The following is a 144,179-nucleotide window of genomic DNA, read 5'->3' as shown; positions in this document are numbered from 1 at the left end:
ATCCTTGGCAGTGCCCAGATATTATGATAATAAAAACCATTAACATTTATAATTTAATTTATTTATTTAGCAAATGTTTATTACATTTGCATTTATTTTACATTATTTTGAGTGCAAAACTTTATACTATGGGTTAAGAAGACACCAAAGAAAAATGGGCTTTGCTACCAACAAGCTCAGAGAAAAGAAGGGAAGATGTCACACGATTTTTATTATGTAAGAGGTGGGAATACCCTTTTTAAAGGGTACTTTAAATTATCCCTAAACTATAATAAACATGTTTATCATGTAAATTTATTTATTTATGGTAATTATATATTTTACAAAGAGGGATTTCACTATTTAGAATTTCTCTTTCCTCCTTATTAAAATCTGGGAACTTTATTTGATACCTTGGTTATAACACAGGTGTAGGAATATACAAGCCTAAGAAAGGTGACTTTTCAATAATTCTTGCTTCTTAAATTAGAACAACTACACATCCCATAGTGCTGGAATATTCCACAATTCTGTAAAACATCAAAGTCTTCTGACCCTATCTGGCTATTGTCACAGGTTACCTAGAGTTTTCTCCTTACAGGCATCCTTCCCCTATTCTGTGTCTGCAAAACTCCAGTAGTCTTCAGATATTGGGTACTCGTATCCTTTAGGAAGTCCGAGACCCACACTTGTGGGGGGACTCCATCACAGAAATTATTCTCCCTTAGGAGGGCTTGATTTTGAAATGAGCAGTAATGAAATTCCCACCAAAGTGACAAGAAAGCAAGAAAAGTCAAGGCCTTCTGGGAAAGGTTTTCACCCACTCTGCCCTTGACATGCCCATGTTGCTAAATGAAGTTCTAAGTCTTACAGAGGAGCTCTGTAGCAACACAAGGGGGTTGGGGGAGTGCGGGTGACCCACCATGCTGATAACAGCAGAGAAGAAAAATGCAAAATCTTCGATTATTGATGATGCCATTGAACTGCTGAATAAGCAAACCCAGAGCTAACACCCTATCTCTAGACTTTTTATTATATTACAAAATAATTATATTACATTTATATTTTTACATTTATATTACATTTATATTTTTACATTTATATTACATTTATATTTTTAATATAATTACAATTATATTACATATTATATTACAAAATAAATATCCCAATCAAAGGCACCTGGGTGGCTCTGAGCATCTGACTCTTGATTTCAGCTCAGGTCGAGACCTCAGGGTTGAGAGATGGAGCCCTGTGTCAGGCTCCACGCTGGGTGTGGAGCCTGATTATGATTCTCTTTCTCTCCATCTCCCCCTGCCTCGCTCCTCTGCCCCCTGCTCGTGCTTGCACTCTCTCTTTCTCTCTCTAAAACTAAATAAATAAATACAAATAAATATTCTGGTCATTTAAGCCCGTTGAATTAACGTTTCTGTTGGCAGGCAAACACATCCCAATCAACATCTCATATACAGTCAGACACATTTCTGTCAAAGGTGCTTCTACTTCTTCCTGGTTCATCTTCCTGATTTGATTACATCTTCCTATGGAAGCCTCAGTTCACCACAGTATCAGTCCCATGAGATAAATGCCACAGAGATGTTCCAAAATATAGTACGTTCCAAAATATATTTCTAAGAAAATGATATTTTACGTTATATATTAGACTTTAATTTGGGGCAGAAGAACAGGAAAATATATCAAGTGCAACTATGCCTCTATGATTGGTAAACAGAAGATAAATCATTCTGATTCCTCTTTGGATTAGTCTGGGAGCAAGAAGGGTGAATTGGGTAGATACACATATCCTCGTCTTTTTCTGCAACATGCTATTTATACATCCTCATCCTACCTCGTAAGTTTCATAGAGGAAATTATGACTTAAATTCTGCAAATCCTCCAACTGAGATCCAGAAGGGTGGAATGAACACATCATAAAGTTAAAGAATAGTATCCTTTAAATCCCAAACTTCTCCCACTGGACCATATTGTCTGAAAGAAAGAAAGTCTGAGTGGTTTTATGGGCTAGTATAGGCATCATTATCACGAGCACAGTGCTTTTTTAAAATAACACCAACGTTAATGCTCCAAGGTTGATTTGGCTTTCCCGATTCTTTTTTGCCTCCCACATGTTCTCTGTGAGCAAAGCTTCCGATTAAAGGTGGGTTGAGTTGAGGGTTCTTTGATAAGAAAAACATTTCATTCTTCAGCCAGGTTCAAGTTGTTCATGCCATGTAAGGAGAACAAGGAAAGGAGAGCTCACAAAAACATTAAGCATGAGGACATTGACGGCTCACTCCCTGCATGCTACCTGTGGGGACGCTTTCTGTCTTCAGGTCACTGAGACCACAAGATTGTAACATCTCAGAAAATAACATCATTTCAGGGAAAAGACTACAGAAGTCATGGTGAAGGATTATTCTCTCAAAATAAGAAAAGCCCTACCTGGAACTGAACGGACAAGAGGGAAGTAAATGGAAAAAAAATTTCTCTTCATTCCTACAATAGTTAGGACTTTTTGATAATAAATAATAGAATTCACCTACAGAAAGGCAATCAGGCCTCAGAAACAAAAGGATCCAGGAATGCTAACAAGACCCTCTGCTCTAGTCCTGACCTTTGCAGGTATGTTCATGTCTGCCTCGTTCTTTATATTCTCTCTTGAAACCAGTTTTCTCTTCTTTCCTAAGCCTGAGTAATGGGAAATACCGCCATCGACACTCTAGTAGCTCAGTTATCCAGACCACATTTCTAAGTTCCCAGAAGCTGGTTCAGTTTAGTTTAAGTGTGCATCCTTGGGCCAGTCAATTTTGCCCCTGAGAAGGGGCTCTGATTGATCCATCTGGAGTCACGTGTCCTCTTCTGAACCAGTCAAGCATAGCCAAAGTGTACAGTCATCCAGAGCAAGACGGCCACCTTCAGTATCTCTGTAGTGGGAATGAAGGGAGAGAGTATTCAGAAAAGACAGTCAGAAAGGTTATAAAATAATGTTTGTCTTCAGGGTTGGTTGCCAAATGTTCAGGACCCAGTGCAAAATGAAAATGTGGGCTCCCTGTGTTCAAAAATTAAGAATCCTAAGAAAACAGCAGAGTATTAAACCAAGTCTGAGGCCCTTGTGAGTGTGGGGCTCCTTGGGACTGCACGCATCTTACACCCATGAAAGTGGCCTCACTCATCTTCTGCTCTTCACATTAAAAGGTCAAAAAAAAAAATCTTGAGTGGTAAATTTGATCACATTAGCTCACATGTCAATAAATAATACACATTTACAGAGCCCACACGGTGCGTTTTCTATTGGTATAAATCTCGCCATTCACCACAATGCCAAATGGTTCTTCCCGCATCTCAACTGAACTATTCCTCAAAAAGAAGAAGTGTCCACAGATAGCTTGGGTTTTAAATAAAGATCTTATCTTAACACATTACAGTGGGAACAAGTAAAATAAGCTTCTTTATCTGTTTCGCAAAACTTCATTCCATTTTAGCTTATTTTAATCTCAATTTTCTTTTGTTTCTATAGAAACAAAGAAATCAAACCTTAGCATTTTGGTGTTCACACAAAGTGAATTCTCAATTTATAAAAATGGTCTTTCTCTATTGTTTTAATGTCTAACAAATTCAAAAGTGCTGTTGAAATCAAGTTATTTATCATAAAATCTATAATAAAATATACCTCCATCCTCCCCAAGAAAAACAACAATAAAGAAAATTAAACTGTATTTTATAATGTTCCTGAAACTAATAATGCCACAAAGTAACAAAGAACTGTAAGATGACACTTTGCTTACTCAACTTGGTTTTAATTTAATGTTTCTTCTTTAAAGGATTTTTTTAAAGGATTTATTTATTTATTTATTTATTTGAGAGGGCAGGGGAAGGTGTTGACAAAGGGAGATAGAGAGAGAGAATCTCAAGCAGCTTCCAAGCTAAACACAGAGCCTGGGCAAATCTCAGTCTCACAGATCATGAGATCATGACCTGAGCTAAAACCAAGAGTTGGATGCTTAACCCACTAAGCCACCCAGGCACCCTGCAAGTTCCTTTCTAATAATTACTTTTACTTAACCTGATTTATTATTTTCTCATAGCTTCTTAAAATGAGATAGAAATTGCTCTTATGTCCATTAACCATGGAAACAGTCTTATACTGAAAATCCAGGAAAATATTTTAAGATTCAGTATCGTCAGTGAAAGATTTCACATAAATAAATATGGAGATCCAACTCTAGGAATTCTTTTGAGTGTGCATGGTGTATAATAATCCATATTACAGTAGAGCAGAAAGTGTCACAATGACTTGAATTAGAATCCCAGTCTCACCATTTATAGGGTAGATGGTTTCAGGTAAGTTATTGATCTTCTCTGTTCCTCCATCTCTTAATCTGCAAAATGGTGGCCAACTCCATTCTATAAAGTTATTGCACAAATTACATGGGTTCATAATAATAGCCACCATTCCCCGGGCACTTCAAACATGATCTCTCACAACTAAGAACAGCCCTGTGGATGAAGTAATAATATCCCCATTTGTCTGACCAAAAAAAAAAAAAAAAAAAAAAAAAAATGAAGATCCAAAGGGCTTAAGACTTATTCAGGCAAGAAATAGTCAAATTAGAACTCAACCCCAAGTCTCTGATTCTAATTCTTGCACACTTATCTTCTGCATCTATCTGCTATAGCAAGGTGGAAGTTCATTGACATTAGTTCTTTTCTCCTGTTATTGGAAAGCACTGGTTCTCAAAGTATGGTCCCCACACAAGGGGCAGAAATCTCACCTGGGTCCTTTTCAGAAACAGGAATTCTCAGACCCTACCCTTGATGTACTAAATCAGAGACCTAGGGATGAGGCCAGCACTCTTTGTCACCAAAACTTCCTATGATGGTGATATATACTACGTCGAAGACCCATTCTGTAAAGATTACAAAAGAAGACATCTTGGGGGTGTGTTAAAAATCAAGCGCTCAATATAAAAACAAAAAGATACACACAAAAATGCAAGTACCCAGAGTAGGAGTAAAATGTCAATATATGTAATAAAAGAGATCAACAAAGTGCAAGAAGGAACTAATGGAGAAAGAGATGAATTTTGAATGAATTCCTTGGGAATCTGACCCAAGGACTCCGGAGGATGGGTAGAACTTCAACGAGCAATACTGGAGCTAAGATTGGGGGAAGGAGAGCAAGGGGAAGTGTGCCAGCAAGATATTCGAGGCTCTCTTTTGCTGGAGTGCAAGAAGATTGAGAGACAGAAAGGATAGCAGACTCAAGAGTAGGGCTGATGCTACCCAGAGACTTTGGGGTCTCTTCTGTAGGCAATCAGGAAGGTTTTCACCGTGTTTTGAGACGGGAAGTAACACGACGATAGCCCTACTTGGAAGGAGATTGCTCAGGGCAGTCTGGAGTTTGGGGGAGGTGAGGGCAGAGCAAGGTAGCAGGGAGCCTTGCTCAGAGCCCAGAGCACCTATCCTAGCCAGAGTTTTAACTGAGACTTCACACTGTGAGCCGGTCCGAGAATGATTGGCACAGACAGCGTAGATATGAAAAGAGCCAATAAGCAATCCTTTCTTCCTCTCCAACATGGTCCTTATTAGTATTTTCTTTTGAGTGATTTATTTCTGATTATGAAATTTATAACCTCAACATAGAAATCTATAAAATCTAGACAAACTTAAAGACGATAAAAGAAATCACTTAAACTTAGAGCATTGTTAGTATTCTGAGAAATGTCATTTGAAAGGTGTGTGTGTGTCTGTCTGTGTGCATGTAAGATGGATGGATAGAAAGATAAATAGACTTTAGATATGAATGGATGGATGGATAGGTGATAGATAGATTAGATAGATAAAACCTACTGCAACTATCTTCTTTGTCTTATTGCTGAATATAAAAGGGCACTGTCCTATGTGAACAAAAATTATTTGAAAATATGAATCTTGATAACAACATAAGGTTCCATCTCATGTATGGTCTGTAGTTGACTTATCGCTCTGATAGCCATGCTTCTACACCAAGCCCTGCCCACAATTCTACATTTCTAATCATCTCCATAAGTAGTTCTTGCAAGTACAGTCAAGGGTCAAGGATATAAATATTTTAGGGACCACATCACATATCATGAGATTGGTCTCCAGGAATGTTGCACCATTTTATTCTTCAATCAGTTTAGGAATGCACCAATGTAACCATAACTTCGCCAGCATGAAGTATCATAATTCACTTTATCTCAGTTCATTCTTTTGATAACGATGTAATACCATTAGAACTGATATAACACAACACTAGCATTGTCTTTTTAACACAGTCTGATAGTGACTCACTTGACATTTCCAGAGAATAAGTGATCCCCTAAAAAGTCCACTTTTCTGAGGGAGCCATTGTCCATCTAGGTGTACCAACACATGCCGTCACTAGCTATCAATAAATATTCCAAACTCTGAGAAACTGCAGAGTGAAGTGTTCCAGAGACCAAAAGAAAATCCCATGAAAACCAGAAGACAACAAATAAATCTGGCTTCTGGACCTACAGCAGATTCCTTTATTAATTCATTCATTTTAGTAATATGCAGGGTGATAAATTTGAAATAACATACATAAAGGGCTCCATTGATTATGAACAGAACATTGGGTGCAGACAGGATTTTCTTAATGCATGAGAGGTTAAGAATGATCGTTTTTGATGTTAATTGGAAGAATTCTCTGTAGGGTAGGTGCAGCCTTGACAAATGAGTTCTCAGTTAATTTCAGGACATGGTAAGTGAGTGGTACACTCTTTAAGAACGAGTTTTCCTCTCATTTATCAATACTGTGCCCTATAATGCTATATTTAAAATTGCTTTCGCTTATGATTACTTTCTTTAAAAATTAAATTCAGAGTGAGGTCAAGTATACAACCACTTTGTTTTTCACTGGTAATTAGTTTACAAAAATAGAAAATATATTTTTCTGTCTCTCTGGATTGCCCTGAGAAACCCCTAATAATACACAACTCGACTCACATCATCTCCTCCGTCTTCTCAGCCACTCCCAGAGTGAATGAGTCATTCCTCTCTCTGCTTCTCTAATTTCTTGTGCCTCTCCCTATTAAGTCAATCATTGTATTGCATTGATATCAACTGGCAAGACAAGAAGCCCCTGAAACTGTGAGCCCCTGAAACCAGTGGTCATGGTTTGGTTCATCCCCAGCTTGCAGCACAGTACTTGTGATCAATTTCTTGTTAAAAAAAAGGAATTGGTGAACAGGTACAGTAATAGCCAAGGGGCATAGAAACAACGTGTCCATTTTGCTTGGCAACCATCCAAACAAAAGGATGATGAGGACGTGAGCTAAAGTGATGGTGGGGGTCAATAAGGAGTACAGGCTCTTACATTTTACCAGTAGAAGTTTATTTTAAGAAAACATAGGGAAGTAAGAACCGGTTTGTCAAGTCCACCCAAAACCCTTTTGCCAATCGCCTACGCAATACCATTTTGCACTTTCTTCCTCACAAACAGAACTCTACCTTACTGGAGCAGTACTGTGTCCAGATTCTTTGATCTACATTTCTCTGCCTCTACAAGACGAGGTGATCATGCAAAACTGCTCTGGTCAGCACACATAAGCAAAGATTGTTGGATGCTACATTCAGGAGAGCTCTCCTCAATTGGCAGACACCTTTTGCTTCTGGGATCTTCCCCCTTCTTTCTGCTGGAAGGCAGAAGTTACGGCCACAGGTCTAGCACCTCTTTCAAACATATGGACAAGCATTGCAATGAGTGTCACACAGAGATCCTTGCATCAGTGTAGCTCTCTTGTAAGTGTGACAGACTTTGTGAGACAAAATTGACAGAGCTTACAAATAAACGTGGGAACTTCCTAGAATCTGGAGGTCAAACAGGTGGAGAGACAAAGATAAAGCTGAGGTTTTGGGGTTTTAATACCAAGAGAAACAATGTCCACGTACAGACAAAATTAATGAAAGAAAAAGGAAGGGATAGGAGAGCTTGTTCAAGGAGAAAATTGATGAGTCTTAATTTTATATACTGAGTTTGAGGAAATCCAGGTGGAGATAACAAACATAGGGGGAACAAGTACGGTGGCCCAGCCTTGGGGCGGAGGGACTAAACAGAGTAACAAGAATGGATGGGTTTACCTAAAGATAAACTCTCTAGCAAACAGAAGGTGATGGGGGACAGAATCCTGAGCAAGCCCTTTAAGGCCAGAGAAAAGGAGTCTTCAGAATTGGAAAGAAAACAAGAATAGTGCAGCAGAGTGCAAACCAGGGCCAGGGCAGGGTGGGGGGTCGTCCTAAGAACATAGTCAATGATGCAAAGTGGCAAAAGAGAAAGAACATTCACAAATTGATATTGAATATGGCGCTTGGAAGGTCAGAGGTGTCTGTGAAGAATGCCCCTTCAGTACTAGGGATAAAGGGTTGAGGGAGCCAGGGATTCAAAGTCCGTAAAGAACTGTGGTTAAAGAAAAGTATTTTTCCAAGCACTATGACTATGAAGGAAGGAAGAGTAAAAATCATGTGACTGATATCTTAAAGATAGTAGACTACTCATTTCCCCCGAGTAGATTAAAAACACAGTGTTTTCATTGGATAAAGAATGGGACATTTTCATATTTAACCATGTCTAATGTTTACTAAATCCCTACCTTGAATATCTGTTAGGGGATATCAAGTAAAGAAGATATAAGTCAGATTTGGGACCAGCAAGGCTTTTGGCAGTGAGGATGGGTTTGGAAGACAACAATCTTCCTATGGAACTCCTAGTATAAAAAGAACTTTTAGAAACAATATGCTGCCATGTTGGAATTCAGAGATTGTGGGTTTCATGTTTTAATTCCACAACAATTTTATTATGACTTCTACATATGTTTGCACTTTTTCACCTACCTCTCCTTACTGGCGAAAATGAGATGCTAAAAATTGCCAAGATCAGCATTGCTTCATACTTGGCATCCAACTAGCAAGTGTTTTCCATTTCCCCCACTAGATCCCCACATGCAGCCCAACCCATATTTTGGGTCTGCCCAAGTAAGCTATGTAAATCTCACAGTGTGTCAATTCACCCAGCAACGTTCTACAGAGTGTGTAACTTTATGGGAGAAGGATCCAGAGAGTTTTCAAGGATCAATGCCGTCTCTCATATATTTACATGTAGACTAACTCCCAGAATTATGAGCATATAAAGTCACCACCATCTTCATCACTTTATACATTGATTAACAGCCACCAATTTTTTCTAGCATTAACTGTGTGCCAAATTTCTTACATATGTTATTTCATTTACTTTAACAACACTATCCCCATTGCACAGATGATAAAGTTGATGGTTAACGATGGTTAGAGACTCACCCAGACCAAGAACCAGAAAGTAGAGGAGTGGGGATTGGAACCCAGATGTTTGACCATGAAGTTCAAACTTCTAGTAACTGGGATGTACTTTCATAATATCATTGTAAGAGTCATACTGTAATTTTTAAAGTATTTTTAAATGCTTCACACCTCATAATGCCCCGGTTAAAATGGGTATAGTTATTTTTCCATTATCCTTATTAATTTTCCCCAAAGAAAACTAAACCTCGAAAATGTGCCCCAGTCATTCAGCTAGGAATCGATCAAGTCAATGTTCAAGGCCAGATCTCCTACTCCAGACTGCAATCCCCTTGTCATTTACATTAATTTATCCTGGACCACAAAGCACGTTCATAAAAGGCAGACTCTGCTCTAAGGACCTGATACCTGTATTACAACCATTTTGATCAGGTGGGTGTTTTTGTTTTGTCTTTTGTTTGTGTTTGCTTATTTTTAGTTATCAGAAACAAAACAAAACAAAACAAAAACAAAAAAACAAAAACTTATTCTCCAATAGTTTCTAAAATCCAGTAATCCACATTAGGGATGGATCGACCAAATCGTTTGCAACAAGGCTCCAGGGTCAATCATTTTTAGAACCAAAAGCGGAGCACACCATTTTTAGTTTCCTATTTTGAGGTTCTGAAATGTTCAGTTGTGTCTGTTCCCTTTGGTCCGCAGCCAGGAACAGAGGCATAAGGGCTCAAATACCAAATGAAAGGGTGTTCTCACAGTGTTTCTGGCCAGGCCTGGAGTAGGAATAACGGAAAGCTCACAAGCAAAGCTGTTCTTCTGAGATTTCATACCCAACCTGCAAAAGCAAGATGCCTGGAAAGAAAAATTAAGTAATTGTCGGATGCGAATTCTTAATGCAAACTCTGTCCAATGTGACCATGAACATGAACTTTGTACCCCATCTATCTCAAGACCACATATGAAAGGTGTATGCATTCTCTTCTCCTTATGCTTCAAGGAATAGGTGATTCTTCTACAAAAATACCTCAACCACAGATACACTTTGTCACTTTGGGCTTTCGTTCCCAGGGTGACATATTTGAAGCCAAATATTCCACTTAGGCTAAAAGTGCAGACCAGGCAAATGATGTTGCCGAAAAACTTATGCAATTATATTCAGTTTCCTAAAAGCTCTTAAGTTCTTGACTTTCCCCAAAGTAGATTAAAAACACAATTTTTGTCATTAGATAAAGAATATGATATTTTCCTATTTACTAAGTCTAATATTTACTATAGTCTTGTACACCTACGTAAAATGTCTACCAAAAGTCTTTTTTTTTTTTTAAGATTTTATCTACCCATCTGACAGACAGAGACCACAAGTAGGCAGAGAGGCAGGCAGAGAGAGAGGAGGAAGCAGGTTCCCCACTGAGCAGAGAGCCCAACGCGGGGCTCAATCCCAGGACCCTGAGACCACGACCTGAGCCGAAGGCAGAGGCTCCAACCCACTGAGCCATCCAGGCACCCCTACCAAAAGTCTTTTGACCATTAGATTAATTAAGCTGTAATCAGAACTTGCGTTTCTAATTTTATCCCATCCCTCCAGTTTCAAGGGTAAGCTATCATCTCACATAACATAGCTATCTTTCCTTTATTGGAAACCTTGTGGGCTTATGACTTCCTACTGTTTAGTTATTAATTTTGCTTCTCAACTGATGGTTCAATTTTTTTTCTAGATCATTTATGTTCCGCCTTCATAAATTCAGGCACTCTGAGTGAAAACTACAACAGTTAAATAGAATCATTTCTGATATGAGCATCCATTTAAACTAATAGTTAGAAAAGGAGCAGCTATTCTTCAGGATGAGGAGAAAGGCTGGGTCTTAATCAGATCACAACATGCAGCAAATTCCCTGAGGGAGGTCCCAGAATGTGAGAACGTTAGTTAGAGATCACAGAGAGAAGCCATCCCCAAAGCATGCCGTGTGAAATGTCAATTAATAACTGCCACTTGAAGAAGAATTTGGTGGTGAAATCACTTGGAGAAACCCTGTGTTCACCAGTTCGTTGACTTCAGTGCTTCCAGAACTTTCAGTGTGCCAAGCGTCCCGGTTAACAGTCTGGCAGGGAACAAAGTGCGTAGCCGCCAAATGGGACTGGCAGATGCAGTCTTTCCATGGAACATCCCATGGGGGTTCTTGTTCCTTAGAACCACTCTGGGGAGTCCTGACCTGGAAAAACCAGGGACCATTGGAAGAAAAAAAGAAATGAACCCCTTCTGAGCATGCTTGCCGGTGCCCTCACTATATCATCGTATGTGATCTTTACAACCACTCTATTCGATGGCTAGGAAATGGGGTTCCTAGTTTACAAAGGAGGACACTGTATCAGTAGTAACTGACCCCAGCTGTTTTTGAACCATACAGGGACCAAACTGTGACCCAGTGAACCAGAATCATGGCTGGTTGCCCCAGTGAGTGTGTATGTAAAGCTCAACAGATGGTTTTGTTATAAAGCTGTAGCTGAGAACCCCTGAAAGAAGCTGTTTTCCTCATGGCCACATATTTTTAAGTGAAAGGGCTGAGGTTTTGGATTCTATCTCCCGACTCCCAAAACCAGTGCTGTTGTTACTATAACATGCCTTCTGTGAATGAGTCTCTGCTTCCAGGTGTGTCTCCAGGTAAAACTCTGGAAATTGTCAGAAGGTACACATTGGCTGATTTGTGTCTTTCACCGACATGGAACGAGGTAGACCAGTAACCCCTGAGATAACGAGGTAAACAACATGATTCTTTAGAAATAGAAGTCAATACATTAAATTACACATTGACTTCTTGCAGAACCACTGAGAGACATATCTTATAAACACTGTATTGTCAAGTATGAATGCTTTGCTTTCCATTATCCAATAGAAGTATTGTTCCATTTCTTTCAACCGTTATATATGGATTTTGAATGTGGGGTGACTTGTTCTAAAAATCTAAATTAAACTATGTTCTCATATATAAAATAAGCCCTTTCCTTTGGCCTCTCTAAAATCCATAAAAACATTTCCTTTTCACATACAATGGTGAGTTTTCCAGATCTGCTCGCCTGCCCTTTCATTCTGGTTGTTAATGTTCCAGGTCAGCCTCCATTTCTATAACAAAACTGCTTGTTAAGTAAAAAATTGTCAGCCATTATTAACCCCTTTGCTGCTGCTTTTTCGGATGCCAGATAGCAGTGGCACAGATCCCTAATTTACATACAAAGTTAGTCAAATTAAAGTACCTCAAATTCAAATCGATGGGAAAGAGAGGGGTGTTTTTGTATATTTTTCCCTCTGAAGTGTTGCTTTATCCCATAGATGTTTCCCACTTTTCACTTATCTCCTCAGGCTTCTCATGCTTTGTTGGTGCCTCTATTAGTAACGAAAATCTACCAGGTTTAAGCATGTAGAACGTCCCTTACTAAGACCACTCAACAGATTAATGCACGGTGTGGTTCCTCCTTGAGCTTTGGAACAAAGCAAGCAACATGAAAACCTTCAGAAAAAAATGTACCCTTTTGCTCTAAAATGAGCCAATTTTCTTAGCAAAAAGGAGTGAAGGAGAATTCAAAAAGATAATGGCTTTCCTATTGTATGTTGAGGTCAAATGTCTATTTTAGGCTATGTTGTGCATGTTTTGGTAATATATAATTCTCACTCAGTTGAACCTAATGGCTCTCTGAAAGCCATTAAGCAGGTCTAAGTAAATATATTTTTGGTATGTGTGCTGATTTGAAAAACATGTTGCTTTATTTCTAATGCACTCTTTCACGGGAGAACCTACCACTGAGGGAGTGGCCCACTATTTGGATCGGGCCGTTGGCTGAGGGAGGGGAGTTGAAGCTTTGTGGGTGAGGCTTTGTGCTACGTCTAGGCAAGTTCTGGCTGGGAACATTTGAAAGTTGAGAAAATACATACTTTGGTGGCTATTCACACCATCGTAGTGTTTCAAGCAATTCCTCATGAGAAGGAGCTGAGAATATCTTTAAGAGTCTAGAAGAGCTAAAATGTCTTTCTGGCATCAAACATTAAGTGCCTTACAAATTTAGGGCAACCTTTTACACAAGCGGGGAATGCCAAAAATGGAGGTACCACATTAAGTGGTTTCTAATTAACCAAATTATAGTAACTTTTTTTTTTAAATTAGAGATTCTTTGTCCAGTCTGCTCATTCTATCAAAGAGGCACAGAAAGCCCATATAGCTAAAATGACTTGTCCGTGATCCCAGGGCTACAAAAAGAGAGCTAATGCTAATCCAGTTTTCACACTTTCTCCTCCCTGGGCTGGCCTTCACCACACATCAGAAGAAGTCATAAGTGCAGCTCATGTCAACAAAACTTAACCGGAGGGATTAACCAAAGTCATGGCCCAATGTTTCAGGAACTTATAATGGGATGCTGCACATCTTTTATACACTTGGTCATGGAATGTTAAGGTTGAGCCCTAAACTAATTTTATCTATGTATTTCCTACCTCCAATGACAGCACCATCTTGAGGACCAAAGCTCCAGAGTTGGGAGTCATCCTGGGCTCTCCTCTCTTCCTCATACCCCCCACGCTAACCCCCATATGCTGCCAATCCCCAACGCCTCCCACTGCTCTGCGTCCCACAGCACTGACCTGCCTCAAACCCTCACAACCTCTCATAGACAGAACTGAAATATTTCTGCCTTCTCATGTTCTATTGTGCAACAGCTTAATAACCTGGCCAGGAAAATACAACTTCTGCCATCTCTGCTTGCCTCTCCAAGGCACTGTTCTCTTGCCTTCCAGCTTCTAGCCTTGGGGACCAGAGCACTATCTACTGGGACTTTCTCCCACACCTTCCCCCACTCATTTATCACTCTAAACCTTTGATTTTCCTGGTTCACCCACTCCAATTTTCCTCCACCTAGACCATCTAGATAATCCCAACTCATGCACAAAGTCTTCATGTCCATACCATGACCATGGGAAACCTCCCCTGTTACCATCTACCCATCCCACAACTTAGGTTCCCCCCTCAGTGTTCCTATCCCTCTCTTCACCCTTACATTTACTAGACATAATTCTCTGGGTGTGACCTTCATCCTGGACTCCAGCTCTTTGAAGTTGAGAGTCATGTCTTATTTATCTTTGTATTATATATGCCTACCATGGGACCAAATACTTACTAAGTGTTCAGGTTTTATTGGAGAATTGGAGAAATATAGAATTCATATCCCAAATGAGTCCCTTCCCCAAAATTGGACTATAGGGTGGATTCTCATTTTAATATAAGAAAAAGAAGGGAAAAAAAAAAGCAAACTTTCAGTTTTGTTGTTTGGTTTCTTTTTTTTTTTTTCCTAAGAAATTACAATCATTAGAAAAAAGAAATTACAAACATGTGAATTTTTACCTAACACATAATATAGTATATTAGACATTTTAAGTGCAACTCTTTTAATAATAGTGTTATGACCCCTAGGTGTAAGGAAGTCATCCTCTCCTAATTGGAAAGAGTAACAAATTTGAGGGTGGAGGTGGAGAAAGGGAATGGTCCTATCTGGAGTACCACTAGAAATTGTAACCTTGACTTTGCAGATGAAGAAATTGAGTCATGTGGAGGTCAAATACCTTGCCTAAGGTCACACTGCTGTAAGTGTGAAGTAGAATCATGATTAGAACTCAGATCTCTCCCACATCATTCCCACTGTCTCAAGCAAAACCATCATCGTATCGGATTTAGAGATTACCTAACCATCCATAAGAATCCATGGTAAATTCTTAAAATGTTTAGTATGTGTGAGATTCACAACTCAGCTTATCATGTATTATATTGAAGTGAGTTTCATTATTTCAAATAGCTTGTGTTTGATTTCTTTAGAGAAAAGAAACAAATAGAGATATAAAAATTTTGCCTCTGAGCACTGCTCTCCCCTTTAAAGGCTATGGACCATGGCCTCTGGCGCAGAGAAAGCCCCAGATGAATTCTATTTTCCTGTATCCCTCCCCCAGCAGAGCACAGCATTGTAATCCTCCTTCCATTAACTACCTGTTGTTTCTTTTGCCAACCCCATCTCGTTTTAAAATATCATTTTTATGAAGGGTAATGTTACATGGTAGAAAACTGTAAAAAATTAATGGATAGAGTTGGTATGAAGAAAATACATTATTTTGATAGTTTTATTATTTGTTGTCTGTTACACATTTATAGGCTTTGTTGTTTATATGGATATATATCATAGATGGCTCTTTTCAAAACAAATTACCTTAACACTTTGATCATTGAGAAATTTAAATCAACACTCTATTTGCTTTTCCACAGGACCAAATCTTTTCTAAAACATATACCTGGACTGCTGTTAATATTCTTATTCTTTTTATTTAAAAACAAACTCTATCAGAAACCCTCACAGAGGATCACAAATAAAATCCTCTTCAAGGTCAAATGAATGTCATTAACCCATTAATTTAGGTTCTGAAAATCCAGCAACCAACATCTGTTGGAACATCTATTCTTCTCAATACTTTCTTTTGTTTGTCACTGAATCTAATGCCTAGACAGTGCCTGGAACCTGGTATGTACTTTAAAAATCTGGTTCCATGAGGGGCATCTGGGTGGCACAGTTGGTTAAGCATCTGACTCTTGTTTTTTGGCTCAGACTGTGATCTCAGGGTCATGAGGTACAGCCCTGCATCGGGATCCACACTGAGTGGGGAGTCCCTTTAAATTAAACCTCTCTCTCCCTCTCCCTTTGCACCCTCATTCCAATAAATAAATAAATCCTTTAAAAAAAATCTGGTTCAGTGAGAAAATGTTCTCTAGGAATCTGAGCTCAGGACTCTGGCTATTTCCCCCATATTTGCATAGTTTTTCATAGACTCTTACTCAGTGGATCAGTCAAACTCTACCTAAATAAGCAAAAGAAAGGAGGAAAGTTATTGGGGTGACACAGAGGGCTCATAGAACCCCAAAGCTGGGCGTTCAGGACATAGAAGGACAAAAGATGAGAACTAGATTGCTATAGGGTAGGGTGCTAGTTCATAGGAATTCATAAACACCCTTCTCAAGGTGCTGTCTCCAGGAAGCGTTTGTTCCAAGCCTTTTTGCATTTTTCACCTGTCCACTCAAAGTTCAGCATCCGGGCAGAGATAGCCCAAGTGGATGAGATGGGGCTGTTTCCCATGGCTGAGGTTGGAAGGGGGACTGGAAGGAGACTCAGCAAGGCTCCACCTGAGCATGGACTGAGACCAGGCAAGGGTGGCCCCGCAAAGGAAATCTCAAGTATCTTTCCAGAATGAAGACACCAACGACAGACAGTATCAGCAGATATCCACCAAGTCTCTGATGGCACAGCGGAGGCAGCTTGATTGTCTCTTCTCACGGGATAGCTAAATTCTTGCATGTCTGTTTTTGGATCCTGAGGTCTCGAGTTTCATTTTTCATCAAAAGTAGCAAGCAGTTCTAGATCATATTTCTTAAAATTATTATTTATTTATTTTTATTTTATTTTTTAAAAGATTTTATTTATTTGACAGACAGAGATCACAAGTAGCCAGAGAGGCAGGCAGAGAGAGAAGGGAAGCAGGCTCCCTGCTGAGTAGAGACCGCCCCCCTCAATGCGAGGCTCGATCCCAGGACCCTGGAATCATGACCTGAGCCGAAGGCAGAGGCTTAACCCACTGAGCCACACAGGTGTTCCCTAGATCATATTCTTCTAATTGTATGCTCCCTCTCCCATTCTTCCACCTGATTCCGTGCCTTGTCAGAAGTAATAGGGAACTGAAAAATAAATTAAATATAAAGGATGGGTCAATTACAAGTGAGGCTGAAGAAGATGATTTTGGATGAGCAAAAACTTTAAAATCATTCTATCCAAGGCATAAGCTATAAAGTATTCAACCATACCAATACAAACCCATAAATAATAGTGTTTATTAGGACCCTTCTGTTAAGGTGTGGTTCTCCATAATTAGGATCCAAATGAAAACATAAAAACAGGCAAATAGTTCAAAGAATCTATAAAACCAGATTTGGAGCTCACTGAGAAGAACCCTGCAGCGTGTGGGATACGGAAAAAAAAAGCAGCTGGTTCTCTTTCGTGAACAAAACTTTGCTCATGCTATTCCCTTCAGAAGTTCTCACTTTCTCTTTCAACAGCCAACTTAAATACATCTACTTTTAAAATACTCCTCTTAAAATATTCTTTAATTCCATCTCGCTGAGCCTCCTGCCCTGCTGTTTTCATATTTTGTACATGCAAATATCATGGCTTTACTTCATTAACTCTTTATCTTAATCTAGAATAGTAACTGCTTTTTTTTTTTTAATTTATTGAGCGCCGACCATGTGGCACACACCTATGTATTTTATAGTACTTAGAAGTATTGTTATAAGAAGTATAAATACTGGGATGCCTGGGGTGCTTAGTCAGTTAAGCATCTGCCTTTGGCTCAGGTCATGATCCTGGGGTTCTGGGATCAAGTCCTGCATTGGGGTTCCCTGCTCAGTGGGGAGTCTGCTTCTCCCTCTGCCTGCACTCTCTCTGTTTGTGCTCTCCCTCTCTCTGACAAATAAATAAATAAAAATACTTATTAAAAAAGAACTATGAATACTGATTTTTACACATTATATTTGTAAATGACCCCCAAAACTCTTTAGGGTAGATCTTCTGGTTGTCTCCATGGTATAGATTAGAGGTGGGGTCTCAGTGTTCAAAATAAATGTTGTCCTAACTATAGATTGAGGGGGTCAACAGAGACTCCAAGGGTCTGCGTGAAGAGAAAAGTAGACTTTGCCGAGGAAGATAGGAAGCCATCATGAAATTAAATTAATACATTTTTATTTGTTTATTTCTCAATTGAGGTCTTCAACCTCAGCTTCTCACAACCTACAGAGGTGTTTGATTTGCTCTGCCTCTTGCTTACCCATAAGTGGCTCACGTAGTGCCAGCACCATCTTGACACCCAAACATGAATAGAGCCGCATGGCTTGGGAAAGCATTTCCCTGGTATCTGCTATAATTTCCATTAATTTCCAAATCTGTAGCCAGCCTCACTCACCTTCTTAGATGTTGCAAAATCCTAATGCTGTTCTTCCCTTCAACAGGAAAATCTGACCAAATACTCTTTGGTTTGATTTTGAATCTACAGCGTCTTTCTAAGTTTTCAACAAAGACATTATTTTAGTAGAAGTGGCAAAATATCCAGCGCGTTGTCTACCAGTCATTAGCCATTTTCTCTGTTGAAATTCTAAAACCACAAGTAGACTAAGAGCGCTAGAGGCAGGACCCAGTATCAGTATCGTCTTTGTTTTCCATCTGAGCCCAGTACACAGCCATGTGACATTTTAAGGAGCCAATCTGATAAAGTGATTGAGCTATAATATTTGAAGGCAGCTTAATTATAAAACATCATTTTTTTAGCTTTTTTGTAACATTACTAAATCAGTTTGAACCAGTCAAGTTCAAATCTGTCAAGACACCTTTCCTGGCAAATAATATAACCAATAATCACAGGTTTACACTTACATCTCCTTAGAAAGGGCCATAAACCAGTTAAAGAAACATACTTATTTAGTCTGATACTTCCCTAATATCTTGACAGCCTTGAATCTCCGATTCCATATTTCATCCTTAATGTTAAAATGGCCCCATTGCTTGTTTTCAGTGAATTAATAAAATGACTGCCTTATAATGAAACTTAGTCCATATCCCATTTGAAATTGACACTTATAATTCCCAGAACATGACTAGTGATTGGGGAAGGATAAAGAGCAGGTCATATAATTAGCTCCAAGGAGAAAGGAGGACCCATTTTGACAAGCATATGTCATATATGTCATAATTACAGATTTTGAAAAGGAAAGAGAAAGCATTTTTCCTAATACAAATTACAAAACTGAAGCTCAGTTGTATCTTTTTGGTTACAACAGATGACTCTACAAATCTTCCAAGTAGGGGAGAGAGCTTGAGATTTTTATGTTCCACGAAAGAAGGTTGGTTTCAAAGCTAGTCAAGAAATCTTGGCATACAAGATGGACATCTTTACTTTCTGTAAACTTCAGGATTGTGTAGCCTTCCATAATGTGGTTTGTAATCCAGTAACACAGCCCCTTAGAGGTTAGATTCTAAAGGTAAAACTGAGGGGCACCTGGGTGACTCAGTTGCTTAGTTGTCCAACTCTTGGTTTTGGTTCAGGTTGTGAACTGAGGGTTAGGGGATCAAGCCCCACATCAGGCTCCTTGTTGCCTTCAACTCCCTCTCCCTCTGCCCCTCCAGCCCCAACCCCTATGGAGCTCTCAGATACAGACCCTCTCATCCAACACTCGTCACTCCTAAGAACAAACAAAATTCATGCAACAAAAGGCAGAACTGGCTACTTCAAGTCATTTATTTATTTATTTATTTATTTGCCAAGGACTAACAGGTGAATTTGTTGAAGTTAATGGACATGAATGCAATTCTACTGTATACACAGGAAGGAAGGGGACAGAAAGACTACTCAGCCCAAGTCTGATCATTTATCTCACACTTTTCAAAGACACTTAAATTCCCAGTCAACTTTCTGAATCCTCTTTCAGTTGTATGGCTACAAATCCCCCTTGTAATGAAGGTGGCAAAGGAAATAACTAATTACTCTAAGAGATAACTGTCCTTCTTAATAGACTATTACATCATATTTTTCCAATGCAAACTCATTTTCCAATCCATATGCATGAGACCCATCAATGTAGAAAACAGTAAGAAACTGAATGTTGTCCAAAATCAAGGTCAGTGTTAAGGACAGATGGGTGGTCAGGAATTCAGGAGAAGTCAGGGATATCCACTGTATATTTTGTTTGGTGGGGTTTTTTTGTTTGTTTGTTTTTAAGTAGGGATTTTGGCTAGGCTAGCTTTATGTCAGGGTCACATAGCAGGTGCTCAATAAGTGAAGAGCTGATCTATCAGAAGCCTTGTTCGAGAAGGTTTTAGACTTGGCTGCAAATTTAATGCAATAGAACTTTCACAACCTAGATGTTATTGTTGTCAAGGATTTCCATAACATTTTGGTTTCCAAACTTACCAATATTGAAAGTTCAGTATCTCAAATAAGATTTTTTTCTTTTAATATTACGCAAGCTGAACAAGAAATACCATAACCCGTTGCACTACAGTACATCAAAAAATAGAATTATTTGATATGACATATCCCTTCTCCTCATGATGACCTCCCACCTTTCCTGTAGTACTGTCATTCCTAGGTGACACCTGCTTAGCTTACAACCAACAACCCCAGTGTGTGCCATGCAGCAGCAGATGGCTTGAGGCGTTACGTGTTAATGGCAGTGATTACTTTATGAATAGTGACAGCTGATCAGGGACATAATAAAACAATAGTGGCTGCCATCCTGGAAAAGGTGCTAAATAGGGGTGACACACTTAGCGATCCCGCTCTCTTGAACCGCTCTCTTGAACCTCATTATCAATTCCAAAGGGACCTGCAGGCCAACCAGGCAGTGGCAGGTTCAGACACAGAGGAAAGAACAGAACCAGCACAAAGATCGCCCTCCACTTTAATTGGAGGGGGAGGGTACACAGCTCCTAAAGTGCAAGCCATTTGGGTACCCGGTAACATGTCTGCCCCCATTTACCCCGCCTTTGCCATCCTCTGAGCTTGTGGTCTGATACTCATCACTTTCAATAGATCTGGTTCCTACCACTTCCCTTTCGTGAATGATCACCTTGAGCTAGGGTAGAAATCCCCAAGAGGGAGTATGAGGAAGTCAACCTTCGTGTCTAGTGAAGTTATATTTATGAGAACCAACACTATTCTGATCAAATTTCAATCTTCGATTCACACCTGTAAGAAAAGATTATGTGAAAGGAATCACAGATAGGTTTCTGTGAGTGGGTTGTTCATTTAATCCACAATCTGGACACTAGGGAACAGGGCAAATAAGGTGAGAATCCTTCCTTATCTTCAAGGAGTATGAGAAAGACATATACACAAACAGTCGATTGTAATCCAGAGTGATGATCATCTGTGTTGAGTATAAGACTAGTCTGGGATTTGGCCAAATGATGTCACCAATTAAAATGTGTGTGTGTGTGTGTAAACAAATGTATATATTTATACAGCATATGTGTAGTATACATAAATACAAACTTATATAAAATTACCTAATAAAATAAACATTCAATATTGCCATGAGCTTATCCTGGTGTTTTATCTTGGATTATCACTTTGCTTTCTGAAAGTGTAGAGCTTTTCATTCATCCAAAGGAACATGAGGTCTTTCATTTTGTATCTGTTCTTCTGAGGCTTCTGGGAGGTCTTGCTATTGTTTTAACTGTTACCCACCCACAGAAACATAGAGGCAGGTAATAACCTAAAATAAAAAGCACTGTATACAAGAAACTTTTTACTTCCCTGGACAAGGAAGCAAAAGGAAACCTCGAAGTAGATTTCAGGTATCTATCTTTCAGCATCTGAACAGAATAAATGACTGTATCATTTCCATTTAAGTTCCGCTGAGCTCATGACCCACTGATCTCAAAAAGCCAGCTCGCATCATGGTACATTAATAGGCATTTCTCCTGTATGTGTGATCTGACACCAATAGTGTCTTTGTAAGTCTCGGAACCAAAGCTAAAGGAAAATATTACACCGATCTCATCCTGCCCATTACAGTATCTTCCCAGAGTGACTTTTCGAGAATTATTGTATTATGTCTGCCCTGGAGACATCGGAAGGTCCTGATATATTCCAGTGATTTTACTTAACCTAGTAATTAGTTTACACAGTTTTATGGAGATTTTACTGCTTTGGAGATGACAGTTTTTCTTCTCAAGATGAGTCTGAATAGTCAGTCATTTCATTTCACAGTTTACGAAGGATGTGATATATTGGTTAAAGATTTTCACTTAAGAATAGAGGAAAAAATTCTTTTTCATTAAATGAATCCAATTTGGTGTATAGTCCCATTTTTTTTTGTTGTTGTTGTTAAATTTTGAACCCATATCCTGTGCAGGATTGTTTGTGGGGGGGGAAGAAAGGGTCATTTAAATGTATGGCTGACTCTTCTTAAGAATGGTAGGAGTTGTAAATATAAAATGCGGAGAAATCACTTAATTTCCAAGGCTTTGAAAGTGTTACGCATGGATGTACAATAAGTTAGCAAAAACCCCACTGTGGTCCTGTTAATTCAGTGAACAAATATTTAGTGAGATGTTTGTTCTCTGCTCCTGATGCTGTCCCAGGCATTGAGGCATGACAGTGAAAAATTAAGTCCCCTTCTCTCTCAAAACATACACTCTAGGGACAGCTGGGTGGCTCAGTTGGTTAAGCATCCGCCTTTGGCTCAGGTCATGATCCTAGGGCCCTGGGATCGAACCCCACATCGGGCTCCCTGATAAGCAGGAAACCTGCTTCTCCCTCTCCCACTCCCCCTGCTTGTATTCCCTCTCTCGCTGTGTGTCTCTGTCAAATAAATAAATAAAACCTTTAGAAACAAAAACAAGGGGCGCCTGGGTGGTTCAGTGGGTTAAGCCTCTGCCTTCGGCTCAGGTCGTGATCCCAGGGTCCTAGGATCGAGCCCCGCATTGGGCTCTCTGCTCGGCGGGGAGTCTGCTTCCACCTCTCTCTCTCTGCCTGCCTCTCTGCCTACTTGTGATCTCTGTCTGTTAAACAAATAAATCTTTAAAAAAATAAAAATAAAAACAAAATAAAAACAAAAAACAAAAATGTACATTCTAGAGGAGGACAGAGAAAGCAAGTGAATGCACGGAGGGAAGTGAATGATTACAAAGAGAGGAGAGAGAATGATGGAGAGATCAAAGAAAGCTTCAGGGGTGGAGAAAAATATAAGAAACCTAAATGAGGTGAGGACAGAGGGCATGCAAAAATTGAAGGAAGAAGGTTCTAGGAAGAGGAACTAGAGCGTATAAAGGCACCAACCAGAGAAAGAGCTGGGTCTTAGGCATGGGTTCACAGCATAGTAAATGAATACCTCAAGAATTCATTGATTCATTGGCATTAAAAAGTGAGGGACATTTCTAATCAAGAGGCAGGAACTATACAGCCCCCGTGTCATTTCATCTGTGTATATGAGTGTGTGTAAAATTTCTCAGGCCCAGTAATAAAAAGACCCCTTACAGAAACTCTTCTTAAAAAAAAAAAAAAAAAAAAAAGATTTCTAAGGGCCACATAGAATCATCTCTGTACCAATTACCTGTCCAAGTATGACAGAAGTTCTATAACCAGCTTGCAATGTTAGAGTCAAGTGTAGATGAAATGCTTTGATACTGAATTTTAGGAAACTGCTTCATAATCATTTGCTTTTTTTCCTTTTTGAATGAATTTTTAACTTGAGGAGTATAACACGAGTATTTCCTTTTAAAAAACATCTACTACTGAGGAGAAAAGATTCTCACTGACCCTACTAGCAATCTTGGTTCCTTCCCTAACTCTTCTGAGAAAGAACTGCTTTGGAAACATATTCTTTCAGAACTGATGGGAGAGCCTTACATACATTTATATGAGCCCATGATAAATATATACCATTGTTTTATTGTTCTTTTTCACGCAATTGCTGCCGAGATGCCCTGAGTATTCTGAAACATGATTATTTTCCCTGATTACGCTGTTGGGAGCTGGCCTTGTTGTTACAAATAATCTTAACTCATTCCTTTTAACTGTTCAAGAGTATTCCATTCCTGAGTATAATTACCCCTTCCTTTGTGACGGATACTTAGATTTTTGCCAAGTTTCTACTTGCTTTTAATAAACATTACAGTGGTTTTAATGAACATTCCATGGTTCCTTGTGGACACAAGAAAATGTCTCCCTAATGTAACTACCTTACCTCTTCACCTTTTTCTGCTAAACTTTCCGTCTCTTCCCTTTCTCTCCTCTCCACCAAGACAAGCATTAACATCACTGAAAGGCTACTTGCTCTGGGTCCTTGACACCCAGTTCTGACTCTGGGGTCAAACTGACTTCACTTATCAAGGACTCCTCATTACCACCAACCAAAGCAGTTCCAAGAACAGAGGTCACCGCACTTCAATCCTTGACTTCTACCCTGAGTTGAATATGACCCTTCAGGAAACCATGTGGCAAAAAGTAGTTTTGCCTGTGAGCCAATAAAAAGTTGGCCTGTGAGGTGACTTGTCAAGGGATCTTGTGAGCCATGATCAGAACAGCATGGGTTCTGACGAGGCATGGGATCCAGAGTTGTAATAGAAAACATTTATTTGGCTACAACTAAGGATCTTAACACATGTTAGCATTCACTGCCAATATGTTTCCTAATTAAGAACAACATAAAATCATAGGAAATCCTGTATCTTGTCTTCATGCATTTTTCATATATCTCTAGCTCCCTGCCCTTATTTCTCAAGGATAGCTACCACCAAAAAAAAAAAAAAAAAAAAAGGTGGATTCAAAAGTCCTGTTTTGCCAACCATGAACTGTGGTGTCATTAACAAGATTAATGTACATTCCAGAACTCAACACCAAGCATTTTCTCTTCCTTAAACAAATGCCGCTATTAAAAACTAATTTAAAAAGAAAAAAAAAAAAACCTGATAAGCATGCCCCCCCAAATAAAAGACCAGCACCATTTCATTGGTAAGTTGTTGTCTGTAACTGAGGGAAAACTTTAAATAGTTGAAAAAAAAAAAAAAAAGTCTTCTCTCTAGGCTTGCCTGAACTGTTGGCCATGTTTGTGTATTTTATCATATTGAAAGATTCCAAGATGAAGGACAGATGAGAATCTGGTTTTCCTCTTAGGTCCTCCTTAATTTCATGCTAATTTCACCTGAGAATATTCTGAGATTTACCTGTGAGTACAAACCATCGCTCCCTCATTATATGCAAATAAGCATTAGGTAATTAGCCCAGAGGTAAAGATACACAGGATGTTTCTACTCCAGGCTAGAGTGCAAAAGAGTTAACTCCTAGAAAAGCCCCTGACGCACCCGTTTGGGTATCGTCTTCAACTTTAATGTAGCCAAACTAACTGCTTCCTTTCCCTCTCATCAGGCAGAAATTAAAAATTAAAAACCAAGCAAACAATCTCTCTGGCACCATTGAACGTAAACCTTCCCCCTCCAGTTTTGCGTTTTCCCCATGCTCCAAAGTAGACTCTGACGTGACATCCACAAAAAGAGAACTGGGCTCTGAAAAGTTCTCTTTGAGGGACCTCTGGGTGGTTCAGTAGGGTAAGCATCTGCCCTCAGGGCTCGGGTCAGGATCCCACAGTCCCGGGTTTGAGTCCTGTGTGGGCTCCCTGCTCAGCAGGGAGTCTGCTTCTCCCTCTGCCTCTGTTCTTCACCCCTGCTTGTGCTCTCTCATTCTCTCTCTGTCAAATACATAAAAAAAAAAAAAAAAATTAAAAAAAAATCTTTTCCATAGGACTTTTTAATCATTTTCAGAATTATTATTTTCTTTTTCAAATGCAATGCGCACGTTCTCGTGGCCCCTTTCCTGAGCATGACCGTGCATTCCTCCTCGACTCCCCCCTCCCTCTTCCAAATCTATTTATTGCTTGTTGTTCTTGGCCCTTTGTCACTTTCCATTTTTCATGATTAGTTCTTTATGATCGTGTGTTTCCTTTTCTTCTCCCCGCCATGGCTGCCGGCCCAGTTGTTCTCCTCGGGCTCTCAGACTTCCCTTCGCTAATGAAACAAGAGCTGCCTCCCACCCTGGCTTTTGCCATCCAGCTGTTTCCTTTTTAAAATATAAACTCATCTTTATTCAGTGAAGTTCCCGGGCCAACCTGACTTCTTTCACAGAAAAATTGATAATCACATGAGGTATTAAAAAGTTTGAAAAGAAAGGCCTATCTGAGGAACTTGGGAGTAGGCACAAGGAAAGTAAACGGAAATTCAGTTCTTTTTTTTTTTTTTTTTTTAACATTCCGTGGAGGGGTGTGGACAGAACAACAAAAACAACAAAAAAACTTTTCCTTAATGTTTTGATCCTTGGGCAATCCTTGAAGGCAAGGTGGTCTTGAGTGGGGGTTTCCTGGAAGTCTACCCACCACACCTTCACAGCGTCTTAAACCTCCCGCCATGTCGGCCTCACGTCTTCTGGCCTCTGAGAAAGCCCAGCAAACACAACAAAACTGGACTGTAGGTGATTAGATGGTGAAAGTTGCCAACCTCAGGTGTAGCCGGCCAAGTCAATTTACTGTGATAATGCTTTGACCATACAAGTCGGCTTAATCCCTCTCAGTCTCCAGCATGGCATTGACATCATGGAAATTACCACAGAGTTAATGTCTTCAGATGAACCCTGCTAACTATTTCAGAGAAGTTTCCCTGAACAAAACAGGCTGTTTACTTCCTAAGCTTTTTCAGATCCCCCCCAAATATTTCAAGAAAAATGAATGAGCCCACGGGTATCCTCTTTCAATAAAAGAGTGGCTAATTCGTTTTCTGTATTATAACTGATAAGACCTCATGTGACTGGAAATATATATTCTACTCAAGCATCAGTTGAGTGTACTGTATGAAAGGCCTAACTGATTAGATAGAGAGGTTTATTTACTAGCTCAAACAGCTCTGAGTTTTAAAGAAAAGAAAAATTCTCTTTTAAATCTGAGAAACCCTCCCTTCTCTAAAAATATTTTTTGATATAAAATTTCCAATGGAATCATTTTTCACCAGAAATAGAAAAGAAACAAAAACATTTAAAAAAATAAAAAAGGAAACAGAAAATGGATTTGTCATCACAAGAAAAAAATATTTTGTGACTGCGTGCTCATGGGTGATAACTGGACTTATCCTGGTGTTCTTTGGTAATATATGCAGACATCAAGTTGTTACATTGTACACCTGCAACTGATATATGTTATATGTCAATTATATCTCAAGTTTTTAAGTATGTATCAAGTGATGTAATCTCACCCACAAATAATTTTCAGGTGAGATAAAACCAACATCTCCATTGGAAAGAAATGTAACTACAATAAGCTGGTAGAGGGTGTGTTTTGTTTTTTTTTTTTTTTTTTACAAACCACACTTGAACTTCACAGTGACCCTATAAGGGAGAGAGGGAGAAAGTTAGGATCTCTGATGACAAGCCTCACGATTTGCCAAGATAAGCATTTGCTTTGAACCCAGCTCAAGTCAGAATATGTGTTGTGGATACTGGCACCTTGGGAATGTCTCAGAATATTCTCCTGTCTTAGAAAGAAGAGAGCTGGGCACCTGGGCGGCTAAGTGGGTTAAGCCGCTGCCTTTGGCTCAGGTCATGATCTCAGGGTCCTGGGATCATGTCCCACATCAGGCTCTCTGCTTGGTGGGGAGCCTGCTTCCCCTTCTCTCTCTCTCTCTGCCTGCTTGCGATCTCTCTCTCTCTGTGTCAAATAAATAAATAAAATATTTTTTTAAAAAAAGAAGGAAGAGAGCCTTTTGGGGGCAGGGGGAAGATGGAAGATATTGGCTATCATTTTATTCTCCAATCAGCTCTAGTGAGAATAATTCCAAAATCTCCCCAGTAAGAAAGATCCACAGCCATCTCCTGTCCTCATCTGTGGCTTCACACCTAGGGTTTAGGGGTGAGCCCAAGGACAATCTTGTAGAGATGAGTCCTACCAGGGAAAAAAGGCAAAGAGACTGAGGACCCAAAGCACAAGACGTACTTGGTTGTGATATTAATCCCTGCCCACCACGACAACCACTGTCTCAGCTCCACGTTCTTCCTGACCCTGGTTTCCATTGCCTGTCTGGTGTTTTCATACCCCCTTCACTGGCCATTGGCAGGCACCTCAAGTTCAGACTCACAACACATTTGATCACAACTACTGGACTCTGAGACACTGCCCTGAGACAGATCCTGATGTCTGGATTCTCTTTGTCCCTCTGGCCCCCAGAGAAATAACTAGACTGAGGTTCACTTGGGCCCTCATTTGCCCACAAGTCTTCCCAACCTTGCCATCAGGCCAGGAGGCAGGTAAGATATGGAGCCCAAGCCTTGTAAACACCATGGCTTTGCCCAAAGTTTATTTATGCTCTGAGAAATCTGGCAGGTTAAGAAAAGCTATTCCAGGAAGTTGCTAACTTCCCGATTTCCAACCCACATTTAGACCACTGACAATCCAACATAACAAAGTATAGCAAGAGCCTAAAACTCTGCCCTGGTATCCCTCCTCCAAGGAATTTATCAGGGGAAAGAATTTAATAGGTATTTCTCAACCATCTCTGTGTTCATCAGTGAAAACAGTTAATTCTCTGTTTTTATTTGAACATAATCTTAAAAGTACGAATGTGCCATTTAAAGTTATGTCCTTAAAATTAAAAAAAAAAAATTTAAGATCTTATTTATTTATTTGACAGAGAGAGAGGGCACACAAGTAGGGGAGCAGCATGCAGAGGGTGAGGGGAGAAGCAGGGAGCCGGACACCGGGCTGGATCCCAGGACCCTGGGGTCATACCTACACCGAAGGCATACGCTTAATGACTGAGCCACCCAGGAGTCCCTAAAAAAAAATAATAAATGTCCCTTCTGACTGTTGCCAGATCTTACTGCTTTCCTGGTAACAAGAGAGAAGGACTTGATATTTGAACACAGATGGATTTAGTAGGAAGATAATGAACCTTGAGCTTCAGGATTCCTTATACACGTAGATCCCTTCCAAAGCCCTGGGAAGGGTGCTGGCAATTTTGTTTCACTATGTGTCTATTAGAGAAATCTCTCATAATTGTATACTATTCAGGCCCACAAAACCTGGGTCCACCCAGTGAGTAAATTATGTATTTATGCCAAGTGAAATTCAAGTGATAGTCCAGTAGGCTGTGTGGACCAAAGCTCCGCCGTAGTTTAATTAGAGAAAGTGCTAGAAGAATCGTCTTGTACACAACATGGAAATGTAGGTAGGCTAAAATCACAACTTCTGCATGCCCATCAGTACAATATCATTGCCATGAGTAGGGATTCAATGTCAACAAACCGTTATCCATCACCTTAAATCAAAGTTGTTCATTTGAATGTGGTGTTCATCATTTTGCTCAAATGCAATCCGTACACTTGTTACAGGTTTTGCTGTTGCAGGGTCAGAAAGTTGAGAAGTGTGCCTGCTTTCAAGTTCCATATACCTAAGTAATAATAGAATATGAAATCATTTAAATTTAAGAGAAAGGAAGAAAGGAGGCAGGCGCTCGGGGCAGAACCCTATGACAACAACATTGTGGCTGAAGGGTCTAGAGTCCCCAAGCTACCTGTACTTTTCACATTTCAGTTTGTTTCATCTGTTTCTTCAATGCTCCAGAATGAAGCCCTTCCTGAGCAGGAACATGTACTTACTCAACAAACATTTTGGGTCATTGCATGGGCAGGGTGCTATGCTTGAGTCTGAGATGTGATTATGGGCTGTGGCTTCCAAGAAGGATAGGTGTGAGGACATGACATTCTCAAGGTAAAAACACACTTAAGTAAAAATAATGTCATTTCTGTAATTGTTACAAATGTTTATAACATTCCAGGCAATACGTGAAGGCTGGAAAAGTGTTGGAAAGTATACTCTTCTTGAAGATTAGAATAACTTTGAGAATTTTTTTTTTCTACATACGTGCCAGAAAATGTTTCATCTTCCATATCCCAGTGGGCATCCTCTCCAACCAACTCCCTCTGCAGTTTAACCTCAGAGATACTCTGGGGAAACCAACTAATTTTTAATATTAGGCTAAGCAAAACATAATTAGGAAGGCAAATTTCTGGGGGGAGAATCATATGAAATATCCCCAAGCCCGTTGATGTGATTTTACCACAGCTACTGTTGGAGTTTTCCACTCTATTTCTCTCCTTCACAGGTAATCATGAATTGCTTGTAATTAAATAATCCCAGGTAACTAGCAGCAGGACTGTCCTCCCGAGAGTTGCTTCTCAGGTCTCTGTAATAAGCCCACATTGTTATATACACCACTATTTTTTGATTACCATTCTTTCTTTTCTTCATCTGCTCCAAACTTCAGCCGATCTAAAAGCTCTTTCTCTTTGATCTGGGAGGAAGAAAGATTCTGCTTTCTATCTATTACTACATCTGGGCTCAACAGCTAATTTCTGGTTCCTCGACCACTTCATCCCCTATCCTGCAGGGAATGAGCCCAGAAGTGAAAGGTAGTTTGGCAACTATAGGTCTGTGGATATTACAGCTCAGCAGCGCCTGGGAGGTGAGCTTGTTCAACTGGGCTCAAAGAGGTTGCAAAAGATTGAAAGCATCTGTTTTTCGGCTTGGAGAGAAACCTTGACTGGTCCTCCATAGCCAAGTGTTTCTTTCTACATTGGATTTGCCAAATAAGTATCGAATCCCTTCTTCATATATGGAGTTAAACTAACAACTATGTCATCCAAGGAAATGTATTTCTTATTCATAATCAGTTTGTTTGTGAAAGAACATTAACTTTCTAAAAGATACCATCCTTGATTCTCACCTGTTCCAGAAGGGGATAGCTATACAGAGGGGAAATTGCCATGCACTTAAAATGCCTGGGTGGCTCAGTGGGTTAAAGCCTCTGCCTTCGGCTCAGGTCATGATCCTAGGGTCCTGGGATCGAGCCCCGCATCGGGCTCTCTGCTCCGCGGGGAACCTGCTTCCTCCTCTCTCTCTGTCTGCCTCTCTGCCTACTTGTGATCTCTGTCTGTCAAATAAATAAATAAAATCTTTAAAAAAAAAAATGCCCTTCGAAGAAGAATCCTCAGTCTGGATTAAGTCAAATCTTTTCCCCTCCTGTAAATCAAGTTTCTACTTGCAATTATTCACTATCATTTGCCTGATTAACCTGGGGTTAAAATTCAAAGATGCCGAACTGAATAGACCTTCGGTTTCCTATGCAAAATGGAAGAAATAGCCACCCAGACCCTGTTATGCACGCCTCCAGATTCTACTGGAATCTACCCTTTGATTTCCTTTCCTGGCATGTTTCTATCTCGCTCATCTCTGTCCCACCACTGTGGTCTCATATCTAGGAACATGAACATAGCACAATCTCCAAGGATCATCATAAATAAAAGAAGGGAAAGGGATTTTTTTTTTAAATACTGAGGAGTACAAGTTACAGTTCCAGGATATCTGAATATAAATTAAAATGTAAATGAAAGTCCCTCATTATTGCTTTCCTAAGCATACCAGTCCCCTTAAAATGTAGATTTAGATATAGATGGTGTGTGTATGTGTGTGTGTGTGTGTACACATGTGTATGTTGTGTCTTCCTCTGAGTAGGTCAAAGTGCTTTCATATTTAAATTTAAAACCATGCAATGTCAGGACAGCAGAGAATAATACAGCAGGCGGGGTGTAAAAGGACCTAAGGGGCACCTGGGTGGCTCAGTGGGTTGAAGCCTCTGCCTTCAGCTCAGGTCATGATCCCAGGGTCCTGGGATCGAGCCCCGAATCAGGCTCTCTGCTCAGCAGGGAGCCTGCTTCCCTTCCTATCTCTCTGCCTGCCTCTCTGCCTACTTGTGATCTCTGTCTGTCAAATAAATAAATAAATAAAATATTTTAAAAAATCGAATTTAAAAAAAGCACCTAAAAGAAGAGTCAGAAAGAGAACTAGATTCTGATCTGTCTCCTCCACTTAAAGGCTACAAGACCTGGGGCAAAACCCTCCCTTTATCTGCTTCTCAGAGCACAGTTATCAGAATCAAATGACCTGATAGATCTGAACTATTGTGTTTGGCCTAGAATCGGGACTCAATAAATGAGTGATGGTTTATTAACATTACCGCTGCTTAGAGGGCAGGGATGTGGCATGTAAGAGATCACCCAGACTCGATTCATCCAACCCTATTTCTCCACACAGGAATAACTTTGCCATCTGTAACAGGTCGTCCAGCGATAGGCTCTGTGTTCTGCACACTGTGTGACTACTATAATTTTCCCCCGACCAAATTCTTTTTAAGAATTATTATCATCTCCCTAAGCTTGCCTTCTTCGTCCTGAGCACATGTGCGCATGCATGCACACACACACACACACACACGCACACACACACACACATTCACACACACCCTTTACCATTTCATTGCCTGGTTGCTTTAGCTTCCTGGAGAGACCATCACAGAGCTAAATATAGCTCTATCCTTCCCAACTAGCGAGTCTTTCAAGGAGCTAAATTGCCTGGCTTTTTTACTCCCTACCCAAACTTGATCCCAAGCTTTATAAAAAAGAAAAACCGAGGGCCTCCTCAGGTAGAATGTTGAGCCATTGACACGCTGTCCACTGCCTGGGAGGTTTTGTGTCCTGGTACTTAAGCCTTGTTTCAGTTACTACCCCTGTAGGGAAATTTGAGTCCCGAACACGAGTTCTTCATTTATTTCTGAGCCAAGATAATTCTAGGATTACCACTTAGAAAATTGGGAGAACAGACTTCTGCATAGTTACCAGGCAGACAGGATTGAAAAAAGGAGCATGTAGATTCCCTTTTTGGTGACAAGGTTAGGGATAGGTATTGTGGTTAAATCCCATTAGCAACAATCTTACACTCATTAAATGAACCCTGGATGCGAATGGAGAAATCTCCTCCTCCCCACTCCTCCCCTCCCCCTTTCCTCTCCTGTCCTAAAGGCAGGTCCTTTTGACACAGGGGATTCCTTGCCCAAAAAATACCTGTCTGGAGTAGATCACAGTGCTCCCATGCCAAGCAGCTCCGAAGCCAGAATGCACTGCGAAGGACCCATGCCATTCTCTAAAAATCTATCAGCAAACCCAATTCATAAGCTGTCTCTCTCTTATTTCTTGGGTGACCTTTATGGCTCGGAAAGTATTCCTTTGTGTTAAGGCAAGCACAAAGGATTCTGCAAGCATCGTTGAAGAATTTAAAGATTCTATTAATCTGATGTCTTAATTGTTATTGAGAAGAGGAAACAGGAGTGCCTTTGTTCCCCAAATGACCACAGGCTTCTAAAAAGTAGCCCACGATGTTGGAGTTTGCATCTCAAATTGCAGACAGCTCCCGGCACAGTAGAACTTTAGTGTAACTAATTCCCAGACATTAAAAGGGGCAGAACAGGAGCAAAGAATTGGGTAAACTCCAAGCAAGCTGCACGGGTCCACAGCGAAGGAGCTTTTCTGCCATACCTCCATTCATCCTGAAGACGGTTTTAAAGTATCTGTGAACAAATGTAGATTTCAAGCCTAGAGAAGCCAATTGGGGAAACACACACACACACACACGCACACGCGCGCACGCACGCACAACAGGCTGAACAACATGCAATCAAAAGAGAAAGAGAAAATCCCGCAACAAGGGGAAGGAAATGACAATCAATGTAATTCAAAGACAGTACTCTGTGCGCTCACTACTTAGGAAGCATTGAAGATTCAGACACAGGAAAGGAAGGAAGGTCTAGCTGCCGTCCGCTAAGCAGGTTACCTTCTACTAGGAGAGAATAAATCAGGTATGGAAATGTCTATGACACAGGCTGAATAAAACCAAGACTGGGAGGGCACATCCAGCTTGGCTGAGAGAGAGAGAGAGAGAGGGAGAGAGAGAGAGAGGCATACAGAATTTAAAAATAGCTGCAGGGAGGGGGTGGCATTTGGGTTGGACCTTAAGAGCCTGGCAAAAACTGAACTTGAAAAGATGCTTGAACATTCTGGCTGAGGAAAATGAAGATGAGCTACAAATATGCAGGTAGTGAGATATTGGGGGAAACAGTAATAGTTTGGATTGAGCACAAGATATATTGGAGCTTGGTGGAAGATGAAATCGGGTGAAAAAAAACCTATTTCGGGTGTCTTAAAAAGAAGAGCTTACACTTAATTTGGGAGATAAGTAGTTACTGATCGTTTCTGAACCCTGAAATAATATGACCAGAGATGATTAGCATGGGAAAAAATACAGTAGCAGGAAAAACTAGGCACTCATTTACTCCTTCATTCCACAGACATGAATTGATTCCCTCCCATGTGCCAATCTCTGGATCAGTTTATTCCAGTCAGAAGGGTTAAACTCGTTAAGTTCATAGTACATAAATTTTAAAAAGCAAGATCTAGAAGACTTGAGAAACTACTAGCTGGGACAAGTACCAGAAATGGAAAAATAAGGTGGACCGCAAGTTTTAGGACCAAAGATAATGGGAGGATGGGGTGGGGGTGGGGGGGTTATGTACAGAAAGAGGGAAGCCAGTAAGATGCTTGAAGGGGCAGCTGGGGCAGGTTCACAGGTAGAGATGGAAACTGAGCTCCCACAGGAAGTGAAAAGTACTTGACTCGTGCTCTGGGCTCCCCTGCAGAAAGCACAGCCAGTAGCTGGGGGAACTGGGAGATGCAGCAGATGACAGAGCAAGGGGAAAGTCCGGGCATGGAGGAATGCCCATGTTTAAAAAAAAAAAAAAAAAGAGGAGTTTTAAGGAGACAGAAGGAAAGCCATCTTGAAAGGAGAAGTTGATGTTTCTAAAACATTCTAGAAGATGGAAAGGAATGAGCCATGAGAACTTTTCATTGTTAAACAACATCTGATGGAAGTCTAAAAGTTCCCAAAAGAGAGGATGCCTGCCCGGCTCAGTCAGAAGAGCATGTGACTCTTGATCTCAGGGTCGTGAGTTCAAGCCCCACGTGGGTGTAGAGATGCCTTAAACACATAAAACTTCAAAAAAAAAATACAAAATAAATCAAAATCCCCCCAGAAATCCATCTAAAGAAGTTTAAAATGTTACCTATCCACCCAAGAGATGCCATTTCAGTTGGTACAATACCGGGAATTACCCAGAAATTATACAGCGTATGTCGGGGATTTTTTTTTTTTTTTTCTGTCTTTTCTCTCAGGAGGGGCCACCAAATTCGAGCAGCCTTTACGAGGAAGGGCTGTGGAACGAGTGTCAACAGCAAAGGCTGTGTTTTCCCCAAGGTTACACACGTTGCACAGGCTGTCCCTGCATCTTCCAGGTGTCTCCAGACTTGAACATAAGTTGAGTCGGTGCGTTTTCTCCTTCCTGTTCTCTCTTTCTTTAACCTCTAGTGTTACTACTAGCTTTTGAAATGTCCTGAAGCAAATATGGACAGGAATACAAGATCTCTGTGTCTTCCCCTGGTAGGGGTAGGGGGGCTGGGGACGGAGGCCGAGTCCCAGACAGAATTAACTCGGCTAACCTCTGTTTGAGGTTGGCAGTGGGAATGGTATCTGGAATTTACCAGGACAAGCCTGGGAGTTGAAAAAAATTTCTACCCAGGTGCCTCACCTTCCCCCTTACCCCCACCCACCAGCTACTTTCCCCCATCCCCTACCGCCTAGGAGTTTATTTACGGAGTCAATTAACAAAAGATAACCTCCCATTGTGCAACCATCAATAAATCAATCGTGTTCATACTATCTTGGAATGTCCCCCACTATTGACTTTCATATTGTTTACATTAGACACTTGAGAAAACCAGAGCCCTTGAGTTGGCTTGTTTCAGAGGTAATGGATTCTGGAGGGGCCATTAAGACACAGAACTCTCTTGACAAAATATTTCAGTTTCTCTGAGGTTCACCTGCTCTCCGCGCGTTGCCAGGGCCCTCTCCTTTCTCCCAGCGGCAGGCGCGATCCTACAGCTCCCCAGTCTGAATTGAATACCCAGGAAGGCAAACACTTCCTAGCAGAAATGGAACAGTCACTTAGGGCACACCTACTTCTTTGTGATTTGAATAATCTATTTCCACCCACCCCAGCCCCCCACTGTCAACAACCCTCAACAATCTAGGGAATCAAATTAATCTTCAATTATGTGAAAGAATTTCAGGAACGAACACAGCTCAAGTTACCAAGTTACTTGCTGTCCTGAAAAGATTCAGACTGCAAGCAACCTGAATGAAGGGGCTTTTCAAGATCTTTTACTCCCTTAGTCCTAGAAGGGAGATCTTTCCCACTGGTGATAAATTCGACGTGGGGAATCTTAAAAAAAAAAAAAAAAAAAAAATTGAAAGCTACAAGCAAAATGAATGCAAAAAAAAAAAAAAAAAAAATCTTCCTACATGGCCCCCAGCTCTATAAAAACCAGGCGAAATACGATCATTGGAAAGTTGGATTTCAGGTTTGGTTTCTGTTTGGAGGACTTCCTTGTAAATGACATCAAAAATACGTAGAGAGAGCAGGTTTTCTCAGAGGGGCAGGGACTCCTCCACCCGGAGACCTAGGTATTTTGCAAAAGTGCTGGACAGACAGGGATTTCAAAGGAAGGGGGCAGGGAATCCACCAGTCCTGAAACCTCTGAAGGTTCTGATTTCAGCGCGGGCTGCAGACCTGAGCAAAGTTCACCGCTCCCCTTTCACGACGTGCTACATACTTTTCAAGTTCCGACTTGCTTCTTAGAGAGGAAAAAATGCGGCCTCTGAGTTCAGGTTGCTAAGGACAAACGGAGCCAATTTAAGCATGCATTCCTGTTCCGAAAGATAGGCCGGTGATTGTTGTGTTTTCCGCTGTAAATACCAGAAACTCTTGACTCTCCCCCACGCGCAGCACATATTTGTGCTGCAACTTTAAAGCCATCTTTCCTCCACGGTGGGAATTCAGTTATTTCACTCGGTTGCTTTTGCCGTCGGAGTCAGAAGTCTTGAGGACATGGGATATTGTTTCACTGAGCCTCCCATCACACCCTTGGCTTCATTTTTCTCTTCCTAATGATGGGTATTGGAAATGCATGAGCATGGGATCATAAAAGAAAACTTTCATTACGCTATGTCATTCCTTTTTTCTACTTTTACTTTTATCATTCGTTTTTTTTTTTTTTTCACTTTGACCTTGAGACACATAGGTCAACTTAAGGCTGTTCTGAAGAGAGTGGAGGAAACAGACAGGACGTTGAAAGAAAAACAAAACAAAACAAAAAAACAGGCGTCTCATTGACTCTCTTTTGCAGACTCTTCTGTGACCCTGCTTTGAATATCACTAATGGAAATGTGTGATCGGGAAAGCCTCCCCTGTGATAAAAAAAAATTCTGTCCCTTCAACCTGTTTGACAGCAGAATTCTGTATTCTCAGGGCGCCTGGGTGGCTCAGTTGGTTAAGAGTCTGCCTTCCACTCAGGTCATGATTCCAGGGTCCTGGGATCGAGCCCTGATGCATTAGACTCCCTGCCCAGCAGGAAGACTCCTCTCCCTCTCCCACTCCTTTTGCTGTGTTCCCTCTCTCACTGTGTCTCTCTCTGTCAAATAAATAAATAAAATCTTAAAAAAAAAAAAAAAAAGAAGAATTCTGTATTCTCCTCTAAAAGGATCTTTTCTTTAAATGAATAAGGCATTAACATAGGTATCTTATACACAAGGGTAAGATGGCTTTCCAATTCCATAGATATACTACATTTTTTTAAAGATTTATTTATGGGGGGGAGAGATGAGGGAGAGAATCCAAGCAGACTCACCAGCCATGAGATCACAACTTGAGCCGAAACCAAGAGTCAGACTCTCCACAGACTGAGGCACCCAGGAGCCCCTATACTACGCTTTCAAAAAGGAATATGGGTCATCAACAAAGTTCAGGTCCGCCTGTCATTTTCTGTTACATTACAAAAAGCAGAATGTGTTTGCTTTCAAAGCCGTAGCTGCCAAATCCAAAAAGTTCAGAAAGTCAGGAGGGAGGTAATAATCTTACTCCTAAAGTCAATAACTCTTATGGGATTGTTTTTGTGCAAACTTGGCTCTTCCTGGGCTTTAAACTATGTGGTGATCCAGGTGGGAAAGAGTTAAGCGTCGATTCAATTTCTTTCCTGCTTCCAAAAACGTATGAGATGACTGGAAATGTTTATTAAGCGATATGGAAGTAGGAGAGGTCAGGGGGATATCCCCAAGCCTACTGTTGTCAAAAGGCTAGAAGCTTCACTCACCAAAGAGCTTTGCATTCCTCCTTCTACCTTAACTGGTTGGGGATTGCTGTGGACAACACCTTTTTCCCCGTAAGCTTTTGGAGTTACAGAAAGTTTGAAATTGATGTCACATTTTGAGATTCCTAAAAAGACATCCCCAGAGTTCCAAAAAATGGGTGAGGCTTCTATATTTAATATTTATTAATGCCATCTGTGAATGTTCAATATACTAGAGACTATTATTCCAGTTACAGCATATCCTTATGTGGAAATGGTGTCGAAACTCTGCATTTCAGGCGTGAGTGTGAGGCTCATGCCTCCCAAACACGACTCCATACCAGATCCTGCTTCTAGACAAAGATTAATGTGGCGCAATGGAAAGAGCATTGGGCTGGAAACCATGAGATCTCGTGAGGTTCTATCTTATCTGAGCCTTGGCTTTCACATCTAGAAAGAGAATATGTGGCCGTAAATGGTCCCCCAGGTCTCTTCCGGTTCTCTTTAGTGAATGCATATTGTGCTTACCACCCACGGACGTGGGGACCGTCATTCCAGCCAGTACCAGAGGAAAACAAGGCAAGGGAGATAGACAGCAATAAAGATAAACAGACTTGGAAACATAAATGTCAGGGAGCAAGTAAACAAAGACAGCAATATAGGACAAGAGTTACAACTGGGAGACGAGGAGGGGCCAAGGGAGGTCTGCTGTAGCCAACTCTACCTTTATTGCTCTCCTCCCAACAGGCAACAGCAATCATGGCAGCTTGGGGCACAGTGACACAATGTCCTTCAACACCCAGACCCGATCTCACAACACTCCTACAGCTGTCCAGTTACTCAGCATCGCCAAATAGGTGAGTACATCTCACAGGAAGAATTGTGTCCTTGCTTAATGCTTTTGGAGGAACTCCAAAAAAGCAAAGATCCCTCCTCTCACTTTCTCATATGGAGAAAAAATTAGAGCAGCATCACTCCAGTCAACACCTCCATAAGTCTTTATCATTAATAAGGTGCCCTGAGAGGTAAGTCCAAGATCCCAGATCAGGAAAGATCGAGTAGAAACAAAGTACTCTTTTGCCTTATTGTGTAGGCTAGCTAACATGAACGATTAAAATACTGTGCTGTGTCTTCTTGGATTTCAACAACAGTTGAGTCTCAGTGTTGAGGACTCGGGCACTAAATTGAAGAGAACACTGATTGTTGGTCCTGGGCATCTAAGCATCTATTAGTTCAGCCTACCATGAAAAGTAGGAATTCCTTCCAAAAAAGTTCTCGTCCGTGTCTATCCAGCCTCTCGGGGGTAATGAGAGAATAACAATATAAGGATGATAATTATTATGATAATGATACTTACTTCACATATACCATGTGCTAAGTATGTAGAGTGCTGATTGTAAATCCTCGCCGTTCTTCGGACCTGTAATATACTAACTTACTGAGTCTTCGTAATGCTTCTCACATTATATATGGGCCAATGCAAAAAGGAAGGGGTTAGATAACTTTCACCAGGTCACACAGCTGGGCAGAGAGGAGCTGGGGAATTGAAGGAAAAGACTGGCTCTGGAGTCTGTCCTTTTCACCCTACGGCATCAGTGGGGACAGGGGAGGGAGACCGGGGGATGATGTAGAGTACATTTCAATATGACTTAATAGAAAGATCTTTAGTTCCCTGAGCTAAATCTGCCTCTGTCCGTCTTCATATTGCTCACTTGCCTTAAACAGAGTCATAATTATTCCTTCTTTGGTTTGATAGAAACAGTCATTTCTATCAGGGGTTGGCAAACCACGACCTGTTTTTGTATGAGCCATGAGCTAAGAACGGATTTCAGACGCTCATACGGTTGAAAAAAATCGAAGAAAGAATAATACTTCGTGACACATGAAAATATATGAATTCAAATCTCAGTGTCCACAAATAAAGTTTTATTGGAAGGCAACCACATTTCCTCATTAACACACCGTCTGCGGCTGCTTTCTCCTGCAAGGTCAGAATTAAGTAGTTATAACAAAAACCATGTGCCCAACAAAGCATGAACTATTTACTCTCTGGCCTGTTACCAAAAACTTGGCTGACCCTTATGTTAGATATTTGTAAGGGAGTTCTCATGTCCTTTCTTAAACATGCTCCTTTGTTTTACGGTAAATATCTCAAATCCCCTTCCCTCCCCCAACCTCTCATTATCTCAGAAACTCTTTCCTGGACTTTCTGAGGTACTACGTATTTTATCCTTCTTTAAAAAGCACCCAGTGCTAATATTCATGCAATGGGATAGTACTCAGCAGTAAAAAGTAATATACTACCCAGACATCCAAAGGATCCATTTAGATCAATCTCCAAATCTTTTTTTAATTAATTATTTTTATTAACATAAAATGTATTATTTGCCCCAGGGTACGGGTCTGTGAATCATCAGGCTTACACACTTCGCAGCACTCAACATTTCAATCTCCAAATCTTAACGCCAAGGAAAAAGGCCTTATGTAAAGTATTCTTATGGTATAATGGCGTGTATATCCAAGTCTAAGACAGACAAAATGAATCTATGGTGGGAAAAAAAAAATAAAACAAACATGAGAACACCAGTTTTCTATGGGAAAATGGGGGCAGGGATTGGCTGGGATGGGCATGAGGGAACTCTCTGGAAAGAGGAAGAGGTTCCAGATTTTGGCAGTCATCTGGGTTACAAAGTGGCATACATTTGCCAAAATAAATGTAAAGATGCACTTGCAATTTGTACATGACAATGGATAGGTCTCAAAAATAAAATCCTGTCGGGGCGCCTGGGTGGTTCAGTGGGTTAAGCCTCTGCCTTCAGCTCAGGTCATGATCTCAGGGTCCTGGGATCGAACCCCACATCAGGCTCCCTGATCAGCGGGAAGCCTGCTTTCCCCTTCTCTCTCTGCCTCTCTGCCTACTTGTGATCTCTGTCTGTCAAAAAAATAAATAAAATCTTAAAAAAAAAAAAAATCCTGTCAACAAATATCAAACTCTACTTAAGGATCTGCATGCTGAAGTGGTTGGTGGGGAAGGATATCAACACCCACAACTGATTCTGAAATGTATCCAGAAATCAACATGAAAATATCAACAGGACAGCACGATCAGATAGGAGAATGGACAGATGATAAAATACAGGGTAAAGCAACAAGAGTTAAATGCTCATTGTGAAATCTAGGTGGCGGGTCTCTGGAGGTTCACAGTTCCCTTCTTTCAACTTCCATGGTTGAAGCCTTTCATAGTGAATTTTATTCTTCAAAAGAAATTTTTCATGATATTGGTGGGAGGGGGAGGGTAAAAATAATGCCTGGTGTGAAACAAATTACTCTAAACATAGCACAAAGTGACACCATTATTTCCACTCACCTGGAAGCCGTTTTAGTGTTAACTTTCTTTTCCTCCAATGCAACTGTTGGGATTCAAGTGCCTTTTCTTAGTTTCACCCAAAGAAGAATTCTGGGTGTGAACTTTGGGGCTAGTGATAGGGATATATTCGTGGCAGAAGCTCACCTCACAAGAGGTCAGCCTTAATTTCTGCCTTGTGGAAATTCTGGGTCTGAAATTTGTTAGGAAAAGATGCTTAAAATGAAAAACCCCGGAACATCCCCAATGCGATGCCTCCATCGAATCCACTTGTGGAAAAACAGCATAAATTCCACAAGTGAGTTTACACTCTTGCCTCGCGGAGTTGTAGAAAGAAGAGGAATGTGTTTGATCATGGCCTAATTCCTGGCCTTCTTAACCTCACCCACCGGTAGGTTGGCATGGACTTCTCACACTGTGGCTCACTACCATTTGACAGACAATATACTCACCGCTGCTCCAAGCACCAGCAGAGCATGTGGGCATGATAAAAAATTTGAAAAACTCCTCAAAATATGCAGCCTAATCTCTGGATTAACTGTTTCTTTAAAGGGCCTCGGCAGTGTATAATCTGCAGGCTGATTTTGTTGCTTTTATGCAATGCCAGTATTAGGAGCTATCACACAATCCTGCTTCAACTATTTGGAGGTCAATTAGCTGGAAAATTCTGCTTTCTGAATGGAAGCTAAGAACCAAGGAAGGAAGCAAGAAAAATACCTAGCGCAACCAAAATAGCTGTGGGACTATCAGAGCCCCAGGCTCACGTGGAAGCTCCTGGAAGGGTCCCTGAAGCCAACAGCCAGCATCCCTTGATAGGTACACAAGGGAAATGCTGACAAGCCGGGATTTCCAGCTCATACCTTATTACCAGATGTCATACATAGGCGGGCACTGTGAAGGCAGTAAAAAAAAAAAAAACCAGGGAGAATTATTAGCCACGATCGAAAATGCAAAAACTACAATAATTCGGGAGGGTGAGTTTATGGGCAAAAGAGACTTACCTTAATACTACCAATAAAGGAATACTTCCACAAGATATGAAAAAGGGTCCTTAAGAATAAAAAAAAAAAAAAAAAGGCGGGTCTATTATAGCCACGTTCAGGAAATGCTGATCTAATAGTTAAAGCTGAAACATTTCTGCTACGATTCTAGCAACTTCTGAAAAGAACATTAGTTTTGTTTTGTTTTGTCCTTCCTTCCCCCATTGCCCGCCTTTTTTTTTTTTTCTTTTATTTTGGCCGAAACTTAGTGATGCTATTTTCAGTTATCGTCAGAATGATGTCCCGCGGTCCGCCCGAATCTTCTGGCCTAGGTGTGGCCTGGATTCTCCCACACCATTCTTTACACAGGTGCTTCCTCTCCTGCCCCCACACTCGATATTCCCTTAACACCGCAATCCGTTTTGTGCAAATGCCAGACAACATCTCTAGCTCCTGAGGGCCACTCCCAAATCATCCACATGTTCACTTTCTTCTCCACTTCCTTCCTTTGGTGCTGCCTGCTTTGTGTTCCCATCTGCACACCCAGCATTCTACACTCAGAAGCCACTCTTTGGTCCCTCCTGCCTTTCCTCTCCGTCCCGTGATTTCTTGCCTTTTTGGCTACTCCTGCTCTCTTCCCTTGGATCCCCACTCTGTCCCCTCTGAGTCTAAAGCTTGAAACTGAGACCCCCCCCCCAAAAAAAATTCTCCATTCCCTTCCCATCTGTACAATCCCATCATCTGATCTTGAACGTGAGTGAGCCCAGCGGTCTGCATGGGGTCAAGGAAGATGCCGCTCCTCCCCTTCTCTTGCCAGCCTCTGAGTGTGGGGCTGGGGGACACCTTGACGTATACCTCGCACACATCCTGTCAGCGCTGACTTGCAGGCCGGTAGATCTGTGTTCAGTCTTCAGCTCTGTCTCTTATTCAGTTTTCCCTCACCCTCAGTTTCCAAATCTGTACAATGGCAATACTACTCAGGGCCGGGTCTATCTGACAGGGTCGGGTAGAGCCTGAGAGGCCATGTTTCCGCAAGCTCTTCGTCGGTTGTAAGATGTGATTGCTTTATTCCTTTGCTTTAATATTGAAATCTAGAGAGTAGAGCCTTGTTTTCTTTTCTATTTTCTCTCTCTCTCTCTCTCTCTCTTTCTTTTTTAAAGATTGTGTCCCCATCTTTCAAATGGGGATAAGAGCGAGCATGTGAGGTATGGAGAGTGGCTGGGATGCTGGGAGGACCGTCAAACGGTGTCCAGGCTGGGCGCCTGCCTTTTTGTCAACACCTGCCTTTTCTGCCCTGGCTTTTTCTTCTAAGTTCCCTTTATTCTTCATCTCCTTCTGTCTTGCCTCTCTGCCCGTCCCTCCCCTGGCAGCGGGCTGCCGCTCCCCACACACCCAGTGAAATCTCAGGGGAAGAGTTCAGACTTTAAAGCCTCCCCAAAGGTCTGCTCCTCCTCTAGACCTGGTTTCTGTGGCTCCTCCCTCCTCCTCCAGATTCTTTGCTGGCATCCTCCCCGTGTTTTCCCTGTCCTCCCGATTAGAGAGTATGTCAGCGTGGCAGGATCATTTACTGATATATTAATTTGTGTTTTTATCTCGACGTTTGCCGGCTCTCCGCTCTACAAAGGAAGCCGGGCCTTTCTGTGCTCCTGCCCCAGGGGGATGGTTCCTGTGGAGAGGCCAAAGCCGAGACACCTGGCTTTTGTTTCCCCAAAGCCCCAACGCTTTGGGAGGAGATCATGCCAACCTGGGAGGAAGAGGGCAGAAGCTTGGAACTTTGAGAGCAGAGTGAGAGGGAGGGAGGGAAGGGGAAAGAGATGTTGATAGCTGGCAGGGGGGTGTGAAGGCCAGAAGACCAAGTTCCTGGCAGGACATTGGCCCCAGTCTGTAGCCACACCCTTCCCCTGGGGAAGTGGCTGGACCACAGGAAGTGGCTTTAACTAGAATGCTAGGACCAGGAGCAGACCCCCAGGCCCAGGCTCAGCAAACATTCCACCCACGGTCCTCTGCACCCCCAATGCACCCACGGGCGGCACAGCCACAGACGTAATGAAGGCTCCCGCAGGCTGGAAAGGCAGCCCCCAGAGGAGACAGACAGGGATAGAGGGAAATGATAAATCATGGTCTCTCACATCTGCTGCCCTCTCAGACTGTTCTGGGATCTTTACAAGGAACAGGACAGTTGCTCCCCAAGACAACTCCATGCACCTCCCTGCACGCAGATCACAGCTGAGGAAAATGGAGGCCCAAAGAGGACAAGTAACTTGTCCAAGATCTCACAGCTAGACATGGTGAAACCAGGAGTCCAAGTCAGGTAGAACTATTAAAAGAGGCCACCACCACAAAAAATAAATAAATAAATAATAAAGGCCACCAACGTATTGTAAAATGTAAAGAATGAAATGCTGGGGAGACCAAAAACTAAAAGAAAAGAGCAGGTAACCTGAGTGCCAGTAGAAGGGGGTCAGAGGCAAGGCCTGGACCTGCTTCTTTTTGAACAAGGAGCCTCTTTCTGGATATCACTGGTCCTGTGACTCCTGCCGGACTGAACTCGGATGATGGAAATACGGTCTTTATTCCGATCAAGCCAAGATGTGTGTGGTCGGAATATAGAGTCAAGCAGATTCGAGTTCCTTGATTCAAGTTCATGCCCTTCAGATGTTCTGCTTCCTAACTTATCCTGTGGACCGTACCTGACCATGCCAAGTCTGTGTCGTCTCTGTAAACTCAAGACAGAGAAAACCCCCCAGCTCAACAGTTATAGCCACTGAGTAGCTATGCAGTAATTAGAAGATTATTATTATTAATTATTATTTCCGTTCCTGTGGCTAGTCCTGCTGCGTCCTACAGCTTACCTAGATGCCCTGGCGGCTTCCAGGGAGCATCTCTGTGTGTCACAGACTGTGCTGGGTGCCGAGGTCTAGTTGGAGAAGAGACACATGAGGGGATCTTTTAGAGAGATGTGGCTAAGAGCTCTGAATGGGATACTCCCGGGATCCCCGTGCTGGGCCCAGGGCGAGGGCCCCTAAGGAGACTGCAAGGTGGGAATGAGGGCAGGTTTCCTCCAGGAAGTTAATGGCCCGAGTCTTTCCAAACAGCGGTGACCTCTGCCTCACAGTGAGAAGTGAGCCGGGAGCCTCCCCACTCCCCCCTTTCCACCCCTCTGCAAAACTCCTGGGCCCAAGCACACTCCCAGCTCTGCTCTAGCAGTTCATTTGAGTTCGGAGCTATGCAATCCTGGGCCACGGACCAAGCCAACAGCGGAGAAGCCAAGACAGCTCAGAGCTGCTGGCATATTCCATAAACCCAAATTTCTAGTGTTGCCTTGAGTAAGATGTGTAAAGGAAATTTTCCACGTGTCAGTGAAGCTTGCTGACCATGTGACATGGAGAGGAAATGTAACTGTGGGATTCTGATTGGCAAAGTTCAAAGCCTCTGATTTTTGATACCCAGCTAGAGATCTGTAAGCTAATAAGGGTAGTCGACTTCCACAATCCAGAGGTTGTGAAGAAATGCCTGCTTTGCACATCAGAGGGAAAATAAAATATACAGCGCTGAATCACAGTCTTGGGAAAATACTCTGCTTGGTTCCCAGAGCAAACCCTACACATACAATGAGGTTGAGAATGGACTCAACTGTCGTTGTACCTCATCTATAATTTCAAATACCCCTAATAGACACTCAGTCTTCAAAGAAAATGATGTGATTTTTGGACCACTTTTTCCCCTTCGACGCATGGGACTGACATGATGTTGCAACGCTAACCTTGACATTGAATTGCTTCTCAGCTCCTGTTGTTGTAAACTTAGCATAAAACCCCAGTCCCTGTGTCTCCTTGGAAGTCTGGGTCGTGTAGCCAGCTCAATGATTGCATCCACTTGTCCATTCTGGGACACGAGAGGATCTAAGTCAGAACACCCCATGTCTAGCCCATATATCTATTTACTACTGAACTCACTGGGAAAGACAAGCTGAGTTATCATTTAGCCAAGAAAACCTGAGAGGCATTTATGTGCTTAAAGTAGAGTGTAGCCGCGGACACCAGGCAGAGGCTCCAAGAAAACGCATGATACAGTCTACGCAAATCCCCTCCCCACCCCCTCAGCTGAAACCCAATGAATGGTCTTGGCGATGAAGAGTGGCGTTCTAGAATGCTTATCTTCTCCCCAGCCCTCATCCCGACCCTCGAAGATTACGAATACAATCGTTTGTGACAGATTGCTCCCCAGTCTTCCGCTTTAAATTCTCTATGATAAATCCAACACGAAGTGACAGTCACAGCAAGTGTTCAGGGCTGTATCTAAAAAAACTAATTTTACTGAAGTTAGAACTCAATGAACGAGAAAATGTGAATGTACACCCAGGGCATATCTCAAAACTTTAATCTCTATGAATGCCATAATGGTTATTTATGGCCGGGATGATATTAATATCTTAAAACATTTCAATAAAGAACCGCCGTGAGACTTTAAAATTGTATTGTTATGCAAAGATAATAATATTTCAATGGATCCTTCCCTGTGCTGCTGTGTTAATGGAGCAAAGCAAAAGAAAACGGCAGCTTTTGTTAGCCCGACGGTGGCCAGGGCTAGGCGGCTCTGTGTTTCATTTCTGAGAAATAGCTCCTCTTCCTTTTCTGATTATTTGGGGCTAAAAAAATTTTCTTGGGCTGCTATTGTCTGCTTAAATTAGGTAAACGCAATTAAGACGAATCAAATATACACAGGCTCCAATGATGGGTAAAATTAAGGTCACCAGTTGCAGCCTTAATCCAGCCGTACTGCTTAATCTCGGCTTTAGCCATTACAAGTGAGCGGAATGGTAATGTCTTGCTAGTGTTGGGGTTAATGTAGACTGATCGGGGAACTAGAGATAAATCCTGCAGGCTTGCTTGAATGTGCAAGTGCTTATACTGACATTCTGAAAAAAAAAAAAAGAAAATCGGACTCCGTTCCCCAGGACCGGTTCAGAGTCCCTTCCTTGGTTTTTCTCTCCACTGAAGCAAAAGAACTTTTTTTTCTTGTCAATTTCTGTCCCTGCCCTGCCCGGCCCCCCTCCAGCCACCACCCCTCCAGCCCCCAGGGCCAGAGATCTTCGCATTTGCCATGGGCGTATATTTCTTGCTCATTCCAAAAAGGAATGTTCTGTGTGTTAGTCCTCTTAACACAAAAGCACTTGTCTTTTCTTTCATAGACGGGAAGATCACATTTGGGGTGTTGCTGGAGATAGCCAGTAGATAGGAAGAGAACATGACACATATAAAAAAAAAAAAAGGTGGGGGGGGGAGTTGACATTTACAGCCAAGGGAAAGGTATGAAATTGCAAAGGTCATCAATGAGTAAACAGATATTAATGTGTAGCTGGATAACTGGAACATAAACAGGTCACATTAATAAGTAACACCAGGAAAAACTTAGCACTTTCAACCAAGCTCGGAAGGGAGGTGCCAAGGAAGTCACCACAGCAACCCCCTGCCCCCGCCAAAATGAGAAAAATCCATTGGGCATTTCTGGTCTCTAGAGAGTGAAAACTTACTGTTCCATGTTTCCATTGCTCACACTCACACCCCCAAAACAGTTTTGAGATGGTCACAATAAGAGGCAGGTCATAAAGAAAACTGGGTGAAAAATTTGTTTGAAGACTGTTCCCTTGTTCCCCTGTCATGGCAGTCTGTAAAATTGATCAAGAAACCTATTTTCTCACTAACCTATAAGTATTAGCGCTCTCCGTTATTATGCCTGTATGTCCTATTAAAACTTCTGAAATGAGGAGGTTAAATTTTGCATCTGTTGATTGGTATTTAACCCATGGGATGGCGGGGGGAGGGATAGGTAAGACATTTCTTTGTTCTTTTTTTTTTTTTTTTTTTTTTTTTTTGGTTCACAGCAAAAATGAGAGGAAGGCATAGGGATTTCCATACATCTCTGCATGTATCCCAGCCCCCCAGAGAGGTAAGTTTGTTACAGTTGATGTAGCATCAAAGTTTATAGTTTTTACCTTTGGGTTCAATCTTGGTCTTATACATTCTGTAGGTTTGGTTTGGAGAGCTATATGATGACATGTAGCCATCTTTATAGTATCATAGAGAGTATTTTCAGTCTCCTTCAAATCCTCTATGATCTGCCAGTTCATCCGTCCCTCCAACCCCCAGTGATCTTTTTACCCACTGCTATTAACATTCATGTGTAGTTTTTGGTGTGCACATAAGTTTCACTTCTGTTTTTTACTGGGAAATGCCAAGCCTGAGCTGTAATTATGAAGGCAAAGGCGTTTGAGGTCAGGGGGACAGGCAGTGAGACCTTGGGAATGAATGTGTCTGAGCCCCAAAGAGTGCTATCCTCTGAGCTCATGGCATCATATTTTTAAATTTTTTAAAAGATTTATTTATTTATTAGAGAGAGGGAGAGAGAACACAGGGAGGGGCAGAGGGAGAGCAAGGAGGAGAGAGAGTCTTTAAGCAGTCTCTGTGCTGAGCACGGAGCCCAAGGTGGGACTCGATCTCATGACCCTGAGATCACAATCGGAGCCGAAACCAAGAGTCGGATGCTTAACCAACTGAGCCACACAGGCACCCCATCTTTTTTTAAGGAAGCCAGATTTCATGTGAAATTTCTAGACTTCTGGAGTTTTAAATGTTGACAACTCACTGAAACCCTCTTCAGGCCAAACAATTCCCATTGACTGCAGACCATACCAGCCCAGTTTAAATCCCTTATCTACATTTAAAATACATAAACAAAAATCCCTGAAAAGGAGGAGAAAGAGGGTCTGGGTGTTCCTTTAAAATTTATTATAGTCTCTCTTCTCCTTCAAACACATTGTCTTCTATAAAAATATTTTTTAAAGAAAACTAATAAAATAAGGCAATAGACTTAATAGAAAATTGGAATATCTGTAAGGACCTAAACCTTATTCTCAGAACTCCGAATAAAAGTCAAATGAGATACTTTCATATATGTGGCCTAATGGTTTACAGATGAGTGAGTAGCACTACTTTCAAATATAATGTGAAGAAACCAATTTTTAAATAAATGTGTAGTTTGGCTATTAAGCCCACAGGAGATATTGTGACGTACCCAACCTGAAAATCAAATTATTTAAGGTTGGTTATACTAATAACAGCCTCTAACCAACTGCTAAGGTTGACTCTAAAACCAGACTTGCCATAAGCAGCAAACAAGACAGGTTTGAGAAGAAGTGGAAAGAAAATAAGGTACAGGGGATGTTTACTAGTTAAATGTGAGTTAGATTTTCATATAAAGGACAGAGGCTACGTGGGATCTTGTTTCTGGATATGTGGTGGAAAGACAGGGGTCGGGCTAATGGCGTCACAGTCTGGTCCCTCCCTACTTCACCACAGCCCTGGGCCCACCATGGTTTCTCCTCCCCATTGACAGTTGACCCTGTAAGTCATGGTTTCTCATCTCCCCTACCCTCTCTGAGCCTAAAGCCATATTCACATCCCCCTCATTTTTGACACAGGCAATTCTTTATTTGTCCCATAAAATTCATAAAATTCAGCCAAGTTCAAGTGCCCCCTCTTCCAGAAAACCTCAACTAACCCCTCTCTTCTGACTGGGGTGCCTCTCTGCCATGTTCCCTAAAGCACCCACCTCTGCCCTATAGTCATGGGTACCGTTGGTTGGACACATGTCCCCACTGGGCCGTGAACTCTTCGAGGAAGACAGGGGCTGTTAAGTTCAATCTTGGAACCTCCACCACCTAGCCCTGTGTTCAGAAAGCAGAGCATCCATGTGGAATGAATGTAGAGATGAATGGGATAAAAGGACCCCAGAGCAATAACACTTAGAAAAAAGATCCTGATACGTAAAATATTGATCAATCAACCTGTGATAACTTTCTTTCTTGGTCTAAACCTCTGCATGTGTTTACTACAATGACACCGATGGTAACAAGATTTACTTTGAAGGATCTGGTGCATCTTATTAATCACAGTCATAAAAGATCCAAAAGTTCAGTTTCTCTGCTTCCTCATCTGTGAAATGGGAGCTGATGGCTTCGGCACTGCTTGGCCCAACGGGTGGCTGAGAAGACGATCTGGAAGGATGTATGGGACCACATAGAAAAAAAAAAGTCACCTTATAAATGACAAAGCCTCATCTGGAAGTGGACTGGACAGTTGACTCTCCTTCACTCATCTCTGTCTGAGTCTACTCAAATTCTCCATTGGGGTGCCCGGGTGGCTCAGTTGGTGAAGCATCCAACTCTTGGTTTTGTTTCAGGTCATGATCTCAGAGTCCTAGAACTGAGCCCCACATCATAGGGCTCTGCACTCAGCAGGAAGTCTGCTCTCTCTCCCTTCGCCCCTCCCTGCCCCTGCTCGCACATGCCTGCCCATTTGTGTGTGCGTTCTCTCTCTAAAATAAATAAATCTTTATAAATAAATAAATAAACAATTCTCTATCTATTGTCTATGGCCCAATCTGCACATGAGCAAGGATTCTGTCTCGAAACTCAGGATTTTCAGGCTGAATAGGACACCCAGCACTTAGCAAGTGCTCACTAAATGGTTTTAATAGCACGATGTACGTGACCAACATTATGGTAATTTCGTTCTTTCAAACTGGACTAGACAATACTCAACAAGACCGAATAGGAAAGCAAAAAAGGAAACTAGAAATTATTGAGAGGCTACCATTTACTGGACCATCTACCGCTGATTTTACTTTTTAATTGCAACCAAATTATAATTACAATTGTAATTGTAAGTGAAGGAGAGAACACTGTCCTTATTTTACATGCGGGAAAATCTGAGTCTCGATGAGTTGGATACCCACACTGAAGGGTACACAGTGGTCAACGGGGTTTGAACGCAATATACCACACTGCCTCCCTATGATACCACGCTGCCTCCCCAGGATAAGGCCTTTGTGCTCCAGGAGCTAAAAGACTCCGGCACATGGGATATCACAGAACCAATGACTTCTAGAGGTGAGTGAAAACTCAGGGTGCATCTAATCCAACCCCAGATCATAGATGACAAAACTGAGGTTCAAAGGGAAGTACATGGCTAACACCACAAACACTGTAAGAAAGACAGTCATGAAAAACGCTGATATGTTTCACGTTTACTTGTTATGTCCTATTTAAGTATTGTTTTCACTAAATTTACAAGTATATTTATAGTTCATAAAAGTTTTTTAAATAATTCTACTTTCTTTGATCTCCTAAACCTTTATAAAAATAACACGTATTTTGAGCCCGTGCAGAATTAAATCTTACATAACTAAACAAAGTTGTTTTTTAATTCCTGACAAAATACCAGTGACCTCTCTCTTAAAAAATAAACTAAGATTATTGCCTAAACCCGCCCCACCCCCAGCAGAGAAGGCATAACTCCACAGAAAGAGGCCTCCCACACAATAATTAAAATAACAATTAACTACTAGAAAAAGACAGAGGTATTTCCTCCTTTAAAAATCAAAAGAAAACATAAAATAAAATAAAATAGATTCTCTGTGAAAATTGCCCCAGTCACCTTTAAAAGCGTTTCCCAAATTCCAAAGGGCGATTCTTAACGTGTGAGGTAGGCATTTAAGAATAAATCTTTTAAGTAATTCAAAACAAGGACTCTTCAGTAAATAGTTGAAATTAGGGGGGTGGGGGGGAGTTAAAGTCATCTGGTTTCCATTAGGATGATAAAATAGTTCACTTGAAACCTTTTACAAGATGCTTTGTTACTGGGAGGTGTCTGCGCATGTCACTCCATCACCGGCCATTTGACACAACATAAAAGGCTTCGAAAGCCATGTAAGGCCTCTTAATCAAAAACTAATTGTAATAGATATTGGGGAGTGTTAACACGGTGACCGCTAGGTTGTAGCTGTGGTATGGAAGTGGCAGCAAACATTAAACACAACCCCGGCTTGATAGGGCTTATCTGACTTTCAGAGCTAAGTGCTAAGTACTACAGGCCAGTATCTCCTTGCTCTTGCTTTGTACCACTTTCGGAGTTAATTGCCCCATAAGGCTTCATCTTCTTAATGAAATTTATAGCATTGTCAGAGAACGTGGTAGATACTACGGCAGCTTAGGAGACTTTACAGAAAACAGAGACATAAACAGAGAGGGAAAGAAAATGAGGACTGGAGCCCTAAGGCAGCTGCTGCCTTCCCCAAGGGAGAGACTCCCCAGGCCCTGCCCAAGGGTTTGCAACGTATTAACTCTTTCAGACCCAAAGTGGAATATTCAGACAGGACAGTCTCCTGCAAAGTTAATGATCAATAGCCTGGGACCCATGGTAGGCATTCAATAAAAACTCAAGGACTAGTTCTAGTCCTGTAAGGACTAGAAGCTCCGGCCAGAGATGGGTGGGAGTCGTGGGTCCTCTGTCCTCTGGGCCTAAGGCAGTATCGAAGATGTGGCAGGCACTCAGGAAAGGTTTTCAGAATGATTGATGAGTGAATAAATGATCTCGCAGAAGGAGAGTATGTTTATAATGTTCAGAATGCTTTCATGTTTGAGCCCCACAGCCATCCACTTGACAGGCCTAGGGTTTCATGAATGACTGATCTGAGCCTCTCCCAGCATGCTATAGCTTCCCTCCCAGTCTTTTTGGTTTTGCATGGACTGGACAGATACTGTGTGAATAACACGTTGTCTGAATCAGGCAATGGAGAATTTCAAGTTAAAGACCAAGTGTGATCCTGGATTGGATCCAATGGATCCTGGATTGGATCCTAGATTGGATCCTGGATTGGATCCTAGAACAGAAAGAAATGTGTATATTACAGGAAAAACTGGTGTAATCTGATGAAGTCTGGAGTTTAGCTACTGGTATCATACTTTATTTCATACACACACACACACGCCTTAGTTACTGTCTTAGAATTAGGGTTGGTATCAGTATTAAGATTATGTATAGGGTTAACATTAGGGTAAGCTGGGTAAAGGGTGTAGAGGAATTCTCTATACTATCTTTGAATTCTTCTGTATCTCAAAAAGGCTTTCAAAATGAAAAGGTCTTGAAAAGAGTAACAACTCCCAATTATCCAGGTACAAAACCACATTATATAAAAGAATATGAAATGAAATGTGAAAAAATTTGTATTACCTTCATCCACATGCTGATGGGTTTTCCAATTCATGCCCACTCATTCTCTCCAGCTTTCTCCAGTCATGGTTTCTTTTTTTTTTTTCTTTCTTTCTCTTTAGAGAGTGCACGCACACACAGATGTGCACAGTGGGGTGGGAAGAACTGACAACAGAGGGAGAAAGAATTTCAAGCAGACTCCCTGCTGAGCTTGGAGCACCACACGGGGTTTGAATTCAAGACTAAGATCATGAACCAAAATCAAGAGTCGGTCATTTTAACTGGCTGAGGGCCCCAAGGGCCCCCAGTCACATTTTCATACATAGTTCCACAAAACTCTATTTGAATCTCTGCTTTTATAGCCCTTTCATTTTCCACTAGCTATCCATGCACAAATTCTTCCATCATACTTTGAACTCTCAGAGGAAAAGGACTGTGCCTTGTTTATCCTTGTACCTCAGAGTTGTTCATTTGTGTTTTTTTGTGTTTTTTATTTTTTTAAGCTTCTATTTATTTATTTGAGAGTGAGAGAGAGAATGAGAGGGGAGAAGGTTGGAGGGAGAAGCAGACTCCCCATGGAGTCAGGAGCCCAATGTGAGTCTGGATCCGGGGACTCCAGGATCATGACCTGAGCCGAAGCCAGTTGCTTAACAACTGAGCCACCCAGGCGGCCCCCAGAGTTGTCCATTTGAAACCATTTGAGCGTAGATCCATGAAAAGAAAGTCTTTAACAGAAATCACCATGCTCTCAGCCCAAGGAGTTACTATATAAATTAGAAAATCAGTTTGAACGCTTTGGAAGTGTCTAGAATAACAAAGAAATGCGATAACAGAAATGCGAATCATTTCTGTTCCGCAGCAGAGTGATTCCAGAAAGTTCTGGTCCTCAAGATGGCCCAGCAACCCAGCTTCCTTCCATTTTCTTTTCCATCACGCCCTAAGGTGTTGCTCTTGACAGCCATTTAAAGATGGCGTACCACTCCCATGTCTGCATTTCAGCCTGCCTAAAATGGGAAGGATGAAGTCAAGGGCCAGCAACTTCCTTTTAAGGACACAACAGAGCAGTTTCACAAAGCATTCATTCTCAGACTATAGGCCAGCACTTAGCCAAATGGTTGCACCTACTTGCAAGGGCAGCTGGGAAACACAGTTCAGTTAAATGGCTTTAGGACTACAGACAGGAGAACCAGGAGAAAATTGGATATTGCAGGACGATTCTGAATCCCTGTCACAGTTATTTTATCTTATAGAAATTTACCTGATAAGACATTGATTTTTTTTTCCTACAGAAGTTACTTTTATAAAGCATATTAGTATTTTGTAATACTGCGATATAATTCGTATACCATAAAATGTACCCTTTTAGGGGTGCCTGGGTGGTTCTGTCAGTTAAACATCTGACTCTTTGTTTTGGCTCAGGTCATGATCTCAGGGTCCTGGGATCAAGCCCTGCATCAGGGTCCATGCTCAAAACAATTTCATCACTTCCTATCTCCCACGCTCCCCACCTCTATCAACCACAAATCTAATTTCCACCTTTATGCATTTCCCAGTATGGATATTTTATATAAATGGAATCATACAATATGGTATGTTTTGTGTCTGGCTTCTTTCCTTTCATAGGTCATTTTCATCTGTGGTGCAACATGTATTTACACTTTATTCCTTTTGTGATAATATTCCATTTTATGGATAGACCACATTTTGTTTATCCAGTCGTCCATGGATGGACATCTGGGTTCCTTTCAGTTTTTGGCTATTATGATTAATGCTGCTAAGAATATTCCTGAAGTTTTCGTGTGGATAGTTTTCCATTCTCCTGGGTATACATGTAAGCGTGCTGGGTCTTATGGTAACTCTATATTTAACATTTTGAGAAACTGCCAAATTGTTTCCCAAAGGGCATGTACCATTTCACTAGTCTACAAACAATGTATGAGGACTCTAATTTCTTGACATCCTTATCAATACTTGGTATTGTCTGCTTTTTTTATATTATAGCTATACTAATGTGTAGGAAGTGAAATCTCATTGTGGTTTTGATTTGTATTTTACTAAAGACTAATGATATTGACCCTCTTTTCATGGGCTTATTGGCTATTTGTTTATTTTCTTTAGAGAAATGCCCTTTCAAACCCTCTGCTCCTTTTTAATTGGATTCTTAGTCTTTCTATTATTCAGTTGTACGAATACTTTGTATATTCTGGATATAAGTCCCTTATATTTGATTTGAAAATATTTTTTCCCATTTTGCAGGTTGTGTTTTCACTTTCTTGATGGTGACTTTTGAAACATAAAAGTTTTTTGTTTTTTGTTTTTTAATTTTAAGAAAGTCTAATTTACCTGTATTTTCCTTTTGTTTTGGTTTCTGGTTTTTGGTGTCATATCCAGAAAACCATTCAATTTTGTAGTTTGATCTCTTACCTTTAGGTCCATGATTTTTTTATTGAGTTAATTTTTTGATATAGTGTCGGGGAGGGATCCAACTTCATTCTTGAATATGTATTTCCAGTTTTTCTAGGACCATTTTTTTGAGAAGATTCTTCTTTGCTCCATTGAACTGTCTTGGTAACCTTGCCAAAAATCAGTTGACTATACATCTTAGGATTTATTTCTGAATTTTCAATTCTATTCCATTGATCTATCATTATATCAGAATCACAGTCTTGATCAATGTACTTTACACTCACTAAGTTTCAAATTGTGAAATGTGAGTGCTCCAACTTAGTTCTTTTTAAAGATCATTTGGCTCTTTTGAGTCCCTTGCATTTCTGCTTAAATTTTAGGATAAGCTTGGAAAGTAATTAAAAAAAAAAAAAAAGGCAGCTGGGATTCTGACTGGGATTGGTTGAATCTGTAGGCCATCTGGGGGAAGTGTCACTGTTTGAACAATATTTATTGTCTTCTAATCCATGAACATGGCATGTCTTTCCAATTATTTAGCTCTTCCTTCATTTCTTTCAGTGAGATTTGATAGTCTTTAGATTCTGAGTCTTGTACGCCTTTTGTTAAATTTTATTCCTAAATAAATTTTATTCTTTTTTATGCTATTAAGAATGGAATTGTTGGGGTGCTTGGGTGGCTCAGTGGGTTAAGCCTCTGCTTTCGACTCAGGTCATGATCTCAGGGTCCTGGGATCGAGCCCCGCATCAGGCTCTCTGCTCCTCAGGGAGCCTCCTTCCCCCCTGCCCCTGCCTGCCAGCCTCTCTGCCTACTTGTGATCTTTCTCTCTGTCAAATAAATAAAATCTTTAAAAAAAAAAAAAAAAAGAATGGAATTGTTTCCTTAATTTCATTTTCAAAATACTCATTACTAGTGCATAGAAACACAATTGATTATAGTATATTGTCCTTATGTTTTGCAAAATTCACCTACTAGCTCTAATATCTTCTTAGTGTATTCCTTGGGACTTTCTATAAACAAGATCAGTCATCTTCAAATAGAAATAGTTTAATTTCCAACAATGGTTGTTAAATTGTCTATTCTACCCTTCAATTCTGCCATGTTTTTGTTTAATATAATTTGGGACTCAGTGTTGGAGGAGTAATGTGATTATCATAATTAAGTATTCCTGATGGATTGATACTTTTATTTTCATAAAATGTCATTCTTTACATCTGGTAATAGTTTTTATCTTAAAGTCCATTTCATCTGAATTAGTATGGTCACCCCAGATCTCTTTTGATTTGCTGCTTCCCTGCTATACATTTCCCTATCCTTTTACTTTCAACTTATTTGTGTCTTTGCTCCAAGTGTGTCTTCTGTAGACAGGATATAGTTGGATGATAGTTTTGTTTTGTTTTGTTTTTTACCTATTTTGCCAATCTCTGCTTTTGATTGAAGTGGTTAATCCATTTACATTAATTAATCCCTGGTAAGGTAGGATTTATAGCTGCCATTTTGTTATGTGTTCTCTATATATCTCATATCTTTTTTGTTTCACCATTCATCCATAACTGTCTTTTTTTGTGTGTTACTTTGATAGGATACTTACTTGATAGGATACTGTTTTAATGTCCTGGCTGTTTGTTTTACCACTTTTTTTTTTTGCTGTTGTTGTTATTTTCTTAGTGGTTGCTCTGGGTATTAAAATCAACATCCTAACTTACTCTAGCAAATTCTTCATTTCAATTTTTGTACTTTTCAACTCTAGAATTCCCATTGGGTTCTTTTTTATAGTTTTTCTCTCTTTTTTAAGATTTATTTATTTGAGAGTGTACGTGTGTGTGTGTGTGTGTGTGCGCATGATCGGGGGAGAGGCAGAAGGAGGGGGAGAGAAAATCACAGGCCAACTTCCTATTGAGCATGGAGCCCAATGTGGGGTTCAATTTCACAACCCTGAGATCATGACCTGAGCCACAACCAAGAGTCGGATGATTACCCACCTAAGCCACAAGATGTCCCTAATAGTTTCTATCTCTTTATTAATATTCTCTATTTGGTAAAACATCATCTCATATTTTCCTTTAATTATTTAGATATACTTTCCTTTAGTTCTCTTAAAGTCTTTGTCTATTAAGTCCAACATCTGGTATACTTCAGGAATAGCTTCTTTCCCTGATTGCCACCCACCGCCTCACTCTCCCCTCCCCCACCGGGTGTAGGCCATACTCTCCTATTTCTTTAGAAAACTGGACAGTTTAGGGGAAAAAAATATGATATGTTACTCTGGAAATATGATTTCCTCCCCTCCCTCTACTTAGAGTTTATTGTTGTTGAAGTTTTTATTGTTGTTGCTGTTTGTTTGCTTAGTGACTTTCTTAAAATAATTTTGTGAAGTATATATTCTGTGTCATGTGCAGTCCCTGAAGTGTCTGTAAGTGGTCAGCTCATGATTAGATTTCTTAAATTATTGCAATCAATAAGTCTCCCAGCCTTTGCCAAAGAGCTCTGAAAAGGGGAAGGGGTACTTTCTTGCTCAGCCACATAGCTGCGAACTCTACCTTATCCTTCATTTCCTTCTCACACAGAGACTCAAGGTCACCAGAGGTAAGAAATTGGAGCTTTTTTGGGTCTTTCCCGGACATGTACTCAGGCCTGCACTTACATGTGGACTTCTAGATTTTCAAGAATATGTGGAGCTTTTCAAAACCCTCTATGGACATCTCATTACCCAGTTTTCCCTTTTTAATATTTTGCTTCATCTCTTGATGAAGATCCAACTGCTCCAACTGCTATTAGCAACTCAGAGACCTGCCGTGTTAAACAATGTCGCTGATAGTTTTTAACAAACACCCTAGAGAAAAGGCTGTTTGTACAGAGTGAGCCTTTAGTCAAGTCAAATAAAGACAAACTGTGAGACAAGTCAAATAGTAACATTTCTCTGGGAAAGGAGACTTTGAGGACTTTCAAAACCATTTCCCTCTTTCAGTGGCTACTAGGTTACTTGTTTTTATAGCTACCATACTTATGAACCTGTTGGTTTTCCAGACTACTACAGAACAGGGAAGAGTGGAATGGAGTGAGACCAAGTTAAAATACCACAACATTCACCATCCTTACCATGATTTTGGAATAAACACTCTTCAGATTACTACAAACCTTTGGTTAATTTCCAGAGTTCTGAAAAAGTTGCTTTTAGTGATTGTTGCCAATATTCTTACTGCTTTTATGGAGGAGTGAATTTTTTTATGTCCTCACTCTTCCTTTTCAAAATTGATTTCTCACATATTTGTATTTTTAATCTAAATAAATTTTTATCTTCAAAGTGTGTAATCATGACATGGGTTGAGTCAAAATGTAGCTATGGCAAAGGATGTTGTTCCTTTTGAAGTCCAAAACAGTTGTTAACCAAACCCAGATGTGAGTCACCAGAAATCTTCTTGTAGAAAATTACTTAAAATTATAATATGAAATTTATGAGGATACAAATGCTAATCCCCCAAGTATTGCATTTCAGCAAATATTTATGGATTCCATATCACATGCAAATATCCATGTCAGTTGCAACAGAAAATCCAAAGATATGATATGCATAGTCTGCTCTGTAAAGACTTGAGGAATACATACATGCCAGAAACTAAATAATGACAAAGATATAGGCCTCCCATTGGTCCATAGGCAACATGAGCCCAGGTATAAATAGGACCACAGTAATGCTAACAAAAATTGTGTCTTTGCCTCTCACCCTGTTTGTGAGTTGCAGAAACTCCAAATCTCATCTTTCTACCCCTTCATGTTTCCCTTCACATCCTGAGTTCTTTAAGAGGTATTCCACCCTTTAGACCTGGCTTAACCCAAAAGCTGTCAGGTCTAGAGCAGATAAAGAATAAGGTCCAAGCTAATCCTGCTTAGCAGAGGTTTATTGGGCTGTACAGCAAAATCCTGGGCTCCATGACATAAAGTATCTGTTTTCATCTCCTCTACAAGCAGGAAGTGAATCTTCCTCCAAAAAGTAGTTCAGACTCCCTCTTCATTCTACTTGGTGTGATCTTTGCACTCAGGCTGAGCAAGATTTTATCCCCACTCTCTCCTTGTGAACCTCAAGATTTTAGACAATAGTAATCGCTTTATGTTCTATTTGTTAAATGGAGGAGTAATGCCTATCATTTGGTTTGTAAATTAAATAAGATAAAATATTTACATTGTCTGGCCCAGAGAAAATACTCCTGGCATGTTCCCCCATGTTCTCCAAGCAAACAATCCCCAGTTGGATCATCTGGAGGGGATGATTCTCATCCTGATGGTTCTCCCGATTTGTGAAGACAACAGTTTTGCCTCATTCTTGTCTTACCTCACATGACACCAACTCCGAGAGGCCCTCCCTGACCACCCATCCAAAAGAAACTCCCTACTAGTCCTTCTCTGTCCCATGCTGAGGGTGACCAGTAATCCCAGTCTGCCTGGAACAAGGGGGCCTTCCAGGATGTTGGACTGTCTGTGCTAAAACCAGGACAGTGCTAAGCAAGACTGAAGACATTGGTGGCACTTCCACCATCCTGCCTTTTTTTTTTTTTTTTCCTTTTTTCCTAGTCTTTGTCACTTTTCGGTATTCACTTCACTCATCTGTGCTCTCGTTTCTTTCCAACTGAAATGGAAACCCCTTGAGGGGAGGGACGGGATTTTCTCTGTGAGCCTCACAGCTATATTTGGATGACCTGGGTGCTCACAACACTCCTGGGTAGACAGTAGGCACTAAAGAGCTGCTTGTTGAAAGACTGAATGAATTGTTAATTAATTGATTTTTTTTTTTAATGCTCACCCTTCTATTTTCTCAGTTATGCATTCACATAAATGCATAAGGAACACAAAGTTTTGTATGACACCACAATTCATTTTGTTAAAAAAGCATTTAGTTTGGCTATAACAACTGAGCGAGTTATAAGCCCTTGAACCTGTGTGGCAGTGAGAACTTCAGACAGCTGTGTTCCTTTTCTTCTGATCCCCAACAATATAATTAAAAAGGATTCACTGAAATGTAGACGTTTCTACCATTTACCCTGGAATGTTGGCTCTCGCCAGTATAACCTAGTCTGTAAATACAAGATTAGCGTCTGTGAAGGGAAAGAGCTCATTCTGTAAAACTGCATTCAAAAGGAAATCTCCACCTCTTTTTCCATGAGAGAAGATGCAGCATTATTCGTAAGACCCATAATTACCTCAAATGTTCCACCAAGATAGAAGAGCTACAAATGTTAAAACGCAATCTGAGACCACAGCTTTGGACTCGGAGATAAAGATGATGCCCTTTTCCCCACGATCAGTTTACTATATAAATGAGAAGACATAAAGTAGTTTTAGATTTAATTAAAGTAATTGACTGAATTGCGTTTTGTAGTTGTGATTGTCATTAACATTCTTGACCTCTCTGTCACAGAGATGTGCCAGAGAATTTTTCCAATGGATATTTATTATGAATATTATCATCAATAAGCACCATCAACATATTAAAATTAATTTTAACTTCTTTATGGAAGACTGGAAAGCGCACCCAGCTGCTAAAAACCATCCATTCTAAATCATTCGTTATCGATTCAACATGGCTAAACCTCGAGTACAACTAATAGGGAATTTTATGTGTGTGTAGGCAAGTTTCTATAGATAGATATTTCATTTTATTTTAGATCTAACTCTGGTTATATTAATCACAGAACCATATTTTCCCCGAGCCCTGGGATTCACTTGAAATTCCCAGCACTGGCAGGGAGTCCTCACGCTGCTTTTCTTTATGTCCACGTGCGTACTAAGCGACACATGGACGTTTGGGCTTATTTTGACTGCTTGCAAAGAGCTTAATAAAAGACAGGCTTGGGTGCATCAAAAGAACTTAGTCCACAGGTGTTCTGAGTTGGGCTAACTTGTATGTAGAGCAAACAATTAAGCGCTGGAATTTGAGACTCTAACTTGTATCAGTTGAGCACCTGTCCCGAAGGGAGGAAAACACCTTTCATTACATTACCCGCGGGCATGTCGGCTCTGGGCTGTGTAGAGTTACAGCAGATCCTATTCAGGCACGCTGGCTGAGATGCGACTGCTCCTTCCGTGAACCCTGCCAGGGGCTTCAAGTTGAACTCCTTCAGAGAGTATCTCCATCTCTATCTCCATCTATCCGTGCCATCCGCAGCGCTGGCCTCTCCGTATCTCTTCCTACGCCGATCACTTACTGAGCATCCGCTCTACGCCCGGCACCGGGCAAGAAAGGTTTTCAATAGGGCACTGCGTCTCCTTTCACCCAGCAACACTACAAGGCTTGGAAAGGCTAAGTAATGGGCCCTGGGTCATGTAAGAGTCAGTGGTAGTATCGGGATTCAAAGCCGGGTCTGCCGGACTCCAGAACCCTTGTCTTGATCACCATGCCTGGGTGGATGGCGCTGTCCATGCCAAGCTGGAGGAGGGGTTTCACCCCCTTGATCTTGGCTTACTTCTCTTGCCTTTCCTTGTCAGAGTTCCTCAGCCTGTGGACTTCTCACATTTCCTTCATAACTCTGCCTGAATTTCATCTTTTTTTCAAAGACTATATATATAAAAATATATTTAAATATAATATAATATAATTAATAATAATTATAAATTATATATATTTATATTTTATATATACATATATATGTGTGTGTATATATATGTGTGTGTGTGTATATATATATATATATATATATATATATACATATACATATATTTGAGAGAGAGCAGAGTAGGGGAAGGAGCAGAGTGGAGGGAGAACCAGACGCCCCAGTGAGTGCAGAGCCTGATGCAGGGCTTAATCCCAGGACCCTGGGATCATGACTTGAGCCAAAACCAACAGTAGGTCACTCAACCAGCGGAGCCACCTAGGCACCCCTTGAATTTCATCTTGACACAGAGGGCTTCCCTGACCTCCCCAGCCATCTGTCCCTGCATCCTACTGGGATTGTCTTACAGCACATAGCACCACTCGGGGTATTAGAGATGCATTTGTTGACTTGCTTGTTTTCTGCCTTCTCAGAGAGATTTGAGCTCCATTATGATAAAGATGCTTGGCTCTTGTTACCTTTGTAGCACAGCGGCCCGTAACCATGCCCAGCACATAGTAGGTGCTCAATAAACACTAGTGAATGAAAAATACATATGCATATACATATTATTCCTTGTTCTTAATTCACATGTATTTACTATGGAAAACCCAAAAGGTCCCTTGACGTGTTATTTTGCTGAATTATCACATCATAGATAATCACACATCAAGATTCAAGAGAAACTTCACCTAAAGCAGGTAGTGGTAGAACCACTGATTCTACCCAGCCCCTGATTGGTAGCCGCAGGTGACCTGATGTCCCGGTGTGTAGACCAGGCCAGCAAGTCAGCCCCAAGCAAGTACTAAACACCTCTTCACACAATGCACCACATTTGCACTGAGGCAGAAATAGGATACATTGGACTAATTCCTTGTTTGCTGATGGGATTTACTATTAAAATCCGGGTGGACCAGAAAATCCAGGGAGCCTGGCCGTTAGAGCCACAAGGCTTCCATCTCCAGGAGGAAGACGGTTCCTTGCTAGGCAAAGGGTACACTTAATAGGCCTCTTTGGATGCCAAATATCAGAATATTCAGAAATGTTGACAGCCTGGAACATTGGACAGGTGCAGTCACCATAACAAACAAAGGGAGAACTGTTTTTGCAGTAGTAAATTATGATGGCAACACTGGGTGTGGTAATAGCAACTGACACGTATCAGTTGTTTACAATATGTCAGATATCCTACATGATCTCATTCAATCTTCACAGCACCTCCGACGAGGACCGAGTTTATTATTCCTATTTTACAGATGAGAAAACTGAGACTTACAGAGTCTGGGTAGGTCACCCACCGTTATGCAGCTGGTTAGTTGAAATGTGACTGACGTGATTGTTTTATTCCAATGCCCGTGTTCTTTATAATTTCAACTTTCAATGTAAAAAGTAGACCACAAATCCTTTCGAGAGAATTCTAAGCTAATTTTTGTGACTGCAAAGATGGAAAGAGTAATGTTGTGAGCATAAAAGGGAACAATTCGAGGCAGTAAATAAATACCACATGGTCCAGCTTAAAAATGCTTTAAAAGTGAGAAAAAGAGCAACATCAGTCTGAGCTGGGATTATCACAGTGGGCTTCACAAAGGAGGTGACATTTGAGTTGGATATGCTTAGAGGGAGAAGAAAATGAGGAGTTCTGCAAAAGGAGAAACAGCATAAAGAAAGCCATGCCAGGAGAAATTCAAAAGGTATGTTTGGGGTTAAGTAGACCATCCGGGCAAAAGTGAGAAGCTTACCCAGAGTTGTGTTGCCCAAGCTTTTCATCATGGTGATCTTGGCTGTTACGCATAGAAAGGGATTTGATGTTAACTGTGCTTGGGAAATGCTAAGTTAAAAGAAATTTTGCAGGACTTCTCAGAGCCTTGAGTGAGGTTAATTGCATTGTGACTTTCAAGAAGAGGATGGCATTATAATGCTGGATTTGTTTTACCAATTTATTTGACTAGTGGACCCCCCTCCCCATTTCCCTACAGAGCCCCGGTTAACATCTCACTGAACTGGGCATTCTGTGGAACCAGTTTGGGAAGCTCCACTGTGCAAACATCATGGCTCACAGGCCAGGGAAGACTGACAGGCACCATTCCACAGAGGCCTTTGTTAACTCTGTTTAAGGAGGTCTGTAGCTATCGCATTCAGGAGCTGATGAAGCCTTCCAGGCCGGGACATGATATGAGCAATTGTTCGAGAAGACTCGTCTGGAAGCAGAGGAAAGCATTAAGACCCAGGACAATCAAAGAGAATGACTATGTGGTCCAGTTGTGAGGTCATGAGTGTCCAAACTAAAGAAAAGACCCTTCAACCATTCCCATCACTCCATTTTCTTGTTGCCAATTGTCCTTGTGCACTCATTAATTTCCTGAGGTTGTTTGAAAACCCATGGCCATGGGCAGTAGGGAGAAATGGGCATCTGGAGAATGCTGTTCGGAGGTTGGGAGAAAACTCCTGGAAGCTAATCTGATCATATCATTCCTTTAAAACCCTTCCATGACTCCTCGTTTCTCTTACCATTCAAGATAAAATACTGCCCCGGCCTACAAGGGCGTGCCCATTTCTCCATCCCACACCTCATATCAGTCTCCCCTTTGCCCATATTCCCAACGGGACAGCAAGGGCCATCCCTCCATGGATGGCGTCATCTGTCAGCCCTGCGAGGTCAGGAACACGGTGCTTTTACTTATCCCAGTGCCCAACACATAGTAGGAGCTCCCTAATTATTGTTGAGTGAGTGGATGGATGGACAGTTTATCCACTGAAACAGATGTGGTGTGTTCTGAGATTCTTTCTGGCAGATTCTACCAGCTTCCAGACCAATCCCCCAATATCAAGCCTAACACATTATAAAATAAAACCTTTCGAGTGTATATATAACTCTTTCTGTTTGACTTCATATCTCACATGACCTCTCATGTTTCTGTGAGTCAGAATCTCCAGCTGGCAAGGATTCTATTTGTCATTTTTCCACAGGCAGAAACCCAAACACCACAATCCCTGGTCGCTTTATCCGTTTTCCTATTCACAGATCACCCCACGGGAGGCATCGTCGAACATCTTCCACACACATCCGTTTAATGTCTTGCCTTCCCTTCCTGACTGCTAACACCTGTTGAGTTATGAAGCCAAGAGTGTTTCTACTCAATGTACTTACCTTTCCTTGAGCAAAATTTCAGGGGGAGTTTGAATCAGGAAGGTCACAGCAGATACCTGCCCCTGCCTCAGACTCCCCGGGAATAGAGACCTTCCTTACCGAGTTGCTGTGCACAGATTAAACCACACCGTTTGCTTTCCACATTTCAAAAGAATATTCGAGATCCTTGAAGGCTTCCAGGCTTAGCCCAAACTAGATTTTTCTTCTTGTCTTCCACTTCGTCTCTCAATGAATGTAGCCTGAGTTGTAAGGAGTTTCAATGTCTAGAATCAAATATTATTTTATTTTTACTCCCGTTTTTCATTGCCCAAAGTCTACTTTATGCAGTTGCTCTCACTGTTCACCTCGTCCTCAGGCCAGCCAGTTCGACATTTCAACTTGTGTAGAGCGCCTAGACACCCATTCGAATTTTAAAGGGTGGAGGTGGGATGACATTTGGACATTTACGCCATGAAGTCAATTTTGTTGCTACTACTCTTTCTGAGACAAATTTGCAGAGACCAATGAATGCTTTGAGTCCCCTTCTGGAAGAAACTTTGTCCTTATTTTTAAAAATGCCAGGTAAGGGGACCTTGTTGACTCAGTCAGTGAAACATCTGCCTTCAGCTCAGGTCATGATCCCAGGGTCCTGGGATCCTGCCCTGCATCAGGCTCTCTGCTCAGCAGGGAACCCATTTCTCCCTCTGCCTTCCCCTCAGCTCACACGCTCTCTCTCTCTTCCTCTCTCTCTCTCTCAAATAAATAAATAAAATATTTTTTTAAACGCCAGGTAAATCCAAGGACAAAAGGTATTACACACAGACCTGAGCACCCTGCTGGGCTTAGAAACATTTCTCTGCGATGCTTCCAGAAGGCATTCTGCCCTGATGATTCAATCCCAGGCACACAAGGGCCCCCGCACCCCACCTCTCACAGCTAGAAAATATTTCTCTGCATCTCTAGGCTAGCACTTAGGCCAGAAGTAGGGAGAGATTGTCACAGAATACCATCAGCCTACTGAGCTGTCCTCGGGTGTCGTTTACAGAGTTTTGTCCCAAGAACTGTCTAAAATGACCTATCTGGCCACCCTCTGCTTTCCCTTTGTCTCCAGAAACCCCTGGAATGTTCTCCAAGATGCCTGAAAGTAAAATCAAAGTTCTGCTCCTTGGCATACGCTGCCCAACAGTAGTCAGTCAACATTATCACCTGTCTTTGGACATGGCCCTGAAAAGTTACACTTGACCCAGCGACCTATAGGTGAATTGTAGGTTATATGTAATTACACTCGTGAGCCAGTGTCAGTCACAAACCTTCCTATTTCACTCCCAAATACCGTGAAACCCCTTAAGGGAGTCCTCTGATTATACTGTGGAGGTTTGTAGGAACCAACTAGGGTAAATAATTAGACTATATTTTTAATTAATATTGCAGTGCCTTCTAGCGCAAAGATATTTAAGATTGCGATCGTATTGGAGTAACAGTAAGTGGAGAAACAGTCTTGCTCTTGATGAAGCGAGGAAGAACAAAGAAAGTTTTGTCAGACTGACAAAAATACCCGGCAATTTTGGCAATCTTATGTCAAAAGTTTCTAGTGTGTTTAAAGGAAGTTTTCAATTTAGCTAATGCTCTGTTTGCCAAAATGAATATTGGTCTCTATTACCAAAAATAAATCCGGAGAAAATGAAAGGCAGGTACTGTACATTTCTAGTTGGCATAACTGGAAAACTTTTTGTAATCATGTGAACTTTATGGAAATAAAAACAATTAACACGGACTTCATAATGGGCACCATTTCAGTTTTTGTTTCATTAAGCTTCATAAAAATATAGGCTCATGAAAAAGCCAGTTCAATTAAAATGTGGACTTTTCATTATTTTTAACACATTTTACCTAGTTTTAATTGATGAAAGTGTTACGTATTTTGCCAACCCAAGAATTTTTCACACTTCTTTAATTCAAACCAGCTTGATTTTTGCAATTCAAATAGACAGGTTACTATTTGGCATTAACTGGAAATCAAATAAAGCAATAGTAAAATTTATTAAATAGATCACAATGCATACATTATTTCCTAAAGAAATTTATTTTATACATTCAAAATACAGCAAATCAATTTCTGTTTTACCATGGCTAATCCTTACAACTCCTGAACGAGGAAGATACTAAGATTCTATGAATATGATTTTACAAATGAGAAAATCCAATCCAAAGTGACCTAACTTGCCCAAGGTCATACAGCAAGTGCAAAGTCCAGAATCCTAACACAGGTAATCTGAACACTTGTGTAACTTCTGTAGGCTTAAGATAATGAGCTCCTTGAGCAAGGGTTGTGTCTTTCTCTTTCTTTACTCATTTACTTTTACTTTATATATATATATTTTTTGTTTGTTTGTTTGTTTGCTTGCTTTTCCCTGTGCACTGTTCCTGGACAAGGCAGGTGTTAGTATATATAGTTAATGGTTTGTATTCAGCTTTCTATTCAACATAGCTCTCTACAACATGCATTGCTATACATTTATGGTCAAGAAACACTTAATGGGCACTCTACTGACACCTAAGACACTGTTAGGTAGTCAAGGGTTATCTGAAGCATCATAGAAAGATAAAATTATACTCATGCATATCTTGAGCTACAGATTAGTATCTCCAGCTGCAGATGCAGTGACCAACTCTATTTGTAGGTCTTATAGACACCACAATTCTATCACATCCCAAATTAATTTTTTCATCTTCTACTCAAAATTTCTCTTCTTCGCCAAACTTCTCAACTAGACCCCGGGGAGTCACCCACAAATTTTTTTTCATTCACCCCCATATGGTCACAGAGTACCTATTCTCCCTGTCAGTTATCTTTCCATTACATTTCCTTCTTTACATCTTCAGTGCCGTAATTCTGACCCTTATTTTCTTTAGCCCAGAAGATTTTAACAGCTCAATTACAGGTCAGCTTGTATCCAGCCTGTCACAACTGGCTTTCTTCCTCCCAGGTGCCCCAAAGCTTCTTTCTGAAATAGAAATCATTCACTTCTTAAAGAGTGCAGATAGCTGCCCCTACCTTAAAGAAGTATTTTCCATTGTGAGACCCAGGGAACCCTGAAAGCACCGTGAATAGGAAAAGACAGATAGGTTTAAGGCAGGCTCTTGGAATTTATAATGTAGAGTAACTGAGTAAAGGCCCTGAGAAGTCCTGCAAGAAAGAACCCCATCCAACAGCCTAACCCACTGTTCCCTCTATCTAATGAAAACGCATTTATTTATTTTAATTGGTATTGTTTTCACAGACAATACTAATTAACATCTCAAGGAATCAGCATTCTTCCCAGGATAGCTTGCAAAAAGACCGTCCCACCAGATAAATTAGTGGAAAGGACTCATTATCAACCACCTCTCTCGACCAATTACCCCACATTCATGGGGTAATCGTTCCAAGGCGATGACATACTCTTTGTCAAGGTAAACACGAAACTCCTTCAAAATAGAATGCATTTCCCCCAATTTTTCAACCTGAAGAACTCTTCCTAACAACTTCAAGACCCAGCTCAAATATCGTCACCAGCTCGCTAAAGCATTCCTCCAGTCGCTCCTTTGTGCTCTTCTGCTGTAGACCATCCTTCTAAAACTGCATGCGTTTGTTCACAGTATGACCTTCCCTACAAGGTTATTAGACCCCTTTTATATTTGCATCTGAAGTACCTCGCACCGTTTCTAGTATATCGTGGAAACTCAACAAATGGGGATTGAAGGGAGATTTCACTGTCTGCTCACCCAATAGCTTACAGAGAGAAGGTGTCAATGCCTATTTGTTATCAAATGTCTCAAGAGAGGTCAAATCGACTTTAAAGAACCTGCCACCTGGAGGGATTACAGCTGAGACAAAGGGATTTTCCTATGGGACGTGTGGCTCTAACTCAGGCACTCTAACTAGCGCCCGTCAGCTAATCCAACCAGCAGAATGCTCATTCCTCCCTGCCCCCCCACTTCATGAGCACCTTTTCCATCTGTATTTCACTAGAAGGGGACAGTCTTCCCCCAGGGAGGAAGAGACAGACTTTTCACCCCCAGATACAACTAACCGGTGGAAGGCACTAGTGTGCACAAGGCAAAATGCTGGTCACCCACTGAGGGCAGGTCCTCACTCGCAAATATCTGGTACCCCATGGCTCCAAGAATTACAGCAACTTCCTTACTACTCACTGGAAGACACGATCCATTGAGGAGAAATTCGAGCTCTTCTTCTCTAGCTCCGAAGAAGTTAATTTCCAAACAGTTGCGTCCAATCCTTTTCAAGGATGAGGCAGATCTGGAAATGACTCTGCGACTTGCCAGCTCAACAAGCCCTTTCACCTTTTGCCACAGCCTTGTCCTAGTCTGTCAGATGAGGATAAATGAGGCAGCGTTTGAAACCATTGGACACCCTCCTTGGCACCTGGCGGGGCCATCAATAAAAGTGTATTACATTTGATTCTGCTTCTCCCGAATTTTACACTTTATAAAAACAAAAAGAGGAACCTCTTACATGAAATTAATAACCCAACTCAAAAATCTATTACTAAGTATATTTTGGACAGATCTATTTGTCTCTGCCACTCTCCCTTTTAAATTAAAATTAAAACACATTCTTTAAAAAGCCCTCCTCATTCAGAACAACATGCAGAATTACGCCTCGGAGCCACACATCTTAGCGCTGACTCAATGTATTGCACAAAGTTTAGCAACATGAGACCCCAATGTCTTTAAGGTAAGGCCTGGATAGAGCACGTGCATGGCGTATCAATGATTTGATCCTGTTGTCAGAGAGTTAGAAACTGTGGTTGGAATCTCACAGGACACAAACGTTTCTTTCACAAGATTGGGGCCTTCCAAGTTATTTCCCATTGTTTTGTGAGGGAGTCAGAGGCATGAGGCAATTTAAACAAGCTAGACAGGGAGCAAGCCACAGCTCGCACTGGGGACTGGACCAAGTCACACACAAAGAAAGCCTGCGCCGCTGTGTGTGTAAGGACAGCAACCCCCAGGAGCATGTGTTCTCCCAGGCTTGGAGTTAATGAGGCCATTGGTTTCCTCCTTTTCCTTTCCAGAGACTATCATGATCAATTTGCATGATGATTATGGAAAAAATTAAAACACTATTCCCAAAGATCAAGTTAATAAAGGCCTCTGAGACTTGGAACGTCCTGGAGGAGAAGGGTATCTATTTCAATGAAAGGGGGACAAGCATTTGAGATGAGCTGCTGTTTAAGGCAATGAAGCAATGGTGAATTCCTACCCCCTCCCCCTCCTTTTTTTTTTTTTTTAATTCATAGCGTCTTACATCTCGATTAGACCTCTCTCCCTTAAGAGCACATCACGAATTTAATACAGATTCAGAGGGAAATCAAAAGAGTGGGGGAGGGTATTCGAATAAAGGCAAGAGAAGTATATGAGTTGGTAGAGTCCTCTTGTAGCTGAAAAGCCATTTGCTTTTCCGTGACAGATCCCACGTTTCTAGATTCAAACTGAAAAGCATCCATTTCTCCTTTGATGCTTCAAGCCCGCCTCGGAGATAGACATTGACAGTGACCCCCCCTCCCTCCTGAGGAGCCCCAGATCTGACCTTGCTACCTCACTGAAGGCAAGCGCCTCACCGACAGACCAGTGCCTCATTCAGTTCAGTTTTTACCCTGTTCCTGTCTTTAACGGGGAACTGGATCCTGCTTTTTCCTTCTAGGGAGTCTTGCATTTTCTGCTCCATAGAGAAAGGGTGGAACCCCCTTGGCAGCTGGCTTGGAGGACGACACCCACGAAAACGGTCCCTGTCCTAATTCCCCTTCTGACAGCATCTCCACTTTGTAGGCAGTTGTCGTCAAAGGCCCAAGGGATTAAGAGGAAAACATAGGAAATGAGCAAGTTCTACTTGCTTAAGATGGTTCTTCTTGGTATCACTACAAAATGGGACAAAATAAAAATGCAAGACAGAAGAGATACCTGGGTGACTGAGTCAGTGAAGTGTCTGTCATGGGCTCAGGTCCCTGGGATCAAGTCCCCAATCGGGCTCCCGCAGGGAGCCTGCTACTCCCTCTGCCTGCCGCCCCCCTGCTTATGAACACGTTCTCTCTCTCTCTCTTTCTGACCAATAAATAAATAAATAAAATCTTTTTAAAAATGCAAAGCAGAAGACTGTGCAGTTCCTCCATCTATTATGGATTTTACTTTTAGCATCCAAACCGTCTTTATAGAATTAGCAACAAGAAAAGCAGTGAAACCAACAAACACTCGATATCACAACTAACTTCCCCCCGCAAATCATTCTCAATGTCTCTATTCCATCCCCCTTACCCAGTGGTGAGCAAAAACATACATCTCCTTCCTTAATAATTTGTGTTACTATTTCTCCATGCTTTTCCCTAATTCATACTACTGTGGATACCCCATAGTTCATGGTTAAAAATACACACACACACACACACACACACACACACAACAACAACAACAACAAAACCACCTGTAACCTTTAGGTCCAGTAAACCCAGAAGGAATAAAATACTGTATTCTTTATCTACAATGGACTCTGAGAAAGAAGTATTTTAAGAGGAGAAGAGGAGAGGCACCTCGGTGGTGCAGTGGGGTAAGCATCAGACTTTTGGTTTCAGCTCAGGTCATGGTCTCAGGGTCGTGAGATGAAGCCCGGTGTTGGACCCAACATTGGGCTCTCTGTTAAAAGCAAGTCTGCTTAAGATTCTCTTTCCCTCCTGGTCTGACTCTCCTACTCCCACTCTCTCTTTCTGTCTCTAACATACACAAATACATCTTAGGAAAAAAAAAAAAAAAGGAGGCAAGGATACAGTTGTGGTGACTTTTACATTTTAACAATGTATCCATGATGTCTTGCCAATGACTCATGTGGCCTCTTTGCAAGTAAAAGGCACAGCAACACTTCTTGGCACAGCAACCACTGTAATAAATTGGGTTGAAAATCCTTATCCAGTACGCACGTTGTGCCCGGCACTGTGTGAAGCGAGATCCAGCTTCCACCGACTGAGGCCAGCAGCTGGCGCTGGATACACCCAGCTGGAGGAGAGGTGGCCTTTTTTGTCATTCATCTATCCCAAAGGACACAGTTTTTCTTTCTTTTTTTTTTTTTTTATAGATTTTATTTATTTATTTGACAGAGAGAGAGAGAGATCACAAGTAGGCAGAGAGGCAGTCAGAGAGAGAGGAGGAAGTAGGCTCCTGGCCAAGCAGAGAGCCCGATGCGGGCCTCGATCCCAGGACCCTGGGACCATGACCTGAGCCGAAGGCAGAGGCTTTAACCCACTGAGCCACCCAGGCGCCCAAGGACACAGTTTTTCGATAACCATATTTGATTAAGGGAGCTCGGGGCTTAGGCATATAGGAAACTTGTGATCTGACAGCAGTTAATTTAGTGGCAGGTGACATAAATTACCCAAAAAGCAGTCTTTATGGGTCAAAAGTACATAGGGGAGTGGCCATCACTTCCCCTTTATAGGTTATAGATCTAGTCCTTGGGGCAAGCAGAGAGAAGCTGTCCTGTTCAATCCTCTAAAGTCTGAGGTTCGTTTTCCAGATGAGGAAAACAAGGCTCAGAGAAGTGAGTCAACTTCCCCCACTCTGACCATCCAGCAGCTAATAAGTGACCCTAAGATCCTGTTCCTCCCCCAGGTAGAAGGACCCAGAAGAGCGAAGGTGGGGAGGTCTGATGGGAATGTGTGGTTTTTAGCATGAATCTCTAGTGCCCGGATATTACACTCTCCAGAAATCTTTGTTGAGCTGAACTCAAGAGGGAAGACCAGAGAACCAGATTTTTTTTGAGTAGGTCTGGGGTATCGCATGCAAGGAGGGGCTCGCTCTCAGGGGGACCTCCCTCACATCACTATGGTGTCCACCCTCCTCCCCCACCCACTCCTCACTGTCCCAACATCACTCCCGTGGGGCAAGGACTCTTTGTTTCCAAGTCTCACAGGCAGGAGCAGGTTCAGTCTCACTGACGTCTCCCCTCGGGCCTGCCAGTTGGCCTTCTCGAGGCTCACTGTCATACCTGTGCAAGAGACAGGAAACCTCTTGAGGAAAACTTCCCATCCATCTTCCTGGTGGTCTTTCATTTCTTTGCCAATAAGGCGATCTGCCTCACAACACACTTCAATATATTTGACGTCTGTCATAAAAGCCAGGTCAGGCATATCTGTCTTCTGTTAAAATAAGCCATGCTACCGAGCCTCTTCCTCTGCTGTTAAGGCCCCACCAGAAATAATTATTGACATATTGTCCACACGTCCAGCCAACCCTCTTAATAGGAGCCATAAATTACCGGTCCTGGTTTCCCACACTCCTAGAAGGAAACCAGGTAACACAGGACCAAAAGGAGACACCATGGTATTAGAACATGAAGGGAACACTGTGGCTGATGTGACCTGCTTTAAAGGAATACCTTCCTTTAACATATTTCTAAAGTTGTGGTTGTGGCAATATACAGACGTTTCTCTGGGATGAGGCGTAAATTTTCTCTTAACACTTTACCCAGATGATGCTCATGGGCAGGGAGCACAGAAGAAAGTGGATAGAAGTTTCCTGAGTGGCTGTGACTTCTCTTTACACTTTCCATGGCTCGTCTTTCGGGAATGTTCCTTACGGGGAGAATTCTGGGACACTTGGAATCAGCACACACTGAGAATGTGAGAGGGGAGCCCCATTCGTTTCTCATTCTCATTGCTCCCTTGAGAAGCACCCCCGGAAGGAGCAGGTCTCAGGTCCCCCATAGACCCGCTACTTGGAAAACTTGTCATAAGATTATGAAAATCACTACTATGCTCAAATGTGTTCTTGTTCCTTTGAGCCTCTGCAGGCCAACTACACACGGCAAAATATATACCACTTCACCCTTGGGGAAAGAATGTGGGCATACATACCTCTCCCTGCGGTTCAGGAAGGAAGAACAGAGATGACTTTTATGAAGGAAAAAGGAGTCTAGAAATGCATGTGCTAACTTTGCTGTATTTTTGTTGGGGCAAGGAAGGAGGACTCCTTTTTGAAGATGCTTTTGCGAATGTTCCCACAGGGAAAGAATTGTCAGGAAAGTGACGTTTTAGCAGTTCTGCTGTCATACACGAAACAAAACAAGTTAATCACGACCAATGTTTTACTAATGGCACACAGAGTGGGTGTGTCCGGGAGGAGAGGGGTTGATGTCTAAGAAAGCAAAGATTAAGAGCTAGAAGTGTCCTTTATTGGGTCTACCGGGGTGGGTAGGCTAAGAAAACATCCAAAGATCCATGGTAAGAAACTTTGTTCTCTCTGCAGACCCAGACAGGGCTTTTAAGAACAGAGGAAATGTATGGCAGGCAGGAGAGAAACCCACAGATACCAAATAGTGGACACAAGAAAGTAGTATTTCTGGCTGGCAATGTTCTTTCTGGGTCCTTAGTCTCACCCAACTCTTGAATGGATGCCAGACATTTTTATTTGCACATGCATACCCTCTTGCCCCACGTTAACATGAGAAATCGACTGTCTTGTTCAAACTGGAATAAATTGTTGAAAACACTGTAAGTGCGTTAAGTGTCTTCTTCAGAATCAGGAAACCATCTATCATTTGGACTTTGAGTCGGAGCGTTGTAAAGAGAAACTTGTTCTTCACGGTGATGCTGCTAAACTAGGAATAAAAAGTGTTGTTGAGAGAGATGTTTTAGCAGAATCTGGGGGAAAGATTAACTCTACAAGAAGCAGAGGAAATAGCCAATTTCCCCTTGTCCACCCCACTCAACTCAAACCACCCCAAACTGTCAGTGGATGTGAAATGAGGGGAAGCAGCTAATTTGATGACCAGGAAAAACACAGACGCTTAAGGACGTGAAGATAAGAGTAAGGCAACCCATGTCACTAACTGCAGGCAGATCAGTTGCAGAAGTGAAAAAGCATCAGTCATGCCAAATGACTCGGAAGATGGGTTCCACACTAAGGGTTTCCAAAGCGAAGAGTAGCTCATTTTATCGCAAGGAGGCATCTGTGTCTGCACGCAAGTGGGAATTCGGCTTCCATTCCAGGGTTTGCGCCACACGAGCACGTCCCATGCTGGCCAAGACTTCCCAGCTTTTCAACAGATGAAGGGGCTTCCACTTCTGATCTCAGCAGAGGGACTGTCACCGGTTAGCTGGTGGTGTGTCACAGCGCCGCGGGGTGAATGGCTGCGAAGAGGCAGGCATTCTGAGACTGAGAAGGACACGTGCAAAGGACCTTAACTGGATGACTGCGCTGGCTTCGGTGCCAGTGACAATGGAAGTCATGCCAGGAAGGTTGTTCGTTCTGTGCCACAGCCACTGGGCAACTGACCCCATATAGAACATTAAGTTCTTTTCTCATGAAGACCTTGGCATGTTGCTTACTTTGGGGCTTGGGGAGGGGAGGGGTCCCACTGAACGTCATCTACACACAGTGGATGTGTTGGGGAAGAATGATCCCCCCTTCTCACCAGATTTTGACATGTCACCGGATGCCTATGGAAGGAATGGGGGGCTCTTTCCATAGGACTGAATATAAGCCAACATAGTGTTTGCCCTTGGGAAATGGCTCGCCTCCACTACGTGGGCCAAGATCCCAAAGGATTGCTCGGGAGCTCGCTGCCCGTGTGCAAAGAATGAAATGTTCTCCAGTCCATCAAGGATGACTTCTTTTGTTTTGGCGATCTGCACAGAAACCCCAGCCCACCTCCTTCCATGGCTGCAATTGTGATTTTCCTTTCATCCCATGCAGCACAGAAAGCAAATGACATGTGTTCAGGTTTTATGCTAACAAGGTCCTTCCCCTCGTCTCACTGATATTTAAACTCACTAAGACCACACACTTCTACGGTGCTGTCCTCATCTGCCTAAGCGCAAATCCGTGCCTGTGGGTGAAGAACTGGATACTACTACCCTGATAGCTGATGATAATATTTCTGCATCCATTGTTAAGCTTCTTAAGTTTCTTCTTCACTTTGGGAGTACTTAGCATATCTTTTGCTAAAAACCATACTCAGTGTGCCTTAGGTAAAGGAAGATTTGATACGACGTTCACGGGAGATTATCTGGACTAAGCTGCCAAGCGGACATCTCAGCCTCGCTCAGCCGGGCTCTCCATAAATGCACCTTTATAAACCTCTCAGGGGTAAACTGGGTCACTTGATGTTGTTTCAGAACATCTGGAAAATAGTCATTGGGGTGGGGAGGGCTGTAAAAGCTCTTCGTGCTCAGGCTCGGGGGAGAGAATGAAAACACGGGTGTGACACATACCAAATGATTCTAAAACCTCCACTGGTTTGTAAATACCCCAACAGCTCATTATCTGCTTTCACTTCTAATAAGAGGGCTTCGGCAAGGACTCGGCGGAGTTCAGATACGTGTGATTCCTCCCTCCCGCACGAGCCGAAACCTCCCTTCTCGGCCGTTTTCCGGCCATCGACCAGCTAACTGCGGCTGAACGGAATATCCATTTTCTGCACCTCCCCAGCGTGAGCTCTGGAGGACCAGAGGCAAGCAGAGGACCGAGACCCTGGAAACAAGAGCCCACAAGCGACCGGCAGGTGTCCGCGTGCCCAGACGTGGCATTGTTTCTACCTGCATCTATTGCCAGATGAACTGCACATGTGACCGTGTATTACAAACAGCCAGCAAATGGCCCTTCCTTCACTGGCCAGAGTATTTCTGCTGATGTAGAGATTCAGACATTTCAGGGGAGAAGGGTCCTTCCTTAAAGCGTCTTGAATTCCAAGCGGGGGATTTTTCTCAAGAGATTGAGGAATGTGTCCTATGGTTCTCACTTGCTTTAAAATATTAATTAAGAAACAAATGAGAGATTTTCCTTTAGGGGCGTGCTGAGAGTTGAGCTAGCTGGCCCTTGATGTTAGCCATATTGCCCTCTCCTCCTGGATTAGCACAGGGCCAGGCTGTTCATTCAAATTAAGACAATGTGCTTGTAGTGATGAGCTCATATGAGCCATCTATCTTCCTTTTGTGGTCTGGCTCTCACTGAGCTGAAATGAAGCCATTTCTTCTGCCTGTGGCTGATTAAACACAGAGTCGATCCACATCTCGGAGGAAGCTCTAACGATTCTCCACAAAGCCTGTGTCAGCCCAGTCCGCACCTGTAGGCTCTTCCGTTTCCATTGAAACCAAAGCATCTGTTTCAGAGGGGTGGTAAGTTTCTTTCATCCCAGGTATCACTCTGGTCAGACCTAAGGTGTCTTATTGGGTCCACGAGGCTTCCTGCCCTCCCACGGGTAACAACTGGTCCCCAAGGAAGTCTTGATCCCATCAAGAGTGAAAAGGATGCAACCTGCGCCTTTGCTAGAAGTCTCCATGGCTCACATCTATGGTCTTCTTTTAATAAAAACAGGCCAGGAAACACCCAGGGGAATCTTTGAAATAAGGCAAACCTTTATTCAGTAATTCATTTATTCCTTTTTTTTTCATTCATTCAATGAATCCTCATTGAGTACTCGCTAAAATACTTAATTACCTCTGTGAGGAGTATTCCAAATAAGAAGGAGTTCGGGGAGTATGTAAGAAGGGGCCTGATGTTTTCTAGGGTTCAGGGAAGATTACCCTGGAAAAGTGATATCGGAGCCAAGACCTAAAGGACAAGAAAGAGTAGTGAGTTAATAAAAAGATGAGAGAGTATTCTCAGCCAAAGACAGAGCATATTCAAAGGTCCTGGGGTAGAGGGGTGATGCTTGGCCCATTGGAGCCCATGAGAAGGAAAATGTCCAGAGATAAGGCTGGTTACATGGTAGGGACCAAATCAGGCAGGACCTTTAGGCCGAGTTAAGGAGTTAGTTTGATCCCAAAAGCTTGATTGGAACCAACTGTTTAAGCAGGAAACTAAAATGATAACACTTTCTACCTTTTATTGAGGAGGAGCAGTGTTGTACTGTCCTTGCAAGGCACTGTACAGATTTGTTATTTATGATCTCCAGTTTCCAGTATTTTTTTAAGGTGGCTATTTTTAGCCCCACCTTATAGCTAGAGAAACTGGGGCCCAGAGAAGGTAAGTGACTAGCCAAGATCACACAGCTGACATGTGGGGCCAGGTCCTGGCCAGGCCAACCTCACATCCAGGTTCTTTCCCTTGCCACATGCTGCCTTCCCACACTCAAACTGAACAATCACCTGCTAAACGTTGGTGACATTTATGTAACATTACTTTTTCCGACTGTTTGAGAGAATTTCCTATTTAATGATAATATTTCAATAATAAATAATAGCTCCATTTAAATCGTAATAGAATTAAAAATAGTATAGGAGACTCACCTTGTCGTCTTAGAAAGGAATCCTGGTGCCAAGGTCTTCAGTTAGTACCGTGCAGCAGCTAAAAGCCAAAGATCTGGAATTCACTTGGTTCACTTGGTTGTTGTGAGTGTTAAATAAGATAGTTATGCAAACCAAGTTTCTGAGATGCTCCATCCACAGGCCACTCTCATGTCTGCCTCCACCACCATCATATTCTACATCACCATTACAGTTGTCATGGTCATTATTATCATCACGGTTAGTTAACTAATTTACCATGCTAGGGGGACATCGAATGCCCCACCTCTTTCTCCTAGCGTGTGCTTCTTGGCCCGTTGCAAGGGCATTGCTCATTCCCCTGCTTTCACATGACTGAAAGGGAGAAACCTTAATTCCTAGCAGGGAGCTGAAGACCACATCCACCCAGTAAGTCATGCAGTAATTAAGTTCAATAACATTGGGAAAAGGACGCAAAAGAATTCCAAAAAGACCGAAACAACTTTGCAAAAGGAGATTACTTGATGGAGACAGGTGGATATGGGGCATTTAAATAAAGAGCTGTAACAGACGGAAGGACTCTGTTTTGCCTTGAAAACTGCTTATTTGTCTTGAGAGATCTTTTAAATTATGCAAGGCTCCAAATGGATTATTTTTCACCAGGAACAAAGAGTTTACATACGAATATTATACGAATATAAACAGCAGTTTTTACATACGAATATTATACGAATATAAACAGCAGAGAGATGTTTCTATATGTGATGCAAGTTCGCTAGCAAAGTATCTCAAATATCTAAATCTGGAAAGATATCTGGGCGAAGCCATCTGCTCACTTGAAGGTTACTAACTAACACTATGCCCCTCCTGATACGGTAACCAGGTTTACACAGCAGATTCACAAAAATTACTTTTTAAAAGTAACAATGCTGGAAAAGCCACATGTCCAGTGCCCAGGACATATGTAGCCTTTTATAGATGTTAGCTATTGCAGTAATACAACAAAAATACTCAAGATCGAACAGTCTTCCCACCCCCTTATCTTTACTTAGATACAACTGACATATAGCATTGTGTGAGGTTAAGGTGTGCAACATGATGACTTGATACACACACATATCATAAAATGATTACACAATACGGTTAATTAACACCTCCCCATCACATCACATAATTACCTGGCTTTAGGGAAAGGGAACATTTAATATCCATTCTTAGTAACTCTCAAGGGCACAATACAATGTTGTTAACTATAGCCACCATGTTGTACAATAGATCTCCAGAAATTGTTCATCTTATAACTGGAAGTACGTATCTTCAACCAACGTCGTCCCATTTCTCCCAGCCCCCCATTCTGTCTCTATGAGTTCAGGTTTTTTAGCTTCCACATATAAACGAGATCATACGGTATTTGTTTTTCTCGTCTGGCTTATTTCACTTAAAACAACGCCTTCAGTGTCTACCCATGTTGTCTACAGAGGTAGGATTTCCTTCTTTCTGGTGGCTAGGTAATATTTATGCTACTGTATCATTTCTATTTTGCACATTAGAGTCTCAGAAATATATATACACAGCTTTTTTATCCATTCACCCATAGACAGACACTTAGGTTGTTTCCCTGTGTTGGCTGTTGTGAATAATACTGTATTGAACACAGGTGTGCAGAGAGCTCATTGAGATCCCTTTGGACATACCAGAAGTGGGATTGTCAGATCATAAAGTAGTCTTTTTTTTTTTTTTTTTTAAATTTTCAGTGGAGCATCCAAATGGTTTCTGTGCTGTTTCTGTCAACTGACATTTCCACCAATAGGGCACGGGGGTTCCCTTTCCTCCATATCTTCCCCAACATTTGTCACCTCATCTTTTTTATAACAACCCCTCTAACAAGTGTGAGGTAATGCCATTATGATTTTGATTTCCATTTCCCTAATGATTAGTGACATTTAACACCTTTCAACGTACCTGCCAGTCATTTTCTGTCATTTTTTGGGGAAAATGTCAATTTAGGTCTTTTGCCTGTTTTTTTTTTTCAGTGTTCCAAGATTCATTGTTTATGCTCCACGCCCAGTGTTCCGTGCAATATGTGCCCTCCTTAATACCCACCACCAGGCTCAACCATCCCCCCCACCCGCCTTCTCTCCAAAACCCTTTTGCCTATTTTTTTTTAATCAGGCTGTTCAGTTTTCTGTTATTGAGCTTTACAAGTTTCTTAACTATTTTGGATATCAATTTCTTATCAGATAGATGGTTTGCAAATATTTTCTCCCCTTCCATAGGTTGCCTTCTCATTTTGTTGATTTTGTTTTTTGATTTTTTTGTTTTTGTTGATTTTTTTGTTGATTTGCTGCGCAGAAGACATTTAGTTTGAAATAGTCTCACTTGTTTATTGTTGCTTTTGTGGTTTGTGCTTTTGGTATCATATTCAAAAAACCATTGCCAAGACCAATGTCAAGGAGACTTTTTCCTATGGTTTCTTCTAGGAGATGTGCAGTCTGGGGTCTTATGTTTAAGTATTGGTTCATTTGGAGTTAATTGTTAAGTGTGGCATTAGATAAAGATCCAATGATATTCTTTTGTATGTAATTATCCTGTTTTCCCAACATGACTTATTAAAGAGACAACCCTTTCTCCGTTGACTATTCTTGGTTCTCTTTTCATACAGTAGTTGACTGTATATGTGTGGGTTTATGTCAGGACTCTCAACTTATTTCCATTGGTCTACGTGCCTTTTTTTTATGCCAGTACCATACTGTTCTGACTACAACAGGTTTGTAACACAATTTGAAATCAGGACATATGATGCCTCCAGTTTGGTTCTTCTTTCTCAACATTGTTTTGTCTAGTTGGAGTGTTTTTGTGGTTCTGTATGAATTTTAGGATATTTTTTCTGTTTCTGTGAAAAATGCCATTGAAATTTTGATAGGGATTGCATTGAGTTTGTAGACAGCTTTGGGTAGTGTGGATATTTTAACAATATTAGCTTTTCCAACTCATGAGCATGGGATATCTTTCTATTTATTCATCCTCTTCAATATTTTTCATCAAAGTCTTACAGTTTTCCCAGTGGAGATCTTTTACCTCCTTGGTTACATTTATTTCTAAGTATTTTATTGTTTTTGGTTTTGGTGCTGCTGTAAATGTAATTGTTTTCTTCATTTCTTTTTTCAGATAGGTTATTGCTAATGTATATAAACACAACTGATTTCTGCATATTGATTTTGTATCCTGAAACTTTACTGAATTCTTTTACTAGTCCTAAGAGGGTTTTGGTGGAGTCTGTAGGCTTTTCTACATATAAGATTATATCACTTGCAAGCAGACACAATTCTACTTTTTTCTCTCCAACTGAGATGCCCTTTTCTTTCGTTCTTTTTCTTTTCTTTTCTTTTCTTTCCTTTTCTTTTCCTTTTTCTGCTTTGAGTGGGTTTTTTGTTTCGTTTTTGTTTTTTCTTTTTTTTTTTTTTTTTTTGGTTTGGTTTGGTTTGGTTTTTGCCTAATTGATCTGACTGGAACTTCTGGAACTATGTAAACAAGAGTGGTGAGAGAGAGCACCCTTGTCTTGTTCCTGAAACTACAGGGAGAGCTTTCAACATTTTACTGAAAAGACTTTTATTTATCTGTTCATTTGGTTCAACTGAAGCATCGTTGACATACAATGTTATACTCATTTCAGGTATACAATATAGTGACTTGACACTTCTTTACATGATGCAATGTTCATCATGATAAGTGTAGTTACAAAATCATCCAGTCAACTCTTATGTTTCACAAATGACAGAACTATGGTCCAGTCAACTCCTATGTTTCACAAATGACAGAACTGTGGTCCAAAGAGGTCACGGAACTTTCACATTTTATAGAGCCTACCTGTGAGCACATGAAGAAGTTCAGGCAATCTAAACTGAAATAACCAGAAAGTTCCAGCATGCTTACCTCTCCAGAAAAAATATACCAGTTTCATGGGACTATTTTTTTTTTTCCATCACACGAATCTGATTTTCATTCCTTTCTTGTCATCATTCCCCACTCGTTTATATATTCCATGAAGGCAGGGATAGTGCCTCTGTCACTTTCTACTATATTCCCAGGATCAGCACAGTCGCCTGTCATGTTGTAATATGTGCTCACTAAACCACTCTTTGAATTGGTTGGAAATGTATTAGGAAGCGATGAGCCAAACTGTTACATTGTCCATCCCAGAATTCTATGCAAGACCTAGTGAAATGTTAAGTCTCTCACTAGTACTCTAAGAGATAAGAACATTTTGTTAGATAAATATTTGTAACCCAAAATCCAAGATAGCATGTGCCCAATCAGTCCCATTTGTTGTTGTTGATCTACTCGCGATAAAACTTCCTATCCATCTGAGAGACAACTCAGTCTGTAATGAGTGAGACCAAGTAGAAGTTAGGTAAAGGTGGTCCATCCATTCAAACACTGATCCTGAAGCTTCAGGATCACACACCACAGGCAAGGGGACAACTTTCAGAAAAGGCAAAGATGCATTTCCACAGCCATTTGGAAACTTCATTGCCACCCATGCTGAGGTTTGCTCATGGCCATCGTGAATGTAGTTCAATGCTCCTTCCAGTCGAGGAAGTGAGGTGCACATGGTGATGGAGAAGACCTGTGGCTCCATAGGAAGGCTTGTGTCAACTGTTACCAACCTGACTCATGAATTCAGACATGCGCTTTCCTCCATCACTCTAGTAGAGTGACGCTCCTCCCATTCAACGTAAAGTTCCAGCTCTCGGACTCAAGAAAATGGTGGGGTAGATGGGGTAGAAGACATGGAGGGGGCTCTCTGGAGCTCAGATTTATCGTCTGTGAAATTGTAAGACTTGTCCAATCCATCTCTCCAGATGGTTGTAAGAGAGGTCACCGACAGACATCTTCAGGAATACAAAGTCTATACAATTATAAACTGGCATTTTATTTCTCAAGAGCCTTCTACCAGGTCTTATGGGGCTAACAAAGTTAGCCCACCACCCAACCCTTTCCTTCAGGGCACTTACAGTCTAACATTCATACATCTAAGTGTGGTGAGTTTAAAAAAAAAAATTATGTGTGCGTACACACCCACACACACACATACACACACACACACACACACACACACACAATTCTTCTCTGCTACGAAATATCTTCATAAAGGAGTCCAATATAAAACACACTGTAACACAAGTTAAATAATCTTTGATTTTCAATACACTCAGATCATTTCACTCAGATCGGCATTAAAATTTTACATTTTTAGAAGGGAGGCATAAAGAATATAGAAACAGTGTCCTGTTATGTTAAATTCTATATAACTCAATTTAGAATCAGACATAACTAAAATGGATCAGAAAGATGGCCCAGATTACATATCTGCCTCTTACTTCCTGTACAGGATCAGTATTCCGTAAGTCCGCAAGATCACAGCTTGACCGACAGAAGTCACATACTGTAACACAGAGTAAAGGACTTGTGTTGACAAAAAGTTGGGATTTTTCCCCCTTATCAAAAAACAGGCATATTTGAAATTTTGCCAAAAGCACTTAAAGTGGATTATGTCTACATTTGACTTCGTGGTAAGTGCAAAGACAAAAATCTCTGAAATTTATAAACAAAAGTTTCTTTCTTCCTTCAGAGTTCAAGGCAAAAAAACCAGCCTTCACTGACTCTCAGGCATAGCAGAACTTGAAAGTCACAAAGATGTCAGATCTATTTATTGTTGCTGTAGCTCAAAATTTCCATCCGGCTACATTTAAACATGGAGTTGGGACTTCACAAAAATAGCATCAGCAACATTGCCACTGAGATCCTACAACCTTAACAAAAAGTAAATATGAAAGTAGAAAAGAAATGTAACCTTTTTAAAGTTCTCTCTATGCAAATAGCATGCAGAAGTCACTGATTACTGAACACTCCATCTCTTCAATATCTGAACCATCCTGACAAATCGTCACGGTGAGCTTGTTGTTTAGATCTTTCACAGATTTCTGTAAATTCCTCTTCACTTTCCGGGATGGTCTCTGTACCTACAACCACCACCTTTTCATTGTAAATTTCTTTAGAGTCCAATATCGTGGCAACCACAAAATCACAAAAGAAGCTATTTTATTAAACACGTGGGTCTGTGTGCCCTTTGCGCCCAAAGCAACCCTATCCTTAGGCCATCTTCCAAAATGATCTATTAAGAATAAAAATACTAACAGTAGCAAAATATCCACTGAGACTTGTAGAGCCACAAACTCCCTATCTTGGGATCCCCATTTCTTTGCATGAGTTCATGTCCAGTGTGGTTGGGGGTCTAGACTGAAAAAGGCAAATTTTGGGAGGCTGGACATGAAAAAAAAGAGACAAATTTTGGAGGACAGACATCCACGACGACATGAAAAGCCAGGTGCGCAGAGGAGGACACTGTGTGTTTCCCAGGATTGGAAACTCAGTCTGACACTTGAGAGAGAGACAGAGCAGTACTCAGCTAACGGGTCTGTTTTGATGAAAGCCACTGTGAGACTCAGGTCCCAACTGTGTCGCCTCCAGGCTGAAATGATAAAGTGTGACACGCGGACAGAAGAATTCCTGCCCCCCCAAACACACACACACACACACACACACACACACACACACATACAACACCATAGACCTCCCAGCAGCTCTGGCTCTCCATGCTGGGCTGCAGTATGGAACTACCAAGCCCAGTAGCACCCAGATGGAGTGGTGGAGCGGTCTGGGCATGCGCAGGAGGTCCTGTGGGTGGTCCAGGAGAGGCTCTCGAGAGTTATAAAGACTAATTTGGCCTTCTGTGTGCCCACAGCTATGAGACCTTTAGGCATGGAATATCAAGCTGAGTATCTATCTTCCATCTGAAACATATGAGTAATATTTGCTGAGTTTAAATTTAAAATTTGAGAATCACTTAGGGAATTCTTGGCTCAACTGTTTACCCATCATGTAAAGTTAATGGGGTAACCTGTCCCCGTGGCTTCTTCCTCTAGGACAGATCATCCATCAATGCTAACATACCTCTTCTGGGTATTACCAAAAAATTCTGTAAGATATCTTCTTTTTAAAGAAGATCTTATTTATTTATTTGAAAGAGTGAAAGCGAGAAAGAGAAGAGGATTCACCACGGAGCAGGGAGTCTGTTACAGGGCTTGATCCCGGGACCCCAAGATCATGACCCGAGGAAGGACAGACACTTAACCGACTGAGCCACCCAGGCCCCCCTCTGCAGAATACCTTAATATAGCTTCTAAGGATGCCTGATTTACTACTAAGCAGTTGCTGAAGCATTAGGCAAATCTGGCTCCATGTCTTTAAGAATGTATCAAGCATTCATAAAACCTAAATATTATGGCTCATCGTCATATAATGATCCTGTCTCTAACTTTGTGTTAATACATACGTCCAGAAACAGGCGTTCATCTTCTCAGGTACAATGAAGGATGCAGAAGTAAGAGCTCTTGATAAACTACTCTAAGAATCTAGATGTAGAATAAATCAGTAAATCAGTGATACAGAATGAAGAACACTTCTTGGCTACGGGAATAGCCTAAACAGAGGGAAAGAATTCTGAATTCAGCACTTCTTCCAGCTTCTGGCAGGAGCTCTGACCAGGAAGAAATTGTCTCAATACCCACGAAAGTTTTGTTTTATATGCCTGTTGGTTTGATTTGGTTTGGTTTTATGCAAGAGATCATTAAAATCTCCACCTGAAAAATGGTATGTATGACTCTCACTTTCCACAGCATCGCTGTCCCCCTTCGCAGTTAATAAAGAAGTTACGTCTTCCCTGACTCAGAGAAAACAACACCCCGACCCAAAGCAAAAAAATTCATCAGCAAGTTTGGTTCAATTAGTCAATCAAGGCTTTTCCTTATTCTAGAAATCTGTGTGAGATCAAAAGTATAGCCTTCCCTTAAACAATACAACTGAGGATTTTTACCCAGCTGTTAATTCAAAAGTATTTTCCTGTGCAAAAAGAAAAAAAAAAAGATCTTGCAATGGATCCATAATTTTAGCATTTTGAAAGCATGCCTTTGTGAAAAAAAAATTCCACAAACAAAGAAAACATTTAAATGCATCAAATTCAACAATCTGCTTATGTTGGTAACATGAAACACACATAGTCTTTCAGGAGGTCCAACTTGAAGAAAATTTGAAAAAAAAAAAAGAATATTTTAAATGACCAGTAACAAAACAAAACAAAAAAAAGTTTGCTTCAAATTTATGTTTTTGATATCTGTGATTATTAGGGAAAAGAAAAGGAAAGCACTCCTGTAAAAATAACATTTCATCTCCCCTGATTAGCTCTGTTCACAACTCTGTTCCAACAGTTGTAACCAAAGTTTTAGGAAGCAGTTGAACTTCCAGTCTTTATAAAAGACTGAATTCAGGACCAGGCCACATTTGTCCTAAAAATGTTTTCCTTTTTTTTTCTTTTTTTTTTCCTTTCTTTTTCTTCTTTTTTTTCTTATTTTTTTAAACTCTTCTGCTGAAATTGATGCATTTCTCAATCTCTTATATTGCATACTAGACTTAGATCTCATGGAAACCTTTGAAAGAACTTGCAAGAAGCCAAAATGTGAAATGGGTATCGTGCGCCAGGGTTGGCTCACTGTACCAAATTGGATGAGAAAGTACTTTGCAAATGGTACATAAAGTCCTCCACGCATGCAAATTATCCCAACTATGGCTGAATCGCCCTTCACCACAATGATGCTGATGGAGACTATGGGGACAATGATACTAAGGATGGCTGTCGAATTATGGAACATTGAATGATTTTATTGTCTGGTAGCCACTCTGCAAAGCACTTCACATGAATTTGTTTGTTACTCACAGCAATCAAGTGATACAGATTAACTCCACTTTACAGATGAATACAGAAAGCTCGGAGAAGTTAAGCAAAATGCCTAAAGTCACACAGCTCTATAGTCCATGAACATGAAACTGTCTCTTCATGTCCTCGTGAGAAGGAAGTATTGGCAAAGATTCATGAATTATGTCACTATTGTCTATGACGCAGGTACCTCAACACGTGGTCATTTACTACTGTGTAGCTATTGAAGAAAAAGGAGACACGTACACACTGTACACAGACACACACACATTTCTTCAGATACCTGAAGATATATCAGATATCCTTGAACTAACACGGACATATTCTCTTTGTTCAACAATGATTCAAATAAGGCATGGAATTTTGCTTTGAAAGGGTCTTTCTGGCATCAAGGAAGCATACAAACCAAATGTTCCATAAATGAGCATGTGTTCCCCACTGTGGCAGTATTTACCTTCCTTGCTTGGTGCGTTACTCGGAAATCTTTGGTTTGCAAATGACATAAAGTCAACTCTAACCCGCTCAAGCCAAAAGAGAGACTGATTAGTTGACAGAAGTGAAGGGCTCCAGAGGTCCAGGTTGGAGCATGGCTGAGTGCAGGCACTCAGGTGAGGAACCTGCCCATCTCATTATTGCTGCTGTTCCACTCTGCTCTGGCCTCGGTCATTGGATTCTGAATGGCTGTTCTAGATATGAGAGCACGTCTGCCTTCCTATCACCAACCAAAGTCCCAGGGAAGCCATGAATTGGCTTAGCCTGGACCACATACCCATGCTTGCTTAAACAAATTGTCCCCTTCAGAGGGACAAGGCATCTGATTGGCCAACAGAGAAGGAGGAGGAGGAGAAAAGGGGGAAAAGAGAAGAAAAAAATAGGACAAGGGCATACTGGTGATAAACAGAAGTGTAACCTAAGAGTAGCCTCTCTTAGCCCAGAGGGGTCTTGCTGGTTTTCATCTTCAATATTATCTCAAAAATTTCACTTCCAAGACAGGACATGGACAACAGATCCCTTCATGTTCCTTTAAGATCACATTCTTTATTTGTGCCTGCCTTATTTATTATATTTAAGAAAAAATGAACACAAAGCCTTGAAGAAGCAAGGCTTAAAGGAATAATGCTTTTCAGGAGGAAATAAGGTTCCTTTCTCTGCTTGATTATATTGGTCATAATTATGCTCCGTACCACGGTGACACTTAATTATACTATTCCAATAAATCCACACTCATCTTCCAATTCATAAATTAACAAAAGGAGACCACAGAGGGTGCCCCTTTACACACAGACATTTATTCCCCCTCACCCTCTAGAAAAAACGATGGGAGTTTCCTGTGGTTCTTTCTCACGCAGTAATATCCTTCGTCCCCATGGCATACAAAGGTCTCATTGATGAGAAGAGCAGGGCACGTCTACACAGGGGCAGAGAGTTGGGGATCCAGGAAATTCTCAACTGGTTTAACAAGAATGAGAACCACACCTTCTTAAAACTCCACAGTGACCAAGTCACAAAAATTGGGTCTGTAATGAGAATTGGAAAAAAAATTAGGCAAGTGCCTTCAGGCGGTTAGTGTCTGTGGAGATTGAGAATTCAGATAATAGCAAATGAGTATCTCGGGCCATTCTGCTTCATCCTGGCGGCCATGTTTCCTAAAATTCTTCCCGGCCTTCAACAGAGAGAGAAAAAGACCCTCACAGAAAGCCATTCTCTGACCCTGCAGCCCCCAAAGTACCTCTTATTAAATCCTCTCCCTTCCCACAACAATTTCTTCACTTTTCTTCCTTTAGATCCAGGGGCAGAGCACTGAGTAAGTCCTACTCCTTCACTCATGGTCATTTTAAGTTTGTACTAGGCCCTTCACATACTTGTTCACTACCTTTTATCTCCTTTCCCTCCACCATTTTCCTCCCCCAGCCCTTAAGCAAGTATCAGGTTTGAAAATGTCCTTGAATGTGTGTGTGTCTTTGTAAAACACGTAGTATACCCTTGTTCTGTGTGTGTATGTTTTTAATTTATATGAATGATGTCCAGAGACTTCGTTTTGTCTCCCTCCCTCCTTCCTTTCCTTCCCTTCCTTTTCCTCCCTCCTTCCTCTCTTTCTCTTCCTCCCTCCTTCCTTCCTTCCCTCCCTCCCTCTCCCCTTCCTCCTTTCTCTTTCCTTCCTTCCTTCCTTCCTCCCTTCCCTCCTTCTTCTTCACCTAGCATTGTTGTAAGTTTCATCTACTCCACGTCACCCTGTTACCTGGCCTTGCGCGGTAAGCCTCCTTGACATCCCGTTACACCTCCCCCTCAATGATGAACTTCCAAGGCTCCCCCACCCTCATCACCGCAAACGACACCGTGATGAACACCTCCATCCAGGCCCTGCAGGGACCCGATCAGAACTTCCTCGGGGCTCTACACGCACAAGTGGGACGGCTGGGTCATGGGACTGTAGGACTTGTCTGCCTCTGACTCCCCTGTTCTCACTGCTTTATGGAGAACCAACCATGGTGACACGGGTCAAGGTCATATCATGCGGATGGGAGAGTCTGAGACTGAGTGATCAACCTAACTTTGCATAGTTAGTTAAATGGTAGAGTCAGGATTTCAAGCCAAGGTTCTCTGAAACCCGGGTTTTCACCAGTCCACTGTACCATACTGCTTTCCATGGGGATCTTTTGATTCAGTGGCCCATGCTAGAGGCAAAGGAAGCTTCCCTGCATCTGGCTTCTTCTGCCTGAGGTGACTTCAGCCCAGCAGGCAGCGGAAAGCCCACCCTGCCCCAAGGGCCCAGGTGCCCTGGCCTGGGCCCCCAACGATGTGTCATCAGAGAAGAGGGACAGCCTCATTGGCCAGGGGCCAGCAGAGCTTAGCCCCCTTCACACCCCCCGCTGCAGGCAGATTTAACAGCTGCCATCTGGCGAGCAGAGTCCCTCCAGGGGAACGGCAAGCTCCCCTCTCTGGGTGAATCACTCACGTGTCCAATACCAGTCAGGCCCAATGAAACTTTGATGGCTCTATTAATGAAGATGAAAACTTGAGATATGCCAAAGACAGATTAAATGGCATCTTGGTAACATGATTATCTTTGAATTACTAGCTGCAGAGCGAGACGGCCAAGTGACTAATCCTAGGGAAGCCTGGGCAGAGTTTGGAAGCAGGATTCCCTAAGTTCAGCCCTCACAATGCTGTTGATTGGATCAGGGTAGTCCTTTCACTGAACAGAACCCAGAGAGCAACTTCCTTTGCTATAGTTAGACTTTCTGAGACAATATCTAATCTCTTAAATTTCTGAGGGCCCGCATCTAGAATGGTCTGCGACCAGATGAGCAGGGAGTATTTTAGGGAAAAAAACAAGGAAGACACACAAGAACCTGTCTCAGGCTCATATATATAGCTTTGTGCATAAAATGAGTAGAAATGACAGGATGCAGTGGATAGAGGGGGAAGTCTCAAAGACACAAGTCACATGCTCCCACATTCTACTTCCTTCTCGAGCTATCATCCAGTGAGTTTTTCTCTGCTGAGGTTTTCAGCAAATTAGCTGCATTAAGCCACATAATTTCCTTGAGGTTGATTGCCATTGTCATGTTCCATAAGGAAATCTGAGGCTTAAAAGTGCTATTAACTGGTCTGAGGTCCAACACCTAGTATCTGGCCATGCCAAGATTCAACCTATGTAGGGTCTTTTCACGTCCAAGGTCTGTATGGTCTTGCCATGATTTAACGCCCCAATTGTAAGGCACTACAGAGAATTTGGGAAGGGCTCCAAGAATGATTTCCAAAGCAAATGGAAAGCCAGCCCAAATAAAGAAATGATGAAACATTCATCTGTAAGACACCAGATTGAGGGGTGCCTGGCTGGTTTGGTTGGTAGAACAGGCTACTCTTGGCGTTCTGAGTTTGAGCCCCATGTTGAGGGTAGAGATTACTTTAAAAAAAAAAAAAAAGGAAAAGATTAAAAGTTGTCAAATAATGGTGTGTTGGGGGAGTGGGGCTGTTTGAGATCTGTGAATAATTGAACAAATGAAATGCCTTCCAATTTAGCTGGAATTGTGTAAAAAAGACCTGATTTGGTGGCTAGGGAATGAACTCCAAAACCTCCAAGAATCCCACTCAGCCACAAATGTTTCTAAATAATACAGCTTAATTATAAGAGGTCAAGGACGTGAATTGATGGCATGATGTATGATCTAAATTGTGTACTGTAAGAAGTTATCTAAATACATACTGAGAAAGCCCCACTCTTTCTCTTCTCTCTCAAAGTGAGTGTATTTCCATGCACACGAGCTAGAAAAACTAACGTTGGCTCTAAGACTCCTGATATACTGTACCTTTTCAATCAGATGCATAATTGTCGTAGGACTATTACTGCTTATGCTCCCACTCTCATGAGAGACTCTAATTTTTGGTTAAATTCTTAAAATCCCTTTCTGGAAAAACAAATGAGATCGCATTCCCCATTCTCCTGGTTAACGTGTCATTACCACCCACAGATCCTCAAACAATCAGCTAAATTCCATTGTCATTCTGAATTTCTCTTCTTTCTTTTGTGGCGCATTCACAAAACTTATTCAGTCCTCTGCCTTCTCAATGGGAAAAATTTTATAGAAACTACCATAAACGATCCACAATTGTGAATGGCTTTAAAAAGCCATATGGAAGGATGAATAATCTTCCCTTTTGTTTTCATCTTTCCTAAATATCCTTTCGCTTTGTGTTTTGCAATACCTTTTGCACCCAGCTTTGGTCAAAATTGTTGTTGGCCATTTGCCAGTGTGAAATGTCTTACAAAATGAATTGCTTCTTTTGTAAATAAGAAAAAACTTTGAGAAATATTGCTTCGGAATACTGGGTTATACTTAGAGCTAGCCGGTAGCATTTTCTGTAGGGGCCAAGGACGGTGGCGAGTTTATTGTGTTTTCAGCATGTATAAATCATGATCCAAGTAATATTTTGTGCTCACCTTAGTATCTTCTACTGGCTGTAGTTTGGGGCATCCCAGATGTTTTTTCAGGAAAGAATCACCTATTTCCTGTGCTGGGATAGCCTTTAATTTTGGATGAAACTTTCAGAGGACACCAGTAGCAGATGATAATTGGGACACATATTTAACCACCCATTTCTTGGCTGAGGCTTAACGAGGACACCATGATTTTCAAGTGAAGGATTTCACCCACTTTCACTGGCTTCCTTTTCTTCTTTTTTGCTATAAGAAGTTAATTTATTCCTCTTACAATTTAAATGCCAAGCTCTTCTAATATTATTCTGGCAAGGTAACTTCTGACTTACCCACTCTTTCTTTTAGCCAGATCACCCTATGCTTTCTAGGAAAAAAAAAAAATCTCTAAATGGCACATCCTAGACAAATACCAGAGTTGTGAGCTCATTCTTAAACCAAAGTGGTTGTCAAAGTTATCCAATAATGCATTGCGGGCAATTCATCTATAGGGCACATTATCATATAAATAATAATGTTTTGTAATTTTCACAAACTTAGATCTGATAGCAGAAGCTCACTTAAGTGAAGTTTTTAAAGCTCACATTCAAAAGAGACATAGTTCTCTCTTTTTGCCCAGTGAAATGCATATATCTATTCACACCCTGAATCACGAGGTAGGATTATTAAAATAACTTTCCTTTCAATACTCTTCTTTCCAAACACAATTATTCTTGAATCATATATCTTAATATAATATTCAAAATTATGAGGATAGAATGAAAAAAACTTTACTGAAATGATGGGTCCTATAAGGCAGGATTGGATTGATGGTCAATTAAAAATGTACCTGTATGCTTTCATTCATGATGTGGATTCTTTTTCTTCATCTCTGAAAATTAGCTGAAATAAGATAAATTATGCCAAGATATCTGGGCAGGAAATTGCCACTAGGTGTGAACAAGAGACATCCAATCTCTCCATTCTAATGAAAATGTAATCAGTCATATCTAAACTGAGAAGAAAAGACAAAATATGCCAAAGACTCAAATATTTAGAAAAACACCATTAAAAATCACTTCATTTACAACCCATGCTGAGAAGAACTAAATTACTCAATGAATAGATGTGAAAAACATCAAGCTTTGTTGACTTTAAGTCTCTCCCATAGACTTTCTTAATGAAAAAAAATAAGAAAAACATCAGCTTAAATCTCTATCTAATACAAAAGAAAAAAAATATATATATATATGACATATGGGCTCTCCTTAGATACACAGTGTATCTAAGAGCTACTCAGAATGCATAGGAAATACATTATAAAATAATGCAAATACTTCAAAGCACAGTGAGCCAAGCCATAGCCAAATACTGAGCAAAAATACAATGATGAGGGGTGCCTGGGTGGCTCAGGGGGTTAAAGCCTCTGCCTTCGGCTAAGGTCATGATCCCAGGGTCCTGGGATCAAGCCCCTCATCGGGCTCCCTGCTCGGCAGGGAGCCTGCTTCCTCCTCTCTCTCTCCCTCTCTCTGCCTGCTTCTCTGCCTACTTGTGATCTCTATCTGTCAAATAAATAAATAAAATCTTAAAAAATAAATACAATGATGAGAGCCTGTTGGATAAGAGACGTGAAGATTCTTCGTCTTTCTACATCACATCTCAAATATGTGAAAGCCAACTTTCATCTTGAGAAAGACTTCATTTTCAAAAGCAAGGCCCAATATTCTAGCATCTTGGCATTAAACAGAGACTCTGGACAGCATAGTTTTAGTGGTAATGTTAATGGAGAACAACATTTACCATTGTCACTACAAATAATATACTACTATCTTAAAAAAAATATTAACCAACTCATAGACTTCACTACCGTGTGTGTGTGTGTGTGTGTGTGTGTGAGTGTGCATGTGTGTATGCGTGTATTTTAATACAAGTGTTTTCCTCAAAGAAACTTGGCCAAAAAAACCTCCTTCTTTAGCTGCTGGTGTATTTTGGTTTTCATATGTGGCACTGAACGAATTTCTGTAGTTGTGAACAACTACATTTGATTAAAATCTGTCAGATTTATCTTTTTAGCAGGAGAAAAGAAATATGTGTTTCTCCAGAAAGGAAATCAATGTGTCCTTATGATAGATGTGAGAAGAAAGCTGGATACTGTCACTTTAAGTGATGAAGCAGAAAGACAGGGTAGCTCCCTTGCTGTCATCATTGGCTAGTGACATAATTGTGGGGCAAAGCCCTATTTAAATTTTATAATCCTGTTTATAGGTTAGACTTCTATGGTCACTGACTTAATAGTTATCATTCCAACTGGTTAAGTTACAAAGTCTTGTGTCTGAGGTGTCCATGGTTTGTTTTGTTTAAATTTGCTTAGCCAATGTCTTTTAGCCAGAGTTCTGCTCTGTTGCTCTGTGCCCTGTAAGAAAGAGTGCTTCCTTCCCCCATAAGAAGGAACCAGGTCATCAAGGGCAGATAACTGTAGCAGAGAATCTCCTTTCTCAAGGCAAACAGAAGAAAGAAAGCTCAAAATCATCCCCCAGGCAATGCCTGAGACAAATGAAACAGAAAGCATCCCCAAAGGGACAAGTGGGAGACTGCTTCGTGACAAAAATACATCCAGAGATTCCCCCCGTTCTCTTGGGACCCACTGCACTCCCCATGATCCCACAGGTCTCTAGCTAAAGTTCTTCTAGATAGAAAAGAAAGCTTCAGCCCTGGCATTATGAAATTATAAAATGCTCCATTCCAAGATGGTACAACCAGCAGACACCTACCCTGTTAAGGCAGCTTGAAAAAAATCAGGGCGAGCCAAGATGTCTTCACTGCATGAATATCAGTGTCTTTGTGGTTTCAATCAGCAAAACCATTTTAATGAGCTGATAAAGTCATGATAGGATCTGTGATGTCACATGTTGGCTAAAATTGCTATCTCTCTTATTTCATGAATAGCATCTGTCAGTAAAGTATTTGAAGTGTTCATCTGAGTCCAATTTCAATAATAAGGTGCTATGAATAAGCCCTTCTCTTAACTTTTTTAGAAATGATAGGTTGCTTTTGTTCTGTAATTAAAGGATGTTTCTAGAAGGCATTCCATTGATGTGAGTGTGCATGTGTGCACTTTGTTTGCATATTAACCCAGACTTGATTCAACCATTTAATGATAGTGGATGTAGACCACCTATCCCAGGGTTTGGAACATGGTAGATATCCCTTACAGGTTCGTTCTTTTTTTTATCATTCCTCTCTTCATCTTGCATATCCTAAAAATTAAATAAGTAAGCACAAATAACTAATGCATTTGCCTAAAGCTGAACGACTCCCTTTTCCCCCAGTGTCCACCTTCCCTCCCTCCCTCACTTCTACAATCTCCAAGCTATTCAAATATCAGAGCTTAAGATAGACACATTAAGAATTTATTGGCCACCATCATAGCCATTATAAGTAATTGGAAGCCTTCCCACATTTTATGTAAAACTGGAATAGTTCATGTAGATTCTGATATTCTGCTAATAGACGCTATCAGGTAATGGTGTCATATGCTTCAAATACATTAATGGATTTGATTTACTAATATTCTGTTTACAAGTCTTTGTAGAAATTGGTCTTCAAAATCTATACTCTTTTTTTTTTTAAGATGTTATATCTATATCTGAGAGAAAGAGTAAAATCACATGAGTTGGGAGAGGCAGCGGAGTGGGGAGCGTGGGGAGAGGGAGAAAGAATCCAAAACAGACTCTGCTCTGAATGTGGAGCCCTGACCTGTGGCTCCATCCCACAACTATGATATTGTGTCCATCCGACAAGAGTCGGATGCTTAATCAGCTGAGCCACCCAGGCGCCCCTGTACTGACTTGAGCATCTATCTTCACAAAAATATTTTAGTATCTTTCCTTTTTATGGTCAAATAGATTTTGGATAACAGTGGGATTGATTTTTAAAACTGTAATGAATTCACTTGTAAAACCATCTAGGTCTGGTGCCTTTTTCAGTGATAGATCTTTTACTTTCCAATCTCTTCTCTAATAATTAGTCTATTCTTGTTGCTTAAACTAGTTATTTTAAGAGGGTTTTTTTTTTTTTTAATTTTTACTAGGGAATTTTCCACTGCCTCTACATTTTCAAATTTATTTCTACAGAGTTATACATAACATCTGCCAGTAACTCCTCTCATCGTCATATTTGTTGTTATAGACCTCGATAATGCTGTACCTATCTTGCTTTTCTCTCTCTTCATAAGTCTTGTCTGGGGTATATCTAGTTCAATAAACTTTCAAAGAAACTAATTTTTATTTTATTTATCCAATTTTGTGTTTGTTTTCTATTCCTTTAATTTTAGGTTTCATCTTTATTAATTTCCTCCCTCTATTCCTATTGTATTTTGTTACTTTTGAATTTGAGTTTTCTAAAATTTATTCTCAATCCTCATTGTTTTTAAAAGATTGACTTTTCTATTTGAGAGAGAAAGAAAGAGAGAGAAAGCATGTGGTGGAGGGAGGGAGGAGCAGAGGGAGAGAGAATCTTAAGTAGACTCCACACTGAGTGCATGGCCTGACATGGGGCTTTAACCTCAGGACCCTGAGATCACAACAAGGGATAAAACCAAGAGTGAGACACTTAACCAACTGTGTCACCCAGGCACCCCTCAATCCTTATTTTTTTTAAACAATGAAGATAATTGCAGGATACAAGTTTTTACCTGAGTACAAAGTTTGTTTAATGTCTCATATATTATATACTCATACTATATTGTAACTGCACTTTTGTAGCTGAACATACTCTATAGTTACCACATATATATATTATAATTTTGTGTGTATGTGTATATTTATATATACATACATTCATATATATATATATAAATATATATATATATATATATGCATATCTCACAAAGATTAGGATGTCTTTCTCTTTAAGTAATTCTTTGTACCCTCACAGAGTACCTAGCACAGATTTTGCCCATGGTAGAATTAAAATGTGCAGGATTTTTAAAAGTCATAGGAAACAAAATACTTGGTAGAGTATTTAACTCAGAGAAGCCATTGCACACCTACCTATTTATCTTCCACCTATTTATCAGGTGATGCTGCAAAACAGAATGCCCGGTGGAGGTGATTCGGATGCATTGGGTGATGAAAAGAGAAGGTGTGGCATCAGATTTAAGCAAGAGATGGGCTCCAATTCCACTTACTGCCAAGTGATTTACCTTCTCAAAACCTCAATTTATTCACATACAAACTAGGTTTTTAAAAAAGTTCTACTTTTTTAAAGTTCTAGCTACTCAGAAGGTTGTTATGAGGATTAAATAAGATCATCATGAATGTGCCTAGCATATCATAAGAGCTCCATAACGATGAGCTCCCAGCATTATTGCTATCAGCATTACCATTACAGTGGGGTCAGGGTGATGAGGTAGTAAATAATTGAGGGGCAGAAGCAAGATAAGGGGAAGAGGAGCTGGGAAAAGGACAAGAAATAGAGGACCTTAGTCCAGTCTTAATTCAGTGGTCTTGGAACCACTAGTTATTTAAGGAGCTTTTAAACCATTTCCCACCACTGGTGACATTTCTACAGGCTGGGTCTATATTTTGTTTCCATTTTGCTAAATAACGTTACATGAAACCTCTCAAAAAGTGCCCTTCCAACCCAATTCACCCCAAAGAGGACCACAGGGATGGACTGTGCCAGAAATGAAATGGCAGAACAAGTATGCCACCACCAGCTGGCCACTGAGTGCCAATGATTGGAAAACTCCAGCTTTATGGACCATTCTTGTGGGAAAAGGAAGCACCCCTTTTGTTTTTATTTTCTGAGTGAAATTAAGTCAGGAAAAAGTCAGCTCTACATTACCACTACCCCAAGTCAGCCAGAGATCTCTTAGAGGCAACATGGGCTCCAGAACTCCATGGCTAGGTTCTAACTCCACTCCTGCCATTGACTAGCTGTGTGGCCTTAGACAAGGTGCTTAACCTCTCTGTGTCAGTAAAAAAGGGACTTTACTTACTAATATTTATAAAGCACTATTTTAAGTACTTTACATATGTTAACCTATTTAACTCTTAAAATAGGTATAGGAGCTAGGTGAGATAGGGTGTAGTAAGGATTAAATGGTAATATATTTAAAATACTTACAGACCCTGTTTGGGTATGGAAGTATGAGCTTCTATTGCCATCACTATTATAAGTTTTATACATTAACTGACACTATTATCGTCACCGTCATCATCATCACCACCATCATCATCACCATCATTGCCATCATCATCGTCACAATCGTCATCATCGTCACAATCATAGTCATCACCATCATTGTCATCATCACCATCATTGTCATCACCATCATCACCATCATCATCATCAACATCATCACCATCATCACCATCATCGTCTTCACCATCATCATCACCATCGTCATCACCATCATTGTCATCATCACCATCATCATCATTGGATCAGTTGCAGTATAGCATTTGGTGGCATTTTCTCTCTTCTCTTCTCATTCTATCCCCAAGTTCTCTCCCCATTTCTCAGGCATACAGAGTCATTTTAGGATTTCCTCCACATCCCTGTCCTCTTCTCCTCCCCATCTTACCTTTACCCTCCTTGTGTTCTGAGACCCTACTTCTTCCCAGGAACCTAAAAGAATGCCAACTCTCCCCAGACCAACAGAGTGCCAACTATAGTGTGAGGGGTTCCCACCTACACACAATCTGAAGCTCAAAGGGTTATGACCAGCCCAGTCAGAAAACAGATTCAAACACCTGACCACTGACCCCCAAAGTCCAGTCTTGTCCTATTACAACCACACGGCCTTAACATATCCACCCCACCTTCCAAGCATATTTTTTTACCCACCACTCTCAAATACTGAACTGGTTTGTTCACAAGGCATATCATCCAAGTTTTTAAAATAAAGAATCATGCTAGCTTGATGTATTTATATCTTATCCTCAGTCTTCTATATGGTTGGAATTTTTTTTAAAGCTATGTGAACTGATTTGTAGCAAATAATATGCCTTCTTGACAAACAATAGTTTTTTTCTTAGTCAAGTACATAAACCTCTTGAGATGATTATACAAATTAAGATGTCTTACTATACATATTTTAGAGCAATTTCTTGACAGGGAGAAAAGTTAGAAACAACCCAAATGTTTAATAAATGTGAATTGTTTAAGGGCACATGAGGAAATCCAGAAAACAAAATAGTCTGAAGCGATAAAAATGATACTAAATAGGGGCGCCTGGGTGGCTCAGTCGGTTAAGCATCTGCCTTCAGCTCAGGTCATGATCCCAGGGTCCTGTGATAGAGCCCGGCGTCGGGCTTCCTGTTTAGTGCGAAGCCTAATTCTCCCTCGGCCTGCCATTCCCCCTGCTGTACTTTCTCACTCTCTGTCAAACAAATAAATAAAATCTTTAAAAAATGATACTAAATGAATAGGTCTGTGTATGTAGAACAGGGTGCAAGTCTATGTACCTGTAAGGATATACACCAATGGGATCACAATGGCTGACTTGTAATGAAGGGGAAAATTCAGATTGGGAATGAATGTTCTTAGTCTTGCTCTTTATATATTCTAATATTTCTCTGTAACAAGTATACATTGCTTTTATAACATAATATCACAAAACAATAGGAGGAACTAGATTCTGGTGGAAAACACAGTTGTACTTACTTCAACCAGATCAAACTGTCTCCAGTTAAGCTTTTAATCTGCTGTCTCATCAGGCTGTGCATTTGTTTGATAGATGGCTAAGTTGCCCCTGGCCTGTCATACTGCTATTTGCTTTGAACTCTAAACATCTGGGTGACAAAATCTGTAGCTGTTTAATATTGTTGTTTTGGTTTGGTTTGTTTTTTTTAGTGTTTGAATGTATAGGGAAAAATACATAAAAATTCTTCATATCATCAAGATGAAATCGAGAACAACTAGTCCAATGCATTGAAGGCAAACCAACCCCATAAGTTGGTGCAGGAAAAGAAACAGAGATTGACCCATATCACCTTTGTGTGTCCCCTTTCAGTGGCATCCTATAGAGCACGGGACACTGAGTGCACTTAGACATGTTGAAATAATCACAAACGCAGATTCCTTAACAGCCAACTGCACTTTCTTCCTGTTATAACAGAATTATACTATACAAACCACCCCTTTGCTTCAGTATATAGTTAACCCTATTCATTAACAATTTTCAAAGCCTTCTTTGTCTTTTCTTTTTTAAGATCTTATTTATTTATTTATTTGAGAGAGAGAGAGCGAGCAGGGGGGAGGGAGAAGGACAAGCAGACTCTCCACTGAGCAAGGAGTTCGACACGGGGTTCAACCCAGAATCCTGGGATCACAACCTGAGCCAAAGGCAAACACCTAACCGAGTGAGCTACCCAGGCACCCCAAAGGCTTTATTTTCCTTAACCACCAGGAATGACCACTTTATATATTAATGATAATGAACATATGTTCAGGAAATAGTAAAGAGCCGAATTCAGATTTTTTATTGAATTTATATTTTATATTTCTATTTTCTAATTAAAATCAGAAGGATAGCTGTTATTTTTTTTTTTTTTTACTCATATAAGAGAGAAAGAGAAGGTTTGTGCCTGCTCAAAAAGAAAAATGTGGAGCGCCTTGGTGGCTCAGTCATTAAGCATCTGCCTTCAGCTCAGGTCATGATCCCAGTGTCCTGGGATGGAGGTTCATATGGGGCTCCCTGCTAGGCAGGAAACCTGCTTCTCCCTCTCCCACTTCCCCTGCTTGTGCTTCCCCTGCTTGTGTTCTCACTGTGTATCTCTAACTGCCAAATAAATAAATAAAATCTTTAAAAAAAAGAAAAGAAAAGAAAAGAAAAATGTCTCTGAAAAAATGAAAATTTTAGTTAAACATCCATATATTTTATCTTTGTGACATCAAATACAAAAAGAATTGGGCTTGGGGCACCTGGTGGCTCAGGGGGTTAAAGCCTCTGTCTTCAGCTCAGGTCATGATCTCAGGGTCCTGGGATCGAGTCCCTCATCCAGCTCTCTGCTTGGCGGGGAGCCTGCTTCCTCCTCTCTCTCTCTCTGCCTGCCTCTCTGCCTACTTGTGATCCCTCTCTGTCAAATAAATAAATAAAATCTTAAAAAAAAAAAGAATTGGGCTTGGGGGAATTGTGGATTTAGTTTTATTTTTGTTTTATTTTTATTTAGCCAATTAGCATTATGTGGAATGCCACAGTGGAACTGAAAAACTCTCTTGTATTTCAAAAATCAGAATAAAATAAGTTGAACTTTTTTCTTGTACCTTTCTCAGAAGTTTTTGAAAAATGTGAAGGGCACAGGTTAAAAGTATTAAAAGCCATGTGTTTGTAAATAAGAATTGTAAGAATGGACATAACTGAATATTAATAAGTGCTCAAACACTAAAGACATTTAAGAAAAGTTAGCTTGGGAAAAAGAAGAATGGGAATAATTTAACCATTGGTTTCAAATAAGTAACAGGATGGGAGAAAGAAGGGAGAGACCATCTTGTTGCCAACCCCACTTAAAGACAATACTCGTGAGAACTGGCTTTAAACTCTATTACGTCTTAGACCAAGTATAACTCAAGGCTGGGCCCATGATGAATATCTTTTAACACCTTCTACTCAACACATCTCCTATATGCAGACCCCCTGTGATGTTGTGAGCCAGGTAGACAGATCTGTGTTAACACTACCTACCACAGAATGTTCCAGAATGTTCCAAAAGGAGCCACTAATAACCCATGCAAGTATCAAGGAAGAGCAGCTGTGTGGAAAAGAGACATCAACTGCATGAGTGCAGTTTGATGGGTGAAGAGAAAAGGATTCCAGGGAGGGGGATCCACATGTTCAAACATAGTAAGATCCCATAATGTGCTCAAAGAATACATTTCTGTGTGACTATGCCAAAAGGTGGCCCCACAGAATCAAGCCCAGCTCAGCTTTGCAGAAGTCTTCCTTCCACCATGTTAAGAAGGTACCCGGTTTTGCCTCAGAGGTAATTGTAGTACTTTTATAGTAAAGACTTTTTATAAAGAAATGACATAATGGTGTCAGCATTCTAATGTTGAAAATACCATTTTGGTAATAGTATGAAGAATAGATCAGTAAGCATGTAATATGGTGGGCTGTTGCAATATTCCAGACCAAAAAATACACACACACACACACACACACACACAGAACTGAATTAAGGGTGTCAGAGTTAGGGATGATAAAAAGGAAGCAGGGTCAAACAGTTCTAAGTTGTTAGCAGGGACAGAACTTGTTAATGGTTTTGGTGAAGAGGAAAGATGAGGAGAAGAGCCTGGGATAATCCTAGGTTTTTGCCTTGAGCAACCAAGAAGACGGTGCCACATTTTCTCGAATCGGGGCATACAGGAGGAGAAACAGATTTTTCCAGCACAAGTAGTTTGGGGAGATGTCACATTTCATTTTCCAGTCATAGCGTTTATGGTATCTATGAGATACATAAGGAAAAATTTTCATTTACTAGAAAGTAAGATCCATGAATTCAAGGCCCTTGTTGGTTTATCTGTATTGGTTGGTTTAGTTCAGCCGATCAGACAGGTGGCTTTCAACATAATCATCGCTTCACACAATACCTGACAGATGATAAATGCTCAGCCAATTCCAGCTGAATGTGTGTTTTTGCATGAATTTGTGGGTCTGGATCTCAGGACAGGTGATTATTCAGCACTCTCTAGTTTCCAGAGAACTCTAGAACCTCCTTTGATGTCTACCAAGACCATTTTACGTCTTGAAATATTGTGATTCTGGTCCACTCCCACAGGAGTGAATTACAGAAATCTTACTAAGAGTCCTAGATTACTCTTTGTGCACAGATATATAGGCAAGGTTGTTGGCTTCCTGACAGTTGAGGAAAAATTACAAAACCAATTTTTGAAGTGGTCAGACTGAGCAGAATGAATGGTAAAGTCATAGCATTGGAGTGAGCCTCTGTTTTTTTTTTTTTGTTTGTTTGTTTTTTTTAATCAGACGTATGGCTTTCAAGTTGCTATTGAAATGGTTAGGAGAGCCAAGCATAATTGTTGAGATGGCCGTGATCCACATATACACCAAAACTCTAAAGGAGATTGTTAAATTAGAATGAGTAGCAGTGAGAAGTGCATAGCTCCAGCAGAAATCTGGAAAAGACTTTAAGAAAGGAAAACCCCTTTAGTAAATGGCTCTGCTACTTGGAGGAGTTGGAACAAATCTTCCTTGCCAGAGAAGCTTGAATTACCTGCCTATCCCTTTAAGCATTTTCTTGTACAAATCAAACACAGATGGCCCATTACGTTTATGACCTCCTGTCAATTACTCTAGATGGAGCATGCATTAATTATTGAAATATTTTCATAGTATACAAGTTTTTAGTGGTTACATTGCCTCAGATAATTTCAACTTTCTGATGAGAAGCCGGCATAAAGTATTTTATTTATGAAAATTAATCTCTTGAATGTAGTAAAACCTGCAAATACAGTAGTAGATTTTTTTTTCCATTTAACAAAGCCAAACTAAAAATCCTGGCCTCTATCCTTGGAAGTTGGCGTTATGTTAGCTTTGCCTGCAATACATAAACTCTGCCAAAATCTATTACAATTGTAGTAAATTTTGATTACTGGAGTTGTTTGTTATTTATGTCTAGAAGATAAAGATAATATTGGGAATAGCCCTCTTCCACTCAATGTATAAATTACATCCATAAAATATCTTGTTTTGTAAACAGTAAAATTAAAAAAAAAAAAGACGACTTGGTTGAAGCTTCAAATATTTGCATCTACTTCTGTTCGAGTCAATAAACACTTCAGATGATGTAAAAGTCCACAGAGCGTTTAGACCTTTAACTGTGCCACTCGTTTTTTGTCAGGCATGGTAAACAAAACCCTGGGGCCATCTGACTGTTAAAACAGCGATAAGAATGTTCCAGTGAAGGTTCACTCTCAGAGAACGTGAAGACACTTGCAAAGGGAGCTTAGAGAAAGGCTTCTGTATTTTCTGTCACTCTGGAAGGAAGCTATTCATTCAACAAACATGGAGCACTGACTCTGTGCAGACAACCCCTCTGGGCATTTGGAGTACATTGGGGAACAACAAAAATATTTCTGCTCCTACCAGGAGAGATTCTAACAAAATCAACTGCCTCCTTTCTTCTAACTCTGCCCAGAGAAGAAAGCTGAAGTTCAGAGAGGTGAGCTAACTTACCTAACATCACCCATCAAGAAGGCTGTAAAGTCAGAAGAAGAGCCCAGGTCATCAGAGCCCATCTTCTCAGTCTGCCATATTCTCTTGTGCCTTTCCCATTTCCAACTGACCTTTTGCTGGTCCTTGAGGAGTTCATACTTGCATGTAGTTAGCTGGACTCTCTTCAGTAGACGTTTTCAGTGGACTAACCCTAGAAAAAAATTGATTAATTTAAAAAATGCGTTGTCTTTGTTTCCTCTCTCTGAAATCCACGTAAGTGTAGGGTAAGAATGCTACAAATAAGACATCATCACAGGAATACTGATTCACAGCCTGGGGGGGAACCGTGGCCCTAGAGGGGACAAGCAAAGTTCATGCATGACCATTGGCTTCTTTCTCTGGCCAAAGCCAAAGATGGATTGAAAACTGGAACTCTAGCAAGACACACATGGAGGGTGCTAAAGGCATTGTGCTTTCACAATGGCTTTGTAGGACATGGAAGAGAGCAATCTCTACATACTGTGGTGACAGCCAAGGCTGGAAAACTATGGTCCCTAGCTAGAGTCAGGTGGAAGTGATGTTTATCTACTGGACCCCTCTCACAGACATTCACAAAAAACACTATTGATGGGAGAATTCACATAAAAATTAATGATACTGAGTAAATGCTGTTCAATTAATTTGGGGTGTTAATTTTGCCAATCTAAAAAAATACTTTCCAACCACAAAAAATAAAACTCTCCCCAGTTTATTTAGCACATCATACTTTCTAAAACCTTCTTGCTCTTGGTGAGACAGAGTCAGAGGGCTGTCTGAGGTCATACCAAATTTGACAGACGACAGCCTAGAAACTAGGCTTCCTGATTTACCACATTGAGTTCTGGATACTCGTTCAGGATGCTTCTTATTCAGTCCTCATCAGAGTCGATATGAGAAAGCGTCATGATGGTCATTGGCCACATGAGAGTCTGAAGCTCAGGAACACAGAAAAAGTCAGTCCCCAGTTCAAGTCAGAGAGAGGTAACTGAGCTTACAAAGTAGTCCACTAAGGGTGCTCTGGTAAGAAGGAGGGCACGTGTAGGAGAAGTGAAGTTATACTGGAAGAGAAGATGAAATGTGCAAGAATAGAAGTATGTACAAGGCAAAGAAATTGTACAGAGGTAGAAGGAATTAATTTCATCTAGCATTGAATAAAAGTCCAACCAGTTGCAAATATACCTAATTTGTTGTGATCAAAAGTATAAGATATTGGGACTTGTTATGTAGTGTCTACAGCTATTGTTTCTTCTTCTTTTTTTTAAGATTTTATTTATTTATTTGACAGCGAGAGCACAAGGGAGGGGAAGGGCAAAGGGAGAGGAGGGAGTAGACTCCCCGCTGAGCAGGGAGCCTGGTGCAGGGCTCAACCCCAGGACTCTAGGATCATGACCTGAACCGAAGGCAGATGCTTAACAGACTAAGTCAACCAGGCGCCTCTAAAGCTGTTGTTTCCGATGAGATGGCATAATAGAATTACCTCGGAAGCTTGAAAAAAATGCAATCTGATGCTTAATAAGTTGGCAACTTTGGACATACAGTGCAGGAATCTGGTTTTTAACAAGCCATATTTGGAGCCCATGATCTAAAATCCTGCTACTCAAAGTATGATCTGGGGACAAGCAGCCTCTTAGGAATGAAGACTCTTAGACCCCACCCAGGCACAATGAATGGGAAAGCACCTTTTAACAAGATCCCTAAGTGACTTCCTCTACACTTGACAATTTAAAGAGCACTGGTCGACAGCATCTGTCTCCTACTATGTATTCACCTAATCAGAAAAAATAAGTCAGGGGTGCCTGGGTAGCTCAGTCGGATAAGCGTCCAACTCTTGATTTTGGCTCAGGTCATGATCTCAGGGTCTCGGGATCGAGCGCCTTGTGGGGTTCCACACTCAGCAAGGAGTCTGCTTGAGGATTCTCTCTCTCCTCTCCCTCTGTCCCTCCCCCCACTCATGCACTCTTTCTTTCTCTAAAATAAATAAATAAATCTTTAAAAAAATAAAAAGAAAAGACAAAATAAGCCAGCATGACATAGAGTGTTCTTAGTGAACCCATGCAGGACCCAAGTGAGCTCTGCCTCTATCCCCAACTTCCTTTCCATTCTAACCTTCTAGATTTCCATCACCCTCTGATAAAAAATTACAAAGTAGCCAATCAAGATTTTCTCCTAAGTTTTGTTGAAACGCAGCATCTACTTCATGGGGTATCTAAGTATTTCAAGCATTTCCAAAAGTCACCTGTGATATTTTAGGGCAAGTAAATCACCATTTTTACATACCTCAATTTCCACTAACTCTCCCATTTCCCACAGTTTCTTGAAGACAAGTAAAGCACCCTGGCAATCCCATCAGCTAGTTTTCTTTGCCCCCCCCCCCCATAAGATAATCAGTCCAGCAAGATCAAGAGACACGGATGTGTTTATAGTAGCTGGGAAAGCTATAACAATTCTACCCTCGTGCTAAAGCATCAGGTTCGTCTTACAAGTGTTTGTTTAAACCAGTCCCCTTGAGTGGAATTGGTGCAATTTCTCCTTGTTTGTAAGGCCAATGCGTCCTCTGCCCTGCTTAGGGGGAAGCCCTCCAGCCACCATTCCAGGGTAACAGAGGAAGAAATTCTCTTCCTCCAGCCCAATTGTCACCACTCAGCTGGGAGCAATACAGCTCATGCAACGCTTAGGTTTTGACAGGCACTCACTATTTTACTATATAATAAAAGAAATTTCAAAGAAATAAAATTAGTTGCAATTCTGCCACCCTGACAAGTTCATGGGCCATATGCATAGAAAGTTAAGTTTACATGTGGTTCACCATTTCCCTTCCCTTATGTCAAAGCTGGTTTTCCATATGGTTATAGAATTCACAGCATTTTTCTGCCCACATAGCACTTCAATATTGTTATGCTATGTATATGGCATCAATCTACAACTCTTGGACATGGAGTTGGCTTCCAATTTTTCATTATTAGAAATACCTTTTAACAGCTTGTATTAGAGTTTTTAGAGATTCAATCCTAAGAGCTGACAATGATCTTTAAAGAAAAGAAGAAGTTGGTCTGTGGCCAGGACTGCATTGCTAACTTACATTAGGCTCCTCATAAGTGTATACCATTAGTTAGAAGGGGGAGCAGGCAAAAATTTTTAAAAACTATATAAAATCAATGCTTTCTATCTTAAAAATCTACTGAAAGTACATGATCTACTAAGAGACCCAAAAGTATCATTTTCATCCATGAATTACTATACATAATATAGACTAAATATGTTATTCATATAATGGAGTTAGCTTCATTGCACTTAAAGGTTCTGAGTTACAAACAATTCATGGGTTACATTGTCGGCCATTTCCTGATTAGATGCCTGCACGAGAATAGAGTTAAAGAGAAACCTGCTGTAGCCTAGCGTTTTAATACAGCTGTAATTTGATTACATTCTCACTTTCTGCTTTAGACTGTGGAATTGAAAACACATTACTCTCCAACACTTAGAAGCTCCTTAACCTTTATTGAGGTTATAGTCCAGCCATTTCACGTAGAACTAGCCCAACATCTGACTTCCGTTTTTCCCTTCCTTGTTAGCTGTCCCGCAAACAATGGCGACGCTGGTTGTGGTGGAGCATGAGGAAGATGGCAGAAGCCACATTAAGTACACAGTTTTGAGAATAAGGTCTCCTCTAGAGTTCAGGGAAGGGGTATCTAGGGCATGAGAAGAACAGAGAGGCAGCAAGATTTCGAGAATCGTGACCATTTTTGTTTTGCTAAGTAAAAGGTATATAAAGGAGGAGAAAATATGTTTTAAAAGACTGGTCTGGAGACAAATCCATGAAGGACTTTGAACAATAGGACAAAGAGTCTGAAGAATAAGAAAATACTGCAGTAAGAACTCATCCAAACTAGGTTTTTATTTCATAGATTGAGTCAGTGAAATGGGTTGAAGACAGGAGGGTGTGCTGGGGTAAATATGGAGCTTCCATATTGTTTCAAAAGTTGGTAGGAGGGGAAGGGTCTGAAGAGGCAGCAACGGAGAATGGAGAGCGGGACATGGGTAGAAGGTTCTACAGAGGGGAACAAAAATTCACTGAGTGAAGGAGACAAGGAAAGTTGTTCTTAGCAAGTTATTCCATAACAATGTCCTTCCCAGGCCCTAAGCCCTAAGCAAACACCAGCTTGTCACAAGGCTATCTTCTCAAATGTAAGAATCTATAGGTCTTTGGTATGAAACTGTCTGAAACAATTATTCGAATCTGGGCATCAATGTTATGACCAAAATGGAAATATGTAATTGACTTTTCACACACATTTGTAAAGGATGAACAATAGATTTGTTTTGGTCTGGTTTTTTGACTGCTGCCACACAATCTCTAATTAGCTGGCCACCTCAATGGGCCAAGCAGCCCAACTTCTAGACATTTGGCCAGTGAGGAGGCTGGCTGGCCCAGCTCACCCTGGAACGAAGAAAAGTCAATGAGAAGGCACTTTGGATGTTCTCCATCTTCTTGGAGAAGCAAAGGCAAAGTTTTTAACCAAGAATAAGAGTGAATGAGTGACATATAGGTAGGAGTAGAATTGAGAAAAGTCGTATCAGAGATTCTTTTTTTTTTTTAAGTATCTTCACTATAATATAGTGAGTTTTATTTTTTTAATCATTTTTTTATTTTCAGCATAACAGTATTCATTGGTTTTGTACCACACCCAGTGCTCCATGTGTATCAGAGATTCTAATAGAACTTTCATTTAAAAATTAAACTGGCTAGGGGTGCTGGGTGGCTCAGTTGCCTTTGGCTCAGGTCATGATCCCAGGGTCCCAGAATTAAGCCCCTCACCAGGCTCCCTGCTCAGTAGGAAGTGTGCTTCTCCTTCTCCCACTCCCCCCTTGTATTCCCTCTCTTGCTGTGTCTCTCTCTGTCAAATAAATAAATAAAAATTTTTAAAACTTAAATTGGCTAGATAATTTGGCAGTAACCATCAGAAGATGAAATGTGCACACCCAGCAATTTCACTTTAGGTACCCATGCTAGACAAACACTCTTGCATAGGAATATTATGAGCATGACACATATGGGCATATGAAAGAAATACTGAGAGAGTATATAAGGAGTTATGTCCAGGGATAGTCAGTGCAGCATTGTGCCTGAGCAAAAAGGTAGTAGGAATCTGTGCACATTGTACGGGAATGACTCGATGAGCATTGGTATGGCCATACCATGGGAAATTCTTGAAGCACTTAGAAAGAATGATGTATATCTGTTTCTACTAGCAAGGGAAGATCTCCAAGATGCTGATTGGTGAAACTATCAAGAACACAATGATATGTTGCTGAATATAACATGTGTTTTAGTGGTTCTTTGGATAGGAAAAAAAAAAAAAAAGAAAAGTTTGCTAACATAGATCATGTCAAGGAAATTGGAGAAAGCAACTGAGGTTGGATAGAGTGGCAGAGAGGATGTTAGCCTTTGGTTCTAAACTCACAAGACAGTAAGTGTATGGTAATTGTTTTGAGTTTCAAAATTTCTGTGAAAATTGTAAATACCTTGACCCAAAGGAATCTTTTCTTTTTTCCCCACCAAATATCTGTTCTCATACCAAAGACCTCTTTCCTCTAAAATGATTCTTATTTTTCTTTTTCCTTTTTAAAGTCAGTGAGGCACCGGGTTAATCCAGAAGTTAATGGTTGAATAGCAATGGATAGATAGATAGACAGATAGGCAGATAGATAGATGGACAGAGACAGACATGGAAACCTCCATTGGCCAATCTCCCTCAGAGTTACCAATTTCATACAGGGTCACCAAAGCAACTCTGTTCCATGCAGTTTTGTGGTCCCCACAGCTTAAAAGACAGGGAAAAATAAAGATCAAATGACATGCCATTGACCTGCCACCTCAGGGAGATCACTGTGTATGTCATATTTAAAAAGGAACGTGAAACGCCTTATCTTCCCGAAATTGAGATCCACGAACGGAGCTGACTTGAAATCAGAACTCAATAATCTAGATTGGAATTTATTCACTAGAATATTTTTCTAGGTTCAGAAATAAGTGGAAGCAAATTATTTTCTAAATGAGAAACTATGTCTACAGTACCTTTATATGAGTTCCAATCTTAGAGGACAAGGTAGAGCTAATGCCACTTTAATATAGTTTAGCAGATAGTGATTATTGCAAAATCGTCTTGCGCTCCCTCAGGATTTTTTTTCACTTAAGAACTTGATGGTATTTGGGGGAAAGTGTTATAAGAGGGATTCTAGCCCGCAACAGAAAAGAAAATATTAACCCACTATGTCGCCAACCGCTGGACTAATCTTTCAAGCAATTCAAAGACAGAATCACAACACGAGCCCCAAAAGGCAGTTTAAATATTCTGGAAAAATGCTAAACATTCTTCGCTTGCAAAAGACCACTTTGGTGGGTTTTCAGTTATTTGGGGCATGTTGCTTGGACTCCCTGATGCACAAGTCAGCCTTAATGTAAGTCGTTTTCTTTTTTCATGTGTTGGAAAGCAAGAACCGCAGAATATTTCTCTGAGCCTAAAGCTAGACACGGTCTGCCACGCTGAGCACGTGAGAGGCACACCGGGAAAGAGGGTTTAATGAGTAACTTTGCAGGAAAAGACCCTGAAAACTTCTTCTACACATTGGACCCGTACTTTCTGTCTGAAATACACTCAGACAGAATCTGATTCACAGCCTCTAGAAGGCTCAGAGAGGCTGGCAGGAGTGGTAGGGAGACTTCAGAAGTCCCTGATTATTTCAAGTGCATCGAAAGGTTTGTGTGTACTCCCCACCCCTTCCCAGCCCTGTCCCCGCACTCTGCACCCCCACCCATAGCCCCCCATGTCCCCCGTTCCCCCAGTCAGTGTCTGGAGATACCGCGTTGACTGGAGTTCTCCCGGAGAGAAAGATTGATAAAGCAAAGCAATTGGAGTTATTTCCTATGCATGAAATTGATTAAATGCTTCACTAAATGGCTTATAAATTTGCTTCTCATATTTCTGTCACCACTGAAAAGATTACAGAAACTCTGCATATAACCATGTTGTATACAATACCAAATTACAAAAGGTTGTAAAAACTAATGTTTTGTTTAAAGTTTTGAGCAGGACCATATGCCTCCAGTGACCTTGAGTAAGCTATTTTAATTCAAACCATTTCAAAGAATAGAAAGGGGAGAAATATTCAACTCTATAACAACCCAGACGAGTCGGTAGGTAAACCTCCGTTAACTCTGCTGAACTGGGCGCAGAGCAAACGCCCTCCCGCAAACGCCTTGTGTCTCCAAAGCTGGGAAGCACATGGCGGGTCAACAGGGATATATTTGCAAAGGAGAGGAAAATAGGGCTTTAAGACCTCCCAGAGCCGACTTGGCGCTAGTAGTTTTCATTCAGAGACATACCCAAATGAGTTCCGAGTCTTGTATGGACTTGCAGGACCACAGAGAAGACAGGACAAATATTAGCATGGGGGGTTGGGGGGGAGTTAGGGGTGTTCTATGTTTAGCATTTTTGTGTGTCTATTTTTTCATCATCAGGCATCTTTCAAATGCCACCTCAGTTCTCTCTTTCTTCTTTGTGAGAACGCCTTCCAACTCTTGAGGAAGAATGGAGGGGGGCCGGGGGCCGGGGGCCGGGGTGGGATTTTAGCAAAGAAGCAATTTATAGGCGAGCACGTGACCTACAGATGTTCCTTGGAAAACGACTCCCCTTTCTTAACATGGCCTTAAAAGTACCTTCGCTTCTGCAGGGAAAATGATATTCTTTCATAACATTTATAAGACATTATGTCCCCAGCAAGAATTAACATTTGGCGTTAACACACAGCTCGGGCCAGAACTTCAAGAGAAGAAGTTGTAAAACTTCTTCAACTTCAACCCAGGATGGGCTTCGGGTCCCAACTGGCCTGACCTCTGCGGTCCATGTCCGCAGCCTCGGCTCACCTTTGGGAAGAGCCAGTGTGGGAACTAAGGGGGCTCCACCACCAAAGCTTTTTGGTACCCTGTGAACCCCAAATTATCAGGGTGGTACTGTCAATGGGGAGCAGAAGGACTTTCCCGTATCAGGCTCGGGACACATCTGCTTTTGCATGAAGTTTCTGGGTACATGTAAGAAGTGGTGATGGAATTATCTCTCTGGGAAAACACAGTGTAATCTAACTAGTAAAATCCAGATTTTTTTTTCTCTCTCTCTGTCTCTCTTTTGGGGTGTGTGTGTGTGTGTGTGTGTGTGTTTTAATGAGTACCTGTTCTGGGAGATATGCCAAAAATTCAGGGATGATTTAACCTGGCCATCACTAGCTGGACAACTTATTTAACTCTTTGGTGATGGTTACATGAACCTTCTTGTTGGCTTCAAGCCACCACATAATTAACGTTGATGCCAGACACAGAGAGTTTAATAAATTATAACAAAGAAAGACGGCTATTATTCTACAACATAGAGAATAACTACCTTCTGCCCACAGGTGTTTGCCATCTTAAAACATACAAACCCATGGTTCCTAAAGCTTAGCCCTTGAAACACTCACTCTATGAGATAATCCTTCCTCAAAGGGCTTTGTTGATCAAATCCATTGGGCAAAACTGTCCTGGAGAATTACCGTGTATGGTAACATGGTAGGGGGCTCTGCTGGAAACAAGCCTCACTCCATTTAACCTGGGGTTTCTCACTTGACCTAAACTTCTTTTAGTATTAATGCTTAGAAACTTGGCATTGTTCTCTGAAACATGCTCAGGGAAATATACTTAAACCTACTGCACGTCTGACAGAATAGCCCACCTCTTTTGAGAGTTTAGCAAGCTCTGGCAGTTCCTTCGGTGAAACTCTGAGCCAAAATATGAGACATCCATAAGTTCCCTGCAAGGAAGCTTTGCCATTCCTCTTGCTATGCCAACATTGGGTGATGCAGAGTTTCCTTTCTTACCTGGGCCAGTTGCATGTTTAGGGACGGTGGCTTTTTTTTTTTTTTTTTTTAAAGCAGATCTCTCCAATCAATGCAAGAGCCTGTGGGCATTGAATGCCCAGACAAATATTAGTTACATTTATAAATGTACACTCCACATACCTTGATTTTTTTTCTTAAGATGATTTTTCCATCTCTGAAGATTTTAAGATTCTATTTATTTATTTGACACAGAGAGAGAGAGAGACAGTGAGAGAGGGAACACAAGCAGGAGGAGTGGGAGAAGGAGAAGCAGGTTTCCCACTGAGCAGAGAGCCCCATGCGGGGCTTGATCCCAGAACCCTGGGATCATGACCTGAGCTGAAGGCAGATGCTTAACAACTGAGCCACCCAGGCACTCCCCCACCCCCAAACCGCCTGTGAAGATTTTTAACAAATTGACTTCCCTCTTCTATTTTAAACAATAGACGAAAGCTATGTTTATTCCTCCCTTCCTATAATCAAAGTCACTCATGCATCAAGATCATTCAAGAAAACCTGGCAGAGTGCAAGGAGAGTGGCGCAATTATGGAGATAAGCTTGGGTTTACCTTCATTGAACTTTTTAAGTAAATCATGTATTTGCACACTTCTGTCTCTTAGCTAGTCTGAGTAACAAATCACTCACTAGGGGCATCAGAGGTGATGTACGCGAGCAGGACCCTTGGTGAGGATCTTCGCTGTACAGCTTTGGTTCTCAAAACTGTAAGGTGCCTGAGAATCCCATGGAGGCTGCTTCCAGCACACGTCTCAGAGCCACACCCCCCTGGCTTCTGTTTAGGTAGGTCTGGGAGGGGCCTGAGAATCTGCATTTCTTTTTTTTTTTTTTTTAAGATTTTATTTATTCATTTGAGGTGGGGAGGGGATGAGGGAGAGGGAGAAGCAGACTCCCCACTGAGCAGGCTCCATTAGGACCTGAGCCAGAGCCAAAGGCAGATACTTAACCAACAGAGCCACCCAGGCACCCCAAGAATCTGCATTTCTACTAGGCTCCCAGGTTATGCTGATGCTACTGTTCGGGGACCCCACTGAGAGCTACAGCTGTACAGCAGCTCCCCAATGTGCCCGATCCAACAGGTCATAATAAATCCAAGCCACAGCCCCCAAGATGGAAAGTTTTAGGGAGGAGACACAAGAAGAATCTGGATTTTTAATAAACTCCCCAAGCAATTCAAAACATGCAGGTCTGGACTACTTCAGCCAGAGAAGCGAGGCTCGCCTCTTAGATCGGGGCCTTGGGTCTTGGTCCCCCCGGCTGCCTCTGAGCTAGGGAGTCTCCCTCTTCAAAGTGCAAGACGGCTGAAGACCCGGGAATGCCTCATCCAATAACTTGTCCAGTAATTGGTATATTGATTGCTAATGTCATCATGTTTTAGTACCTATAAACCCCTCACTCTATTACACAGCCCCCAACAATCCAAAAAGTCATTGTTTATTCATTGTGACTCCCAAACTGGCCCTTGTCAGTTCCTGCTGGAAGGCTTGCTGATAAAAATCAGCAGATGATTGGACGCACACATTCTTAACATGACTGACCCATGACATCTCCGAGGGCAGCCAGGGAGCCTGTCATTATAGTACAATACTTCTCTTTCTTCCTCCTTATCTAGCCCCAGATGACTCTGAGATTTTTATTAACTCATTAATGACTGAAGATGTCATTAGAGCCAGTAGAAGGATTTTCCTTTCCTTTCCTTTCCTTTCCTTTCCTTTCCTTTCCTTTCCTTTCCTTTCCTTTCCTTTCTTTCCCTCCTTCCTTCCATCTTTACTGCCTTCCTTCCTTCCTTCCTTTAATGGGAATAAGTGTACACTTTGCTCATGGTAGGAGGGGGACAAGCTCATGGATGAAACAGCTAAAACAAACCAAAGGGAGAGACCCTTTCCCTCTACTATAATTTGAAATGTGATTGACGGGTGCTAGGATTGAGATCCTGCACACAGAAATACCAAGTTGTTTCAGAAATACATTGGGCAAGAAAAAATGGGCAGTCAAATAAAGAAATAACAACCCATAAAATTCAGCAATTTCCATTGTGTGGTAGGCTCGAGCTTTCCAACCTAACAGCTAAATAAAAAATAAAAGAAAAAAGAAAAAGAAAAATACCCAAATAAGGCTATTGAAACCTCTAAATGTTTCTTACCTACACATTCATTAAACCACATCTTGTTTCTGCGTGCTTTTAATTTTCACATCTGCAGAACTGCTTTTAAAAATCAAATTAGATCTTTTGAAGGCACTTAAATTGCAACAACCTTATGTTTTTTTATATACTCTCGGGTTTCAGCCTTTTTATCTGGGTTGTGTGTCCAATTAATGGGATATCTCAAGGAAGCACTAATCATTCCAAAAACTTGAGAATTTAAAAAGCAAGCAGACTATTTTCATTATAACTGATTGGATTGAGAATAAGCTACAGAGGAAATGTTCAATAATTATGATAACTTTTTTTAGATGAGATCACAAAAAAAGTCAGTCACATAAGGTGCTTTTCACTGCAGCAAAGTCTTTGAAGTCCTGTTTTCATTTGATTCCTCTTTGGGGTTCAGCCTCGGGCATGTCAGGAGGCTGGTTGGAGAGTGGGTTTACACTGATTTTATCAGCCTGGATAATTCACTTGGCAAAGAAAATGTCTGTTACTAGATGTATCTCATATGTTATTAAGTGTTTATGAAATTTTACTATTGTCAAAACACATTATGAATTAACAGATCCTCATCACACATGGAGAAACAACTCTCTCAGAGAGAAAATTGTTGTCTGAAGACTGAAAAAGATTTTTGCCCAAGGAAATTGCTGTTGGTACACTATGACCAAGATTGAAATAATGCCTTAAGCCAAGTTTTATTCTTAAATCACCTAATTACCTCTTTCTTTCTGTATTTATTTGCCTGGTGGAAAATTTTATTCATTAAATGCTATGTTAAATGAATAATTAGTTAATATTTGCAGATTAATTAAATGCAATAATTTTATCTAATTCAGTAATAACAGTATTAAAATGTTTTTTTTTTTTTTTACCTCTCTGTATATGAGGCCAAACACCCAGAGAATACCTGGGAAATAAGAGTCAAAAACCCAGATGTTTTTAAAGATCCAGATGTATAGTGTCAAGTAAAGAAAACAATCAAGGATTTAATTTTTTTTTTTCCATTTTCATCCAGATGTTTGGTGTCATATAGACACAGTCTTAATCTGCTCAGTCATAATCACAATATTCTTTAATATCATTTGCCAATATTTTAATCCCTCCATCACCAAATTATCTCTAACAAAATCCTGTTTAATCATTCATAGGGGAAAACACAAAAGATATATTCCTCAGAAAAAAATATATGTGTATGTATATACAGAATGCCCAGCAGACTCAAAACACAAGAATACCAGCCAGAATGGTACCCAAGTCTTTATGTTGAAAAACACTTCCTATCTGCATTTTCAAATGATGAAAGATAATTCAACTTAAATGGTTGGAATGGCAACTTAATTTTAATTGACATGCACGTGCTAATTTCAATTTCTAGTAAGTAGTTTAGGAGAATAACAGGCTCTCGAGTGTAAATGATGGCCATCTTTTCAATGGGGCTCTTTTCCCAACTTACTCACTTACTGCTAAATCCCAAATATACAACGTTTTAGGAACAATTTCCTGTTCTGGTGACTTTGGGTATAGAGAAACCCCAACCTAGAAATGTAAAGGCTTGATATGGAACCCCAGCACCTTCAGGGTCTGTGTGAACTTGAGCTAGTCACTTAAGCTCTGAGCCTCAATTTTTACTTCTTTAAAATGGAAATAATAACCCTGCCCCCAATTAACCTTAGGATCTGATGAAAGAACTCTGGAATTGCCGAATGCCTAGCAAGTACAAAATTATCATTAATATGTAACATATTTTATCATTAATTTTACGTATTATTGTTTAAATGCTATCATGTGGAAGTATTGTTCCTGTTAATACAGAATTCAGGGGCATAGGAGAGATACCCACACTCAAAAAGATCTGGCCAGCAGCACTTGGGTAGCTCAGTTGGTTAAGCATCTGCCTTAAGCTCAGGTCATGATCTCAGGGTCTTGGGATCGATTCTCGCATCGGGCTCCCAGCTCATCAGGGAGTCTGCTTCCCATTTTCCCTCTGCCCCTCCCCACCTCTGTCTCCCTCTCTGTCTCAAATAAATAAATATAATCTTTAAAAAAAAAAAAAAGATCTGGTCAGCTATTTTCTCTTTACAAATTAGTATGACCATAACCCCTGGGTGTGCAAAACAATATCAGATTCCCCTCCCCCATGTTCCTGTGCCCTTCCTTCACCTTGCCTAATCCAACTGAGAAATCATGTTAGTACTACTCTCTTTATGTTAACTAAATGGACTATTCATAGATCCCACTGGTTGGGTCTGTAATACAACGAGGCCACTTCTGTCAATCTAGAACCAGATTCTCAGTCAACTGCTGGTCTTAACTTCGATGCGCTCACTCACACTCTTGCCCAATGGCAGGGAGTCCAGTCCTCGCATTATACCAACTTGGTGGCTCCTTAATACTCAAACAGAACTCATGGTTTCTATCAAGGGAGATTGCTTTCATTTTGTTTTGCTTTGTTTTGTTTTACTATTGATAAGACGTATGCTCTGAGAAGTTATCATCAAAGACCAAGCCAACCTTCCTCCCCACAATCTGACCAGGTATCTGAGTGAGAAATTGACGTATGCACCTGTACAACACAAAGCACCAAAGATCTTGCAAGCATTTTAGTCTCATACTTTTTCATCATAGCTCCAAGACTTTTGGAAAGTACCTCTGAAACTCTTGACCTCTACTTTGAAGATACTGAAAGGTTCTTAAAGGACCAAAAAAAAAAAAAAAAGGAATAAAAGTAATGCACGGAAGACAACGCAGTTCATTTTAAATTTCAAAAAATCTCTGGAGTGTCAGAATGCTACAGGCAAATGAAAGCTCACACAATAAGACATTTCTTTAAAAGTGGACTCTAACTTTTTCCTCACTTCTATGACCACAGGGAAAATGGAATGACTAATTGCGTTCTCACTCTTCAACTTTTTGAAGTCACAAATCACTCATTAGCGTGTTGCTATATTAGAACACTTGCCTTAAAGGGCCAGAAATCGATACAAAAGGAAACAATAATAGAAAAGGGAAAGATTTTTCCCCTCATAATAGGGAAAGGTGTGTGAGCTGGAAAAAAGTACAGTACCGAAGCTCATGACAAGTCATGATAAATGGGTCGTTATAAAATTCATGTTTAGGCAGCACCAGGCCGGGGATAATGCCATTCGTCATGGCAACACGAGGCAGCTAATGAGCCCTCATTGCATATTCATGTCTGTGGCGGGTCTTCTCTCCCTCCCACCCTGAACTAGTGTCTGGAAATATCTCCACCTCAAGCTGAAACTCAGCTAGGCCTTCTTCTTCTTCTTCTTCTCCTTCCCTTTCTTCTTCTTCTTCTTCTTCTTTTTTTTTTTTATTTGTTATCGTTGCAGCAATTACACTGTAAAAGTGCTGCCCAAGATTGATTGCTCTGATCTGTAGTTCAATTGTAAATTAGAATACACATCCCCCCAGGGACACAGGGCCCCTATTTGTGATTAAGAAAAAAGCCCCATAATAGACTAATAGCTAAAGTTCTCTCTCTTTTACTTTCAGGCAATTAGCTTGATGAAATGGCCTCTTTTTGTGTACCCTGGAAGTGTAAACCGATATCATAATGAAGTATATGATGTTTATTCTATTATTTTCACCTTGCTGGGTATGCAGGAATGTATAAGTCATGGCGGCTTTGCCTGGTACGTTTACTGATTCACAAGGAAACTCGTTCTTAAAGATGCAGTGTGTGCATTTTGAGGCTTGAGCTAAAGCAACCCCTAACTGTGGGCTCACCACCACACAAAAGACTTCCTACTAAAGCAGAAAACATGGAATTTCTCAAGTAATGGGAAGAGCGAGATTCTGGTAGTCAAGAGCCATCTAGCTGCTGGACCCCTCTGGGGTGGGTGAGGTGGGAAAGTTCAAATGGCAGCTCCCTCAGGCTCAGTGAAGACCCCAGGGTCCTTTAGCAAAGGGTTCGGGGGTGACTGGGCGCCCGGCGAGACTCCAATTGACTGTGTTGGAGATGTGTTCTTCATCTCCGCTAATGAGTTGCGGGATCCCAATGCCATTTCTACTCTTGGGTGGTTGAAGCTGTTACTACAGAAAGTTCTCCACTTTGAAGTGCACTGTGCCCTCCCCCACTCCAAACGTCTTGTCTTTTCAAGATCCAAAACTTTGATCTCCTAAGTTGACAAGAAAACATTCTTTAGCTTCCTACATGCACCAGCTGACAGAGGTTTGGAGCAGCAAGCCAATGAACACAATCGCTTGTGGCTGGCCCATTTCAAACATCATTTGTGTTGTTCCTATACAGTATTTTAATATTTGTTTTCTTTTCATTCATGAGGGCCTCAAAAGGAAAGGAAGGGGGGAAAGTGTCTCAACTAGGCAAGAGAGAAATAGGAAAGAAGGACAAACAAAACAAAACTATCTTGACGTAAAATGGTTTATGGTGAAAAGATAAAATAAAATAAAATAGTTAATAGTGGGTTTCTTATTAAGATGTTAATTACCAATCCATGGGCGCCTGGGTAGTTCAATTGGTTAAGTCGCTGTCTTTGGCTCAGGCCATGATCCTGGTGTCCTAGGATCCAGCCCCCCTCAGGCTTCCTGCTCAGTGGGGAGTCTGCTACTCCATCTCTCTGCCCTTCCTCCTGCTTTTGCACTCTCTCTCTCTCTCTCAAATAAATAAACAGTCTTTAAAAAAAAAAAAAAGATGTTAATTACTGTTCCGGTTCTAGGTTCCAATTCCCAGCCATTCATCAATAACCCAGCTGTTGGGGTGCCTGGGTGGCTCAGTGGGTTAAGCCTCTGCCTTCAGTTCAGGTCATGATCCCAGGGTCCTGGGATTGAGCCTCGCATCAGGCTCTCTACTCAGCAGGGAGCCTGCTTCCTCCTCTCTCTCTCTCTCTCTCTGCCTGCCTCTCTGCCTACTTGTGCTTTCTGTCTGTCAAATAAATAAATTTTAAAAAAATAATAATAACACAGTTGTTACTACCTACCAAACATTTTCTGGGCTTATGTTGCTGAATAAATTCACCTCTGTCCTTTTTAATACGAATTGCATTTGAGTTTCTAGAAAATCATATTTATAGCAAAAAGATCTCATTCATTTTTTTAGTATTGAACTAGACGTGCATTTTTAGATTTGTTATATTTTAATACTGATGTGTGAGATAGTTTTTTGTTACATATAAAACATGTTTGCCTTTCCTCCCAGTTACTCTAGCCACTTCCTGGCTAAATAAAACTTTTTGAGAAAGTTTATTACTGTAGCCTGAAAAGTGATTCTAAGGTTATATAATTTCCAAGCGTATGACAAAATGAGCTACCCAGAAATATCCCAGGAAAATTCACTTTGATATCTTTCTTGCTAAACATCAAAGGTTTTGCCAGTCTTTATTTGGGGACTGACTTTCTCTTTTTCAATATTTATATACTGAACTGCTCTGTAAATGATAAACCTGCAGTATAATAATTGTAAATTTTCATTGCTCCTAGAAATGTTTGAATGTCTAGCTGCTACATTGCTGCCATATTTGAAATATGTTATTGTAAACTTTCAAGTGACATTGAGCCTGGGAAGGTCTCATCCACACTCAACAGCATTTACTTGTAGAAACCAGTCGCATTTTTTAAGAGTACATTAACTGTATAACTACAATGCCTGATATTTACAAAGTGCCTGATAAGTTTTGAAGTTCTTTCGTATAAATCACATCACATACATACTTCTATGAGACAAATGAGGCAAATAATTTTATTGTCAGCCCAAAGATGGAAGGAAGGCAACAGAGGCTCAGAAAGGTTAAGGGACTTGCCCCAAGTCACAAGTCGGCACACATGAAGTTGAACCTTGTCTCTAGGCATTTAACTCCAAAATCTGAATCCCTTTTGGAAAGTCATGCTGTCTTCATACTAGCTACACAACCACCATAGGCAGTAGCCCTCCTGAATCTCAAAGCTCGTACAACAAACAAGTCTGTGAACTTTAACTGTATCTGGGCAAGATTGACAAATGAATGTAAAGACACACACACACACACACACACACACACACACACACCCCTTGATAAAAAGGAAGGGAGAAAAGGGAAAGAATTCTGCACCACACTGTTACCTACCTACCTAAATATAAAATAAATAATCTATATTTGATTGCTAACATATGCTTAGACTAGGTAGATACCAACCACAAAACTGAACCAATTACCTAGGTAATTCAAATTTGAGGGACAGGGGGAAGGGCACTCTTTCCAGGAGACATGGGTTTGTATCTAAATTTTCCAGAGATCTGGTTGAATCATCTCATCAGACTTCTTTCCAAGACCTTTAGACATACCACACCCTCTGTCTTGACCTTATCTCATGTCACATACTCCCATAGAACTAATATATCCCTGACCATCAATCTGGAATTAGCTCAAAGATCACTCCTCCATGGAGAATGGTCCCTGACTTCTACCTCTAGCTCTGTTTCAAATGCCTCTTTGATCTGATATTCAGAAATGAGCCTCCTTCATCCTCAGAATGGCCTCTCCCATCCTGATGCCAGTGAAGACAGGATTTGGATCTAGAATCCAGCTACAATCTCTTCCAAGGGTGTGCTGGACCTGTTTCCCAAAGTGTTCCCACTGTCAAGATCATAGGCATACCAAATGCCATGCTCAGAACCCTGAATTTAACAAAGCAGCTCTGGGCTACTCTTTGCCAATGAAAAGCCACTATGTTGATGAGGACTGGCCACTACTTTGCTGGAGTGGCCTTGAAGTGGCAACTACATCAGATAAAACATGCAAAGCAGAAAGAACCCACTGGAATAGGCAAAATCAATGACCAACGCACAACAACCATGATTTTCTATGAAGAGCTGTTCCTACCTGAACATGAGAAAGGCCCCGGAAATGAGCCCCAAACAAATGGCCCCAAAATGAAGAGTTTATAAGTAAGTATAAATAAGTCCAAATCCCAAATGTGACATTACTTAAACTTATGGGAGAAATGAGGGGATGTATCATTATTTCATTCATTCATCTACTCTTCTGTTCAATAAATCACTCAATAAATTCTTATTGAAACTTGAGGAGATCACAGAAACAGATATCACCCTTGCCCTCATGGAACTCACAGTATAATAGGGGAGACACAGATATATAGTCCTACCACTGAATATAAGATTATATATATAATGCATGCAAAACTATGGATAAAATGGGACTCTTGGTGGGAACTTCATAGAGACAAGTATATAAAGTCTTAACAGAAATCCGGAGAATGAGGTTATAGATGAAAGTATAGAGAAAGGGTGTGGGAGGGGCAAGGAGGAGAGCATTTGTGGAAGTGGAATGTGCAAAGGCCCAGGGTAGAACACAGCTTAGCAAATTAAAGGGCTATTTAATGGTCCAGCAAGACTGGATCCCTGGGAACTAGAAATAAAGTGGATTGTGACAAGGCTGAGGACATGGGTAGGCTGGGCCAGACCATACAGGACCCTGTAGGCCACAGGCCACAGTAGGAATTCTGGATACCACCTGAAGCCCAGTGGAAAGCAGCTGAGGGTCTTCCAAGCAGGAAACGCTGGTAATCACATCTGTAGGAGGCTAGAGGATGATAGTGTTTTTACATTCTGAACGAGGAACCTCAAGTTTTAAGGCATACAATGGTTTTATTTCTCTAGCGCTGGCTACCAACCATGCTTTAAGGAACCACTTCCCCTTTACTATTAGAAAATAGACCTCTCTCCTACCCACGTGCTATGTGAGCCCAGCACCAGGCCTGCCAGTGTTGAGTAGGGAAGATCTGACATAACAGGTATGATGTCAGAGACCTTTTGAGTCTGTTCTAAGAAAGAGTGACTCCCCTTGTGATAGCAAACCATTGCTCAAATGCAACACCAGAGCTAGAAGACCGTATCTAGGCTCTGAATGAAAGGAGCTCGCCCAAAGATCCTGAAAGTTGTCACTCTCAACATCTTAAAATGCCGACTGTGGCTACAGGACATGTCCCTGAGTCCCTTTCCTGCACCCTTTGACCTGGCCAGGACCTACCCACTTTGAGCCCCTGCCCTGTAGGAGGCTCCCTCCTCTTCCAGCATATTTGAGATGCCAGCCTGATCAGACCTAGAGAACAACACCCAGAATTAGGGCAGGATACCGAGGCGCCTGGGTGGCTCAGTCAGTTAAGCGTCTTGGTTTCAGCCCAGGTTATGATCTCAGGGTCGTGAAATCCAGCCCTGTGTCTGGTTCCAAGCTCAGGGTGAGATCTGCTTAAGATTCTCTTTCCCCACAAACCATGAGAGCCTGTGAACACTGAGAAACAAACTGAGGGTTTTGGAGGGGAGGGGGTGGGGGTTGGGTGAGGCTGGTTGTGGGTATTAAGCAGGACACGTATTGCATGGAGCACTGGGAGTGGTGCATACACAATGAATCTTGGAACACTGAAATAAATAAATAAATAAATAAAAGATTCTCTCTCCCCAGAGGCGCCTGGGTGGCTCAGTCAGTTAAGCAGCTGCTTTCGGCTCAGGTCATGATCCCAGAGTCCTGAGATGGAGCCCCATGCGGGCTCCCTGCTCAGTGGGGAGCCTGCTTCTACCCCTTCCCCCTGCTCATGTTCACTCTCAGTCTCTTTTTCTCTGTGTCTTAAATAAATAAATAAAATCTTTAAAAACAAAACAAAACAAAACCTGCTGAAGTCCAAATAAGGTCTATAACTAGGATAACACTATTGAATCCTTTTCCTAATGTTGACAAGGTACTGTGCTTTATATGAACTGTTATCTTTGAGGAAACTGGGGAAAGGGAACAAGCGATCTTTCTGAATTATTTTTACAACTTCTTTTGAGTCCTAAAACTTTTCAAATAAAATATGATTACTTTTTTAAAATCAAATTTATGCACATTTACATTTTTATTTTTTACTTTCTTTGTTCTCATATGTATTTCTAAAATAACAAAGAGAAAATAACATGATTAGATATTGCTAACATACTGCACACGTTAGCATATGCACAACACTAGCATACAACGAAGGTAATGCCCTAATTCTGGGCATTGTTCTCTAGGTCTGATCAGGCTGGCATCTCAAATATGCTGGAAGAGGAGGGTGGTGAATTACTTTTGCCTGATTCAAGCACATCCTCAAAATGATGTTTTCATAAACAAAGTGCCGACAGCTACGATCTTATCTTCCCTTTTCCTTTTATCCTAATTCAGGTCAATAACAAGTATTTTTGCTCTCTTCGGCAGATTCCAGGTTGTGGAAGAAAAAGAGCTATTACAAGCTACAGGGCAGTGTTAGTGGGAAACGCACAAGAAGCCAGAGTGCCTTTAAACTTCTACTTTAGCATTATCTTAAAAAAAAAAAAAGTCCAATTTCAGGAAGAGATGTTTCAAATAAATAAGGCTGGCGTTTGCCCTCTAACCGTGTTACTGGAGTTTTTAAATTATGTGTTCAAGAGCCCACTGTTGGTTATATGGATAACAACGTGGGTCATTACATCAAAACTCTTTGAAGCACAGTAGGCAATTTTTCGACAATCAGGAATCTGAAAACTACCAACAAATAATTCATAGGCATGTAAATCAAGGTAAAGCTTCAGTTTGGCTTAAACATGTAAGTTCAAAAAGGACTCCGTCAGCATAAAAAGCTGATATTTCCAATACCATGCAGTTAATAAGGTTCCTGCAGTCCATACCGTGAGAATTATGAATAAGCCTGTACATATCATAAACATAAAATCTAATTCAAAGATGAATGATATTCCCCCATATTTATCCCTCTTTTTCTGGAAACTACATACCCTTTAGTAAGTGTACCTAAGAAGCACACCTGCTCAGAGGTCGCCCTCGTTTTGTGCTAACTTGCTTAAACTGAGTTCAGCTCAAGGTATGGCATGCAACATCATCTTAGCGACCCACAGGCTCGTGCGGAAGAGATTGGGCAGGATAGAGTACGATCACCAGGTGCAGGGAAAGATTGCTAGAAAAGCGCATCAGGGAAGGCCATCCATCTTTACTTTTTCAGGATAACATCCCCAAGCTGTAAAGACAGTTTCATTTAATAAAAAAGGAGGCCAAAAAATGCAAAAATGCCCTTAATGTTTGCCCTATCGATTCATAAATCAAAGAAAAAAAAAACTATAATTACCTCGGGCTCTATCAGGACTACGAGATTTCTTCTGCACAACCATTTCTGTGGCAGGAACAAAGCTTTATTCCAAAGGGGGGGGGGGGGGGGGCGTGAAATCCACTTTAAAATATCCCAAAAGAGATTAAAAAAAAAAAGCACAAGATTCTGTAGCTCTTTAATGCTTGCCATAGGCCAAATCGTACAATTAGAATCAGTCACTTTAAGTGCCAAAGTCATATAATGCTAATAGATCACTTTATAATGTGAGCACTTTTTAAAAGTCGTATTTAATTTTCCATTACTGCTGTACTGAATGCTAGCCGTGTCCGTCCATTCATAGCCTCTTCCGCAGAGAGGGAGGACACCGCTGGCCTGCTGGCCGAGGCACTGCTCGATTCTCGCCTTCTCACAGACCCAACCTGGAATTCCACAGTACACCGTTTTGCAACTCTCTCCCTAAATGTGTTTATTTTTATTTCCAAACCAAAGGATAAGGGTTCCTTTTGGTTTCATAATTATCTTATTAAAAAAAAAAAATACAGATCGAAGCAAAAGCCTCTGTGTCCGGCGGGTGCGCGCGCGCGCATGCGCAAGAGTGAATGTGCGCGCACACGTGTGTGGCTTTCTTTAAGAAAATGAAATGAAGCATAAAATAAGCCCTTAACAGTAACCTAAGGAATAAAACAAAATCATTTACAACACATGGGATTGTTGCAGGATATGTCAAGATTAGATGGTTTAAGGGCGCTATCCGGAATGTGGAAGCAATTATAATGAAATTCATGACTCATTAGCAAACATTCCATATTGTGTTTCTCATTTCTGGGTCAATGTTACTGGGAAATATAGATTTAAGTTTTAGATGTTTCATTGATTTTGGGGTGCACTTATAGATAGCTGGACCATACAGGGACATAAAGCAAAGACTCCAGGATGAAGTCCTTCCTTTCTCAGACGTAGTCAATTTGGTCCGCAAGCTAAGGATGAACCAAATAACCTCGAAAGCATGTTGGGAAGAATTAAGTTGGTGATAGGAAGGTTGTCTGCAAATGCAAAGTAGGACTTGCATGGTGCAAACATGAACGGCCGGATGTTGGGGGGATTTCGCATACGCGCTGCTTGGTATGCAAAATGCCTGGTGAACTCAAGTACCCAATACTGAACATAATGGGAACCAGATGTCTAACAGAGAGAGAAAAATATTTTATAACAATAAATGTGACATTGACTCTTAAAGGGTTTCTCTGCTTTTAAACAGCTTCCCTGTCTTCTCTCCCTCATATTTTCAAATGGTTTAAAGTAGATCGTGTAAAGAAATTATTCTCATATTTGAAGAGAGCTGTCTAACCTACCATGGGCTTCGCAAATGCATACAGGAGGAGAAATGATCTAAAAAAGATAATTTGGGGGAATTCATTTGTTTGCGAAAGCACTGTGCTCAGCATTGCAAAAATGAAATTAAGGCCAATAAAGCATGATTCCTCCTGCCCCTTACAAACTTGAACTAGACACGAGGCCATAAGATGTGCACAGCTGTTACGGGAGCATGGCAAAAACAAGCCCTGGGCAAGGGACATGAAGCGCCCTGAGAATTCAAAGGAGCAAGAGGAAATTCCTGTGGCGGGACATTCCACGAAGAAGGGTTATCCTCTGTGGAACCCACACACACCTTCTCCCCTGTCCTGCACCAACGCAGCCCTGTGGGGGCCTCCCACTCTCCTGCTGGTCACTGCAGTGGACACCCCACCACCCTGCTCTGTCTGTCGGCCTCTCCTGACCCCCTCCCAGAACAACTCTGCCTTGGCCATTAGGGTAGCCATCCTGAAGCCTGGATGTCATCTGGCGATCAAGTGGCGAGCTCTGTAGTTGAGCCTGGGGTCCACTTCCCACTCTGCCACTTACTGGTTGTGACCTTTGGAAAGTCACTTAACCAACCTCCTTCTATCTGCCTTTTCCCATCTGCAAGGCTAGGGTCATAAAAGCACATGTCCTCTGGGCTTGATGTCAGGATTGAATGAGATTCTACGCACAACGTGCTCCACCAGGTACCGCCATGAGGTCAGAGCACAGATAATACAAACTTTTTTAGCTCTTCTTCTGTCAAGCATCAGAACTGGTTTTTACAACAACAACAACAACAACAACAACAACAAAAATCTCAATTCCTTATTTTGGTGTGCCAGGCTGCTTAAGAGCTGATGCTCACATGCCTCTCCAACTCTTTCTCCCAGTCCCTTCTGTCAGACACCCAACTCTTCTCCAATCTTGTCTGTTTGTCATACCTCTGCCCGCCATGGATGGTCCTCCCTCCACCTACCTACCTAGCATATTTTTGCTTACCCCGCAGTCCTCTGCTCTAGCAGACCTCTCTGTGTCTTCTCTGAGAGCCCATGAAAGAATAAATGCCCCCTTAGCTAGACCTACGGTCAGAAGCTCATGGCTCATACAGATAGCACACATAAGTAAAGCAGCAAAGGGTAGTACAGCAGGGAGTGGTGGGGACTGTGCAAAAAAAAAAAAAAAGAAAGAAAGAAAGAAAGAGAGAACCGGTACCATAGCTAATAGGTCAGCCATGCCTCACTGTTGTCATGATAACATGAGGGCTCCGTATTGCCAAAACTTCCATTTTTTTTCAAGGTGAGACAGAAATCTACATTTTTACCTGAAATCTCTAGTTATTCCTTGTTGGCAACTAAAAATGTTTCTAAATACTGTAACCTTGGACCCACCAAAACCATCTGGAGACAATCGGGCTAACTGCAGACTGTGATTCAAGGATTTCCTTCCAGATACGCTTCTCCATTCTGGCGAATTTAACTATGACCTATAATTGTTTGTATATCCCCTTGTCCAAAAGACAATGCTCCCTGAGGCAAGGAGCATGCTGGGTTTGGGTTTTCTTCATCTTTCTGGTGCACAGTAGAATGGGTAGCTCAAAGAAGCATCTCAGTGAATTTCATATTGATATTTCCTGCGCCTAGAAGCCAGGGTACATGAGTTCTGCAGGTGGGAGATCGTTCCTATTAGGTCAAAGGGTCAAAGTGTTCCTGTTTCAAATAGTCCTGTTTCTAGAGAGGAAAGATTTTCTAGATATCGTTCAGCCTGGTCAATAGGTGACTTCCTTACAACTGTCTAGAACTCTTCCTCAAAGCTCCAAAGACCTCTCCAGGGTTAGCAACACAAAAGCCAGTTCTGACAATATAAACCTATCCTATAAACTTATTTCTGTACATAAACTTGATCTCCACCTAGTATGTGAGTAAGTACATGAATGAGTGAAATCTACCTGAAAAAGTCCCAATTTGAATATCAGATGTAAAAACATTTTAAAAACTGTCAGACAACACTGTGTGAATTTTGTTGGAAGGTGAGCATTCAGCAAATCCTGGACACAGAGAGGGACACGTTGTCTCTGAAACTGTGGACATGAAAAAAAAAATGGGAAAGTCTGGGCTGTGGACAATTTAGAAGATTCAGTGAAAGCAGTGACAGTTTTGAACTCTTTAAATGTTTATAATCTGTGACCCGATGATGCAACTTGTAGGCACTTATCTCAAGAAAATAACATGTAAATGTTTGGGAATATTTGTCAGAGCTTTGTCTGTAATACTGAAAAGTATGGGGGGCTGTTTCATGAGCAATTACAGAGGATTTAGGATTATGGTAACTAATAATCATAGGCAAAATCTATGGAGCCCTTACTTTTGTGGCAAGATTGTGTCCTGGGAACATTCGATTTCATTACATCACTGGACCACATCCTTATACCCATGTAACAGATGGGGAGTCTGGGACGGAGTGTTTAAATACTTTGCCCAAGTCACATAGCAAACTATGTGTCAGGCATTTGGACTCAGTACTATCTAATGCCAGAGTTTAAGCAGCATGTTTCACTTTCCCCATAAATATTCAAACGTCCACTGTTGTCACTGTGTAGGCCCCAAAATCATAATCTCGAAGAATATCCAATGACACAGAAAAAAACATATGAATCACTACTAAATGAAGAAAAGCAGGTTGCAAAAAAGTATCCCCTTGCTCAGATATTGTTAGGGGGAAATGTCAGAATCCCACAGACACAGCTCCACCACTAAGGGAGAATTTAAGATATGAATAAGAGGTTAGAGCACAAAATTCACCACAGGAATTCATGCCAGGATCCAAGGAATGCCTCTAGACTCCTGTCTTCTCTATTTGTCTCTTGTAAACCACCATCTCCAATAAAGTTTTAGGCTTCAAAGTGAAAGTTCTAACTCCACCTTGATGTGCTATCATAGGTCCAGATCCCAATATCATCTGATTTACATTAAGGAAAGGGCAGGTACCGGCCTAGTGAGGGCCTGATGGCCCAGACTTGTCCAGTTAGCTTGGGGTCAGAGGCTCTGGTTTTGCCACAGTTGTTTCTATAAAATAGCAAACAACTCGGAGGAAAGCACTACCCATCTAAGTAGCAATTTGGTTTGTTTTTTTTTTTTTTTTTTTCTGAACAAAATATGGAGGGAAAAGAGTAGCCCACGCAAAGGCCTTAACAATGTTTATACCCACAATATTGGTTTTCTTGGTTTTGCTTCTTTTGTGTGTTCTAAATTCTCTACGATGGATATATATCATTTTTATACTAAGAGGAGAGAAGGACTTAAACCTACAGGGGGATTTAAAAGTGAAGGTCTAGGGGCACGGGGCGGGGAGACTCAGGTGGTTGAGCATCTGACTCTTGGTTTCAGCTCAGGTTACGATCTCAGGGTCCTGGGATCGAACACTGTTTTGGGCTCCGTGCACTCAGAGTCTCTCCCCCTCTCCCTCTGCCCCTCCTGCTCATGCTCTCTCTCTCTTATTCTCTAAGATAAATAAATAAATCTTTTTTTTTTTAAGTGAATGTCTACAGTTAGTAATATCTGGAGAACAGAGACTGAGATGCAAAAAAACATCTCTTTTGTGATGATGGGACCATAGGAAACTCTTACCAGAGAAAGGTCAGCAGCTGAGCAGCAAAGCCCACCTGAAAGTTTGTGGCTGTGGACAAGGCCTCACCCTGAAGATAGTACACCATCAAAGCTGTAGCCAGTGGAGATGCTGGATGTTGGACAAACCAGGGCCCATTGCCCTGGGACGCTGCGGGACAAATGGCACCTAGATAAGACAAGTCAGAGCAGAGAAGAAAGGCATGAGCTACACAGACTATAAGACACGGTTTTAGAAGGCAAGAGACAATGGCCACAAAAAGGGAACCCAACATGAAGATACATATTTCAAGCAGTCAAATGAGGAGGGGGACTGGAAAAGGCAGGGAGAAGTCACATCTGAGAAATGGCCATAGAGAAGCAAAAAGTAAGGAAGGGGAATGGGAGGTAAACATTTTTCATGCACAGAAAGCATAGTGGTGACCAAGGGAGAAAGAGGGATGGAAAGATTTTGAGGACCACAGAAGAAGAATGTTGTTGAAAGGAAGGATGGTTTGTGGAATAAACATGAGGCAGGGGAAGAGAAAACAGGTAACAGGATACAAAGTTATTAAGAACAAATAAACAATATTAAGAACAAATGTTGGGGCTTGAATAAAGTTGGCCAGAACACCCACTCCAGAGTCAGGGAGTGTTAGCCTCTGCCATCTGACCTGCTCTAAAGCTCTCCAAAAGACAAGAGGCCACAGGCCTTCCTACCTGCCCTCTGCCTATGGCCTCTCCACACACGAGTTCATCTTGCTCCCCATTTGGCACATTTTCTGCTATCACCTCACGTTCTGGTGAATGGATACTTCATTCCTTTCCACTGATTACTTAACTGGAGCATAGCTCCAACTAGATGAGAAGTTCCTGGAGGTCTGAAGGTTGAGAACAGGTGACATCATGATTGGACATTTTAGCAGTTTGAAGGCACAGCCACAGTTCTGGAACATTCCTCAAATGCACAGGAAGGGTCTATGTGCCTTCTCCTTAAATCTGAGGTGACCAGACTGACTGGTGGACCCATTGTGTATGTGCGTGGGCCAGATCAGAAAGGAGGGCTCAGCCTCTACCTCGTTCTCTTTGGATACTCACCTGTGGAGCCCTGAGAGGCTGGGAAAGGAGCACAGGGATGAGCTGCCGTGAACAGTGACCAGGCATTCCGGCTGGTGGCCCGAGCTAAGGTTCCAGCAAGAGCCAGTGTGAGTCTCCACGTGTCAGTGGGAAAGCCTTAGAGGTGACCTGGGCCGCCTGCAGACCTCATCCTCACGAAATGAGACCCACCTGCTGAGCCCAGTCAGCATTCAGCACCATGACAGATAATAATAAAATGTTGCAGTTTTAAGTAAATAAATTTTAAGGGTATCTGTCCTACAGAAATGGAGAACCAGAACAGACATAGTTGGTTCTCAAAATATCTGTTAAATTTAATTTAACACCAAGGAGCATTCGGGTGGCCCAGTCGATTAAGCATCTGACTCTTAGTTTTAGCTCAGGTCATGATGGGATGGAGCCCCACCTTGGGGTCCACACTGGACACGGAGCCTACTTAAGATTCTTTCTGTCCCTTGCCCTTTGCCCCTCCCCCCCAGCTAGCACAGGCACAAGCGTGTGCACGTGGGCTCTCTCTCTCTCCCTGCCTTTCAAAAAAAAAAAAAAAATGTTTTTTGTCAATTCAACAGCAGATAAGGAAAGGCAGCATTATCTCTCGATCTTTTTCTCTCCCTTTGTCTTACCCTCCAGGCACTATCTTTTCGGTTCCCTAATCAGGTTCTTCTTGTATCCTGGTCCCCTCCCCACCCCGTTTTCCTCTCTCTCTCTCCAACTCTGGAATTCTCCCCTTTTTTTATGGCCAAGGGACCTGTAGCAGAGAGAGCCATGTTCTCTCCATACCTATAAAAGGCTTCTGTTTTCTCTTTTTGGCACGAACAAGCTCAAATCCTTAAAAAAAACAAAACAACAACATCAACAACAACAACAACAACAACAACAAAATGCTGTTCCCATTTTTTCATTCTTTACTGACTTTATTCCTCCTTCCTGAATGATCTCTAGGTCTTGTGCACACTTTTTTAGGTTGTAAAAACCACGAACAAGATATTCTCCCCAGGGATGATATTGGCTAGACTCTCAGCCCCTTCTGGAAAGCACTATTGTCTTGGCCACCCTCAGACTTCTTGTGCCTGTCCTGTCCATCAGCTGTAGGAGGCCAGACTCGCTTCCCCAGCCAGGACACCGGTCTGCGGGCTGCAGCTGCATCAGGGGCTTGAGTGGGAAGATAGCAAGCAGGGTGGTCAGGCCCCTCCCCCCAGCAGCTTCAAATGAGGCCTCCCAGGAGGGGTGCCCAGACGCTGTGGCACAGACACCACCTGGTCACCCTGCTCAGAGAGGGGGTGACCCGCACAACGGTCACTGAGCAGCTGATAAAGCATGGAGGCTGGGGGGACAGGCAAGAACCAGACCAGGAAGCTTCCCCGCCTCCTCTGTGGAAGGAAGGACCTTCCATCTGTGCTGCCTCTGAGGGGGTAGCCTGAGCCACCCCCTCAAAATGTCACCGGTGACAAGCCCAGGTGGGTGCACGTGGCCAGATTCTTGGCCTTGCATACCTGCACAGAGCTCTGGAGGAGCACACAGCGGCTCCACAGAGAAATGGAGAAGCACCCCCCAGGAATGGCAGGCACATTGCTACAAGGACCGCATGCCGGGCTGGCAGATTGCGCCAACGGCCGGCAAAGTAACATCATCTCAGGTCAAGGAAAAAGCCCCAGGGCCCAAAATAGCTGCCCTTCCCAGTTGCCACAGGGTCTAAAATTATACCATTGAAGATTTATTCCTTCGCACACCTCACTTTCATTGGGGGCCAGTTCTGTGCAGGGTGGCTGGGAGGTGGGTCGTGGAGAACCCACGAAATGTCTTCGCATGAAGGTGTAAAAGGCCTGCAGGGTCCACAGAGTTCTTTTGGGGGCAGGAACGGTGGGAGGTGTTGAAAGGGGAGGAAGAAGGCAGAGGATGTGTGGGTGAGGGAAACCAAAAGGAAACTTCTCCTATTTCAGGGTTTTACCCAGAAGGAGCCTTGCTGGCAGCTACCTCATAAAGCCAAGGCCTGAACAATTTGCCAGTAAATTTGAACCATGCATGTAAACAATGCTAATAATTTATTCCTTGAAATGCCTTTCTAATACATTATTATGCAGGGCTGCACATGCTTCTACTTCAAACTGCCTAAATGGAAAAAAAAAAAAGGTAAATTAAGGGGCAATTAGAAAGAATAACAAGAGAAGCATGGGAAATGCTATAAGCCTATCATGCCGGAAGGCAGGGGGAAGCTCCAAGCAGGTAATCAGATCATTTCAACCAAAGCCTCCATTTTCTGGAGGAAGGACCCCCTCAGAAATTCAGGAAAAGCCGTTTTTGTGTATAGAAGTTTGGTTAACCTAACCCCGGAGGACCAAGCAGTAAACAAAATAAAAACAAGCGATTATTATTGGAAATACACCTCTGGTCCCCTGTTTCAACTAGCGATAGCTCTGCCTGACTCCATTATCATGTTTTTAAATTCTTACTTTAAATAATTTTTTTTTCTTAAAGTAGGTGCCACGCCCAGCGGGGAGCATGATGCGAGGCTTGAACTCACAACCCTGAGATCAAGACCCCAGCTGAGATCAGGAGTCAGATTCTTGCTTAACTGACTGAGCCGCCCAGGCACTCCCCACCTGATTTCATTTTTATAGCCCTTAAGAAGTAGGCAATATTTCAGAGAGGTAACCCCCCCCTTCTGCCACCACCTTCATATAAGCCACTCCAGGGACAGGAAGTGAAGTGCCGTGGATGCCATTGATGAGCTTTATAGGCAGAGTCAGGGATAAAAATGGGGAACAGGGAAAACCAGGAAGGAGTAAGGCAAGAGGAAAGAAAGGTGTGCAGGGCTGAGAACAACAGGTTCCTTCCCAAATGACCAACATTTTGACATCATTTGGTAGTGTATAAAGAACTAGCTACTACATCATTTTATCTCCAATGTTCCACCTCTCATGAAGCAAGGAAATTTTTTTTTTTTACGATTTGATTTCTTTGTTTGACAGGGAGAGCACAAGCAGGGGCAGGGAGTGTCAGAGGGAGATGGAGAAGCAGGCTCCCCAAAGAGCAGAGAGCCCCTATGCAGGGCTCGATCCCAGGATCCTGGGATCATGACCTGAGCAGAAGGCAGATGCTTCACTGACTGAGCCACCCAGGCACCCCAGGGAAATTTTACTCCCATTTATATGAATGAGGACCTTTTGAAGGAGATACCAGGTGACTTCCTTAAGTTCACCCTAGAGGAACAGATGGGGACGTGGGAAGGGCTTGACACTAAGTCTAACTCACTCACTCCCGTGTTTTCTCTACTCCAACAGTCTTTGGAGTTACAGGGTATAGGGATCCAAGAAACATTACTCCTGGGTCTATGAGTAACTTACTGAATGATTTCTAAAACTATGATTTCCCTCCTCAACCTTGATTCATTCATTCACTCACTGGAGAAGGATGTGAGTCTTGCCTCCCTTGCCTCACACTCACAGCATCTAGGAACATGGGTTCACCTTCATGGAGATGTCCTGTAGATAATTCCTTGATGGCCAACTCAACAGCCCCCTTTCAAGAGAGCTGCTCCCTGACCATGTAATCTGAAATGGCCCCTGCCATCCTCTGCCAATCACTCTTGTCTAATTTTCCCATAGTACTTACCACCACCCCAAAGTCATGTAATTCATCTTTATTTACTTTATTGCAGCTTGTCTTCTCTAGAAAATGAGGTCCTTCAGAACAAGGACCCTGCCTCACTCGAAGCTGTCTCTCCAAGACTTAACAAAAACTCCCACGCGCAGTAGGTGCTCAATAAACATTTGTCCACTAAATGAAATTGAATGTCAAAGAGACCTTTCTTGCAATGCCTACTATGTCCAAAGTAGTGCGAGGCCATTTACACAAATTATCTCATTGAATCAAGATGACATAGGCCAGTTGGAACACAATATGAAGAAGGCAGAGTTTTACCAATGGCGAGTTCTTGGAAAGATTAAAGCTGAATTCGTAATGCCTGTACCCTATGCCCCTTAATGCAAGAACAAGGGCCATCTTGTGACGTTAAAAGGTAACAAATTTAAAATGAATAAAAGGAAATACTTTTTAAAACAGCGTATAATCTACCTGTGGAATTCACAGCTGCGGGATATTATTGGGGCAAATAGTCTAGCAAGATTCGAGAAAGGATTAGACATTTATATGAATAGGAAAAATATTGGCAGTTACACTAACTAGGTTAAAAAGTTACAAGGCATGTCCGTCCTGGGCTCCAGGGCATAACTGTTCACCAGCTGGGGTGAGGAAGGAATTTCCCCTCGTGACGGAGGCTTGCATAATTGGCCAGATGCACATTGGCTCATATTTTTGCCTTAACAGAGGCAGAGACCACAGCCCTGGGGAAGTTCCTGGAGAAGACAGACCAATGACCTCTTACCCAGGTATTTTGGACCCTCTTGCACAATCCCAAACAACAGGTAGCAAAGACCCGTAACGTCTTTTGGGACTCGTACCTGAAAATGTTTCTGTTTTGGGAACGGTGAACAATAATTTTCTCCATCCTGATGATGAAAATATTTCATGGAATGAGATCGGGCCCGGCGGTAATCTTATTAGCAACACAGCCAACTGTGCCTGGAGGATGCCTGAGCATTTCCCAACCTCAGCACATTGGAGTCCTGGGAGAATCTCATCTAAAGGTCTCGTCCAACCACTGGTCACATCCGTCTAAGACTGAGCCTCGCACACGTGCCCTTGGTACATGTGTGTTTAATGTCAGTGCATTTCTGCAGGTGTGGGAGGGAAAACTGCTCCTAATGCCGTCCACTCACATTCCAAAGTCTTTCTCAGTTACACTGCCAGACACAACCATTGATTCTGGGTGATGTGCGGTGTGCACTTTTTGTTTTTCATCCTAACATGGAAAATCCAAAAGGCCGTTGTTCACCACGCATCCAAACGCAAATGTTCACAGTAACATGCTGTCACATTAAAGAAAACAGTGAAACTAAGTTATTTATTATACTCACTTTATTGCCCTTACACAGGTGTAGACAAGGCTCTGAAGAAATCGTATCACTGTCTGAACCGCTAACGAAAGAACATTCCCCACATCGTGAGGCAAAGAACATTCTGTAAGCCAAAACACAGAGGAAAATTTTCATTTAAATCCTCAAACCAGCTATGAGCCTAAAAGATTCCAAAAGTAAATAGACATAGAACAAAATGTGGCATACATATAAATCGATATGTTTTGATGAGAGCAACACCATAGATGGTATTAATATTTTCCAAATACGTTCTCACACAAAATATGGGAACAACTGCCGGTCTAGGCCATAGCCACCAAGGAAATGCTCAAGTCACTTTGGGCAAAGTCCTTTCCACCTAAATGCAAGATTTGCTCCCTTATAAGGTTTCCTTCCTTAAGTTGGCAGAAGAATATTAATCGGATTGTCTTATGATAAGATCAGACTTCCACTACCTAAGAGAAAAGACTTTAAACATTTAATTGTTGCTTCAGATACTGACCTGGTACTTCACAGGCTGGTTGCAAATAAACTTTTTCAACTTGGACTATTTCTCTTGGTCTAAGTTTTGCTCTTTACTCTTCCATGTGATTACCAGAAGAGCAGAGCTTGTCAGATATGTGTTTGCTGGGGCTGTTTTTGGTTTGGAGTTTTGGGGTTCCGTTTGGGGGGGCGGGGGTGGTGGCTAATTTTTTTTTACTTAAAATTTATCCACATATCATGAGGAATGCTAAGTTAAGAGTGTGAGCTCTGTAGTCCACCAGGATGGGGTTCAAATCTCATACTAGCCATCTGATCTCAGATAATCCAATGAACCTTCCCCCTTCCTCATCGGTAAAATGGAGAAAAAATAAAATCTAGCTTCATCTAGCAAGCACACCAGAGGGGGCAGTGACTACAAAGGATCTGACACATTGCCTGTCACATTTTCAGTAGACAATGAGTGTTATCTATTATTATGACAGAGTGTGGTTTGACCACAAATCTGTAATCCTTGGGAGTACATATCCTATTCCGATGTTGTAACATCATTTGCATATCAACATCGAGAAAATATTTTATAGTTCCCTTTCCCATATTGTTAGGTTTATATTAAGGTTCTAAGTACTGTACCAAGAGTTCAAAGAACATCTCTGAGGGGCACCTGCCTGGCTCAGTGAGTGAAGCATGTGACTCTGCTTTTTTATTTTTATTAACATATAATGTATTGTTTGTTTCAGGGGTACAGGTCTGTGATTCCTCAGTCTTACACCATTCACAGCACTCACCATAGCATGGGATGCTTGATCTCAGGGTCACGAGTTCGGGCCCCATGTTGGGTAGAGAGATTGCCTAAACAAGTGAAACTTTAAAAATAAATAAATTAATTAATTAATTAAAGAATATCTTTGGGCATTCTTTTTGGTACTGAAAATGGATTCCCAGGAGTGAAATTATTTGATCAGGGTTATAAAAATTTGTAAGGTCTTGACACACACTGCCAAACGAGTTTCCAGAGAGGGTTTGGACGGTATAACCTACCACACAAGTTATGTGAGACTCATTTTTACCACCACCCGGTGAAAAATGGGAATTGCCACGGATCAGGAATAAAAAGGAAAAACATTAAAAAATCACAGAGAGACCTTGTACAATAAGCTACTGTCTTTCCAGATCTAGCCGAAAAGAAAAAAAAAAAACAAACCTGCTGTGAATGGTGCAAATTTTCATGCCCTCCACACCTGCCCATTTCCCTCCAAGCCCTTTCTGGAAGGATTGCACTCCACCTCTCAGAAATGTCCCCTCCTCCAGCCACATACCTCGTAGTTTTCCGGCTCAGTGAAGTCCGAGGGGGAAGGAGCGGATTCCTTTTTGCTGCAGACGCGCCCAGCGGTCCTGTGAAGGTCGGCCTCGCGACTGCCCGCCGCTGGCATGGAGACGGTGTAGTCAGGAGCAATCCCAAAGGAAATGCGACCTGGTGAGGCTAATACATAAATATTTTCTTGCAAGGTGGAGTGAAGTAGAATGACACAGCCCACATCTGACCACAAAACATGGAAGGTGTAACCCAATGAGGCGTATCACCTGAGCTCTGAAAGGCATCAGCAGAGGAGGAACTGTTGGTTTGTGCGGTTTTGCCAGAGACCTAAATAATACCTGGGTTTGTGGGAAGAAAGAAAGAAAAAGAAAAAGGAAAAGAAAGAAAGAAAGAAAAGAAAGGAAGGAAGGAAGGAAAGAAAGAATGAGAAAGAAAGCAAGAAAGAAAAAAGAAAGGGAACACTTTGGTCTTTGGTAGTGAATTTACCTCACATAAAAGGTGAGCGATTGACAACGTTGAAATGAAAATTTTCTGACTCAGGGTAACCCAAAAGAGGCTTTTCCTTGCCCCTTCCACACCAGCATCCTGATGACCCCTCTCTAAAACTCTTGAAACAAGTCCTGAGGAGCCCCAGAAATTCATCTGAAGTCTGTGTAAGCATTTTTCTAAGAAGAGAACCTCTAACCCCCGACTCATCCACATAAAACTGTCCAAGGAGAAATCTTTCCCAAGTTGTTGTCATGAATAAGGCTGGTCCAGCTGCTTCTCCAAGCTCAGTTGCAATGCAGGAGTCACAGAACGGACACAAATCAGAGCTGGACTCTTTCAGCATCTGTGGATTGCATGTTGTTATTTGCTAAATTCCAGAACCCAGTGCTGGTTAAACAGGCTGGGAGGATTACTTCCTCCAATGATGGGGAGCACTGGCATGGCCTATGGTCCTGGCTCCATGGATGTCTGCACACCTGGGTATAAAGCACCCCTACAGGCACGCAATAGGGCTGGAGATCTAAAGACTCAGCCTCCCATCACTTACCCTGTGTGACCTTATGTGAGCAATCAACCTCTCTGGGCCTTGGCTGCCTCTCTGTTAACTGGAAATAGCAACACTTGCCTTGCTCCATGATTGGGGGTGTGGGAAGCCCCAGTGCCTGGTACTCAAAAGTTGTAATGTACACACACGCGCCCACACACACACACACACACACAAATGCGTGTGCATGCACTTGAGTTTTTGAAAATCAATTACTCCTCTCCATCTTTATAGCTCACAAGGTGATTTTTGAAAAGTCAATCAAGAAAGGAAGGAAAGAAACAGATTTTCCTCTCCAACAAGAAAAAGCAATTAAACGTCAAATATTAACTGTTCCTGGGAGTAAATTTTTTTAATGGGTTAAAGGCTTGGCCATTACAGGCCTCCAATATGTAATTTCTAAGAAAGGACGAGGTAATTTTTTTTTTTAAATTAAGTGGAAGATAAAGCCCCAGAACGAGTGTATCTGTTCAGAAACCACTTTTTTATCCATTTTCCGGAGCTTCCCAATTGCATCATGCCTTTTAAGAGACCCGATCTGTTTAAACAGCACTTTATTTTAAACCCTCGCTTGTGAAAAGCACTGATTTATGATAGGGCTGATTAAAGCAATGGTGTCTTAAGCAATAATGATTTCAATTATGGGACTTTCACCAGTGTGCATTATTCTGATTCGCTCTCCACTTCTTCCCTAAGGGAGGGAGTACAGGTAGGTGGGGTGTAATATTAAAAAGTCCCTGGACAAATTCAGTATCAGAAAGGAACGTATAGCCAGGTAGACCAATGTACCCTTTTGGACGACGTGAGTACCGTGTATTTTAATCTGCTCTGACAAACTCAAACAATTCCCTGAGGGGATCCTACCCGATATTATTAGAGTTATTTAGAGCTCCAATCCTGCTCTACTCCCACTGGGGCATATGGAAGTTGTAGGAATATTCATCCTACAGACTCTCTCCGAGCATCGTACCTGAGAGTCTCCGGTCTCGGGCTGAAGGAAACCATTAAGCTCAGTTTTAGATCTTTGACTCATTCACATCTAACTTCAATATCACACGTACCAAATATCCTCTCCTTACCCGAGGGCCCATCCCATGGACCAGGGTGGTGAGGAAGACGTTCGTGTAGGATACATTCCCATTAAAATCCCCAACAGCAACTAGAAGGGAAAATTCCAATCACACCTTGACAGTTTTTCTTCTTTCATCAAATCAACTTTACAGATCTCTTCGTTCGGTGCTATTAATTGGACTCTTACATGATTTACATTGAGCTCTTAATCTCAGCTACACTATGGTGCTGTAGTCTTTAAGGGAGATGACCAGCAAACGCTTTATGCATGAATCCTTCTGCAAAAAATCACCTTAATAAATTTTTAAACTTTTTTTTTCTTTTGGAATTTAGAAGTCCCAAGACACAAATGAAAGTGTTTGGGTCCAGTCATTAGAATTTTCAGCTTAGCCCTTGAAAAATGATGGACCTAATTGCTTTACAGAAGAAAATCAGATCAAAGTCAAGATTCTTCCTTTTTTAAACTTTGTAATTATTTCTCAGACTCCTCCTTGAAAGGCCTTAAAAATACTTCCATTGAAATGTATATGGGCTTCTTCCCTCTTCCTTTCAAATATGCTCCATCTTGACTTTGACTTTGCCATGTGGCCTTCCACTGCGTCCTTTGATGGCACTGCCTGAAAGGAAAGTTCTCAAACATCACCAGCACGGGCAGGGTACAGAGGCAGACAAAACAGGTGGTATACTGTGCTAAGAACTAGGCATCGCACCATTTTATTCTGTAGCTCAGAAACAGGCAATTACAGGAAACCCCATTTCCTTCTTTGCATGAAATTTCCAGCCAACCCTTAGCACACAGACTTCCTTTCTGTCCTCTCCTTCCCAGCCCCTCTCCATAGCAAGCCCACATCCTGCTTCCCAGCAAGCATTAAATTGAAGCTAACATGCTCCAACTTCTCTGGACCCTGAGTGTTAGGGGAACATCGGAACCTTCTCATTTGCTTTACATGGCATCCAGTTCTCCCAAGGTTACAGACTTCCTTAGTTAGAAGCGACCTTGGTGATTCTTCTCCACTCCCTTTATTTGATCAACGAAGGGGGAAAGACCCAAGGAGAGAAAGTGACTCGCCCAGGATCCCACAGTAGGGCTCTGCAACTTACCCTCTAGTGCTCTTCCCGTATCCACTCACAGCCATGGTGCCGGACTAAGAACAGTTCTCCAAAGTAGAATTTCACTGAGGCACCACCATATAAACAAATTTATTACAAAAGCATTGATGGGCCCCCATTCTGTGGTAGATGCCCTTCATCTCATGAGACTCGACAATGACTGGGAAGCATTCTAATCTTGATTCATCACCTGCTAATGATTCTTCCTTCCTGAGTGTGTGCACACAGCAACCACTGACTGAACACTGCAGAGACCATGAAAGCTGGGAGGACATTTAGAACCTTCATCCCAACTTCTCACTTTACTGAGGAGGGAACTGAGGCCCTGAAAGCCTTGAGAGCTAGTTCGTGTCCCAGGAAGGTCTAGAGCGAATTCGTGTCTCAGGCGGGTCTAGAACCCATGATGCCAACCATTGAGTCATGTTCTCTTGGCTTCAGTACATTCATCTGATTCAGAATGCAACCTACCATGGGGGCTCGATTGATTGCGTTGATCACCAACCTCTTTTTTGTGACGCTTCCAATAAGTTAGTTTGTCCCTAGATGCTCCTCCAATGTGCCACTTTAATTGGAGGACACTCTCAGCGTACTAAAGTCCACACAGGGCACGTTCGCATTAAAATCCCGACCAGTGGGGCATCTGGGTGGTTCAGTTGGTTAACGTCCAACTCTTGATGTCAGCTCAGGTCTTGATCTCATGATTGTGAGTTCAAGCCCCACACTGGGCTCCGTGCTGGATGTAGAACTTACTAAAAAAAAAAAAAAAAAAAAAAAAGTCACGAGCAATTGGATGGAGGTCCCTGGAAAGCAGAGTTTAGCTACAGACACAATAGAACTACAGGGACCGGCACGATATGCATGGGAACAGCATCCACCCACACCTCTAATACATTCCAGATAAATCCAAAGAACTGGTGTGATAAGCCACGTCAACAGAAACACCAAGGGTAGGGTTTGTACCTTCACCTTACTAATGGAATTTTTAGGGTTGCCACAGATATATTTAAAATACTAGCTGCTATTTATATATATTTTCAATAATCTTATAAATCAACAATTTTCCATAATCTTAGCTGAAACTATAAATGCTAAGTGGACCCATTAAAGAAGAAATGTTAGATCTTTTTTTTTTTTTTTTAAATGTGGTCTTCCAGGAAGCTGCCTCTGGACATAACTGCAGAAAATTAACACAATAAGTAAGGCATTATCGAAGAGCTATTAACTGATTACACTAATAAAAACCAAATGGGGGCCTTAATTCTGCCCCTCTGGGAGAGAAGGACAGATAAAATAAACAACAGAAAAAAACACGAAGTAAAGGATAATTGACTTTAAACAATAATAATACAGAAACCTCCCACCAAACAAAAAGAAAAAAAAAAAGAAAGAAAAAAAATTAATCCAGATCACTCCCTTCACTTTGGGAAAGATAGAAGAAAAATCTTATCCTGCCTTGTTAAGACCTAAGTGTGGCACCAATAAGGGCATTTTCCAGGCTAACAAATTAGAAAATTGGAAAGGTGGGCTAACAAGGAAATTTTTAACGCCTGTACATGGCCACAATGACTATTTTACATATTATCAAAATGAGGAGCTCTTCTGGTCCTGCTGAGAGGTGGTTAACATCTAAATAAGCAGAGCTCATGCTCATCAGGGTGGGATGGAAAGCGGGCTCCCGTGATGCTTGGCATTCACAGAAAGGGCCAAACCAAACAGAGAAGAGGAATACTAAGGGTTCCACCACCTTGGGCAGAGGCTAAGGGTCTTCAGAACCACTCCCACATACAGCACTGCCTGTTGGCTAAATCCTGAAATTCTTTTTTTTTTTTTAAGATTTTTATTTATTTATCTGAGAGAGAGAGGGAGAGAGCATTTGAGAGAGCATCAGTGAGGGGCAGAGAGAAAGAGAGAAGCAGTCTCCCCGCTGAGCAGGGAGCCCAATGCAGGACTCGATCCCAAGACCCTGGGATCGTGACCTGAGCTGAAGGCAGACGCTTCACAGACTGAGTCACCCAGGTGCCCCTAAATCCTGAAATTCTTGGACATGCTTGGGATGAACTCTGTGTACCAAAGAAAAGTCTTTTCTTTCCATTTTATTATCTCTGACATGTTCTGTCTACCTGCCTTCAAATGGAGCCAGAAGCTTACAGTTTCTCTCAGGAAGTGCCAGATAGAGGCCAAGTGTCCTACCAGATGCTTTACACTTATCGTCTGTCATGCTTTCATTA

At 41.4% G+C, this 144,179-nt stretch overlaps 1 long non-coding RNA gene across 2 annotated transcripts; it reads right to left on the bottom strand.

Annotated features, from left to right (window-relative positions):
• Positions 1–78,018: 78,018 nt before the first annotated feature.
• Positions 78,019–131,016, bottom strand: LOC116861936. 2 transcript variants are annotated; one of them, XR_004381562.1, is made up of 4 exons: positions 130,872–131,016; positions 104,733–104,922; positions 78,807–78,864; positions 78,019–78,129 (listed from the first exon to the last, which is right to left on the bottom strand). It is a non-coding gene; the product is annotated as an uncharacterized LOC116861936 (long non-coding RNA). The 2 variants fall into 2 exon arrangements; XR_004381563.1 differs by lacking the exons at positions 78,019–78,129; positions 78,807–78,864 and adding an exon at positions 88,406–89,132.
• Positions 131,017–144,179: the final 13,163 nt, after the last annotated feature.

Source organism: Lontra canadensis, unplaced genomic scaffold (genome assembly GCF_010015895.1).
Source record: "Lontra canadensis isolate GAN:19392208 unplaced genomic scaffold, GSC_riverotter_1.0 scaffold211, whole genome shotgun sequence".
Lineage (NCBI taxonomy): Eukaryota > Metazoa > Chordata > Mammalia > Carnivora > Mustelidae > Lontra > Lontra canadensis.
Note: the sequence above shows the minus strand (reverse complement) of the source record. Positions and strands in the feature narration are given on the sequence as shown.